We start from the raw sequence: 126,802 nt of genomic DNA, 5'->3' as shown, positions 1-126,802 counted from the left end.
GCGTGCTGGGCTGTGTATTGGCTCTAAGACCCAGGAGGAGCCTTTGCACTGGGACTATGGAGGGGAGGGGGAGAAAGTAGGTGGAACAGAGAGGAATAGAGGGTTTTTTTAAGGTCCAGCCAATAGGCTTGTGCAGCCCTGGCATCTTATGTCTGTGACCAGTGGATCTAATTGCTTGTATAAAAGATAGTTCATTAGGAGCTGGCTTGTCAGTGCAATTTGGTACATATGAAAGGGCAAATCGGCTGTGTGTGTGTGACCCACCAGGTCCTCTCCACTGAACGCCAGGCCAGTGCATCCCTGCTGAGAACTGCCTGCCAGACCTGGGCCCTTTGGATGCAAGAGGCATTTTTGGCTGGGAGCTGTCAGCTGGATGAGCCAGGCTGGGCTTCCCTTGGCTTGTCTATGTGCTGGGACAGCATGTGGCTTTTGTAGTTTTTTTTCTACTGTGAAAGTTGCTTGGCTTGGGAGTGCAGCCGGCTCCCTTCGGAGGCTTTGGCTCTGAGCAAGGTTTGGCAGTGGAGGGAGAGGAAGAGGGGAACCTGAGCTAGGCTTTTGCTGGGACGCAGGGAGAGCTGCTGAGACCATGAGAGCCCGAGGCACTAATGTAGGGTATTTTCTGATCTGTTGTGGCTGGCTTCTGGTGAGCGGGCAGCTGAGAGGCACAGAGGCAGGATGCAGCAACCGGGGGAGCCATCAGTGCTGCCCCGGGAGGAATAACGCGTGCTCGGATCTCACGAGCTGGAGGACTGCCTGCTACTGTGACACTTACTGTGAGAAGACAGGAGACTGCTGTGAAGACTACCAAGCCGTGTGTCAGAGATCGGGTGAGTAGCCAGGCTGGGGAGAAGCATGGTTTCACACCCACCCCCTTTCCTGCCTGCTTGTCTCACGCAGGTACAGATCAACCTGGGTTCATCCAAGGAGCCTGCAGGGACTGCTTCTTCTCTCAGTGACTCTGGTGTGGATCAAAGTAACTCCATGAAAGCTAATGGGGTAACACTGGCACGGAGCTGGTAGAGGAGTGGATAGGGCCCATCAATTTTTGTTTTTTGGGGGGGGGCAGGAGGTGTGAGTGATTCCTTAAGGGTCCGTTAACCCAAGTTTGGTGTTCTGCCTCCTTCACACCCATCTCCTCTGTGCATTTGGAGGCTTTGCTGAGAGCCTCGAGGAAGCTGCTTTTTCATGGGCTTGTTTTTGCCAGCTGGGTTGTATGTGGTTTTGCTTGCAGTGGCCCTGATGCTGCTGCCAGTGGGAGTCAGTGCAAAGCTCTCAACGACTTCACTTGGGTTGGGGTCTCTCCCTGTCGCTGCCCTAGGCTTTCCTGTCTGTGGCTTTGTGAGCTGCACTTTGCCAGGACTTTTGCTGACCCCACCTGGGAAAGGATTCAAGCAATGCCTTTCAGGCTGTGCTGACGGAAGAAAGGTGGAAGGCTGGACTGTATGTATGAGCCTGGGCGGCTTTCAGAAGTGAGCACCATCGTAACAAGGTGCTGAATGCAGTTGTGCCCCAGCTGTGTTATAAGGGCATCTGCAGTGGGGGAGGAGAACAGTAAGTGGATTTTAAAAGGTGAGGAGTCTGAGCGTTGGGGAAGGGAAAGGAGGAGCTGCCCGTGAGTCGTCTAGAAGACTGACCAGTTAGGAGAAACATCTGTGGCACCACCAGCAGGGCTGTCCCAGTGGGGAAAACTTCATTGATTCTGGTTTCATTTTGGTAGGAGGTCACTTGAATACTGCTGCACACGGAGAACGTGACTTATTCCCTCAGCACCCATGAAGTGTTTTTTTTTTTTTCCAATGAAACATCTGATACTGGCTACTGGAGGCAGGAAATTGGACCCTTTTGTTGACCTACTCCCGATAGACAGCATCAGACCAGAACTAGCCTGTCCAAGCTCCTTTTTTTTTTTTTTTTTGGTATTAAAAGAATTCATTTTGTTGCACTTACAGCTAGCTGCTCATCCATTTACTCACTTTGTAAAGGACCTCCTTCATTTGCTGATGGGCCTGCTGATTTCAGGAGCAAGGTCCTATGTATTACAGAATGCTTGATATGTGTTATATGTAAAGATAACAAGCAGGGGGAGGTGGAGTCAGAATTGGGGCCTTTTTTCTCTGCACGTGACTGTTTTTGTTCATTTCATACTTTCTTTAGCAAGGTGAGCACCCCTCGGTGAGGGCTTGTCTACCCACCAGGGTTATTCCAGAAGAGCTCTGGTGTGAACAGACACTGCAGCAGTCCAGAGTCGCTTCCCCTTTAGTCTCTGTGGTTTTGCAATTAGAGCTCCTTTTTGGTAGTTTAGTCCAGTGGTTTTCAGCCTTTTTTCATTTGTGGACCCCTACAAAATTTCAAATGGAGGTGCAGACCCCTTTGAATTATAAGTGTGGGTATTCACATACTTCTGATGGGTCATAGTCATATTTCACGGACACCTTAGATATGTCTTCAGACCCCCAGGGGTCAACAAATCACAGGTGGAAAACGATTGGTTTAGCCTGATCCCCTTCCAAAGTGGATCAAGCTAATTGGGAACAAGGCACGTTTCAGCTGTGTCTGCGCTGCTCTTCAGAGGCGTGACTGCCAAGATAGTCTCAGTCTAGCTCGTCTGGGTAAGGACAGCAGGAGAACCTGATGACACAAGATTTGGCATAGCTTGCTGCAGCCTGCTTGCTCCTGGCATTGGGGACTGCATATTGCCCAAGGTCTGAGCCATGCTGCCATCACAACTCCTGGGTGCAGTGTAGACAAGCCTATGGTCCAGAAGGGAGTCTACAGGGGGAGCTGTTGCAGCAAAACTACTGGGCAGTAGGTATTCAGGTCTATTTCTCCATACAGACTGAGCTGTCTCTTCCCATTCAACTGAACACTCAGCTAACCCATTTCAGCAAGTGTTTTAGAACAGAGAGAGATGCTCCAGTGGTTCTATTTACTGATTGATTTGCATGTCCTTCTGGGGCGCAGCACATTGCTTTCAGGGCATCCTGTGTGGGATAAATTAGAGCAGTTCATTAACTTATCTGCAAAGTGACAACAGTGATAAACTGTCTAGCATAATTGTGCTAACTACTGTCTAGCACAAGAAGTTGCATCTAGAGAGACTATTAACTGGTGTATTATTTTTGTACTCCTCTAGTAAATCTTAAAAAAAAATACCCTATTTTCTCACATACAACATGCCCAGGACTAAGATACACATCTTGGTTTTGAAAGGCAGGATGAAAAAAAAAATCTTTCCTTGAAAATACTGGTAAGTAGCAGTAAGGAACGGAGTAGCAGGAGATAGGGAGTGCACCATGCTCATTGTGCTACTCTCTGGGTAATGCATACAGAATTACTTTTGCTTTCCTTCCACAGAGGCTTAAGTGGCAGAAATTGCTGGCAACATATTTCTTTGCTTATAAATGCTCACCCCAGTTCCCAGCAGTTGATTTTTGTGGGGAAAAGGGTGTGTGTGTTGTATGTCAGAAAATATGGTACTTGCCATGAGCAATTTACCATAAAGCCCATGAAATGAGGTGCCACTCAAAACCTCCTGCCTTAGTTTCATTAACTAGCGTGACTGTAAATCAAGGTGTAACCATGGTGTCAACTGGGCTTCACCGTAGATTGCAGTCGTCTGATCATAAACTCAGAGACAGAAGAGACTGAAGGGTGATTACAAAGACGATGGAGCTGGCCTGTTCTCTGTGGTGGTAGATGACAGAGCAAGGAGCAATGGGCACAAGCTGCAGCAAGAGAAGTTTAGGTTAGATATTAGGAAAAAAACTCTCTCACGAGGAGGGTAGTAAAGCACTGGAACAGGTTACCCAGAGGGGTTGTGGTATCTCCATCCTTGGAGGTTTTTAAGACCCAGGTAGACAAAGCCTTGGCTGGGATGATCTAGTTAAGGATGGCCCTGCTTTGATCAGGGGGTTGGACTAAGTGACTTCTAAGGTCCCATCCAGCCCCCATTTTCAATGATTCGATTGATTCTAAGCTCCAGTATTGTTCTAATTGTGTGCTGGGGCTCGTGTTGGGCTGCCTCTGTGGAGCAGGGTCAGGGTCAGTGATGAGTAAGACAGGCTGAGTGTGAGGAGACAAGAAATACCTCTGGAGACTATGAAGGGAAGGCCTGCTCAGAGCAAGCGTGGGCTAATGGTTAACACACAGGGGTAGTAGTGTGTACTAGCTTCTAATCCCGGCTGTGCTGCTTTGCCTTCTCTCTGAGGATCTTTATAGAGGTGCCCAAGTCAATTTATTCCCGATTTTCCCCCAAACCTGGGGGACACTGAGCACCATTGTTTTCCATGCTCAGTCCGTCTTCCAGGCAAAAGACCATGTGCGATGCTTGAGACACAGTCAGAAACTGCAAGGAGCTCCCTAAGGGCGCTATGTGAGGGGGCTCCTTGCAGTTTCTGACAGTGTCTCATAGCATCGTACATGGTCTTTCGCTTGGGAGGAAGACCGACTCTGAGCATGGACAACAATGGTGTTCGGTGTCCCCCAGGTTTGGGTGAAGGGAGAAAATTGGGAATAAATTTATTTGGACACCTCTGTAAAGATCCTAGCCGAGTGATATAAAGCCTTGGTCCCACACTCACAGGTGAGAGTTTTATCTCAAAGCATGTTTGAGTCCATCTAGCAAAGCCAGGGTCTTGGCCTGCTGCTCTGTCAGGGGAGCATGGGCAATGAGACCCACCTCTGGGAGCTGGCAGTGCAGGCAGCAGGTCTGTCCTTAACTACTTCTCTCTCATGGATGTAAATCAAGAGTAATTCTCCCCTGAAGCCCAGGGCATGACATCAGCATGAGATCAGACTCTCAATCAATGGGTCTGGGTAAGAGAGAAAGTGGGGTGGGGGGAGGAGGGGACGGAGAGGGAATGAATGAATGAGCGAGTGAGTGAATGGGGTGTGGGAACTTGGTGCTTTGGCTGAATGAAGCACAGTGGGATCTTAAACTGAACCACGGGGCAAGGCTATTGAGAGACTTTGAAAAGACCTAACGAGAGTATCTGTTTTTCTCTTTTCAGGGACTGGCCAACAATAGTTTTATTTTCTCCTTTACTTTCCAAATGGTTTTAGCCAACATCTTTCTTCTTCTTTTTTTTTTTTTTTTTTTTTTGAAGCCCAAGGTCAGGGGAGACCTTTTTAGAACCAGGAAATGGGCGTACAGCGGTGGGGGAGGATAATGTGACCCACCCCGCTGCCGCCTTTGGTGCAGTGTTCCTATTACTGCCTAGAAGCACCTGTGTGCAACAGAACTATAATAAGCCTGTTCACCGGCTCAGACCTACCAAAGGCTCTCTGCTGTAGTCATGCAAAGACAGCATGTAATGTCTTTACCCCCCACCTTACCTCTCAGCCCCAGGGGAATGCTGCCGTCTCCATTTTGTAGCGAGCAGCCTACAAAAGGCAGAAATGAAGCGGGGTCAGCGTGGGAAGCGTTTTCTTGGCATGGGCTAAGAAGGCTGAATCCACCTAGACTCTTATTTCCCTGATACTTTGAAGATCAGTTGGCCTCTCGCTTTTTCTAGTGTTTGTGCCCTTAGCATCTCCCAAGCAGGGTTACTCCAGAAAAGCAAGGTAATAATGTCTCCTGTCCAGGAGGCTGAGCCGCAAAGATGCGGGCTGCCTGCCTCGTGTCCCAGACAGCAGGAAAACGGCTCTCAGACCTAAGACTGCAGAGCACTGAGCCAGTGAGCTAAGGTGCTTAGCTGAGACTGCTGTCGTCACGTGAAGAAAGGCAGCAGAGAAGGCACTGCCTTTAAAAGGGCTCCAACAGGCTTTGTCTTGGCCCGGCAGGAGATGCCGTCTGTCTTTATCTATGACCCCAGCTGACCTCTTGCCCTTTGGGCGGAGGACTGGACTCGATGATCCTGAGAGGTCCCTTCCAGCCCTAACATCTATGAAATCTTCACTGGACCATGGGGTGCTGCTCTCTTCTCTCGAGGACAGTCACCAGCACCATTCAGGTGAAATGCAGATGCCCAGGGTGCTGCCAATGTGCACGGTTTCCCAGAAACACTAGAGTTCAGGAATGTCTCTTCTCTGGTTTTTATTTTTTGTTTCCTCTCCTCTTTCCAGCTTCTGGTCAGATTAATTCTGAAACACTTGACCAGAACCTTGAAGGTCTAGAGACCTTGAAAGAGCCTTTTTTCAGGACATTTTGGGTGCTGAAAAACTGAAAAGTGTAGGAGAAACCTCTAGACTTCCAGGCGTCTTCTTGAATTAAACTGCTGAGGACATGGGGCTTGCCAAAGTGCATTGCACCACAGATCCATCCCACACAGTGTCCTGCTGCCTGACAGTGGCCAGCACCTGCTGCATCAGAGGGAGGTGCTAGAGAAGCCAGTCAGGGGAGGGATGACATATCCAGGAGGTTCATCCATTGTGGCTGGGTCTTTATGTCGTCTGGGGTGCAGCTGGATAACTGGTTGGTATTAACAAATAGCTAGCAAGGCCTCTACACTTGTGAACTGCTGAAGAGTTGCGTGTCTTGTCCCTCGTGGACTCAGTGACATTGTGTAGTCTTGGATAGTACTTGCTCCATGAGGCTTGCTTTCCTACTCTGAGAAGGGGCCTCCAAGGTAACTTATTGCCCTTTATTCCTTGTTTCTAGTAATTCCCTGCTTGATTGGGTAAGAGAGTCCTGCTGGTAGCCAGAAATATTTATTTGCTAAACTAAGGCCAAGGCCTTCCAGCTCTTGGAACGCGTGCTCTTTGGTCTTTTATTTACCTTTTCCTAAACAGCAGCATATTATTGGCATGAGTCTAGAGTCCAGATGTCCATGTGGGTTTGGCTGCAACCATATGCAGATGTTTCTCTTCAGAGCTCTCCTAGGAGTCTGGAGTTTGCAGAGAGGACCCCTCTCTTGCCACTGTAGGGAACTGTAATCTAGAAATTAATTAACTGGGACCTTGTCTTTACCTGTTTGCCTCTGCCCTGCTAGGTCGGTTCTTAATCACTGCCTAGCAGGGATGATAGCTCAAAGCTCCAGGCTTGCATTTCTAATGACTAAGAAGCATTTCTTCCCACATACAATTTTTAATTTGCTTTTTGGGATTATTACTAATCTGTGTATACATCACAGAGATCCTGGAGACTACAGCTAATGTTGCCACAATACACGTGGCTGTCTCAGGGACTGTGATTAATGGTACAACAATGTTCACAAAGAGTATAGAAACTGGGGGCTTATGTTCACAACCTCCGCCAAGTGCTTGTGGTTTGCTGCTCAGATGTCAAGTAGGCTATTTCAGCTGCTAGAGGCCATCGGGACAGTTAGTCTTATGAAACATGCATAGACCACACAAAGTGTTGACAGTGGGGGGGGCACAACTCTGCACCACTGCTGCTGCTGCCACCCCTGCTGCTGCCAGGAGCTAGTTCTAGTCGGACTGCATTCTCCTACCCCACCGCTGGCACAGAAATCTGGGGGGGCACATGCCCCCCCCATACGTTGCCTGTGGATAAATATGTGTTCATGGTCTGCTGGATTAAGTGGTACAAATACCCATTCCAAAGGCTTTTAGAAATGTTTAAGATACCAAGTGGTATCAGAAAGAGAGAGGGCAAGAGAGGGTTTCATTGCTTGGTATAAACGGAGGAACAGCCTGAAGCATAATTCAATTCCTCCCACTTGGGCTGGACTCTGCCTGTGTCCCAGATCTCAGATGAGGTTTGATTAAACATTGCTTATTAATATTTATCCTAAGCGTTTAGGGACTTTGTCCTGTTGTCCCTTCTGTTAGTTGTCCCCCGGCCTTCATGGTCCCAACCAGATTCCTATTATTTGTAATTTTGCAGATGGCAAAAGAAGTGGCTAGGGTCAAAAATCAGACCTCCCTGCAAGGAGATGGGTCAAATCTCCATTTCAGTTCCAGTGGAAAACCTATGACTTGGATAGACACTGACAGGTGGGGTAGACCCAGAGCTGGCTGGGATCTGGGATTTCTATTCTGTAGGAAAATCTGCTTTTTTAAAAAAAAAGTAGTTCCAGATTGAGATGAAAAGCCTCATTTTCATATTATTATCCAAATTGAAAATACTGAAGAAATATTGATTTGGGGCAATTGCAATGTTTCATTTGGACACGATCATTTTTAGCCCGTTCATTGACACATTTGCATTCAACTATTAAATATAATCTGGTGCACATCATTTAATAAAATCCACATTTTAACATGCCAAAATTGGAACAAAATTAATTTAAGCCACACTACCAAAATGGAAAAATAAGTTTCTGATAAACAAAGTTTTATCAAAATAGATGATTTTTGTAAAATGTTTCAGTCCTGGTGAAACGTCCTTTTTTAGTGCAACTGTTCTGTCAAAATGCATTTGACCAGCACCACTTAATCCCAACCCCAGATTCTATTTTACTGCAATACATGGATCGGAGTCCTAACGAAGTAGAGATGGAATAAGGAAGTGAGCCTGGTTATCTATCGTGGTGTGGGCAGAAAATGGGCTTTTGTGCTGGTTTTATGTGAAGCACTAGATACCACTAAGAAGCAGCAAGAGCATGGACAATGCTGAGGAACACATTCCTTTCACAGTGCTCCCAAGAAGCAGCCCAACCATAGCCTGTGATGCCACTGGCAGTTGTATCCTGGATGTGCTTTGAGCTGAGACTGACAGGAACAATTATGTTAATTTTTGAGGGGTGAAAACTCCATTATCAAGGGATGATGAGCTCCTAAAGGAATACAGGAAGACCTTCCCACCCCTGCTCTTTCCTTTCTCCCAAGTCTACAGATGAGATGTTCATTAGGTTTTCTGATCTCGCAGGATGACCAGGAGGCTGCCCGCTCCGATCTGGGATCTACAGCTGATGCTCACATTTTTCAGAATACAGTGTTAAAAACCCAGCCCCCCAACACATCCAAGTAGCCTTCTTGGCAGTGTTTGAATTCCAACTTCTTCCCTAGACTTTCTGCCTTGCTTTGGGGGAATGACAGGATTGCTTGGCCCTGGGTGATCTTGTGGGGGAAGGCAGCCGTTCTACAGTGATACAGTAAATTTGGAGGTTAAGTCAAATAAAAGAATAACAAAAGGATTAGGGAGATTTCAGTGTTCAGTAGGCAAAAATAGGCCTGAACACTAGAAGCCCCTGAGTGCAGTGTCCAAATTCAGCAAGGATATTAATTGGGTGCTGCATAATCAATGAGCTTTATTGTTTCAGTGGCCAGGATTACAATGGACAGGGCTGCAGCAAACTGTACAAGTTCTTGCTTCCTTTTCAGGACGGTTGAGGGATTGAGGAGGGAATCGTTATTTCTGGAGGAGGAATCACTTGTGGGTTTTTTTTACAGTGTTGAAACCATAAATGACTGCCAGACCCTGGGCTATAAGCCATGTACAATGGGCAGGCAATGTATGAAGTTCCCCTCCAAAGCAGTATGTGCAGTACTGTGATGGATGGGTATGCGGCAGCAAGGATGCACAAACCTGACACCATGTTTAGGAGGCACTCCAAGAAATCTTTCTTTGATGGAGTGTGTGGTGCGCATGAGCACCCAGAGAGATGGAGGGCTCACAGGATGAGCTTGGCAAGGAGGTATGAAGCATCTCCCACCAATACTGGCTCTGCCTGTGGGCTCCTCTGCTACAGCTGTATAGTTCTGCCCTGCCCAGCTCCACTGCTGGATTTGTCTGGGCATTGTTTGAATGCCTCAGCCCCAACAACCCATCCTCTTTTCTCAAATCCTCCTTCCTGTCCACTCATCTCCTTGCCAGCCAATCAGTGGTCTGCGCAGAGCTTGTGAATGGGACTGAATGGGATGGCATCTCGGTTCTCACACATGGCTTCCCACATTGACACTGAGTCGGAGGTCATTGTCAAGTGCATAAGTGGCAGCAGTGACAGCCTGGGCAAACACACACAGCATGCCCTTCCCAGATAAAATGAATGTGAGGAACAATAGGAGAAAAGGAAAACATTCACTAGATGTGGAAGGGAATTATATCCTCTAGGCTTTAGCAACACATACTTCTCATTCAAGATGCATCAGGCTAGTTTTAAACATGTCCATCCATATGCCACCTGTATTATGAACCACGGGGACTATCCTGGCAGTTCCTGGGGATGGTGATTAGCTGGCCAGAGAACCATAGAAACTGAGGGCAGTTTCATTCATCCTCAGGTGGGTAGTAAAGATCTGCTGCCATTGGCCCATTCCCTTAGAGCCACCAACAAACATTGCCCAAGATTTTCTGAGCAACTCGGGAGCTGCAGAGCCAGAGTGGAAAGAACAACAGTGACTTGTGGGCATTTTCCAGAGAACCTGTTCCAGCGTTGCTGCTCGGGACCCAGGCCTGGACAAGAGGGAATGGTGAACAAGATGAGGCAAGCATGACGGCTGGCAGCCCTGCTGGTGAAGCAGCCCTTCTTCTGTTCCAATGGTATTCATCTGCTGAGCAGTGTCGGGCCTTGGGAAGGGAATCTAACTGTGTTGCTAGGCTTTATCCAGTCATCTGTGACCTCAGCTGCATTTCAGCAGAGGGGAAAGGCTAGGACAGCATTTCCTGGGGTGCAGACAGAAGAGCAGCTCCCCGTTGCAACTCCTAGCGCTTTGCAGAAAGCACTGTGAGTTGCCAGTGATCCCCCCAAACAAACAGAAATTTGCTCTTTGGGTCCAGGAGTTGGGGATTCCAGCTGAAACCTGGTGTCCATAGCAAGGCCACTCCCCGCTCCTAGCCTGGAAGTTATTTTCGGCACTGGATGGTAGGGTCACTGGGTTGGAGCCCTCCCCCCCCACCGCAGGAGGGGGTGGGAGCTCCAATCCACCCACCCCACCCTCCAGTGCTGGCCAAAAAACCCCAGACCATACTCCCTCTGTTCCTTTCCCCTCCTCCCATTCTGAAAATAGTGACAGGCTGGGAGCTTGGCAGACACAAGTTACAGAACGTGCTCCATTTTGGACCGTGTTCATCTAAACCCCCATGCAATGAAGGTTCATGGCATCGGGCCCTTTTAAAGTGGTCTGCAGCCACACATTCCTGTTTGGTCACAGATGTAGAGATCTTTCTGAGGCCAGATCAAGCAAAAGTGATCACTTCTGCCTGTGCCCCTGGTGATGTACGGATCCTCTTCACCACCATGTCCTCACTGCCTTTCCCACAGCCTGTGCCAGCTGCAAAACAGGGAGTCCTCACACATGCATGCAGCTCTGCTGGAGGGGTGGAGAAAGTGCCCATGCTGGGCTCGCAGGGGGAGGAGGGAAGAGCCCATAAACTCTCCCTAATCTCCACGGAGATTAGCCCAGTCACAACTCAGCTCGATTACAGAGCCAGGGCATCTGCCCAAAAACAAAAGACTCAGGAAGCTGTAAACAATGTAACAGCACCTTGTTGGTTTAGAAATGGATTCGCTGTCAAGAGGTTGGAAGAGTTCAGCTGTGAGAGGCTGCGCTTGGCATCATTTCATTTTGGCTGGAACCAACCTCCCCTGGAGCGGAGAGAGCGCTCTATCGCTGTTGGGGCGCCGTGGAATCACCGTGGTGAGAGGCTGGGGTAAAACCAGCCAGGACAAAGCCAGTACAGGGGGTAGAAATGGCTCACCTCTCTACTACTGATGGCCCCACTGGAGCCTCAGCTGGGGAGCTGCACTTCTGGGAGATTTTAAGAAAAATGCTGTTGTGATAATGCTGGGCCACTGGGGACATGAGTGCATCCCATCGTCAAGGAGAATCTTTTCCAGCTTGATCATCTCGCCCTCCGGAAAATGAAAGAACTGCCCCCGCTACATTGCCAGTGTCGTTGCTTCCCAATAATTATGCTGTCAGTGTGTCCAAAGTTGTGTGCTGGACTTTGTTTTGGGGTACTCGGTCCCTTTCAAGTGGCCACTGGGAAAGCAATATCAGTGTGATGATCAGTGGAGACTGCTGAGCATGCTGGGCAGAAGGAGAGGTGAATGGCAAGGTGATATTGGTGGCATTTTACTTCTGGGAAAATAGCAAAATAGCCAGCTAAATCCTGCTGGGAGAATCTGCAGTAGCTGGTGGGGGTGTGGGAGGCAAGGTCTGCCAGCTTGGTGCTTTGATCTTGAGTGGCATTGGCAGGGCTGCTGAGACAAAGGCCCTGGTCTTCAATCAGATGGCCCAAAAGGGATCTTTCTGCTTGTGCAGAGTCCCAGGCACTGTGAAGGCCCCTTACCTAGAGATTTCCACTGTAAGACCGTGACCGAAGCGTGCAATGACACTCTTTGTCATCTCTTTGATATTCTGAAAGGGAATTTTGCTTGTGGTAGTCCAGCATAGATGCATCTTTGGGAGAGGAGCTTTATTCCCTGATAAATGTAACATGACCTGGCTGATCTTTAGCTCTCCTCAGGAGATGAACAATGTTCTCATCTACGCAAAGTGCCCTGAAACCCTGACAGAAACTGATGAAGCCAATAGCCTGGCAAATATCCCATCCGCCCTGGAATTCCAGCTCCGAGTGTCTGGAGCAGCCTGCGGAAAATTGAGTCCTGCCTGCTGTGAGTTATTCTTAATTAATTGTATTGTTTCTGGCAATAATGCCAGAAATATCCTGACGGGATAAACAAGGTCTCTGGCATGGCAGATGTTGGATCCTCCCAGCTGTATGGAAAATGGAAACCATGTCCAAAACAAACACATAGGATGGATTTAGCTCCCTAGCAAGTGATGTGGTACCAAAGTAACTACGTCCGCTTCCTTGTTCCTGCGATCGGGCTGGACCCCGTCATTCTCTCTTAGTGTTCCTCTTGGTCTGTAATCTGTCACTTCTCCTGCTTCTCTCCCTTGCAGTGCTCTTTTTGTCTGGGACTTGCTGTTCCTGTCTGCCTTTGGCTCCAAGAAACAAGCACTTGTGCTCTTAATGGGGTCCTGAGCTGTTGCTTTTATCAATGGTGAGTCACTGGATGGAGTTTGGCTCACCCAGCAGCACTGAGGGATGAAGCACTATGGAGCTGCAAGGTGTGAGGAAAGGGTTGCATTTCTGAGCTTTCCAATGGCCTTTGAGCTGTGGCATGGGAGAGCTGCCAGCTGGGAGAGCTTCTTGGTCGCTGAGGATGCAGCGTGCTGGCTAGGCCGGGGTTTCTGCTGTTCTGAGACTGCCTGCCCTGGAGAAGCGCAGAGCTGGGTGTGTATGACTAGCTTGGTGTCTCTATCAGGGAATATCACTAGTGCCTCTTTCCTCTGCCACTCTTTGCCTTGTCTGTTTGGACAGTGAATTTGTGGGGCAGGGATGGTCTCTTACTGAAGATGTGCATGTTGCCCAGCAGAAGGGGATGCTGGATTTGGCCGTGGTTTCTAGGGGCTAGCGCAATACTGTCCATTTCAAACTCCACGGTCAGTTTTTAAGTAGGCAGCCTGAAACAGCTCAAGCAAGGGCTGAAGGGGCTAACACCTCAGCTCTCTCAAAAAGCAGTTTGTGTTTCACCCAGCAGCATCATCCCCATCCTAGAGTACTGCTATCACAGCTCAGGAGCTGTCCTCATCCCTGCAGGAAAAGTTGTTACCCAGACCTGACCCCGGAGAGCAGCCTCTGGTGGGTTATGGCTGGCGGGGTTATGTGGTTCAGTATCTGCACCGCTCTGCAGAGGATGTGACGCAGCGTTTGGCAGGCTGTATACTCTGAGAGCAGGCTTTCTCTGGGCAGCTAGCGTGGACATGGCACGATGTGACTCACGAATGTTATTGGTGCCCTATGTTGTCAATGTGGCTGCCACTGGGCAGCTTCCAGACACATATCCCCTAGTCTTTGAGCAAAAAGTCACTACCAGGCCATGAAGAAAGGGAGTTTCTCAAAGTGACTGCATGGAGGGACTGATGCACAATGGGTGGGAGACAAAAGAGCAAAAGAGGAGGAGGAGGAACACAGCCACACAAGGGTTTGGGACGAGTTGAATGCACTCGCTGGTTCCACCCATTTCAGCCCTGCAGCCTCGCTCCTGCTCAAGAAACAAGTCTCCCTTGGCCTCCAAACCAGCTTTCTGGGAAGCAGGTGCCAGGCCACTGATAGAGGCACAGGGCTGTACTGGTTCCTTGGGCACCTGTTGGCCTGGGTTGGCCATGGCAGGAATGCAGTATTTGCTTGGGTAGTAATTGTTCTTCTCATTATGGGCGGCAGGAGTCAGCTCTCTGGACTGATGCTACCCCTTCTCTTGCTGAGTGGGCACCTACTGCCTTAATGTCAATCTGTCCAGGCCCAGCTGGGTTTATCGTCCCCTGTTTCCTTCAGCGCACTTGGTCCTGAGTCTGGAGTGATGCTGCCTAGACCTGCTCTGGTGGGGCAGAACGCTCTGCCGGTGCCCCCGCCCTCTGCCATGCTCTCACCCCTGCTAGGACACAGCACTCAGTGTCACTCTGGTCTCCCCACAGCTCTTTATCCCTTTTAGGTGAGATTCTGGCCCTATTGCACCAATGGTCAAACTTCAGGTTTGTCCCAGGGCTCTTCAGGGCCTGCCCCACAGATCCTACCTGTTGAAGGACAAGCAGTCAGGGAGTAGGGACGAGGCATTTCACCTCCCATGACTGGAGATGGACAGTCTTCTTTTTTTAACTAGCTGCAGACTATCTCCAATTGCCCCTTTAAACAACATAATCAGGGCAGCTATTGACTCCAGGCCCCAGCACTGCGTTTGTAAGGAGGGTGTGTATTAGTCTCCCGGAAACTGGGAAGCCAGGCGACTTGCCTCGTGTTTGTCCTTCCAACATGACATTGCTCCTGGGGGCTGCACTGTGGTATGAAAATAGATGGACTTCCCCCAGTGTTACCCTTCTGAGCCCTCTGGGTGTGGGGCTCATTGTGAGCAGACCCAACATAGTGTGGTGTTGGGAGAAGTGGATTTCAGACCAAAGCAAATAAGCTGTAACGGGAGATGAAGCGTGCCTAAGCCATTAGACAGGGCGCTGCGAGAGACAGCGCAACAGACTCGGATACACTGCGTGTGAGCAGAAGTGCGGGACCGAGCCGGGGGCGGCCGAGCAGTCACAAAGCATGGAGACGCGGTGCGCGCGGCAGGACAAATTCACTTCCTGCACGAGGGAAGCGTCTCCCTCTACACCCGACTGTCCCAATGCCAGTTTCTTCAGTGCCTTGCAAGGCCAGATGTCCCCGCCTGGAAAAGGAGCTGAGATTTTTTTACCTTGGCGCCGTTATTGGGTAGCAGGGTGATAAGGCCCAGGGCAGGTCCAGTTTCCGACATAAATAAGACCCACACAAGACACATCAGGCTTTAGGGAGCCTCCATGCCTCTTTCCAGCCAACGTGGGGCTGAGCTTCTGGAAACCAGCGGAGTTTTCTTTTCAAAGGGAATTCCCTACGGTCATAAATATGACGGTGTTACTCCATGGGGGTAGAGACCTCTCCCGCTGCTGTGGTCTGTCTGTGACTGCCTGCAGACTCTATCTGTAGGGATAGTTCGTGTGTGTAATTCCTAACCAGCTCTTGGCTAAGCAAATGTTCAGGGTTAGGTACACAACAAAGGATTGATCCCACTGCATTTGCTCCCATGAGAAATGCTTACTCCCATAAGCTTTCCCAGTGAAGTGGGTGAGGACATTACCCATGAGGACAAGGATCTGACCCACTGTCATGGGTGAAACACCCCGGCACTTGTGTGTGTGTGTCCCCCCCCTTCCCAGCTCTCTCCCCAGCAGATGCATGCCCTTTGTGTGGGGCTTCCTGTTCTCATGGGACCCTCTGTCTCAGAGAAACATCCCCTCCTCCCCCAGCATCCCCCTGCCTCTGCCCTTGACATGGAAATGGGTGGGAAGGTCTGTGCACGCTCTGAAACAGGCAAATCCCATTACATGGTGTTCAAGAAGCAAATGGGCAAGTGTCAGAAAGCTCCGAGCGTGCTGGGGACAGGAGCCCCCTTTACGTCTGTCGGGGACTGGCCTTTGTGTTGCACAGAGCTCCTTACCCTCAGCGTCTGGCAAGCAGCCGGATTTACTGAGGTGACAGGTAGGGTGGCCATCAAGGTACCTCAAGAATAGAGGAGAGTTGCATTTAGTACAGCTGTCCCCACCACCATGAATGTCACGTGCCTCCCGAGGCTGGGGGGCATGGTGAGCTCCCACAGGCGATGGCGGCGTGGGCATGGTGGCGGTGAGCGGGGAGCTCCCACAGGCGGCTGCAGCGGTGTCAGTGGTGGGGGGTGCCAGGCGGTGAAAAATAGCGGACATAAAGGTGTCCAGTTTCATATCAATAAAGGACAGAGGGCCAGAAAACCGGACTGCCCTCTATAAAACCGGACAAATGGCCGCCCTACTGACAGGTCTGCCCACAGCTGCACTGGCCTGTCCTGGGATGGGCTCCATCTCCCACAGGCAAGAAGTGTGTTGTCTTCATGGCCTGTTTCTTCAGGACTGCTTGTTCAGCCATAACCTCTTTGCAAGAAGGTTTTACAGCTAGGCTAACACCTCAAATTATTATGGGCTAGTTCCTCAGCCAGCCTAAATTGGCTATAATGGTGGTACACATACTTACGCGACCTAAGGATCCAATCTGCTGACTTGATATCACTTCAGCATCACATTTGCTCTTCCAGCATCGAGTAGCTGGTCTATTTTAGATACAGGTTTCGTTTAGTTTTATCCCCAGTGGCCTGACAGCCTACACAACGTTGCATGCCGCAGCAGCAGCTGAGTCATGAATAGAAGCCAGGATACCTGCTATCAGTCACTGGGCCTCTCCACCCTCGAGCTTCTTTTTTTCCTTCCTTTTTCATGTCCTTGTGATGAAGTATTTAGCCCAATTTGCGTATTTTCCTGGAATTTGGCAGGCCATACTGTGAGCGCTTTTTCTATGGCCTTGAGTTTGCCATCACCTGAGCTGTCAACTGTGCACCTTAGTGCCCACATTACCCCAGCCACCTGAGCCTCTTTTTTTTTTTTTTTAATTTGAAGAAAACCATCATTGAAAGAGTCATTTAGTTTTGTGTAGGAAATAAGGGGGTCAGCTTCAGTGCCCAGAGAGAATGAATAAGCCATGTCCAAAAAGGGAAACATGCATCTGATGTTGCACTTAACGAGGGTGTGCAATTATTGTGAATGTGTATGCCATCTGGCTGTGTGCAAATGGCAGCAAGGCAATCTTTTGCCTGTGCCTTATCAGCTTATTCATAGTAGAAATATATCATCTCTAACATAGCATGTAGTGTGACTACCAGGGTCTGAGGCAGTATCATCAGTCTTGATACCCTTGTGATAGCCTGACATGCAACCCAAATGGGGTTTAGTTCCCTGTGTTTCTTGAGGAACACACTTCACAGTGGCCGTATATCCAAAAGGGCTCACCCTCATTTATGTAAAATTAAGTCCATGCAGCTAATTCCAGGGTACTTTGAACTGAGCTTTAGAGCTGTATGAGCAGGTAGAAAAGTCTTATTTTGAAACTTTCATACTGAAGGTAAAGTCCAAGAGTTTTGTAGGTAAACATGCCAAGAGCTTTTCATGACTTTGAGCCAGCTTGGCCAGCTGTTGAACAGTGGGCTGACTCTGAGGTGAGTTCATGTTTCCAAATTCTAGTGTAAGGCTTTAGCAAACAGGTTTTACATGCCAGTGGAAAGAGAGGGATGCTGGAAGAGAGCCAGTGAATTCTAGCTCTTTCCTATGGCTAATCTTCTGATATCTCATTATGGTCTTTAGGCAGTTGTCGTTATCCTGTATTGGCATGACTGGATGCACATATGGGATTTTAGTTAATCTGATTTTGTAATACAGGATCAGGAATATTATGTTCTGATTTCCCTGCATCCTATTAAAATCAGATAATCTGGTCCATTTACCTGTTGGTTATATTTATACATCCACCCCAAATACTTTGTGCAATCCTATAGGTGCCTGGTTACTCTTTTAGAGAAAGGGAAACTGATGGGGTTCACAGAGTCCTCTGAGATCCACCCCAGTTATTTCATCCCATCTTCAGTATTGGACATTGCAGCCAGCACTTTGACTTGCTGATTGCTTGGTACAATATCCTTGCTACTGTTTGAGATGGGGTGGCTGTCCTTTGCTGTTGGACTAAGTACAATCATGAGTCTCCGACAGTCAGCTTGTTGTTAGCACAAGATGAACCTCTTTATTTCTCTTTACCTGCCCCATGCCAACATCATCCTGCAGCGTCTATGGACTATCTAAATGACCTGCTGTTGGTTAATTTACATTTCATTGCATATTTAGAGAGAAATTCTCATCTGCTGTCAGTGGGCTTGGCTCAACTGAAGTCAGGGGAGCTGCATCCAGTGACACCAGCAGAGAATCAGCTTGGGAGTATTTAATAAACTAATAGTTATAAAACAACAGTTATTTAACAACAACAACAGTCATTTAAAATATTACCACCACAGTTTGATACCAGTATAATTTAGCTGCCTCTATAGGAAAAATTGGAGTAAAGCAACTTTGCATTTGGCCTATTATCTCTCTTCCTAAAAATTAGTATTGCCAATTATCCCAAATGATGTTAAATGAACTTAAAAAAACCAGGGGTTTCAAAAAATCATTTCTCTTTACTTGTCTTCTAGTGTCGTATCTTGTAGGGTGCCTGTTTTCAAGCTTTCCCTTGCACTTATAAGGACCAGGGCCCTGCTCCTTTTTTTCTGTCTTTTTTTTTCTTTTAAAGAAAAAAACCCACATGAACTGAGCTCTTGGTGCAATCACATGACTACAGGAGCTGGGGCTTTAATAAAAATGCAGAGTCACATGAGATTGATGGTAAAGTGCATGTGTTGGCAAGACCCTTTTAAAAACCTCCCCCTTTCCCATAAATCATCCGCATTCAGAGGGTTCAGCTACTGGAGAGCACATTCATTTTCCTGTAGAAACAGCCGGCGTACTTGTTGTTGACTGGTACATGGCCTTTGCAGCATTGTTTGCAGCTCCCTCTGGACACCCAGTTCTGCTGTCTTCCTGCTGCCATGGGCACTGCTGACAGGTCTATGACATATGATAGGCCATATGCCCCTTCCCCTCCCCTCCCCTCCAGCTGACCAGGGCTATTCAACAAGCCCTGCTGCTGTGACGCACTGCACACTGTGGTTGGGGGGGAGATGTTCCCTGGATTTCCACTTCACAGTGCACTGCAGCAGAGGAGGGGGTCTCCGCTGGCAAAGGCTACTCCCCGTGCCGACCGCGATGGGAATTCTGGGCAGGAGGCCTGAGTGCAGTGGGAACTGTCCGAGAGCGCGGGAGAGACCTGGGGAGAGGGAGGGATGCAGTGAGTCAGAAGGAAGGAAAGCTGGAATGTTTTGCCAGTGGAGACAGGAGGCTTTATTAATTGACTGGGTTTTCTGGGCTGTTTGGCCTCCTCTAAATCCTCTGGGTTTTAGCTGCTATCTCTCCGGACAACGCTGTCTGATTCAGAAACAAGCTGCTAATCGAGTGTGTGGAGAGGAAGGCAGCCCCTTACACTCAGTTAGAGAGATGGTGGGAAATGTTGTGTTAGTTTTTGCTGCCATACTGATCTGCCTGCCTTCCTTCCTTCCTTTTTCTTTTTCTCCCTCCTTTCACATCTCCCTTTCTCTCGCTATTCTCTCATTCCTACATGCATAACACCTTCTTCTTTAAGCTGTTTTCCTCTCTTCCCCCAAAACCTATTTGATCTGTTCCTCGTCTCTCACCTTCTTTCCCTCCATCTGACTTTTTCCTTCCCCCCTCCATTTCCTGTTTCCTCTCCCCACATCCCAACATTATCTCATTTTTCAGCAGCTGTCGACTGCATGGTGGGTTCCTGGGGTCCCTGGAGTAAATGCAGCTCCCTGTGCGGGGTTGGCAGCAAAGACCGAACGCGGCAAGTCACAGTGCCACCTCGAAATGGAGGGACCCCCTGTCCAGACCTGAAGCAGCGGCGAGGGTGCTTTGGAGATAGCCCTGTGTGTGATACAGCTAAAGGTAAAGCAGAACACTTGGGGGATGTTCCCCTGCCCCCAAGGATATGGCTGCCTGACTTGCTTTTGGTCTTGTTGGAAATCCTAGCTGTGGCTCAGGCAAGCTGTCAAAAGCGGTCCTCCAGGCCTGGGAAGAACTGGTCCCAAGCTCTTCTACCCCCACCAGTAAACACTACATACGGAGGGTACCTGACACAATTCTTTCCATAGCAAAGACCTTGTTAGGATGCTTTCTCCATCTGCTGAGTGATCCCAGCCCTCAGTTTGTACTGGAGACATGGCAAAGGCCCCATCTGCCCGCTGGGGCTGCAGCAGAGAGTGGAGACTGCTTTTATTGTGGGGCAAGAAATGGTCTCTGTTGGCACAGGGGTTGAGCACAGCTTGCCTGGCCATGGTGGGAAGCAAAACCATTTTAAAACAGAGCTGGAGAATGGTAGCATGTGGCCTGCCAGTGACAGATGAGTCAAGGCACTTACTACGCAGAAAACGAGCTCTTTTACCCTGGTTATGAAGGTGCTAATGAATGCAATTTGACCCAAGAGGCCATGTGGTTGGTGCCTTGCTGTTATATAATACTTTTTCCCTGGTAGGTCAGATGGGGAACACGAAGTGGGGAAGTGACTGGCTTACTGTCACCCAGCAGACCAGGGGTAGAGCTGGGACTAGAACCAGGTCTATTTAGTTACAGCCTAGTTGTTTGTCCACAGAGACAGATAAACTAGCAGTAAATGAGGCCTCACTGCCTCACAGAGAGCTCCATCTACTTTTGGTCTTGTCTACACTGCAAATTGAAATCATGTTATAACTAGGATCCCCACCTGAACTGTAACTGTGGTGTGGATGGGTAGCTCTGAGGTGCTGAGCCACATACAGCCTCAACAGGCTCTGAGGGAGTCAGGAGTGAAAGGTTGAACTGCTTTTAAGATGAATCTAGACATGCTCGTGAGAGAGATGAGCCTGCAACAGCAGGGAGCTGATTCAATGGTCCAGTGGTTCCTATGATGTCGAAGGACCTGTGAGATCATTGACACCTTGCAATGTGCTGTTACTTTTCCTGCATCGTGCATTATAAAGCTAAAGATGACTGGATTTTTAGCAAAAAACCTAGGTTTTATCAAGGCAGACAAGGTTCTTTGGGTGAATCTGACATCTTTTATTAGACCAACTTAAATAGTTGGAAAACATTTTTTTAGCAAGCTTTCAGATTTAAAAACCCTTTGTCAAGCTGAGGAAGTCTCTGCACTTGGTGTGTGCTCTTCCTGGATGGAATGAATTGTAAAGAAGCTCAACCAGATGACAGCTTTTTAAACCCAAAAGTTTGCTAAAAATGTTTTTTTCCCCAACTATTTAAGTTGGTCTAAGAAAAGATATCAGATTCACCCAAAGAACCTTGTCTGCCTATGTCCTTAGACCAACATAGTTACAACCTACACTCCTGTAGGTTTTATCAAAGCCTGCACTTTATCTTTTTTTCTGCTTAAACACCTTTAAAGAATTTGTGGGCTACAGTTAAAGATTGCAACGATAAACTAAATTAGTCCCAATCTGGCCAAAGTCCACACTCATCTTCACAAACACGTCCCACCCCTTTCAGCTGTGCATACAAGTGCATGTGGTTCAGAGTTTTACCTGAACCCGTTACAGTCCTGTTTATCTCCTATCCTGCTGGACATTGCCATAGGAATGACTGTGATCAGCCCCATCAGGAATATGGGGAAAGTGGGTTCTGCTGAAGTCAACCCAGTCTTTGTTTCAGTGTTGTATAAATACATGGAAGCACTGTTACCCTATTTACACTGAGGTTAATGGACTCGTGTTTGAGCAGCAGGCTACTGTCTTGGGAACGACCACTGTTGAGATCAGTCTCTTCCGACTGGTTGGCTGAGAAATAGTCATTAATTGTCAGAACAGGAGTTGGAGTTGCAAGTGCTGGATGTAAGTCTGGGCCCTGCCACCGATTGGTGGTGTGAGACTAGGCCAGTTGCTCGTTCTTTCCTCTCCTCCGTTTCCCGACATCCCGCCTTGTGCAATGTTCTGCGATTCTTGGCTGCAAATAGCAGCTTGTTCTTATGCCGGGTGGTATTATTAATAATGAAAAGGGGCCAGATCCAAACTCAGGTCATGGAAAAAGCTCCCACTGGGATCTCTGGGCTCTGGATCAGGCCCAGTGTCACCATTATTTTTTCTAGTCCAGCCACAGGTGTGTTAGCTTTCCCTTCTGGTCTGTGTCCCTCACTGTCCCCCAGCCTTGGTGGGACCTTTGGTTCACAGGCACCCCCTGCTCAAATCAGCTCCTTTCTGTGTCTCCAGGTGAGTGACCTTCCCTGCTGTTGAATTTCTTAATTTCTTGCCTTTGCTGTTTTTTCTGGCAGAGGTGGCTAAGATTTTGCCTGATTCCTACAAAAGGGACTTCAAGGACCCCTGGAGAAGACCTCACATGCTGTTGAAGGAGAAGCAGCCAAGGTAGGCGAGATTCGTGAGCGACTGAAGTGCTCACAGCTCGCGCTCGGTCCCTCTTGTCCAGGCTATTCTCCCCGTCACGTGCTGCAGGCTCCGGTGAGCCTCTGAGTGCAGGGTCCCTTATAGACCCCAGCCAGCTGGGGGAGGGATCTCGTTGCAGCCACAAAAAGCTTGACCTCCTGCACAGAGAAGATAAAACAATGAGGGCCACGGAAACCCTCCTGAGACATTCCCCGCCAGGGAGAAATATCTGAATCTTGTGCTTCTCTCAGACATGTAACAAGCTGCCTGGGCAATCTGCTAACAAGTGTGTAACAGGTGTCCCTCCTGCCTTGGTCCTAGGACAGCACAATGGACCGAACTGCTCTCAGCTGCGTGAAATAGGGGCTCTCTCACACCATGGGGAAGGTGTTAGCAGCTCCCCCTCTCCCTCCTGTGAGGGACAGGGTGGGAAAAATGCGCCGGAGTGAATCCTCCAGATGTTAAATTAAAAGTCTCTCTGCTTAGGGATGGTCTCAGAAGTAATCTGTATTGCACAGTGGAGACAAGGGAGTTTACACTTTGTGCCCCTTGTGTGTCCTTAGAGAGGCACAGGGAGGCAGTTGAGGACTTATACCAAGCAAAGTGCTTCCGCAGGGGCTGTTCACACAGCTGACCAGCAGATAGTGCTTAGGGATTGTTAAAGCACAATTAACTCTTAAATGGAACATGGAATTTGAACACCGACAACTCAGTGTCCTAAAATCAAAGTCTTACTTTATTAGTTAAGTATTATCTCAGCAGTTTCTGTATTCAGAGAGAGAGAAAAACACTTAGTACAAGGATCTCACCCAATCCCAGATGTTTCTTTGTCTCACAGTTCCTGAAGCAAAGGGTGTGTCGTTAGCTGGGATGATCCAGACAGGTGTTGAAAGCTGGATTCATGATGTAAATGATGATGATGATGATGACAACACTGAACTTTTTTGCTTCCCCCTTTTAGGCTTTTCTTTAACTTGACTCCTTTGATGACTCCTTGCTTTTGGATTGGTCTATCTGCAGTCAGCTTATTGTTCATATTTTATCCTATCAGCATATTCCTTTGTTCAACATCCCCATTACAAGCGCACCTCGTAATTTTGCCCTTTTCCAGTGTTTTACTTTAAGCATTGTCCACTGGTCTCCTTTATCACCTTTCATTAACATATCCAATCATTTCATCCTTCTGATTCAGCTGATTAGTGCCAAGTTCAGTTAATTTGAGCTAGTAACAAACCTATTATTATGTTGTGCTAGAAAAACTTCTCACAGTGAAAGAAAAAAGAAAGAAACATCATGCGAGCAAACTCAAGGCCATAAGCTGCTTGCAAGAAACAAAGCCAGCTGATATTGCAAACACCAACAAAATGAAAAGTTCAGGTAACAATGAGGCTATACAGAACTTTAGGCTGAATATAAAGAAAACTTTAAACAATGCTATGATTTACCGCTCTGTAAACAGGTGCAACTTGAAAGCATAAAATACGAGAAGCTACCCTAAAAGGGCCTAATTCCTGTTGATTTTGATTAGACTAGTCACTGCCTCAGATTTAGGCAGATGCCCAAGTGCTTTGTTAGACCAGGGTCCTCGTGTGGTTTTCTGAAGTGCTGAACAACCCACAGCCTTTAATAAAGTTAGTGAGAGCAGAGGGTGTTTTGGGTAGGCTCAGACCAAGCCACTGATTGTGGCTGTGCCTAACTTGAGCTGCCCACAGTTGATGGACAAACTGATAGAGGCTGGACTAGGCCATCTATGCTGTGGCTACCCCACCGTGGGGTAGAACAGACTGTATGTGCATGCTTCCAGATCCTTTCTTCCTTCCTTCCATCAGAGCTCTCGGCAGCCCCTTCCAGGTCACTTCAGATGTTTTCCTGGGCTGCAGTATCAAGGTCTCACGATGCCCTTTGCATCCTCGCTGCTTGAGTCTCTTTGCATTTCTCCTTGTTACTGAAGCAGAAGGGTCTGTAGCACTAGAAAGCTGGTGGGCATCAGTGGCAGTGATGTAATCTAATTAGTCGGGGTTAAGTCTTGTATTCCCCTTTCCCACCTTCATCACATCACCCCTCTTTAATTAACCGCTCTTAGCATGGTATATCGCTTTCCCAGTGAGAGGGGGTCTTGGACCGCTTGGGGGCTGCTCACTGAACCCTTTCATCTTGGCTTTCTTCCCTGCCACCCTGACAACTCTCTCCTTAACTGCTGGCTTCAGCCAGTGGAGCCAGGAATGTTAAGTAGGATCATTAGGGAAAGATTATATTGCCAAGCAATCTTCAGTGCGTGGAAGAGAAGAATTACTTTCTTCTCCCCCACAGCCATTACTGATCTCGATGGCTGGCTGGATCCAAGCAGTGTCCACTGGCTGGGAGCTAAAGCATAACTCTACTGCCCTGGCAGCTCCCCTTGCAGAGTGACACATTGACTGAGTCACTTGTTGCTTGCAGTTTGCATCAGGGTTTGGGCCACGTGGCTGGCCCAGAGGAGAGGCTGTGCTCACCCAGACAGCACAATCCTTTTGCACACTGTTGCCAAGGGGCCTTCTAAAGCAGACTGAAGATTGGCGGCACAAGGAGAAGCCCACGGGGCACTTATGCAGGGATCCATCAATTCCAGATCACAACCTGGGTAGATGAAAGTGCTGGAGGATGAGGGGAGGAGATTTCCATTCTGCTGGAGGAAGGTAGTACATAGGAGGCTCAGGAGCTGCTTGTCATGCTCTGCCCTCCTGCGTGGTCTCTAGTTTGCCTCCATGCCATGGGGACTTATCATCAGAGCAGAACCGAGGAACAGCTTGGTTAGTGGCTAGAGCAGCAGACTGGGAGACAGGACTCTCAGAGTCTGCCCCAGTCTCTGCCCCTGACTCCCTGCAATGTTTCTTTTCATCCTGATGCCATAGTTTCCCCTCTCTCTTGGGTGGATGGCACATCTCTGCAGTGTGAGGAGACTTTATTAATTCAATACTCACAAAAATTAGAAAGACTAATAATAATCCTTAGGGGTTTTCGTAATATGGTGCATGTACAAAATGCCACACAAATGCTAACTGTGCTCTGTGGAGGGGAGACAGGGTATTGGGTATTATCCCCATTCCAGAGATGGGGAAACTGAGGCAGAGGTGGGCCACCCAGAGGGGTAGTCCCAGAGTTGGATGTATCATGTAAGAGATCCTGGTGCTGGGTTCTGGTGGGCGTTGGACACGGGCACTGAATCTTTACCCAGCAGCACCTGTGTTGAGCTTGAGAGAGAGCTCTGCACATAGCAGCCTGCCAAGATCCTGCTCTCTGGCTTGGTATCTCCCCTGTAGCTCTGGAGAAGGAAGCATAAGTGACGCATAGTGGGGCATGGAGGTGCACATTCCCCCCCTCCTCCCCCCCCCGACAGGGCCACTGCTGATGGTGGCACCTGTGGGGGCAGAGCTGGAAAGCTCCCACTACCACCGCCAACGGCGGCACCTGCGGCTGCCCCTTCAGACTCAGGAGGCACCAGTCACCCATTCCAGGGAGCCTGTTTAAACTGATGACAGCAAACAAAAAGAGCCAGTCCATCTGACCATTGCACTGTCCTGGTGCTGGGAACAGCGAGTGGGAGGAAACCCTCCTTGCACCGCAATCATGTCACACCTTGTTACTGTCTTGTTGGTTCCTTTGCTGCAGGGCTGCGAGGCCTTCTGAGCTCTGGATGCCGGGGGGGGTAGTTTCTCTTGCCCTGGTCCAGTAGCTAGCTGAGACACCAGCTGGGCAGAGCAAAGGGGAAGCTGAGAAGAACTGGGAAGTCTTTCATAGCGGGGTATGGATGAATGGGAAGAGGGAGGCTGGGGGTGGGGGTGGGGAAGTCTCTTAGCAGAAGGGAGAGGGCAGGAGTGATCCTGCCTGCTGCAATCTGTTCTTTTGTGACAGCCCAAGAAGACACTGCAAACATAAGCTGTAATTGTCTGTTCATAGATTTCAGATGTTAGGGCTGGAAGGGACCTCGCAAGATCATTGGGTCCAGCCCCCTGCCCAAGGGGCAGGAAGTCAGCTGGGTTAGATCCCTACTAGAGTCCAACTTGAGTTTGGATCACCAAGTGTTGCAGGGTGTTTGTAATCAGGGATTGGGTTTGGACTGAAGCAGAGAGAAGGGCCAGGGGTGAGGGCCATCTCTGGAAAGGTTGGGAGCACTCAGATCCCAACAGGGATGGATGGGGCTGAAACATGGTTTATGCTAGAGAGCAGCAGTCCCTGAGGTGTGAACAGCTGCCCCTTCACTTTGCCATGATGGGTGGGCTAGCTAGCTGGAAGTGGGTCTGTGAAGATGTGTTTTGGTTGAGGTGCTGGTGCAGTGTCCTTGAGATTGAGAAGTGATCCATTTAGGCAAATCAAGACATCCAAGCCTTACCCAAGCAACTGCAGAGGTTGGACAGCTTCCAGGAGACAGAGATCTGCCTTGCAATATTCCAGGAATAACAAAGATCAGGTCTAGCATGGGGTGTTGTGCCAGGGAGAAGAAAAGAGCTGTCTTGGGAAGGATGTGGCCTGGCTGGGATGAGATGCAAGGCAGAGCTGTGTAGAAGCTGGCCCAGTGGCTGATATACCTCGATTGCCTGCATAAAAGAGGTGGTGACATTTGGGACCTACCTTAATTTTCCCCAGTGCAGAGGCTGCACATGAAGGAAGGAAAATCATTTAGTGAACCAGACTCTTTGATACAGCTGAGCAGTGTTGTCAGCCAGCAAACACAGTCAGCCATCGAGCACCTCATGGCACAGGTGCTGTCATCTGAAGGCCATGCCAGGCTCCCTGGGAGCTTGGGAGAGATGCTCAGTCACAAACAAATAGTCACATCCCGGAAGCCTCGTGCTTACGCATGTTGTTCCTCAGATCGCATCTGCCCTTCATTAGGAAATGCCTGGCAACTCGGAGGGCTGCCTGGAAGCACATGTGATGTGAGCTAAGCCAGGCCACTTCCATGCGGGCTTCAGAGTGCTCCAAATGTGCTACGGCACATGGGGAACAGCTCCAGGGCTGGGGAGCACGGCAGGCTGGGCTCTGTAGACATGACTGCTGGAAAGCCAGGATGAGGCAGGCCCTAGCGCCCCCCTTCTTGCATTCAAACCAGCTGCTCTGCAGGCTAGAGAGGGGCCACTTCCAGCTTCTAATCCCCACAGGAGTAGGAGCTTTGTGGGCTAGGTCCCCAGCTGGTGTAGACAGTACCTAATCAGTGCTGATCTACACCAGTTGAGAGTCTGGCACAGAGGGTGGGTTTACAGTGGTCAGCTGTGGCCAGAGGCATAAGGATTGAGTCCCTCTCTGCAACCTGATGCGAGCTCTTCTTTTTATTCTGAATGCTCTTTGCAGGGGTTGGGGGGAGTTTATCTAGTGCTAGCAGGGAGACAAGCCAGATTGCCTTCATGGGCTTCTTCCCTCTCTGCTGGCTCTGAGCTGTGCTTGGGACTATCATAGCTAGTCCTAAACCTCCCTTTGCAACTGCTGAGCCCCTTGTGAGCCAGTTAATTAGTCCCCCGGACTGTTAGTGGCCTCCCAGGACATGAAGGGCTGCATTTTACATAAGAACTTGACAGCTGCTGTCCTGAGGTAGACCAAAGGCCCAGAATCTTGTGGCAAGTGGTTGATATTTTGGGGAAGAGTATTAAACACAGGGCAACAAGGGAACTAGAAGAAACAGGTGCAAGCCAGGACTTTGCTGGGCTGAACTGACACACTCCCACACATAGGAAACCCTGCTTTGACATGCAGGCACCCAGATCCTCAGCTCAGTGGAGACAGGTGGTATTTCAGGGGCTTTGCTAACACTCGATCCTCTCCGTACATTTCATTTTCCGCCTGCCCCATCTAGCGTGGCCGGTGTATGTTTGGGTAGGCCAGGCCAGTTGCTGAGGTCCTGTCTATTCTGTAGGGCACGGGGAATGCCCCAGGGTCTATGCATTCTTCCCGAGCTGGCTCAGCCTCTGCAGGCAGTGAGAAAAGATGTAATCAGCTGAATGTGGAGGAGGAGTGTGAAGGCCCAGGGGGAAGTGCCTGAGGCCCTGTTGTGCTCAGAGATGTTTTCATTCTTCTCTGAACCGAACTTCTGCTGTCCCTGCTAGGAGGCTGCTCTGTTCAAGCCTCTCTCAGGGGAACGAAGGACTGCACCAAGGTGCCAGCAGGCGTGGTAGTGCCAGGCTCCTTCCATGACAGGATCCAAATGTCGGAGTCACCCTCAGCATCCTCCCCGGCAGGAAGGATGGCCAAAGACATGCAGCCATGGGGGATTTCCAGATCATTATCCTCAGAGTCCTGCCTGTGTGGCTTTCACTGCAGTTGGGGAGCCTGATGGCTGCAGAAAGGGGATGCAGCACCCACCGAAATGCCGCCCCAGTTGGGGTGGAAGACAGCAGCCACCCGGCCAGTCCTGGCAGGTTGTTGTATGGAATTTCCACCAAGGATATAAGGGCAGAGATGCCCTTAGAAAGGTGCCAGGGGATCCTGATATGCATGAAAACAGACAGCACCCTGCTAAGCACAGTAGGGACTCTACTGTGTCGCTGCATGACCCCGGCTTGGATGCCACGAGGCCATGTCTCAGACAGTTTGTCATGGAGCCTCTCAACAGAAGCTCCTTCTGTCCCCTTGCTGCACTATGGATACTTTATACTCAGGTACTATGGTTCCCATTTACTGGGATCATGGGCCAAACTCCCCTCTGGTGTAAGTCTGCGGGTACTGTCAGGGCCAGCCCAGTGTTAGCCTGTGCTTTACCCCTGTCTGGGCCGTCTCAGCAAAAAGAGGCTTGCATGACAATTCAGAGTGGGCTGTGTGCTGAGAAGGGGCTGGCAGTGCTCCTGGCCCATGACTTTGCTCTTCTCTTGGTGCCAGAGCCTCAGGGAGGAGACAGAGGCTTGAAGGATGGACTTTGCCCTTCAGCAGATGTGCAGACACCTCCCTTTGGACCAGGAATAGGAATGCAGACTGCGGAGGACCTGCTCAGTCATCAAGCCTGGTCCCCTGCTATGAAGCTGGGGGACAACAATACTCAGTTTTTAGGATGCTTAAGAATAGGCATCTGACACCCCTGCATCTTTGGACATCTAGCCTCAAATGACCTGCAGACTAACTCACTGATCCTCCCAGCACCCCAGGGACTCTATTGCTCCTGCCTGGCAAAGTGGAGATGCCATGGGGGCTGGACTCACCCAAACTTGGGCTCAGCATTCATTGCTATGCCCAACGCTCATCCACCCTGTGGCCTGGTGGGATTCACAGCCCCAAGTTATGTGCCTGGACTCCCCATACTCTGCATGGGGGGAGTGGGGCACCTCAGAATGGGAATCACAAAAACCAATGCACTGAGCCACCTATGCTAGTCAGTAAGAAATGCTGAGAAGTGGGGTGACTGAGGCCTAGTCCCTCAAGGGTAGTTTGATGCCTATGTTCAGGCTGAAGGAAGACACCGATCTCAGCCAGAATTCATACCCATGTCCCCTCCTCAGGCATTGTGCTCCCTTCCCAGCTCAGCCCTTTGTCTCAGGACTGGTGGTGAGGATTGTGCTGCTGCCTCTTACACCCAGCTGTTGGGGCATTTGCCTGGGACATGGGAGATGTTTGTCCACACCCATCCCCTGCCTGCTTTGGAGCAGAGACTTGAAGCCTGGTTTCCACTCTAGGGTATTTGGGGGCAGGTTTCTGTCCAGCTCTCGTGCTGCAGCTCTTACTTTGCACAACCAATGACACATTCACCAGAATGGAGGTAGCGACTCTATTGCATAGTGGCTGGGGCCCTTGTCTGGGCTGGGGGATCGGGCTCACTGGCCTCTGCTCCAACAAGGCCACCTCTCCTGAGCGTGCTGGCGGGCAGTGCACCAAGAGCGTCAGGCCTTTGGCAGCCTCTGCTCAGCATCAGAGGGCTCTGCTTGGGATTGTCATGCAAAAAGGAAAACCACAAAACTGATCCAGACCCAAATAAGAGGCCTGGGATAACGAATCCCCATGGGGAGAGTTGTATTTCTACGTAGTTGTTTTCCTCATCGTCCTCCCCTGCCGGGAGCTTGGCTGAAACTGTTACTTGTAAACGGGGGCAGTGGATAGTCCAAGCCAGCGTCTCTGCAGACCCATGTCACATACAAAAGCTGTCTGCTGGGGGATATATGCTGCATTAGCTTTTTCCCTGTTTCAGGGACCAGATTTACAGGACCTGGGGGAGACAGTCAGCTCCTCTGGGCCTGCTCCCCCTTTTCCTGAGGAGAAGAGGTAATGTCTCTGCTCCTGTTATTTCTGCTTGGGTTGGCACATACAAGCTTGCTTTATGCCAGCTAGCTTGGGCGCTGCTAGCGGGGTGGGAGCAGGGTGCTCAAGGCAGGTTGCGAAGCCCACCTGAAAATGCGTAACTACCCTGGCTGCTCACCTGCACTGAGCGCCAAGGCTGAGCTAGCTACTTGTGCCCATGGCAGCATAGACATGACCTGTGTTGTCCTGGGCTGGCTGCAATATCACCCTGTCCTTAGTAGAAGAGAGATGGCAGGTCTTCAAGGTAGTTTGGTGTCACCAGTGTGACTGAGTGGTGTGTTGTAGCAGGGGGTCACGGCAGATGCAATTCAAGGACAGAACTGTCTTTCACCTCCAGGACATCTGCTGTTTTATGCTCAGGAAAGGCCTGGTTTGCAGCAGGGATCAGACCACCTCCATTAATGAGAGAGGACGGGAGTCCCCTAGGGTGGAACAGGTTGCTTGGGCTGGGATCTGTGGTGGGGTTCGGAAGGGGCAGTGGGATTCAGGTGACCAACCTGTCCCCTGAGACTCCTCCATCACTGGCAAGACTGGCACTGTCTTGCTACCAGCATCAAAGCTTTGCTCACCCTGTCCTCATCAAAAAGCTGGGAGACTGTGGTGTCGATGCCCACACGGTCAAATGGGTCGCCAACTGGTTGGAGGGCCGCACCCAGAGGGTGGTAGTGGATGGGTTCTTCTCGACCTGGAAGGACGTGGGCAGTGGGGTTCCGCAGGGCTCGGTCCTCGGGCCCGCACTGTTCAACATCTTCATCAGTGACTTGGATGAGGGGGTAGAAAGCACCCTGTTCAAGTTTGCTGATGACACTAAGATGTGGGGGGATGTGGGTGCACTAGAAGGGTGCAATAGGCTACAAGCTGACCTTGACAGGTTGCAACGGTGGGCGGATGAGAATAGGATGGGGTTTAACACTGATAAGTGCAAGGTGTTGCACATGGGGAGGAAGAACCGGCACCACACTTACAGGTTGGGGAACTCTCCTCTTGCCAGCACGGAGACGGAAAAGGATCTTGGAGTCGTCATTGACTCCACGATGAACATGGGCCGGCAGTGTGGGGAGGCAGTCAAGAAGGCCAATCGTACCCTATCATGCATCCACAGATGCATCTCGAGCAGGTCCAGGGAGGTGATCCTCCCCCTCTATGCGGCACTGGTCAGGCCGCAGCTGGAGTACTGTGTCCAGTTCTGGGCGCCACACTTCAAGAGGGACGTGGACAATATGGAAAGAGTTCAGAGGAGGGCCACTCGTATGATCAGGGGTCAGCAGGGCAGGCCTTATGAGGATAGGCTACGGGACCTGAACCTGTTTAGCCTCCACAAGAGAAGGCTAAGGGGGGACCTTGTGGCCTGCTACAAACTGGTCAGGGGGGATCAGCAGGTATTGGGGGAGTCCCTGTTCCCCCGTGCGCTGCCAGGAGTGACCAGGAATAACGGTCACAAACTGGCGGAGGGTAAGTTTAGATTAGATATTAGGAGGCGCTACTTCACAGTCAGGGCGGCTAGGGCCTGGAACCAGCTTCCAGGGGAAGTGGTGCAGGCTCCTAGCCTGGGGATTTTTAAAAGGAAGTTAGATGAGCACCTTGCCGGGGTCATCTGACCCCGGTGCTCTTTCCTGCTAAGGCAGGGGGTCGGACTAGATGATCTACCTAGGTCCCTTCCGACTCTAGCTACTATGAAACTATGAATATCTTTCCTCTGGTAATTTGTGCCCTTGGGTCCTTGAGGGGTATTGGAGCCATAAGTGCAAAGCTGGTAGATCTCTTGGGTGCCAGTGACAGGTCCAAGAGTATCAACCGTGCCCTTTGACAAATGCATTTTCCCACCCCATGCTGGTCTTCCTTTTCCATGTAGGCCTGCAGAAGCAGAAACCCCCTTCACAGGGGTGTTGGCATGTCCCACCTAATCCATTACGTCTCCCTCTCTCTCCAGCTACTGTGTCTATTTTCGCCTGAAGCAGGTGGGAGCTGCCTGCCGGCTGCACTTCTGGAGCAGCCGTCTGCTGAGGGAGCGGCGAGTCTGCGTGGAGTGCCAGGGGGATGCTGTGGGCAGCCGGAGCCGATGTGAAGGGGATGGGCTGCAGGGAGCTAGGTAAGCAGCCTCGACAGTTAGGGGCGATTGTTGGCCCCATCTCCGAGCCAGCCCAGCCCAGCCCAAGGGAGTGAAGTGCTAAGAGGGATTCTGGCCTTGGAGGGTTTTGTCTGCCTGTCCTGACAGGTGCTCTCTGCAGGCTCCAGCTTGTCTCAGGGCAAGTCCAACCCAGCTCCACAGGCTGCGAGGTGGGACAGGAGTCATGGGAAGAGCTGAGGGGGGAAAGCAAAGGATGCAGAGCCCTGGAGGCTGAGAGGCTAAGCTACATGGGGAAAGCAAGGGGAAGCCAGTGGGACATTCAAAGGGAGGAATGACACCATCCCAGCAGCTTGCAGGGACTCCCAGCAGTCCAGGTGCATGAAGGGGACTTTCAGGGGTGGTAGAAAAGAGAGCCGAGTTTGAAGACACAGAGAGAAACTCTGCAATTGTGCCCATCTTTACTGCTTTGGAGAGGAGCCGTTGGCTTTTCCCTTCCCTTCCTACAGATCATTGTGCTAATGCTGATTTTCCCCAAAAGCTCACTGCCTCTGGGTTGACATTTCTGGGTGCCCAGCAGTTCTTTTGGCTGGGATTATGCTGTGCTGGAGCTCGTGGCTGACGTCTGATGGATCAGTCATGAGCCTTGTGACATTTGGTGGTTTTCTTAAAGCCTAATCCCTTGGAGTCAGGTGATTACACTTGACTCTCAATTTTCATTGTAAAAAAGTCAATTTTAGCTTAATTTTTGGTAGAGAAAAGTGCCAAGTTGTGAAGAATAAAGGCTCAAAAAACAGTTGAGTACTTAAAAAGGCCCCCACGTTTATTAAATTTTGGCAAATTGTATGATTTTTTTCAGCATCCCCTGATGATCAGATGCCAACATTGTTCAGGGAGCTCTGTTGAATTCTGGGAGACAGAAGATGAATGAGTCTTACCTATTGGCAATGTTTCCCATTTCAGGACATTCTGGACTGCTGCCTCCATCGCTGGGTGCCAAGGCTCATGGGTCCAAGAGTCTTTGCAAGAAACCTGCACGTGTCCTCCATTGTCCCTCTTATTTGTGTAACCGTCTGACAACTTGGGTCATGAACCTTAAAAGAGGAAGTGAGAGAGTGACACATATAAGCTGGCAACATGGCGGTTTACGGCTTTCTGTCACTAGGACATGCCGGAGGATGAAGGAAAAGCCTCCTCTGAATGAAGTTCTTGCTGCCTTTCTTACCTCATTTCACTTTCTTTATAAACCCACACTTTCTGTGAAACTGTTTTTTTCATCACAAAGCTATGTATTATTTCAAAGCACAAGAATGTCTCATTCTTTTAAACTTTATACCTCTGAAACCTTGCTATCTACCTCCAGCATTGCAGATATTGAAGGCAACTCTTTTTCTGTGTTTCTCACTACTTTGCAGATTTGTAATAAAAGAAGAGAGAGAAGAATATTGCAATATCCTTCTTTTAAAAGATTGGTTTTTTTTAAATGCAAGGAAGAAGAAAATTGCTAGTGCCACTGCACCAAAGGTAATGATGAAATACATGGGAAAGAGGTTAAATCTGAGAGAGGAAGTGATGTCATGGTTACATGGGATAACATGGACATAGCGTCATAGTTAGCGGTGGAGTCATTTCTGAAAAATGAGTCATTGAACTGATTTCCCAGGAGGAAAGTGGGAATAAAATAGGCATGTTTAGTGTTAGCCAAAACCTAAGGAAATGTCACTTTATTTTTCTCCTGTGCTGTTGCATGTACCTGTTCAGAGTTGCTTCCAAGGTATTAAAGTTAGGGTCATTGCTTTTCTCTTGACCCTTCAGATGATTTGAGTGGGATGGGGTACTACTTGCAATATCCTCTTTGCAACCCCAACCTAAAGGTGATCAAAATATTGACTTCTACCTTGAGAAAAGCCTAGTGAAATTACATAAGAGGTTGTCATCTTTTGTTATGTTTAACACTTTTCGGACTGATGTGATATATTTAAAATATATCATATGATCTCTTCCCCCAGTAAATCTATTTTACTCCCATTCCTTCCTGTGGCCCCTATTTCAGTTCATGGCAAACACACAGAACAGGGTTTTCAAGCTTTCTATTTAATGAATAAGGTTACACTCACATGCACTTTCCCCAAAGCCTCTGGAGTTGCTACCCTCTCCTCTGAGAACATCAAAAACTCAAGGCAAATGGTTAATAGAGGACTTCAGGTGCTGTTGTTTTGACAATGGATCCTCGTAGCTCAGACCCCAGGATGTTAAAATCCCCGTCATTGAGAACTCTGCTTGACTAAGCATCTGCAAAACCAATACTGCATTTTGTTTTGTTCCTCCCGGGTTGTATGTGGTCACCTCTGCTGATGCATAGTGTGCTGGGGTCTCGCTTCCAGATCAGACCAGAGGTGACTGGCCCCAAGTATGCTTTTCCCTCTTGCTACCCGGGGCTGCTTGTGTCCTGGCTTCCAGCACTCTGCAGGCTCCCTGGGGCTCCTCTCTCCTCACCCTGCTGTGCTGTGCTTGTGCTTGTTTTTTTAAAACTGGGCCAAATGATGGTTTGGTTTCTAGACGTAACAAGTGATTCAGTAAAAACAAAATGTTTCCCCACCGGATGGTTTGGAAGCCACCCAGTCAGAAGCTGGACGCCTCTCCCTTGTTCAGATAGAACGTGTCCATGAAGCCAATGGCCAGTTGCCCAGCAATTGTATCTGTAAAGTCCCTGTGTTTCCAAAGCTGCTACTGCCTCTGCAAATAAGCTGCTTTGAGTTTGACAGACGAGCACACTCTGCTGCCTGGTGCTGAGCATTCTGGGCTCCCATTAATGTCACAGGATTGGGCCCCAAGGTTGCTGTTGACTTCAGTGAGTTTCAGATTAGGCCTGTGGTCTACTGTCACCCTGCAGCGGACCAGTTATACACATCAACTAAAATGGCCAAAACTAGGCTGAGTTTATAACAGAAGTAAAGCTGTTTCGGTGGAACATTGTTCAAGGATCAGCGTCTCTTACTATAGCAAGGCGTGCCTTGGCATCGCCTAGCTCCATTAATATAGTAGTGAGACCATTCTTAGATGGGTCCCTTTGTCTGTTGACATCATCTTTTCAAAATTTCCTCGAGTTGAAGGCACCTGCGTTGTTTTATCGACAGATGATCCATGTCCCTTTCAGGGGCTGTTTTCTCCTTGGTGATGCAGTTGCATGTGCTAGTCAGAGCTGTTCTCAGGAAGTCAGGTTCAAACCTCAGGTAAAGAAAAAACTTGGAGAATATGAATGTACATGCTTCCAGCTTGGCCCCAGACTCTTTCTTCTCTGCTGCTGCTTCTTGATGAGAGCCTGGGTATACGGTCTCACTGCTGAACAGCATTACCCAGTGATTGCTGCAAGTAACTGTCTTAGTCTGAGTGCCGTACCAGAAGAAATCAGCATGATCAGAACATGACAGAAGATGCATCTTCATGGATGCTCTCCATTTTCATTGGGCCCTACGGGAATTTCTGTCTCCCATTGACTTTCAGTGGAAGTTGGGCGTTTAACTTACTTTGGCTCTTCTGAAAATCCCAGCCATAGATATTGAAGCCAGAAGGGACAGTTTTGATCGACAGTTTTGTGTTGTCTGACAGGTGGTTTCTGCACAACGCCATTATATTTTGAAGTGTCAACCAACAGACTCAAGATGCTTTGGTTGGCTTTTGCCATTAACATTTCTGTGTGTGCTGCAGAAACTGGCAGGTTGTCGCCTCTGTGTGTGTTAAACAAACACATTTCTGGAAGGAAGCAAGAAGCAAGGTTGGTAAAAGCACAAATGGCTTCTTCCTGGTTTTTAATGTTGTAATAATTGTCCTGAAGTTTATTACTTCCTGTATCATTGACAGTCACATCATATGCTACAGGCCTGTTACTGTACGATATCATGTAATGACTCCGCTTGAATTGCATTGAATAAAGGCATTAGGAAACCTGGGGGTGTTGGCTGGAGACATTTCAGGAGTGGATGAAAGGTACCCCTGGCTATTATAACCTGATTCCTTTCTAGAAGAAGCATTGGAAGACTGAAGATGGCTCAGACCCTAAGCTAGGAAAATCCTAGAAGTGGTTAACACTGGATGCTGAATTCTGGTTCAGTGCTGGATGTTAAGAAAATGCCATTTCACTTTTGTGATCAGGCTATTCCATGATCTGGTTTCTTAAGGAATATCCGCATCACCTCCTGAGCAGCACCAGGTACACCACCGAGGATTAAGCCAGCATGCTCCCTGCATGCTGAAGCTCACAAATATGCTGATTAGATGGCTTGGCTCATCCCTGAGAGCATCCCTCTGCACTGTGCTTGGGCTCTGTGACTTGGGAGAGTCTGAATATGCTGCCAGGGTATATGCTTGGCGCTGCCCCAAGACACCAGTTCTGCAGTTTTGTGAGCCTGGGTTCAGGGAGCAGACACAAGTGGGCATGACTTATCTCCGAGTAGCTTGCCTGGTCTCACTCAAGAAGAGATATAGACATCCCCTTTGAAGCTACCAAATGAATCACTTATCTGGGTCCTTCCAGGTTTCTGCCTGGTTCCTCAGACAAGCATCCCAGCGAGTCAGTGACAATTTATTCCAGTCTAAAGACCAACTTCATGTTCTGCAAGAGCACAGGTGTAGATTGTTGTCTCCTCTGCTCCAAGACATTGCCTCTAGCAGTGGTTTTTGCCTGAATTAAGCTGAGCTTTCCCAAGTTGTTTAATTAACCTAATCTGAAGTCATTAAACCTTTAGATTTACCAAATTATAATAGAGCTTTTTGTTCACCCATGGCATTTCTCCTGTGTCACTTTATGAGATGATTTCAGCCTTTCTTTTGGAAGGAAGGGGGATCCATACAAGTTATGTTCTTGTTACTTTATAAACAACCTCCTGCAATTGCTCCTGTAACTTTTCCAGCACTCCTCATGGAAGATCCATCTGACTTCGTCACTCCTAGTCATCAGTGGGACATACTGCCTGCCGTGGTAGAAACTTCTTGACATGTTCTCCAGAGACTTCTGTCCATCTGAAGTATTTGACTTCTAGTTTTGGATCTGACTGTCTACCAGTGTCTGTTATTTGGAAGATTCCACTAATTTAATCACCCCCCTATTTCCATATAAAGTTATTAAATACCTCCCTTTGATAGAATTTCTCCTTAAGAGGTAAGAAAGGCAGAGTAGACTGGCACAGTTTATACACTGGCAACGCAGATGCCTTGCCATTAGCATTGCTGTTTATCACAAGGTCAGTAAATGTTTCTGTGATGCCAGTGGTACACATACGGAAAGGCTGAGCATAGCCCCTCTCTAGCCCATCGCAAACATTTGTCCTAAACTGGCCTGCTTGCTTGCCTCAGCAACAATCCCATGGCGTTGAAGCTCCCTGTTGGCTTTCTCTGCATAGTATTATCCTCTTTGCAACAGCTGCTGTTCTTAAAAGGACATTTCTGCATGGTTCGTTGGGATTGCCAAGTTCCTGAACATCTAGGATCAGACAATTAGAGTCACTAGGGGATACTGTTTTTCAAAAACACATTTAATCTATTTATCACCACATCCAAAAACAGATTTGCCCTGAGGTATGATCAAAGCATGTGGAACCAATTACAGTGCAGACCCTCCACAGCTTCTTCAGACAAGTCTTTTCTCTTAATCCAATCTCATTTTTTACACAGAGTGGCATCTAGTCGCTCCTAATGCAGCTCTGCGGTGGAATGGCTTTGATCCTGAGATCATGTGTGGTTTTATTCATGACTGTTTAGGTGCTTCAGCTGTCTGTGCTGAAGGTTTGAATTGGTCCCCAGTAGGAGCCTTTCCAGGGACACCCGTGGGTGGTGGGTCAGACCATCATTGTGGTGCACCAGGCTCGTCTCTGAACAGTCCTGAGATCTTTCCCGTGTGTTTTGGAGCGGTGGAAAGGAGCAGGGAGTGGCGAGGTTGTGGAGCTGCTGCTTTGAGTGAGATTGTCTGTGGTAGTGGAGGAAAAGAGTTGTTTTAGGATGCCCGGGGTTGTCCGCTAAGGTATCATCTGTCAAATGCCATTGTTGTCATTGTGACCAGCATGTTGCCAATGTAAGGGACTCTGAGATGCCAGAAAGAGAGAAATTTGCCTTGAAATTACCTTTGAATAAATATAGGGCTGCTAGTGGCAATTTTTTGAGGGGAAGAAAGCGATATCCAAATTGCAAGTACGGTTACTGGTGTGCACAGAGCCGCCCCCATTTCCATGCAGCCTGATTGGTGTCTGCCAGTGATTCTCAGCCAGGGTGACCCAGCATGAGATCCTTTAAAGGGTGCCATGGGAATCTGCACAATATTAGCACTGCTTGGTGTGCAAACACCTACGCATGAGTCACAAGATAAACCCAGAGTTTTCAAATAGGACTCCAGAGTGACAAAATGACTCTGCCCTGCTGTGGGCTTTCTGAGGTCTTTGGAACAGAAGATTTCTTCTGTTGTTTGTCTGTAGCCGAAAGCTAAAAACTGGGATTTTCGGAGAGGGCACTTGAGTCTAACGAGGAGTGCCTGGAGTATAACAATGTTGAGAGCCAGTGGTGCATGCTAATGGTCAGACACACCGGCCAGTGGGGACTCAACGCTGCTTACCCGGGCATCTCACTGGTCCTTACTCATCCAAGGTGGCCCCAAGGATTACCAGGGAGGTGTTCAGTTCCCTCCACCCCTTCCTGCTCTTCCATCATGTGGAAAGTTAGCTAGAATAACCCGCTGCCTTGCGGTGAAATGGTGTGCCTGCCCCAGCTAGTGTATTACTCTTCAGTACAGAGGAAAAAGTGTGAAGGCAAGTAGCTTGCTTAGTGAGGAAACTGGCATTTTCAATGCACTCTTAACATGATTGTTTCTAAAACCAGCTTCGTTAGTCAGCAACTGGGTTCCCTCCTCAGGGTTGCCTTGGTGCCAAGTCTCAAACTTTAGAAGAAAAGTTTTTTTTTTAACTATGGGAGAACGAAACAAACAGCTGGAAATCCCTTATCCCTCCATCCAGGCTCCAAGGCTAAGCCCGTGCATGAATCCCATTGCAGCCCCTAGGTCCTAAGTTAAGCAGATACATGTTGGCTTGATGTTGCTGGACAAGGGCTGCGGAGCTGGATAACTGGAATTTTTGTGTGATTCTCCCAAGCAATCCACTTCTGCTTTGTAACTAAGTGGGAGATAGTTCAGCCCAAACCACTTTGTTAGCTTTTAACACAATAAACAAAGGAAAATAGAGGGTTAGAAAGGAAATGCTATCTGCCATGATTGCCACTGACACACTGTAATTGCAGCTTATGTTGTGGGTATTCTTGCCTCCACACATTTTCCAGTTCTCCTCATGGGAGATCCATCTGACTTAGTTACTCCTGTATGTCATTGTTGTTTTGACCTTGGATGGGAGACAATCCCTAAGGACATGTTCTCCAGAGACTTTTGTCCCATCTGAAATAGGTCTTTTCTTTTTTTGGACCCAGCCATCTACCAGAACCGTTGCAGGCTGGAGTGAGGAGTTCCCAATGCATCCCAGCCCAGTTTAGGGAAGGCTGAGAATCTGGTTTAGGTCTGTCTTTACCAAGTAAACCACCCAAAATGGTTGTAATTTTCTAAGTTTGGGAAATGTAGTAGCAAGGAAAGAATTGATCAAACAGCTGGACAGCTGTTCAGGCAATCTGAACTAGGAAAAACCGAGATGGGTAGTTTGTACTTTAAGTTATGAAACTTTAAGAGACTCTGAAAACTCTGCTCTGCTTCCTTGTGACTGGGCAGCTCAGGCTGCAGAGCCAATCACCACAACATTAAAACAAAATAATTACCCGACTCCGCTTACCCAGGTGTAATTCTGGGCCACCCCAGCTTCCACCCCTGCCCAGCAGGAAAGCCCACAACTCAGTCCTAATTCTCATCAAATAGGCCTCCTGCCACAAAAGCAGCTTTCCAACATTGGCCCTCATTCCCAGGAGTCTGCCAGGAGCAGGCATTTCTGCAAGCTCTTATAAAGGTTTTCATTCAGATAGACATGTCCTTCTTCAGTTGAGTTTCAGTCTGAGATAAAATAACTGACAGGCGGTAGCGTCTCTGGGAGGCCTCTTCTCCCTTGGGCAGGATGTCCATCAGTGGCGGGCTTGAGTGGGGCATTCGCTGCCTGCTTGTGACGTTTCGGTTACTGACCTCGGGTCCTTAGAGCTTCTGAGCCTGCTCGTGGAAAGTGTCCTGTGCTTCCCTGGCAGCCGTGGGGCTAACGCCAGTCTACAAGAAGACCCGCAGACAATTGTCCCTGTGCTGCCTGCATTGCTGAGTGCCACCGCTGAGGAGCTGGCAGCAATTTCCCCTCTTTGTCCGTGGTCTCCCCTGTGCCAGCACCTCTGCAGCCTCTCTGGAGGCTGGCGCGCTGCCCAGTCCGTCATGGCTCACAGTGCCGGCAGCTGCGCCGTGCTGCTCTGGAGTGTTATCTCTGCTAAGTTGTTCCCATCACTAATGAGCCAACTCTTGGCTGGAGCCCTGGCACGCTGGCCTGGAAGGGGAGCTGTGCCAAGTACAGTGTGTGCTCCTGCATCAGCTGGCGACTCAGAAGGGCCTAGTTGTTGAACCAGAAGCCGAATCATCCCACAGGTGACCTGAGGGGAACAGAAGTCAATCGGTGCCTCGGGGAACAGCATCCCTTAGTTGTGATGGGCCTGGCCCCATCTGCCTGGCCTGTCCAAGCGAGGGACAAGCCTGGTGGAGGGAACAAAAGACATGAAACTCAAATGAGACCCAGCCTTCGCTGCAGCTTAAAGCTGGCACCATCCCAGGGGCAAAGCCCTATTCCTGGCATCTCAGAGTCCAGCTGCTGCCTTCGTAGAAGCAAAACTGCCTGACCCACAGTGCCCTGGATTGTGGGGGAGTCCTTTGCCAACACAGGGGCTTCTCCAGGGCAAAGGGAGCTGCATTGGGCATTCAGTGGAGAAAGAGATGTGTGTTCCTCTGCGATGCCCTTATCTTTATTTAGCAGGGTGCTGTGATTCCTTCTGCATGAAGGGGTAGGAGCAAGGTCATCTGTATGGTGATAGCCCAGAGCAGATGTGCTGGCCTCAGGAATAGTTGCAGTCAGAAAGCCAAGCAGTGAGGAAACCCCCCCCCGCCCCCCCGCCCAAACACATGACATAAGAATGCCATTTACTGGGTCAGACCATGGGTCCATCTTGCCCAGTCTCCTGTGTTACATAGGGGCAGAGGGTGGCTGCTGAAAGGGAGAATGAACAGGGTATGATCAAGATTTTACCTCCTGTTCCTCCACTGCTTGCAGCCTTCGGCATTCGAGGATCTGCCTATGGCAACCACTGGGAGCTCCGTGCCCCCAGGACCCTACAAACCATTCAGGCAAGGGGATGTGGGACCTGCCCGCTTTTGCCAAGTCAGTGCATTGCTTTGTTGTCCTGAAACAGCACAAGGGAGAAAAGGATGCGTCAGCCATGTCCCCTGGACCTGGCTTAACCTCCACCGCGGCCTCAGCTTGGGCTTGCAAAAGGCAGCCCTGACTGTCTTTGGCTCCGTGCCTGATTGCCCCTGACAGCAGTGATTCCTGGGATTAGCAGCGCTGAACAGGGGGTGGGGACATTGCAGCCCCCGTGGCCATTGTCACAGAGTTGCCCCATGGCTTGTACGAAGCAGAGGGACAGGGTCGTTACAGCTGGGTTTGTCCGTTATGCACCGGAGCTCTGCCGTGCACGGCTCTGCCACCTGGGCCGCTCCGAGGAAGCGGGGAAGGGCAGAGGAGGGAGATGGCAGTATGGACCACTGTGGAGATAGACACAGAGAGGAGGGAGACCCCTACAGAAGGAGGGAGGGTTCGGGAGGAGTGTCCCCGCATGTGAATGATTAGATGATTACACAGTCAGGTGGGAGGCAAATTGGCTAATAGGATGCACCCAGAGAGTGGTGGTGGATGGGTTGGTATCGACCTGGAAGGATGTGGGCAGTGGGGTCCCCCAGGGCTCGGTCCTCGGGTCAGTGCTGTTCAACATCTTCAACAGTGACTTGGATGAGGATGTGAAGAGCACACCATCCAAATTCATGGATGACAGCAAATTATGGGGCAAAGCAGACACACTGGAGGGCAGGGAGTGGATTCAGGCAGATTTGGACAAGCTGGGAAAGTGGGCAGAACAAAATAGGATGCAGTTTAACAAGGATTTAATAAGTACAGAGTGCTGCACCTGGGGAGAAAGAATCACCAACACACATGCAGATTGGGGGATGCCTTTCTAAGCAGCACAGCAGCAGCAAGGGATCTCGGAGTCATAGTTGACTCAAAGATTCACATGGGTTGACAGCGTGATGAAACGATCAATAGAGCTAACTGAGTGCGATCGTGCATTAACAGGTGCATCATGCCAAGGTCTAGGGAGATAATACTTCTCTTCTATGTGGCACCGGTAAGGCTGCAGCTGGACTACTGCATCCAGTTTTGGGTGCTGTGCTTTAAGAGGGATATGGATAACTTTGTGAGGGTCCAGAGGAGGGCCCCTTGTATGGTTGGGGGCCTACAGGAAAGGTCCTATGGGGAGAGGTTGAGGGACCTGGATCTCTTCAGTCTCCGTAAGAGAAAGCTGAGAGGGAATTTGGTGGCTGTCTACAAATTTGTCAGGGGGGGTTGAGGGCAGCAAGGAATAGGAGATGCTCTGTTCACCAAGGCGCCCCTTGGAGTAACTAGAAACAACAGCCACAAACAGAGAGCAGATTTAGACTAGACATTAGGAAGAACTTCTTCATGGTGAGGGCTGCCAGAATCTGGAATGGGCTCCCAAGAGAGGTGGTGGTCTCCCCTGCCCTGGGGGTCTTCAAGAGGAGACTGGACAAGCACCTGGCTGGGGTCATCTGACCCCAGCGCTCTTTCCTGCCCAGGGCAGGGGGTTGGACTTGATCTACTGAGGTCCCTTCTGACCCTAATATCTCTGAAAACTATGAATGCCAACAAAACAGGTCCAAAGGGATGGTACAAAGTAGACTGATGCTTATGCAGGGCATGAACACCAGGCTTTGCATGGCCCCAACACAGAGCCAGTCCCTGTCTCAGACCTTTTGAGGAAGTCCCACCACTGGTCCCAAAATGCACAGGATTTCTGTTGTCCTGCTAGTTCTGCCTGTGGGCTCACACTCATTTCTGCAGTTTGCCCTGTGGGATGAGCCAGCCCATATAGGTGTGGACTGAGGATGCAAGGCTCAGGGGCAGGTTTTGGCTCCTGTCTCCAGCAGTAAATAATTGCCCCTCAACTGATAAAGGTCCCTTCTGAAGGGGGAGCATGAAGGAGATGGCTCACAGAGTCTAGTGGAAAGGGGGTTGAATATTTCCAGTATTCCTCTGCCTCATACAGTCATCTTCCAACTTCTGGCTAGAGGCGAACGCCCAGACCCCCACCCAACCCCTGCAAATCTGGTGTTGCAGGCCATGCAGACAATGTCCTATTCCCAGACCAAAAGGAACACCCCAGGCCCCCCAGCCAAACCCTTGATACCCAGGTGGGCCTGTGAGCCTGGCTCACCTAATTAAAATGGCATTACCCAAAGGCCAAAGTTATAAAATGCCAAGGCTCAGACTGTCAAACACGGGTGCCCATGTTTAAGCTTTAAATCCAAAGGGAACTGCTGCCAAAAAAGGTCCTTGTCCAGATGCCTCCAGGTGGCTTTAAGCCCAGCTCCTTAATGGTATTAAGACACCTAATTAAGGCACAACACCATCACAGCTCATGTACCTTCATCTACCCCAGCCTGAGCCAGAGTCCATAGGGAAATGACAGCCCAGAAGTGGCAGAGGACAGAGCTCATCCTCCCACCAAGAGTCTGGACACCCCTTTTAGGTTGTGAAGGGGGAGCACGGGGCATTTTTAAATCCCACCACAGATGCTGTCAGATGTGAGAGAGAAACCGCAAGCTCCTCTCCGTGTGACAGGCTGGCCTCTGCTCGCCCTCCACACCCCACAGTTGCCCATTATGGGGAACTTCTTCCCAGCCTGCCTTGTTACGGCCAGCCCTTTAAATGCGGCAGAGCCAAGCAGTTTACACAGGTTGCTGCCTCTCTCCTCTTCTCTAGCTGGTGAGTCTCTTTGCCTCTGCTTTGTTTTCTTGCTGAGGGGACACGTTCTCAGGGGCCCGGCTGCTCCTTGCCAATGATTCCTCTGAGATCCTTTCACTTTTCCTAAAGGCTTTTCCTGCCCCCAGGGCTCTTGTGCTACAGGTCAGTGCTGCAATCCCCCTCCAGCTATGCAACTGCTGCCAGGGTGCTTCTAATGCACCGGCTCCTCGGTGCTGGCTGGCTGCGGAGAGGGCAGGGCGCAGGCTGTGAGCACCACACGCTCTCCTCCCACCCGACTGGAAGTAAGTGCGTCATTTCTGTTTTGGCACGCTGACAGAGAGCCACCCAGCAGGCTCGTTTTTGTCTGTCTCCTATCAAGGGGAATTCAAACTGTGCTCATGCCGACTGCTGGATGTGAGACTGTGTCTCTCTGGTCCTCCTGACTCATTCATGCTGTTTGTCCGAGGAAGTCTGAAGTGTTTGGTGGATGCAAATAACTAGTGTCAGGATTAGGCTGTGAACTAATTAGGCCAGTTGAGCCAGAGGCTTTGACTGCTTGCTTACCTCCCACAGGTCCAGGGTCAGCGCAGTAGGTCTGCCTGGTACCAGCTGTTTTAGCTGGTGGATGATCCATCTCAGCTGTGATGCTGCTCCAGGCAGATGTTTGGTTGCTGGAATGTCTTTCATGAGATCACGGTGGGATATGCAAGGTGGGAGTGACAGAGAACCGAGCCATAACTTAGTATAGACATTACAGGATGTGTGTCTGAGCCAAAAGGCCTGGAAAGAGTCAAAAGATGACAAATGAATTTACTCTCATGGGTCCTGGCTGGCCTCCTTGTGTATGATGGGCTAATCCAAACTCCCTTGCATTTTGGGGAAGGCTGGCCCCTGATCCGAGTTCTTCCTCTTGTGTCTGTCTCTACAAAATGAGTGTATGCTGGGATGGGAAAGTAGATCCAGTTCACAGGCTGATTACTGGGTTTTGGATACAAACACTCGGCCTGATCCTGACTCTGAGACCATGGAGGTGAACCAGCAAACCACACTTCGCACTTGCAGACTCTGACGGTATCTCCAAGATGGGCAGTTCTGGTCGCAGGTGTGGTATAGGGCCATCACAACACGAAAATGATCCACTTGACAATGTCACCAGGTTTGATCAGTCCCTACTTCCAGCTGTTTAGCTTGCACTTTCAAACTCTAGGAAACAGGAGTGCCAGGGACTAGGCAGCTCCTATTGCCTGGTACCCTGGGGTTGAACCTGGATTCCTGGCTCTGCAGCTAACCTGGCTGTGCCTTCCAAGAAACACATGTAGCACTGGTGCTTTAATGTGTGAGAAGACCTGTAATGGAGTAGGGACCTGGGAGGTGACGCAGGGACTGTTTTTCCTCCTGTGTAAGGGCCTCCCCAGCCTCTGTTTAAGAGCATCAGAAATAAATGGTGCAATGCCAGGGATCTGGTGGGCAGAGCTGGAGGGCAGCCGATGTGCCTGATCTCTGAATCCACAGAGCTCTGCCACCTGGTCTAGTCTGTAAACGGATTCATCTCAAGCAGCTCACTCGGTGCCTGGGTGGACAAGAACCGGCGCCATTCTCTGCACCGCGGTGCGGGCGAATGCCGTGAGCCTGGGAGTCTTCTTCAGATAACAGTGCTGGCAAGTTGACCCATACTTGCAAACCAGGCATCCGCACTACCCAGCACATCTGGGAAGACTGGATCCTCTACTCATTCCCCCTCCTTCAGCATTTCACACGCCGCCTTGGGAGAGACCCAAGGAGCTGAGCATCGGCTTGTGTTGTAATGCCCCCTGCGGGGCAGATGAGGACAAGACCTTGGTACCTCATTTGAGCAACTTCACACAGACAACAACAAAATCCTGTACTAGGCCCCACAACATTTCGCTTGCCCAGCAGAGCTGGCCTTTTCCTTGGGGGTGTCACCATTGGAGGGGATCTTCTGTCCAGGCCTGACTGTATTATCATCTCAAGAGGGGAGCAGTTTTCAATGAATGCATTTCTCTAGTAAATAACTAGTATCCCCCGCCTGCAACTGGGGAAATGGAGACTGGAGTGACTTGCCCAAGGTGACACAGGGAAGTAGCGTACGAACTGGGAGCACCCCCTTGACATCTGCCTCCCAGCCCCCTGCTCTGAGCCCTAGGGAGTGCCTACCCCATCTCTGGCAGTGATAAGTCGATTATTTTCAAATTTAGTAAGACCACTGCAGCATTTCAATCTTCAGAATGTGATACAGCTTCATTGCTAGCCCTGGGCCACGATCCAGTCGTGATGTGTGAGATGGAAAGCACCCAGCAGGGCTGGCAGGAGCCAGGTTACGTTAGACTTGGCCTAGTTACAAGGCTTGGAAGCCCTGGGAGCCGACAGGCCTGGCAGCCGTGGTGCTGTTTATTTTAAGAGCAAAATTTCACCTTGTGAATCATTTCCTTTTTGTTTTCTGGGTGGCTTCTCATTTTAATTGGTAAACCAGGTGGTAAACACGTGAAGGAAACCAGTTCAAAACCATTCAACCAGTTCAAAACCATGCAAAATGTGGGTGCTCTGCCTAGGGCAGGAGGTGCTAAGTGGCTGAAGCATTAGGCTCCTTTTCGGGTATGTCCTGCTCCACAGGGACAGCCCCAAACATGGGCCAGCCTGTCCCTGTGGGGGCTGGGGGACATGAGTTATGAGGAGAGGTTGAGAGAACTGGGCTTGTTTAGTTTGGAGAAGACCGAGGGGGGATTTAATAGCAGTCTTCAAGTACCTGAAGGGGGGGTTATAAAGAGGAGCTTTATAAAGAGGAGCCAGACCATCCTCGGTGGCGGTAAATGCCAGAACAAGGAGCAACGGTCTCAAGTTGCAGCAAGGGAAGTTTAGTTAGTTATTAGGAAAAACTTTCTCACAAGGAGGGTAGTGATGCACTGGAACAGGTTACCCAGAGAGGGAGTGGTATCTCCATCTTCAGAGATTTTTTTAAGACCTGGCTAGGTCAAGGCTTGGCTGGGATGATCTAGTTGGGGATGTCCTGCTTGGAGCAGGAGGTTGGACTAGATGGCCTCCTGAGGCCCTTTCCAATCCTCACTTTCTATGAATGTTGCTAAATATTTGCCTCCCTGGGAGAGCAGCTAGGTGGAAATCTGACTGGTATCACCAGACTGGCTCTCTGATGCCAAAACATTTTTTTCCCCCCTCCTCTAAGGTCCCAATATTTTTGAGGGGGGAACCTGGTCTGATGCTGTCCAACAAAGACATCTCAGGTATGCTCTTCCCATCTCCCATGTTGGCTCATCCAATTGATGCAGTGCTCATCCTAGCTCGTCACAGAATTGGGCGTATTGGGTACATCTACACAAGATGTTTGCTGCAGATTTGACTGCACGTGTGCCCCTATTGGGCTGCAGTAAACTAATTTGCTCTGCAGCAGCATAGTACTTGTAAATACAAGTACTACACTGCTGCAGATTTTTTTGCTCTGTAGCAGCACATGTATAGGTGCTGACGTGGCCAGCTGGCCCCCAAGGGTGCTTCAGTGGGAGGACTGCCTGCTGGTTCGCTCTGCACTGAAGCACCCTTGTGTCCCAGCTAGCCCCTCTGCAGGATGTTCAGCTGGCAGGAGCAGCCCCGGGTTGGCAGGCTGACCCCCTCCCCTCGACTCCACCTGACAGCCAGGGCTGGTCTGACCCGGCTCGGTGCTGCAGTCTTGGGCCCATGTTCAAATGGCGTCTCCGGCTTTACATGGATAGAGCACGTCTCCCTTAGGGGTTTGCACTGCTATGACTACCTCCAGTTACAGTGCTGGGCTTTTCTCTGTGACATAGTTGGTCCAGTAAAAGCGATCACCCTAAGAAATCCTTGCCTCTCACAATTTCTAGACCATTGCTGCTACATCACTTACACTCCCTTTAAACAACCAACAACCTCCTTTAAATGTTAGTGAGATATATCTGTGTGCATTGATATTTATATCCATACGTATACATAATATAGCTTTATATAAAGCACATGGCTCTTTGTAAAACAAAGCAGACAGGGCTTCACTTGAGAGTTCATAGACTAAAACAACTCCGAAGAAAACCCTCAAACATGGAAAGGCAAGCAGAACAGACAGGTGAGGAGTTACCATCCATCCTTATACACAGGTAAGTGACAGGGACCAGGGTAATGCTAAACGTAGGGGGCCAGTGCACACATCCACAGGAGGCCTCAAATGCCTCTACACAAAAGCTTGTAGTATGGGAAACAAGCAGGAGGAACTTCCCCTCCTGCTAGCCGACACCAACCCAGACATAGTGGGGCTCACTGAAATGTGGTGGGACCCAACGCATGACTGGGCGGTGAATATCAAGGGCTATAGGCTGTACAGGAGGGACAGGACAGGGAGGAAAGGCAGGAGTGTGGCGCTCTACATCAAGGAGGAATACACATCCTCACCAGGTAGCACAGGGTCAGAGGAGGGGCACTCTGAAGTGCTCTGGGTTAGACTAGAACGCAGTTGAGGGGAAAGAGACTTAACAGTGGGGGTCTCCCTACAGACCTCCCAACCAAGGGGAAGAGCTAGACCAGGAATTCTTAAGTCAGCTCACGGAGGTAGTTAGGTCGAAGGATGTGGTCATCATGGGGGACCTGAACTTCCCGGACATCTGCTGGGAAGAGCAGTCAGCCAGGTCTGACCGCTCATGTAGGTTCCTAGCCCGAATGCAGGACTTCCATCTAACCCAGGAGGTGCACAGCCCCACCGGGGAGACGCTTTGTTGGACCTGGTGCTGGTCACAGGAGACGACCTGGTGAGGGGGCTGCGGGTGCTCGACTGCTGCGATTCACCATCCAGCACAAGGTGGCAAAGGCCTGCAGCAAGGCAGCAGCCCTAGATTTCAACCTGGTGGCCTTCTACAACCAGGTCACCAAATCCTTAGATGCAGGGGTAACAGAGGACATAGTCTTTCTGGACTTTCGGAAGGCCTTCGACACTGTCTCTCACCCCGTTCTCATTAAGAAACTGGGGGACTGCAGTGTTGACACCTGCACAGTCAGATGGGTCACCAACTAGCTGGAGGCCGCACCCAGAGTGGTGGTGGACGGGTCATTTTTGACCTGGAGGGATGTGGGCAGTGGGGTCCCCCAGGGCTCGGTCCTCGGGCCCGCACTGTTCAACATCTTCATCAGTGACTTGGACGAGGGAATAAAAAGCACCCTGTTCACATTTGCTGATGATGCTAAGATGTGGGGGGTGTGGGCATGCTAGAAGGGAGGAATAGGCTGCAATCGGACCTAGACAGGTTACAGGGGTGGGCAGATGAGAATAGGATGGGATTCAACACTGACAAGTACAAGGTGCTGCACCTGGGGAGGAAGAACCGCACCATACCTACAGGCTGGGGAACTCCCTTCTCGTCAGTGCAGAGGCAGAAAAGGATCTTGGAGTCATCACTAATGCCAAGATGAACATGGGCCGGCAGTGTGGGGATGGAGTCAGGAAGGCCAACCGCACCCTGTCATCCATCCAGATGCATCTCGAGCCGGTCCAAAGAGGTGATCCTCCCTTCTATGTGACACTGGTCAGGCCGCAGCTGGAGTACTGCGTCCAGTTCTGGCGCTGCACTTCAGGAGCGATGTCGACAGCATGGAGAGGGTCCAGAGGAGGCCACACGCATGATGAGGGGGCAGCAGGGCAGGCCCTACGAGGAGAGGCGACAGGACCTGAACCTGTTCAGCCTCCACAAGAGAAGGCTGAGGGGGGATCTAGCGGCCTGTTACAAACTAGTCAGGGGGGATCAGCAGGCACTGGGGGAGTCCCTGTTTCCCCGAGCACCGCCAGGAGTGACCAGAAATAACGGTCACAAGCTGGCAGAGGGTAGATTTAGGCTAGACATCAGGAGGTGCGACTTCACTGTCAGGGTGGCTAGGGTCTGGAACCAACTTCCAAGAGAAGTGGCGCTGGCTCCTACCCTGGGGTCTTTAAGATAAGGCTTGACAATCACCTTGCTGGGGTCATTTGACCCCAGTACTCTTTCCTGCCACGGCAGGGGTTGGACTTGATGATCTGCTCAGGGCCCTTCCGACCCCCTCTATGCGGCACTGGTCAGGCCGCAGCTGGAGTACTGCGTCCAGTTCTGGGCGCCACACTTCAAGAGGGACGTGGACAATATGGAAAGAGTTCAGAGGAGGGCCACTCGTATGATCAGGGGTCAGCAGGGCAGGCCTTATGAGGAGAGGCTACGGGACCTGAACCTGTTTAGCCTCCACAAGAGAAGGTTAAGGGGGGACCTTGTGGCCTGCTACAAACTGGTCAGGGGGGATCAGCAGGTATTGGGGGAGTCCCTGTTCCCCCGTGCGCTGCCACGAGTGACCAGGAATAACGGTCACAAACTGGCGGAGGGTAAGTTTAGATTAGATATTAGGAGGCGCTACTTCACAGTCAGGGCGGCTAGGGCCTGGAACCAGCTTCCAGGGGAAGTGGTGCAGGCTCCTAGCCTGGGGATTTTTAAAAGGAAGTTAGATGAGCACCTTGCCGGGGTCATCTGACCCCGGTGCTCTTTCCTGCTAAGGCAGGGGGTCGGACTAGATGATCTACCTAGGTCCCTTCCGACTCTAGCTACTATGAAACTATGAAACTATGACCCTACTAAGTATAAAACTATGAAACTTACAGCAATCAGATGAGTTCACTGTAAAGGTGAGAAGTGTTGGAGCCCTGCAGTTCTCACTGGAAATTAGCCTAAAATTTACATTCAGTTAGAAATTCTGACACTTCAAAGCTCAATAAATGTTATTTTTAAAACACTTTGAGAAAAACATTTATCTGCCATGTCTGTTGCCTTAAAATGTAAATCAATGCATAAAACAATAGCACTGATGGGTCAACTTCTGCAGCAGGTATTTACTTGTTTCTTCTGTAGTATCTGTATTTCAATAAAAGCTGTCGGTGAAGCTAGGATTCCTTTGCTTTCCACAAAGTGGGAAGCAAAGGAAAGCTGTTGGAGGCTTTGCTGAGTACAAGTAGTAAAATATCTACTATCCTGTGTGTATGTAACTCTGGAGAAGGGGCTGTACTGGGGAGGCACATGCTGCACAAGATGAAGTCTCTGGTACCAGAAGGTCATTGCTTCAGCAGTTTGGACTAGACTATGAGAACTGAGTAAAGGAAGCTGAAACTAAGAATGTGTCTGGACCCTGGGAGATCAGAGGGCATTTGCTAACTTACTGAAACCCTTTTAAAACAGAAAGCCCACAGAACGCTTTATAATAGTGAAGAAAATATGAGCCCGACTGGGATTCTTTATGCATGATAAAATCCATGGCAGCTAGAGTTTATTACATTATTCAGTGGCTCCTTATAACAGGAGACAAATTCCTGGTTAAAAACTGTAAGTTCAGAAACTTAAAAAAAGTAAGTTCAGCTGAGTAGATGGATCAGAGCTGGAAATGACCGTGTCCCTTGGGGAGTACCTTGCTTTATTCTCATGAAAACAGAAGGCAGCCTGTGTGGGAGTTTGGGGAGCACCGAGGAGGCACTTGGAGCTCTTTATGAAGAGCAGGAATACAGGCTCAGGCTGACACCTTACTAAAATTTTGTACTGTTGGGAGATCTTTATAAGGTTGCTCCTAATGAAGAACTGAAAACTGTCACATCCTGGTCTGATGCAAGGAACACGGGGCTGATAAAAGAAGTCTGATCTGGGATACCTTTAAGATAAGGAGAAGGTAAAATTATTCCAGATAGTAGGCCCTCAAAGCACTACCCTTTCCTGCCTGTTGAACTGGGGTTACCTGAGTTATGTCAGTTAATTAACCACTCTGGCTGGCTACCAGCAGAGGACAGAGCAGAGATCCAGCAGTGTCTCAGAACAGACACACGGTGCAGCACCCACACAGCACTCTGCACTTCCGCTAAGGCTCTTGGTGACACAGCACAGCACTGTCCTGTCACAAAGGACTATCAGAAAGCCCTGGCATCTGTTGCCCCATGGAGTAAGGTGGAAGTAGGAGCCATTCCCTGCTGAGCCAGGAGTTGCTCTATCAGCACAAGCTCCTGCCTCAGCTCCTGGGAAGAGCAGCTGATCTCGGAAGCGCTGGCGTTGGTCTGTTCCAGAGTCTCCAGAGCACGAGCCAGCAGCCTTGCGTTCACCAGCAGCACGGTGGTGGCAGTATGCACCTTGGCACATGCCAGCGCCTTCATGTGCAGTGGTGTAATGGCATCTACAACACAGGGAGCAGGAAAAAAACACAACATTAATCAGTTACCTGTGCACATCAGTCACTTGTGAGGACAAATGGGATGACAAACATCCCCATCCTACAGCCCTGTTTCTCTCCTGCAATCTGCTAACTGACAAACCTAATTCATGCGTCAACAGTGAAAGCAGAGAGAGCTGCTGTATCAGAAGCTGAACTACCAATGAGAAACCTACAAAGCAGGACAAGGAGTAACTCTAAATTCCCCCAATAGACCACTAGCTTTGTTCAAGGACAGGTGACTCTTAAAGAACCGCCATCACCCCAGATGTGATTTGGTGCTTAAGCCTGTCCTATACTGCTTGGTATGTTTAGTGTCTTCATTTACAAAACTCTCCAGTATATAAGATGGAGCCTGGCAGCTCCACTGGCTGTTTGCCTCTGTATACCCAGGGATACATCGGGCGCAGCCAGATAGCTCTAGGACTCAGACTCTACTGCATGTTTCCTGGCTGATGGCAGAGAACTGATTATGGAGGTAACAGTAGGGGGATTTTGAGATGCAATTCCCAAGTAACCAAAGCCTCCAAGCCCATATATCCTTGAAAGCATTGTTCATGGTCTGTTAACAAGATGCAGCCGAACTCTGGAAAGCTTGGTCAGAAACCAGTTTGTGTTCTGCTTACTCCATCTTTTAGAGCTATAATTCCACCACTAGAGAACTGAAAGGACTGGTGCATCATGTATGCCCTGCGTATAATGGAGCCTGTATGTTTTGAATGGATGTTGCATACGTGCTGTGGGCTACCTGCCAGCCCACTGTGGAAAGGGAATTAGATGCTCTGCCAGTGTAGCTACATACCTTGGCTCCACCAGTGCTTGCACTGCTGCAAATTGTGTAAGATACCAGGACCAGTGGCTCTCAGCCAGTGTAACACAGACTCCCAAAGCTGGGTGCATGTGGACACACCGTCTAGCATTTGGAGGAGGAAGGGGAGCAGTATTCGGGATAAGACAGCTGGCTCTGCAAAAACATTTGGTTCATCCTCCTTATACAGACTGATGACTCTGAAAGAGAAGCCAGATCCCATGGTGAACCTTGTGTGGGGTCTCATCCATCTGTTCCTTTCCCCACCATACACACAGAAGCTACTGTTGAATTTCACAATGACCTGTTGATGTGATACTGAGGCAGTGGGGGCTGTATAACCAGACAAACACTATGTGGGGATTTTCACATATATGACTAAACCCCACAAGACCGTGGACCTCTTGCATTTATTGTATTTCCCAGTCCTGCTGCTGCTTCGATTCCTTATGGCATTGAAAGACTAGAGGCCTACTTTTTAGGAGGATGAGTCCCTCCTACTGCTTGAAGATGCTGCTAACAACACAGAGCACTTGTAGAGCAAGTTGTCACAACCCTATACCATCATCAGGTCCTGATTCAGAACAGCTCCCTTGGGAGAGACTTGTGTTCAAAGCCATGATGATCAAATGTAGGTGCAAGGTGCTGAGGAAGCACAGCCAGCAGTGAAGTCCTGGGAGTTGGGTATTCAGCCTCTTGAAAGAAACTTTGGACATGGTGCTCAAAAATGGACCTTGGCTGCCTGACCTCTGGCATCTGCGTTTGAGAATCATGGTCAAAGCGACTTGCCTGAGGATTGCTTATTCAAACTGTGGCAAAAGAGGAATCAGGTTTGGCTCCTAGCCCTGGCCCCTCTTCTCTTGCTTGGTCTAAATCCCACTTGGAAATTTTTATCAAGGACTTGACCTAAGGTGATCAGTCTTTTTGCAGCGCCTATTTTTGCATCTGCTCTTAGCAAAGCGATTCTTCCTTGAAACCTCTAAAATACCAACTGAAATGGTTTTTCGCCTGGGGATAGAGAAGACCACACTGTATTTGTTCTCTTCAGAGACAATGGCTCCTGGGAGGAGACTGAGTACCTCCATATTGGAATTGCTAGTGCACAGGGAACTAGTGATCATGTTTTTAAGCTGGATATCAGAGACTGGTCATTTGGTCTCTCTGATAAAGCTTGTCTGATTTTCCTTGCATCTTGGAGACACATGCTTCTTGGTCCTTATCTACGTAACAGTTGCTTTGTGATGCACTGCTGGCATAGCTAATGATGGGCAGATTGCTCCAGCATATGGGTTTACTACTGTTGCACCGAACCATCATAGAAGCATTCTTATGTCTAGAGCCAATATGGGGGGGACATGGCTGGGAAAAATCAGGCATGCTCAAGGCTTCCTTTGCCATAGCAATCCCCAGTGTCTGTATCAGCCCCTTGAAGCTATTAAGACAGAGAAAGCTGGAACAGCTACTCTATTATATACTGAGAGTTTGGACCAGAGTGAAGTGAATCTAGGATAGGAGAAGCACAAAGATGCATTTCCTTTTCAGTTATTTTGTATCCTTCTTGGCCACAACAGTAGGGAGGGAAAGACTGCAGCAAGACCTGGATAGGTTGCAGGGGTGGGCTAACAAAAACAGAATGTGTTTCAATAGTGACAAGTGCAGGGTGCTGCCCTTGGGCAGTAGTAACCAGCAGCACACTTATAAGATAGGAAACGCCCTTCTTGAGAGCACAGAGGCAGAAAGGGATCTTGGAGTCGTTACTGACTCCAAGATGAATATGGGCCGACAACGCGAGGTCACGGTTGGCAGGGCTAACCGGACCTTGTCCTGCATCCACAGGTGCATCTCGAGCAGGAACAAGGAGGTGATCCTCCCCCTCTATGCGGCACTGGTCAGGCCGCAGCTGGAGTACTGGGTCCAGTTCTGGGCGCCCCACTTCAGGAGGGATGTGGACAACATGGAGAGGGTCCAGAGGAGGCCACTCGCACGATCTGGGGACAACAGGGCAGACCCTATAACGAGAGACTGCGGGACCTGAACCTGTTCAGCCTTCACAAGAGAAGGCCGGGGGGGGGACCTGGTGACCATCTCTAAACTCACTAGGGGGGGACCAGAAGGGTTTGGGAGAGGCCTTGTTTCCCTGAGTGCCCCCTGGTATAACAAGGAATAACGGCCCCAAGTTGTTGGAGAGTAAAGATTTAGATTAGGCATCTGTAAGAACGACTTCACTGTCATGGTGGCTAGCATCTGGAACCAACTTCCAAGGGAAGTGGTGCTGGCTCCTACCCTGGGGGTCTTTAAGAAGAAGCTTGATGCCTACCTGGCTGGAGTCATTTGAGCCCAGTTTTTCTACTGACCAGGCAGGGGGCCGGACTTGAAGATCTACCAGGTCCTTCCAACCCGACTTCTATGATTCTATGAACACAGAACTTCAGGCACATGGACTGTGTGTGTGATGCACTGCATGTGCATGTGCATGATCCTATGCACATGCATGCATCTGACCTTATCAACAATTTTATGATCATAGCTACTCACTTCTTGGCCTCCAGCTCTTTCAAAATGCTGCTGAGATCTACTTGGGGGAGATGGCACAGCAAAACATCAAAGGTTTTTTGGTGACCCCCAAACTTTTCCAGGAGAAGCTGTAGCAGGCACGTGAGCCCTCTGTTACCCTGGATGAAGACACAACTCTCTTGAGGTGATGTTCCTGAGACCTGCTGAACATAGCTGGCAAAGACTGCAGCTTCCCGCCTTACTTCCTGAACCTCATCCTGTAGCAGGTAAATGCCCACATCTATCAGCCTGAGTGGAAAAAGAAAGCAAATGGCATTCCACAGTGCAGGGACTATGCATTCTTAAGCCATATAAATACAACGCTGGGGGATAAATTGTTTTTTTCACTGTGAAGAATTAACAGGAAAGTCCTGCTGAACCATTTAGAGGGTCTTTTTTTTTTCCTGCTTCTGGGAGGCCTTGCAGTGCGTTGTGTGTTTACCTACACAAAAGCCACAGGCTCTGTCTACAAGAGTTTATATTCAAAAGAAATAAAGGAAACAGCTGCATAGTAGGGAAAGGCAGATACAAGAGTGGTCAGGGGGGTAACTGGCCACCTCTGGAGATTGTTTAATAAAGATGCTATCTTTGCCTTTTCATCTGAGGACATGCTGTATTCCTGTAACCTTGCCACCACCGTCACTCCGGCCAAAGCACCCACAACAAATTATTTTGAGTATTTCTATACAGATGCCATGAAAGAGTTTGTTAGCGTCTTGTTTTGTGACACAAATCAACAGAAATGTTTCAGAAATTTTTATTCAAATCCCAACAGGTAATTTTGTTTGAATTTAACCTTTCCTACACTGTGTACAACTGGCTATGGTGAGGGTAGAGAACACAGGAAGGCATTCATGTGAAACTGAGTAGGACATTTTCATTGCCCAAGCTGAGAAATGCAGAGAGGAAATGTGGGGTACTCAGAGGGAAAAGGAAGTTAGAGTTTTTTGGGTGTTAACAGTAGTCCAGGAAAGGGGCTGATGGCAAGGAAAGCCTGATGTACGTGCCAGTGGGATAAGTGGTATCGGCTACATACCGCACAGCCACTGATGTAAGAGATGGGCAAAAGCCTTCCAGGGCATTCTGCACCATATCAGCTCCTGCTAGCTTGAGAGATCTTGCTGCTCCCAGTCTCAGCACCTCACAAGAAACAGATTTACTGTATTGCTCAAGTATTAGGCACCATCGCTCCAGCAGGGAATCATCCTTGGGTTTGGAACTGTCACAGAACAGAGAAAGACGGAAGGTTCAAGGTCAGATTTAGGTCATTTATTCTATCCAACTTATCTTTTCCCTCTGGCTATGTACTAGTGAAGCTGTTGTCAGTCCCTTGGCACTGGAGCAAAACAAAAGACTGCCAAAGTGAATAAAAGAATGAAGGATGAGGAAAACTTTAGTACAACAAAGAGGATGGAAACAATGTCCTTGTTTTCACTGTTTTTAACCCTCCTGTTTTGGTGAAGATGGTAAATTAGTATCAGCCCCATCATCATGCAGCCCAGAATGCTAATGCTTGTTCCAGTCAAGCAGGTAGAGTTGGGATGGCTCAAATCGCCAAAAAAACTCAAGCAAGAGAGTAGAACTGCAAACCAGGTAACAGTACAATAACCTCCAGGATAAAAGCATAAAGGAAACAGCAAGAAGTATTTGCTCCCATAAGGGCTCTGTGCTGCCCCTCCTAAACCATGTGGCAAAACTTCTATTGCCTTCAGGCCATTGGGCTGCTTCAGTGAAAAGGCTGATAAGAGTCCTGAGAATCTACTTACCCCAGGACAAAGAGCAAGCTAGCCACGCACAATGCCTGGAAGATGAGATCTGGCCCAGAAGAGCCTGCTTCCGCCATAGACAACAGGACACCAACACATGCTGATGTAGACCCCAACAGTTTATGGGAAACAACGTGGGTCCGAGATGTAGGACTTCTGTGAAGATGCATCAAAGCCTCCAGATATGACTTCAGGACCTCTCTGTTCCTTGTATTTTGCAGTGCTGACCATAAGTTGTCCTAATTAAGAAAGGGAAGGAAGGTGCAGGCTTAACCTCCAGAGAAAGAAGGGGTCAGACCTTCCCACTGAAAAAGCCAGTAAAACTCAAGAGTTGGGAGAAGACATTTTTCTTTCTTTTAATGAAAATAAATAAACAGCTAAACAGGAGCCTAGGAGGAGCAGTGGATTAATGCTCTAGCCACTCAGCTCTGGAGACATGGTATCAAAGTCCCATCAAAGTAAGACTAGAAAGCACCACAGGTGATGGTGCTTTAGGAACCTCTAACTAGACGAGTACGTCAAAATTCAGGATGCCCAATCTGTCCCTCAATGTAAGGATCCATTTACATTAACACTGAGCAGGGCTTGTAGGTCCGCTCTGACTTAAGGCCTAAAGCAACGCCTCACTTACCAGTAATGTTTGCCGGAGAGCCTTTTCCAACTCCTTGCACCTTTCTTCTTCCCTTTCAACCACCCAGGTCAAGATGGCTAATTGTACATCAGCATCCGATTCTTGAAGGAGTGAGCAGACTGCGCCAACTCTCTCAGTGCCAGCCAGTCTTGCTGCCTCGCTGCAGAGGAAGCAGGCGATAACTTGATGGAACACAGCAGAGCCGATCTGGCAGAAAAGCAAAACAGCCATTCACATGCTCTGAATGAAGGTCCCAGATCCCCAGAACGGGGGAGGATCCCACTGGTATTGACTAGCTCTGAGTATCCTACCTCTGTGCTTGCTCAGGTAATAAAAGCACTGAATGAAATAACTGCACCAAGGTTACAGAAATGATGACTTGGTGCAGACTTTTTATTTAAAAGCATTTCTAACATCAATATGTTAAGCCTCAAAACAGCACAGGAAGGTGGACAGGCACTGTTCTGATTGTACAGATAGGAAAAGTGAGACCGAGAAAACTTGCACGAAGAGCTGGGAACAAAACACAGGAGATCCTCCAAAGTGCTGGCTGGGATGATCTAGTTGGGGATGGTCCTCCTCTGAGCAGGGAGTTGGACTAGATGACCTCTTAAGGTCCCTTGCAACCCTCATCTTCTATGATCCTCTCTGATTCCTGGACAGTTCTCTTTCCCAACAGATCATGCTCTGACCCCCTGAGTTTGAGAGTGATGATGACAACTCATTCCTCTGCTTTAATCCACACCCAACAAAGAGTTTCCAGTGGTCAATGATTCCCCTGACAGTTGGACTCTGTGCTAGGAACTTATTCTTGTTGTACTGTATGATTCTGATGATAAGCTGAAGTCTTTCCCCCAAAACAAATACAGATTGCACTCTACTTAAACACAGGGTCAGCCTATTAGCAGGTCTCAAATAATCCGCCTAATTTGTGACACTCTCACAGAAACGTTTGAACATGTTGACATCTGAAGGGTGGGGAGCTGCTTTTTCTAAAATGGAGCCTGAAAATGTGGGGTCAACTTATATGCAGGGCTGGTTTGTAATTGGAACATGATAGTGTATTTCTCATGCTTGACATATTTCTGTGTTTCCACTTAGTCACAACAAGTATATCCTCAGGAAAGACAATACCTGGACATCAGAAGATCCTGCTTTCTGCCCAGGCCTGAGGCTGCCCAGTTCACTGCTCACAATCCTTTGGATATGCTCTACAAAACTCTGGGTGCAGGTTTCCACCAGAAGGGAGATTACTTGGAGGTAGGCAGAGCGAATCAGGGGGCACCGCTGTGCAGGGGTGACCATCCAGATGTGACCTTCTATCTGCTGAGCAATGGAAAGCCTGGCATCTCTTGACAAACTGTAAGGAAGTGGCAGAACTTAGCAGATGCCAACAACAATGGTTACTGTTCAACAATTAAATGACTAAGATGTAGGTGTGTTGGCTTGCCTCTCCCTGCAGACCTCTGCCTTACAACCTCTCGGGAGGGAGGAGGGCATTGCCTTAACTATTCAGCCTGTCTTGCCTGAGTCAGGCATGTTGTTAATGGTTTCTTTTCCCTTGTTTCTTGGGTATGTGATACAAACCTACTACCTACCCTTGCACTCAGCTAGAACATGTCATCAGCGTACAGGTTCCTGCACTGTCTACTCTGTAGCACACTTCAAACGTGATCTGCTTTAAATAAATATCCATGTGCACCATTTCCCAAAATGCTGGATTGCCACAAGCAATGGAAGGGAGTCACCAGCTGAGCTGCAAGTCTGCCTGGCTGGCAAGTACTGCTTTGACATGAATTTCAATGTTACACTGGCCATCTCCATACTAGGCCCTCCACACTATCAGCCTGGCTTTGGAGTCAGCATCACAAGGCTCATCCTACAGCCAAGGGAACTGGAGGTTGTAAAGGAAAGACAAATGGAAACTCACTCACCAGTTCATGGCCAAAGCCTGAGCCAGCACAGCCCTGATCTGGAGGAGCTGCCCATGGAGGGCATTGTGAGATAAGATGCTTCCTGGCTTATTCAAGTCACCAGCCAACCGCAGCAGGATGCTCCCGTATTCAGAGGCAGGGACAACAGGAACCAAAGCCTTGGCTGCCATGGCTCGCACAGCATAGATAGGGTTTCCCGCAAGCTGAAGCAGAGGCTCCAGAAAACAGGTAGAGATGCTGCAGAGTAAAGGCATAGCAGGACACAAGATTAGGCCCCTGCTGGTTATTTTCCCTGCTGGATGGAGTTTAAATTAAGAACTAGGAAAGGAATCTCTTTATTCCTGGGCTCTACTCCTCTGTATTGGCTGGGTTAGGACAGTGTCTCCCTGACGTGTGGCTGTACTTGCTGACGAATCTCATCCTGTGTCACCATGTCATAAACCTACAGAAGGCAGCACCCTTCCCTGTTGCTGAAGAAAGCCTCTCCAAGCCACTAGCTCCAGATGTTAACTTCACTCTGGACACAGCAGTGACCCCAGTTTGCCAAACATGTGCCTGACCCCTGTCTCCCTGGAAAGGTGGCCCTATCCCCATTTTCTCTACCTGTCCAAGGCATCTGCACCAGGCTGGAGTTTTGCCAGGAGCGTGAGGATAGCATGGAGAGAGGGGCAGAGGTGAAGCCTCCCTTCCTTGGGCTCTCTTTCCATCTCCAGAGCAGACTGCAGTTCCCCCAGCAAGATGTCTTTCAGCTGGGGGTAGTGGCTGAAGAATGCCTGAGGGCTCACCCCATCCTGGGGGCGGCTATCGTCCCGACTCCGCTTCTGACCCAGCATTCGAGTGGTGAGGGCACCTGAAAGACAATGAGCAGAAGAGGCTCAGAAACTGTGTTGGGGGCTCTCTGCAAAGAAACTCTGAAAAGGTTTCATCCATTCTGCTGAGCAGTAAAGATCCTCTGATGTGTTGGCTTGTGTCCCTGTCCAGTACCTCACACTTCTCCAGCTGTGCCACCCTCCACCCCAGACGTGGCTGCATGTGAAGGACGCTGTGTGTATTAGGACACTGAGACAAGTCATGAAGCTTAGAACTCGCCCAAAGGTTGGCTCTGGATTATGCACTTGGCAAACTGTGACACTCATCCCCACCCCCACCCAACCCTATCATCACCCTAATTTCTCACATGCTTTTCTTGCTCACTCTCCATTTAGTTTCTGAGAAGATCCTAAAGGGCAGACAGGAGCCAAGGTATGGCTGCCACAGAGGTTCACTGATTATGAGGAGATGCATGCAGGCGCACAGTGTATAGTTTACAAACATGTTACTCACTGAAGAGCTGGATGGCTGCATTTCTCATGGCCCAACAAGGAGAGCCCAGTGCCTTCAGGAACAGACTCATCATAGGTGTGACGTATTGCAGCAGTGCGTTTCCCAAGCCAGAGCCGCGCACCAGGGTTTGCAGCACATGCAGTGCAGAGACCTGCAGACAAGAGCCATCGTCTCAGGGCTGCAAAGCAGCTTTCCCTGGAAAGGTTCTCAGCGTACTACAGACAGCTGCATGGGTCAGTTGTGGGCCAGGACAGTGAAGCAACAAAGACAAGAAGGTACTTTTGGGCAGCAAGAGGAAGGCAGCCTTTGGCTTAAACTAAAAGGGAAAGGGAGGTGGGTGTCTCAGTGTGGCCAACAGCCCTACTCTTGTAAGAAGCATTGGGACACTTACTGTGGACAAGAGGCCTGTATTCTGCTTTTGAAAAGAATACTACAAGCAGTACAATGACCCCATCCCCATACAGTTCATCACAGGTCAGCAAGATGCCTACTTCATCAGCAGCATCGTTACCTAAGCCACCAGGCTGGCTATCATAGCTGAAGCAGGGCTCTCCTGCTGAATCTGTGAGCTTTTTCACCTGAGGCAGGTCCAGGGTCTGGTCCCAGTTCTGGGGAAGAGGCGTGTTGGCCAGCACCAGCAGAGTCTGAATGCAGTGAGCTAGCAGAGGCCGTGACCTGGTGGAGTCCTCCCCAGTGAGGATGCATAGAAAGAGCATGGGGAAGCCAGCTGCTCGGCGAGTAATGGAGCTGCTCCTGGGGCCGCTGAGTAAATCCAAACCCTGAGAAACAAAGCCAGGTGTCAGCACCAGAAATTGCGTGTGATTCAGAGAGTGAGTGACATGAAGAGGTCAGAATGTGAGTGAAGTTTGGGAGTTCCCAGTTCCTAACCCTGTGTTTAAGGGCACCAGATACTTGCTAGTGGCCTGTCTGCCCCATGACCAGGGCAGAACTCCTGGGCTCAACAGGGCCAGGAAGGGTGGGGGCAGGGTAAGGTCTCTGGGCACTGTCTGGAGGCTGAGTTGGGGAAAGGCAGCAAGAAAGGTGCCAGGGATTCTCAGAACTTTGTCTGGGTACACAAGGCCCAAGCAAGGGATTTGGGAAATACAGCTGTTGTCTCTGAAGCTTTAATGTGCACCCTTTATGCCTCTCTAAAATGGGTCATGGGGTGTATGGCCTGAGACCCATACTACTCTAACATAAACTTAAAATTGATTAAAATGTCAACTATTCTAATGGTTCCTTCCTCTGTGTCTGAACAGTGCTGGGACAAGAGGCCCTAATCACGACTGAAGTATTTGGATGGTTTGGGGATTGTAAGATTTATACCCAATACACGAGTCCAGAACCAGTCGCATCCTTTGGCTGAATTCCCAAGAGCAGAAAATAGCTGTGGTACCTGTGCTAGTATTGTGCCTGGGATGGCTTGCAGCTCTGCATCAGGATGGTTCAGCAACGCTGCACAGAACTTGGTGAATCCCATGCTGCAGCCTTCAACAGCTCCCTAGGACAGAACAACACCTGTAATACCTTTTGCATGCAAAGGTTGCTCCAACTGGCAATGAAACAACCCTCCCAAGGGCCCCAGAAAGCACACATTTTATTTTCAGATGGGAAGACAGAGGCAGACGCATATAAAAACACAGTCAAAGTTACAGCAGATGTTGGTGTCAGAGCCAGACGTAAAAGGATGGAGGCCCCCCTGAGCCACAGCTCCAAGCTTAAATCAAGCATGCTGGCTTGTATGATGACCCACTGAAGTGGAGGGTCATCAGAGAAATGAAAAGCTCTCTGTGGGTGCAGCTAATTCCCAACACGTGGGATCAGGTAAGCCAACTAAACCATTCAGCTATCTCAAATGAGGAATCATCAGTAACCCCCTAATCTCAGGGACACCAGACCTTTCAAAGAATTTCTGAGAGTCGTCAGGTAGAGACTAACTACACTATGTGCATCTGAAGTGGTTTAATGCAATATGTCTCAGAGGATGACTGACGAAGTCCTGATAGCTGTCTCTTAGCTGAAGTAATCAACTATATCCATTAAAGAGATTCAGGTTGGCTGCTTGGACAAAAGGAAGGTGGGGCGGTAAAAGACAGAAGTGTACACAGTTTTAATTATTGCTCAAAGGGAGACATCACCCGTTTGCCTTGGTCAAGGGTTGGTAGGGACAAGGTAGTAAAAACCCTTCCAGAGTAGCTTGCTATTGAAGGCTTTCATTTATGGGGTATGTGTTCATGACCTGCACTTAGATGGAAAAATTCCATGCACTGCTACAGGCTTGGGACTGACTGGCTAAACAGCAGCTTTGCAGAAAAGGACCTAGGAGTTGCAGTAGACAATAAGCTGGATATGAGTCAACAGTGCGTCCTTGTTTCTAAGAAGGCTAACGGCATACTGGGCTACATTAGTAGGAGCAGGGGCAATGCGTAGGGGGTGCACCCCCTGCAAAAAGTCGCCGCTGACACTATTGGTGGCACCTCTGGGTGGTTGCTGCTTGCCACCCGACCTCTGACACTGCTGGCAGCATCTGTGGGTGGTCTGCAATTGCTGCTGGTCACCGCTGCTGGCGGCGCCTGGGGGTGGTCACCAAACCCTGGTCGGCACTCACCATCTCCCCCCAACCCCACCCACCGCCAGTGCTGGCGGTGTCTGTAGGAGTTCCCCTGCTTACTGCTGCAGGGCTCCTGCTGCCGCCAGCACAGCTGTGCCCCCCCAGCTGCCGGGGGCACTCTCCGTTCATGGGTAGGAGCATTGCCAGCAGATCGAGGGAAGCGATTCTTCCCTTCTACTTGGCGCTGGTGAGGCCACATCTGAAGTACTGCGTCCAGTTGTGGGCCCCCTGCTACAGAAAGGATGTGGACAAATTGGAGACAGCCCAGCGGAGGGCAACACAAATGGTGAGCAGGCTGGGGGACATGACTTGTGAAGAGAGGCTGAGGAAACTGGGCTTATTTAGTCTGCAAAAGAGAAGACTGAGAGGGGACTTAATAGCAGCCTTCAGCTACCTGAAGGGCGGTTCCAAAGTGGACGGAGCTGCACTGTTCTCAGTGGTGGCAGACGACAGAACAAGGAGCAACGGTCTCAAGTTGCAGCGATGGAAGTTTAGGCTGGATATTGCGAGAAACATTCTCACAAGGGGGGTGTGAAGCAGTGGAACGGGTCACCGGGGGAGGTGGCCGAGTCTCCATCTGTGGAGGTTTCTAAGGCCCGGCTGAACAAAGCCCTGGCTGGAACGATGTAGCTGGGGATGGTCCTGCTTTGAGCAGGGGTTTGGACTAGACGTGACCTCCTGAGGTCCCTTCAATCCTAATTTGCCATTATTCTCTAACCTAGTCTATCCTTAGCCCTCCGGGGAGGAAGCTGTTCTTACCCAGTGCCGGCACTTCAGCAGGATTTCCTGAAACAGGTTAGCTGTCATCTTCAGGATGGGAAGTGTCAGGAGCAGCTCAGGCCCAGCAGTTGGTGCCAGAGGCAGAAACTTCTCAGCAAGGCCTCCCAAAAGTAGCCCGATTTCCTGAGAGTGAAAGCAACACATGTCGAGAGTGAAAGAGCAACTCAGCCTGAGGGGTATGATCCTTCCTCTTTGGTGCTGGTGATGTACTTGGTACGTTCAATTTGCTCCAAGAGCCTTGTTGCACTGCCAAGTTCATTAAGTCGGAAAAGGGAATGATGACGGGCAGAAATGAAGGAGCATTTCAGCAGCAGCAAGATCAGGACCTGCATTACAAACTGATGTGTGAATATCTAGGAACCAAATAGCTTCCACACAGACAGAAAGCAACATGTCTCTATCAGTCGCACAGGGACAGGGCAAGATCTGAGGGGCACTGGACTGCCAACGCAAGTCTGTCAAGTTATTCATTAACTCTAAAGAGAAACAGATGAGAATAGCCCTTTTGCAGGCAAGAATGAGGAAACCTATTCCATGCCCTGAAGAGCTGGTTTAAACCATGCACAAAAGAAAAAGAGAGGGGGAAATGGATAGAGCAAAGCCACCTGGCATGCACAGATGAGCAAAAAAGAACAATTAAGGGCTGGTGCCAAAAGACATGAATTGTCATGAGGGCCCTAAAGAAGAAGCCAGAGGGTGGGTAGGATACAGCTCTTTGCTGGCAGAAGCACGCTGCTCAAAAGGCTGCAAAACTCTCTCCTGCTTTTCCAAACTTGCCAGTCAGAGAAATGCTCATGCTCAGCCTTGGCCCCATGTCATTCAGCGAGTAGCTCAAGCAACGGGAAGCACCATAGCTAGCGTGGGAATGTGCTGACCCACACAGGGAAATGATCAGTTAGCAAACCTTTCCCTGTGGGGAGGGTCAGCATTTGTGCAGGTGAAAGCTGTTGTTCTGCCAGTGTCTTGTGACAGTCCAACTTGGAGAGCTCCATAACCTCCTCTGAGCACAGCCATTATGAGTTTATGATGCAGTTAAGTAGTTACACACAGGCTTTTGAGCATTAGATGCAAACCTGCTGTGGTACAGATACATATACTGAACAGTACACTGCTACAAAGGCTCTATGGGGCTGTACTGGATCAGGCACCAGCATGAATTGCTTGTAATAATTGTCTTCTTTTAAAGACAACAGTCCTGAGTGTCTGTCTGGGAAAGGTCATGTTCCCCATCTGGGGGTTGCAAGAAAAATCAACAAGCCTTGGGCTTTGATGCTGCAAGGTGAGGGCTAATAGGGAGGCACCTAAAATGGCTGGACCCGATTAGCTTCATAGGAAACCAGCCCAGAGGGTTTAAAAGGAGACAGCAGGCAGGCAGTGTCTTCTGGAGAGCTGTTGGAGGCATTAGGTGAGTGAGATGTGGCTAAATCAGTTGTGTGTTTGTTTGGACTTGCACTTAACCCTGATAGAAAACTTGATGCTTTTTGTCTAGCTATAACTTGAAGGCAGATGCAGCTGTAGCCTGCTTGCAGGCAGCCACAAGGGGGCTTTTTGTTGACCTTGCCCCCCAGGATGAGGAGCTTTGGCACTGGGAGTAGGGGAAGCTACAGTGGGTATCCTCTCTTGAAAGCATGCTGCCTTGGCTGTCCTGTGAGGCTGATGGCTCAGTTTGCACAATTAATCTTACAGCTAGGTCAAACAAAAGGAAAACACATGTACTGGGGAGGAGTTCATGCTCTGCTTACTGTCCCAGGTTCCCAAAGATGTTCCCTCTAGAAAAAGGTCTTTGAAGATGCTTGTTTGTTCTCCTGCTCTCTGCTTGCTTCAGATCACTTACAGGACCTTCTCACCTTCACTGAGACCCAACAGCATGTCAGGATAAGGCTGTGCTCCTCTGACAGCAGAACTGAGTCCTCTTCTCCCTCCTGCTCCTGGCCTTTCCCCATCATGATAAGGGAGCCAATAGCATTTCCCATGTCTGCAAATGAGGGAGCAGCAGCTGCAAAAGAAGGCAGAGGTATTTTAGCCAGGGTTGGGATATGTGGGGAGACAGCAGTGTCTGTCAGGGGTATGAAATCCAAGTGAAGGGAGTTGAGAAGTGGCTTTAAGAAATGCATAGTTATTGGGGGGGGGGGGAAGAGGTCTCGCTGAAACCGCTGGGAGCAGAATGAAGCCAGTGATGTTCTGATCTGTATGTGTACTGAACACCTCAACTCACAGTGCAAACATCTATGGTTCAGACCCATATTCCCATCCAGACCATGGCCGCTGTCTTCCCACCTACGCTCTCCTGCCCAGTAAATGCAATCAATGCTGTGTTTAAAGACAAATATCAACATCTTCTTCTCTCCTTAAAAGGGGCTCTCTCTATCCCTTTCCCTGACATTTTTGTTCTCCTCATGCTTCTTCACCTTGATTCCCAGCTGCATGCATGTGTGCTTTCTTGTCACTGGATTGCTGTATCCCTTGCATCCCTGGAGATGGTGCTTTGTCCCCAGTCTGCTCAACTAACTGGAGAGTGCCTTGTTCCAGTCTTAGGCAAGCCTCCCCTTCCCGATTCCTTGGGCCATTCTGGTTGACTCCTGGGAAGCAGGAGTCTCTACTGCTGACAGTCAGCTGGAAACCAGAGCAAGCAGCCAGTTTTTACAAGCCTCTAGTCAGCTGCTTATTGCAAAGAGCCAGGTGGGTTGTGAAGGCAGCTGGGATTAGGGGAGAATCTATGAGCAGCCACAACTTTATAATCCAGTTTTTAAGAGTCCTTGGCATGTGGGATGGAGGCATCTGTATGACACAATGCTCCTGCAATGTTTGGAGATGTAGACTGTTGTCTGCTAAAGGCTTCCTCCTTGAGTCACCTCACCTTGCTGGCTGGCGCTGGGCCCCTGCCTGCCTTGTAGCACCCCAATGAGGAAGGCACCGATGTCTCTCAGCGTCATCACCAAACTGCCAAGGAGCTCCTGCCAGCTCTGCCTGCGCTGTCCCTCCAACATGGAGATGGCCACCTCTGGTACCTCGAGCAGACACCTCCTCAGGGCTGCGATTGGTCCTACAGTAACAATGCCTAGTTACCACAGTGTTGAGCTACCTGGGGTGTTCTCACCTATAGGATACTGTTAATAAGGCAGGCTAGTGACAACAGTGGAAGCTAGTTGCAGCCTGTAGTGGGGAAACAGGGTCCTTGGATGATACATGTATACTATTTACTGTACCTCAGGTATTTCATATAAAGGTAGACAGTCAAGGTTCCTGTTCCAGAAATGTTAAATCTAAGAATATTAGAGGTTTATAACCTGTGACTGGGATGAAAAAATGTGGAGAAACTACTGTTTCTGGGGAATTTCTGGCATGGAAAATATTAGTTATCACTTAATTTCTTGGCTAAGTTTTTTTGGTGAATGCTAGAGCTTGGCAAATGCGCTGAGATGACTTGCGCTTTCTGTTGAGCACCCCTGCTTTCCCTTCCATGACAAACTAGACCTTTCTGTTTCAATCTATGGATCTGTACTATGCTTAGTCTCAAATACTTGGGCTTTGTGTTCAGTGTGTGGTGTAAGCAGGGCTGCCCCAAACTGCAGCTGATACAAAAAGGTGATGTGATGTGCCAAAGACCACTGACTATGTGGGTGTCCTATTTCAGATTAGAGCTAGGGCAGGGATTGTTTTTTTTTTTTTTGTTTTTGTTTTTGTTTTTTTTGGGGGGGGGGTTTTGGTTTTTTTATGATTCCACTTCTACCCTTACAACCCAACTTCTGGTCAGCTCATGACCTTGCTGCTTGAACCCATCTGCAGTGACTCATTTCCCACTGGGCCCATGTCCCCCAAGTTTAGGGGGCCCGTGCTGGGGGAGGGAACGTCTGTCCAGTGCTCAGCCCTGTTTCTGGCTGCATGATTTTTTTGAACTACTGACAATACAAACAACATATGGCTGAAAGGCTCACTGGGGATGGGAGGGGTGTGGGAGCTGTGTTTCTCTCCTCTTTGAAGTCTTGGGACGCACCATGCATTGGTTTAGTGCTTGCTGCCTGCAACAGGTCTTGACAAGCCAGGGTGTAGTGAGCTTGCAGCAGGAGGAGGAGATGTTGAGTGAAGCACAGGCCTTGGCACTGCAGGGTTGATGCTATTTTTGCCTCTGGGAATAAACTCTTCAGGATGACGCTGTCTGACCTGGAGAGAGAGAGAGGCAGGTGATGCTCTCATTACAGACCAGTCCCAAAGGGAATCCCTGGCCTCACAGCCCACTGACTAGTCCTCCATCCCAAAGTCACAGGCCTTGCAGCTTGTTGCTACATATAGCACCATTAACTTCAATCTTTATGCAGCTACTTCAGACCAAAGGCCACTGTTACCTGGCACCACCTAACCTGCACTATAAATACTGCCTCTTAAAATATGGGTATCTGTTCTCCATAGAGGTATTTTCAGGAACCAAAAGGATGCTCTTGGGTAGTGCTATCTCCTGCTTTTCTTTCTCTCCCTAGGATATCAGCTTTAATGCTTAAATTCTTGAGTCTAAGGCAAATGCCCCTGTCATTCAAAAAAGAAACAAGAACAATGGGTTTGATTAGGGAACCCAGGGCATGTTGAGGTGCTGAGAGTGAACTTGAGCACTTGTTTTGCTTTGGGCAATAGTGGGCAAGAATGATGCTTCACAGACTACATTTAGCATGAGCATCTATCTTCTGTGAGTGTAGCAACAAGCACAGAATTAAGCACAAGTTGGGCTGGTTATGTCCTGTCAAATCCTGAGAACAGGGAAGGCACTTGGAGTTCACTGCTGACTTCAGACTTGTGGGAATCAAAGAACAGCTAAGCCAGTCATGGGGAAACTGGATAGGCAAACACATGGCTAGCTCTTTAACTCCTCTGCTCTACCCTCCCCAATCCCAAGCTAAGTTTCTGCTGGGTTAAATGAGAGTTTTGTTAGTCCATACTTCTGGAGAATGGTTTTCATCAACACTGCTCCTGCTTCTGCCTCCTGTACCCTGGGGCTGCTCAAGCCTTCTTGGGCACACTCAAACAGAGCCACAGCAATAGATTCTGGGAAAACTGGAGGAAAGTAGCGGATGAGCAGGTCCGATGCCAATTCTCTTATCTGCCAAGAGAAGAGAGATGGGATGTAGATGAGGAGGAAGATCTTCACTGCCCACTTAAGCCCCATTTATTCCTGGAAGTACGTATGCACTCCATTGTTGTCTTGTTGCCCTGCAGTGATGTGGTGGGGAAGGAAGCCCCATGTAGATTAGTGAGGTATGAAGTGAACAGCAAGTCAGGCAACTTCTGGACTGCATTGAGCCCTCGAACAGGATCACCTGAGTGGATGCACCTGCTCTTCATCCTTGGGGATGCTGTGGGACAGGGTGGCTCTAGCTGACTTTGTGCATGAGATGCTAAGTAGGAATGTAGAAGGAATTGGTCTTGAAGGCTACTCTCCTCCAGCACTGTGGCAGGGAACAGGATTGTTTAAACACAGGCTACCAATAGCAGCTGGGGCACTGCCACAGAAGCAAGAACAGCAGGCAGCTAGTCCAGGCCCTGCTTCCTGAGGAGTTCAGCAGAGACAGTACCCAAGCCATTCTGAACCCAAATCTCTCCTTTTAGTCAAGCTGCTTTTGAGTACCTATTTCTACCTGCCCTCACTTGAGGAATGTGGAAATGCTGGGGACAGGAGGCTGCTTACCTCATTTGTGCTGTCCTGCAAACAGCTCAGCAATGCCAACAAGTTCCTCTGGGAGAAAAAGTCCCAGCATCCCCTCTGCCTGGACCAGTTCAGCAGCAGGGTCATGTTTTCTGTACAGACAGAACAACAAGATGTAAAGGTGCATACACGAAGCTTTCTCTGGGCTCCAGTGCTCTACATGATGGGGGCAAGGAACAAAGGAAGCTAGTCCCATGTTTCAGGAAAAGCCTCTGGCTTGTTCTGTCAGTCTCTGGGAAAGAGGGGGTCCTCACAGCCCAAAGTCTGATCTCAGGTAGAATTCAGCTGGGCAACAACACAGCCAAATACACAATCCTTCTAGGAAATTTTGACGACTCTAGTGTAGGGTGGCAAGGTGTGCGAAGAATATTCCCAGTGAGAGGTTGTTGGGAATATTCCCAATGTGGACTGTTAAGACCCAAACATGCTCCTTTAAACTTCTGCTAAGAAGCAAATCTCCAATCCAAGGTGACTGGCCCAGGCCCTGCTTAAGTGAGAGGCAAAGCTGGTACAGTATTCAGCTTGGCTAAAAGCCTTTTTGACTAACATCAGAGCAAAGCAAGAAATAAGGGGCACAAAAATCAGAATCAAACAATCATACTCTTCCTTGGAAAAAAGCCACAGTTCCTCATGGCTGGAAATGGTGCTACAAGAAGCTAAAGGTCAAAGGCCTTCAGCTGGCTAGGAAATGGTAATAATTCCTCAAGGCAAGTCCCTTGAAGTGTGAGATTTGCCATGCTCAGAGGTTTGGCTTTAATGCGACTATCTAGCCCTAACTCTGGGCCTTGTTCTTGAAGGTAAACCTGGTCATGCCTCACCTGACCAGGCATATTCACTTGCACTCTTTAAAAGCTGCATAAAGGGTTCAGTACATGTTTGTGAAGTAGTAAGCTCTGGCTCCAGTGGGAATTGATAGCACTTGGCATCTGGCTGCCCACTGGTAACCACAGGATACTGGACAAGCTTGACCCTAAGAACTAATATGCAGGTGAGGTAAAATGAGCCACTACAGAGATGCTATCTAACTAAAAGGTGCTCCTTTGTCAGGGAGTGAGGCAACGAAGTTTCCAATTCAGGTTTAGTTTCCAGCAACTGCACAGCGCATCGTTGGTGCTCAGAGACAACATTCATTTCTACTTCCCCTACACAGTTAACTCGGCCTGGGTCTAGCTGCAAACTAGTTTCTATCAGCTGAGCTTTTGGGTGGCTGAAGACTTTAGGCTTCACCAATCATTCTTGTTATGGAGAGAACCTCCTGGGTCCTCCCCGCACCCAGTGGTTCATTGATAGCACTCTAATTTTGGAAGGCCAAAATAAGTAGACAGAAGTTCAGTTAATAAAAACAGCTGAAGGTCTGCATTATCTCTGGGCAACACTTCTCTGGAACGACCCTAATATGATTCGCACAGAATACTGCATATGGTGAGGTCACTATGTAGTGGCATTTTAATTTGGGCAAATGCTGATCATTGGTTCTTGAAGTCCCAGGGCAGGCCCCTCTGGGCCAAATGGGGCTGCAGCAGACAATGCACTATTACTCACGAGGAGGCTGCCCCTTCTTTTTCTCAGGGCTCCAGGTATCGGTGCAGGTCTCCAGCACAGCTGCCAGGAGGAGCAGGGCAGTTTTCTTCCTCTGGTAATTTGACCCTGGGGTCAAAAAGGAAACGCTGAGCTGCAGCAGCCATTCCACAAAATCTGCAAGTGGAAAGATAACTCTGGGTTACTTGGGAGCAGCTTCAAGGAGGGAGGAAGGGTGGGGGCACTGGAACCTCCAAGAATGAAGGTGCTCTGAAGAGATCTGCAACAGCAGGATGGCTGTGGCATTGGGGGCAGGGGGCTGATTCCAGCTTTCGCTGAAAGTAGGTCCCCTCAGTATATGTAGGTTCCAGCCCAGACGCCTCACTGAGGAGGGTGTTAGATGGTGGCTTGTGTGGGGAGGCAGGGAAACTAGTTGTGGCAGACCCCGAGGTGGGAGGAGATGAATAATAAATGGGAACAGGAGCAAGATTCATAAAGTATGAAGCAAAGTGCTGAAAGTGGCTGGCTTGCAGCCTCCTCACCCACTGCTTGGGCAAGTGGCCTTTCTGGATCCGCCTCTGCTGATTTCTTAGCTGCTTTGTGCATCTTGCCACGCAGCTGGGAGAGACAGCTGTCTCTCAGCCTGACCAGAGCCTTTTTAACTGAGGCCTGAAACAGCTGCCGGAAAGAGGACGAGTCACAGTTCAAGTTCAGCGGCAAGAATTCTTTCAGGAGACGGATTTCCATTTCAGACAAGGCCTGATTGGTCCTGGGGCTGCCGCACAGGAGGCTCAGCGCTGCCAGGCGAACGTTCTCCTCTCCAGAGTGCAAGCAGCAGGACAATCTTTTCACAGTCTCGCTATCAGATGGTAGGACCCCAGTGATGTTTTTCCGAACATTCAGAAGAGTGACCCAGGCCCGGAGCTGAGCAGTGTCCCCGCTGCTGAAGGCCTCTGCGAGCAACGGATATGAAGAAGGGAACAGCCGCAAAGTCCAGACAAGAAGGTAACTGGAAGCATTGCTCTGAAGGATGGAAACAGGGGAGCTCAAGGCACTGGACAGTGTTGGCAGCCAGTGCAGTGCCCACTTCTGAGCCAGGTCCTCCTCTGTGACCTGTTCCTTTCCCTTGGCCCACTCCTTGTGCTGCTGTTGCAAAATAGCCTTGTACACCTCTGAGGCAGCAGGGCACAGGTGGTTAGTAGAAAGGCAGTTCAGAAGGTGCTGGGGAAGATCCTTATAGGTATCTAGAACCTAGAAAAATCATTGCAAATTTACTAGCCTCATTTGCTTTGGGAACTCTCCTCATGCATGTAAGAAACAGACACAGCTTTATTCACCAACCTAGCAGCTAAAGTAGATGCTGCATTAAAATAATGGCATACTAACAAGGAAAGAGTGATCCCAGAACAGGTGACAACTCCTGATTAACACAAGCAGTGGGCAGTGCTTGGCTCCACAGTAACAGGTGCCTCTTACAGACAAGGGCAGGATTCAATTCCTCTGCCAAGTAGTAAAAGACAAACTTGTCTTCCCCCAAGCTACAGGCTGCAATGGCTCAATTGTTCTGTTCTCTGAAAAACTAGTCGTTCTCAGTGTGGTGGGAGTTTGGGTGATAGTTGGAGAGCTAACCTGAATCTCCTGATTTTTTACCACATCAGAGAGGGTGAGAATACATCCAAAGTCGGACTGGGTTAAAAATCGAGACCAGACAAACTGCGAATAGTCTGCTCACCTCTTGGATTTTGCTAGCTGCCAAGAAAAAACAGGCATGCCTGCCGTAATTGGAGGCATGACCGCAGTACAGAGATGCACACCTGTGGCTAGCTTTACCTTAGCCATTTACAAGAGAAGTGAAGACAATAGATGTCAGCCAGCCCTGAGTTTATATTCAGGTTACTAACAAAATTGATCCAGGTGCCCAAACTAGGTTGACTAATGCCAGCATGGGTGTGCCTACCCCTCTAGCATCAACCCCTCTGACTGCAGTTGGGCATACCCAAGGGCTGGGTTTTGCTCTGGAGGAAGTGTATGCTTACTGTGTGAACTCTGAATTGATGTGCAACTTGGCATCCAGAATAGCAGGCTGGTGGTGGAAGGAATGAGGGGTTAGCACCTCATGATGGATCTCAGCAGCAGTGATGATACAGCTGGACTTCAGCCAACTGGATATACACAGCAATATCACAGAGGGGAAGTAAGAAAAGCACAAGCCCCTAACATGTGAACCAAAGGAAGTTCTCCATATTCCATCTGCAAGGGTGCACATGCTAGTAAACAGATTGATTCCCATGTCTCCCTTTCCCTCCCAGGGTCACTAAGGAAACTTGTTACCCAAGCACAAGCTCTTTTCCTCCTCTTGGAGGAGGATATGCACCAATGAGCCCTTCAAGTCTTTAAGCAGTGACTGAGGAACAACAAGCCAGTACAAGCTGTGCTATGTGTGGCTTTCATCTGGCCCTTTGGTCTGGGCAACTCCCCCTCTCTTGTGTAATGCTGTTTTCAGACCTACCTCTGGCGTGCTGCACTAGCTAATCCTACCCCTTTGTCTCGGAGGCAGCACGTCCCTAGCAGGTTTTCTTACCTTCTCTGTGCCCACGTAGGGTAGAACTGCGCAGAGGGGGAAATATCTTGCTTTGACCTGCCAGGGCATCAGGATGATTCTCTGCAGAAATTGTTCATAGAGGGGTCTCTTTGGGTCTTCAAAGTGATTGCACTCCAGACAATAAATCTCCAGGAGAAGCTGAAAAGAACTGTGTACAAACTCCGACACCCCTTCCACCTGAACAACCAGGAAAGAAATGCAGACTGAAATGAGATTCTTTTTTTCTCCCATGTCATTGCTGAGAATTGTCAGAGGAACTTCATATAGGACTATGTCCTCCCTGCATTGCTATGGATTTTCTGTCCTACTTGGTAAACATCAAAAGCTGTGCAGCCTTGAAGCGTTCTTGTGCCCACTGCAGCATGGTGAAATGTGCCTGAGTCTGTGTCTAATAAAATGATTCCTTAACTTCATCACCTAATGGAGAGGTGCTGTTCTCCAAGTAAGGCACTGCTGGGCATGAGTGTTGGTATTAGTATTTCGCTTACTGGAGCTGGGAAGCGGCTGGTTGACTGATGCCTTAAATGAACAGAACAGACTCTGTCAGTCAGGACAAACCAGGATAAAGTAATTCTAAGGTGACCCACCCTTTAATGTGAATATTGTAGCAAGATGTGTTGGTGAAGAGCGGGGGGTTTCAGTGTAAGGGCAATTTAGTGTGCCTCTTAACTTGATGTATTCTGCAAAGATACAGAGAGTGACATGGGTTGGGAGGGTGCGGTATTGATCAGGCCAAGTAACAGGAGAAAGGATGGAGACTTGGTATCTGCAAGTGTGTGTGACCTGCATGAGCTGCATGTACTATTTAGACAAGGTATATCTTACCAGGCTTTCTGCATTATTCCAGACCAACTGGGTCAGCTGATGAAGAAGTTCAGAGTTCTGGGCCAGTATGCGGCCCTCCTTCGCTTCCCAGATCATGGTTAGGTTTTCTTGGATGCGTTGTAGCCAGAGGGAGAAGACTAAAGGCACAAAACAGATTAGTACAGTGGCTTAAACCCTTTTCATTTGTGGACCCCTCTGGAAACTTCAAATGCAGGTGAGGACCCCTTGGAACTGCAAGTGTGGGTATTCACATGCTTTTGACTGATCATAGTAATCTTTCACAGACCCCCTAGGAGTCTGTGGACCACAGGTTGAAAGCCACTGGATTAGTACAAGAGAAAAGCAGCAAAAATTCACACACCACCCTTCAGGGCAGGTTCATTCTAGCTGGAGTGAGCCTTTCTGTGCTGAGGGAATGCCAGCCTCTTGGAACAGAGCTTTCCTTAAGATTTCTCATGTATTAAATATCTTGGGGTTTTTGGGTTTGTTTTTTTTTTAACTTGAGCCCCAACTGCATTAGGTTCCCTGCCCCCCCCCCGCTCCAAAAAGGGAAAGACTAGTGTATAAATGTGTAAGATGGGTGGTTTATAGAGGACTATAGGCAGGGTTTGATAGTGATCTCAGAAAGAAACAAATGTCATGTTTCCTCTATGCCTTCAAATGTACTATACAGGTGAGCTAGAACCAAGTCTCCTTCAAATGTATCTCGCTGAGCAGCACACCAAAAAGCTATGGGAGGTCTGTGGTTTCTGCAACAGAGGACTGGGAGAGTGGCTGGCCTCTGAAATGCTCCTTGTGGAGCCACATCCCTATTACCTTGGAAACAGTAGTAACGATGATCTTTCTGCTCTTTGTTCAGGGCGTACACAACTGGAAATAGCACATCCAGCAAGAGACAAGCCTGCAGAGCAAAAAAGAGCATTATGCAAAAGCACTTGGTAAGCTGCAAATACCATGGCTCCTCCACAGGAAATCCATGCAGCAAAGCAGTGGTGACAGCAGGTATGAACATGGTTACAACTGTTTGTGTGGCTAACTGATTTTTCTTGCTGCTTTTCAGAAGAGTTCTTTGAAACTTTCTGACCTGTCCCAAGAGAGCAGGACTAGTTCATCCTGTCACCAGCGGCAATGTCCCTGGGGAAGGGGGGTTGTCTTCTAGATCTCAGCTATATTTTAAGCATGTGACTAGCATGTGTTTTAAGGTTTTTGTCTGAACTTTTATTTTTCAACTCTCTGGGCTAAATATGCTACAAGTGCAGAGTGCTGCAGCTCAGATGAGGTAAACAGAAGGGACTGCACTAATAGTGATGATGACAGCCCACAGTATCTAGAGCTGTCCCTAATACTTGCTCAACTGACTCCCAGTGTAAGAGATGAAAGACTTTCTAAAACTCCAGTCCAAAGCCCCAGCTGCCTCACTCCTGTGGGTTCCCAGAAGATCACGCTACTGACTTGGAGATCTCTCCTACCTGGTGTGGGAGGCTCTCCAGCCTGCTGCTCAGGATTTCATTCTTGCAACAAGTTAGCAGACCCCTGGTAAGCACCAGCCTCTCCAATCCATCTGGACTTGGGGCACAGGTGTCTACCTTTAGTTCCCCAAACCTCAGCTCTCCAGGCCCTAGATGGAATCATGACATTAGAATAGAGCAGAGATGTCTCCAGTTTGCTGTTTCTTTCAGACTATTTTCCAAGCTTGCTCCAATACTTCTAAATGTGAGAGGCTAATGCCTGGCATGGCTTGACAAAGCACTGCTCTTATACAGCCAATGTGAAGCTGAGCTGGCTGCAGGCTGGGGCCTCTGCTAACCAGCCTCTTGCTCAGACTGATCTGTATGACTGAAACTACCCAAATTCAATTGATATGGATCCTACTCCAGATGGGGGGACTCAGTCTGCAGAAAAGGTCAGGGTGAGCGTAATCTACCATGCCTGAATTAGGAAGCCTGACATCTAGTTCTTGATAGTGTCTTCAGCTGGATGAAAGATCTCTGTGAATCAGGCTAGTAGGGCCCTGTTATGTAACCATGGGTAGGTGATTCCCCATTCTGTCCCCATAGGGGCAATGAGGTTTGTCTACCTGAATACACCCCTGGGAGGCCTAGCACTATGCAGGATTGTTACGATCAAGCATGTACCTTGGTTGAACAGCTGGAAGAGAGTCAGCACAGACCTGGCTCCTAGTGCTGGCTGGAGAGCAGTGTTCACTAGCATGCTCAGAGCAGTGCCAGCCAGCAGGCGGGTGTCCTTGTTGGCTGTCTGAAGTCACCAGAGGAAACAATGCAAGGTTTTTAAAAAACTTTTAGTCCTTAGAGGCCATTTGAACACTATTTCTTGCACTTTCCCACTTGCTTAGGGCACATGTACTTTTAAAGTCTAGTGTGCTTAGGCAGTGCTCTTTTGCAGCACACAGTGAAAGCCAGGAGACCTGCTACTGGCACAACTCCTAGCCACCCCCTTTCTGCATTCCCACTTGTGTTTTAGGGGACACGTTTGCACAGACACCTCAAACATGCCAACAGGGCTATCCCTACCTATATGGATGCATGTGGCCTAGAGTTATCATCTAGCAAAGCACCAGTGCTGCATCCCACTTGCACTTAAGTGTTACAGTTGTTGCATGAACTCCACTCATGTCAATGGGAGCTATGAGGAGCTGGTACTTTTCCATAGCAGGAACTCTTGTTAGAAGACTATACTCTTTCTGCCTGTGTTTCCCATTTTATGAAGTGGGAATTACAGAATGTAGATCTGCTTCTGTTAATCAACTTAAATTATTAGGCTCACCTGCCCCCTCCCTCTTATGTGGACACAATTTCTCCACTCAAACAGGCTTCTTGTGAACTCGGGTTTACAGCTCCAGCTTGGCTGCTCTCATTGGTGCTAGGGTCAGATACCTGCTAGGACTATAATTACCTTCCCCATGATGACTTGCACCAGAGCTCCCAGAATACTCTGCAGGGTTTCACTGCTTTCTGCTTCACTCCAGACCAGAGGGGCCACTTCCTTTGACATCACCTGGAAAAGCTGCAGGCACGTCTGAGAAAGCAGAAAGATAGCGTGACTCTTGCTTGCTGCTGTAGACAGACCTTGTACAGTCCAGCAATTCACCTCCTCAGAACTGTGGGCAACCTCTTTGACCCACTATTTTCTTCTGTTCTTCTAGAGGAAAACACTAAATGGCAAGAAATATCTTTAACCCCTCTGGTATTTGTGTCCCAGTTGCCCTCATGTTGGAGGGGATTGTAGCATCTTCTAAGGCCACTTGTACACATGACAGGGGTTTAGTTGTCCCTAAATTGAAATGGTGGGTTTTTAATTGTGTTGGTTTTTTTTTTTTTTTTTTAAAAACCCACCATTTCAATTTAAGGACTTCTGTCACTGTCACAGAACAGTGACAGCCTGCTTGCAGCTCAACCCTCCTCCCCCTGGCTGCAGGCAAGCTCCACCAGAAGAAAAAACCAGGAAGGGGTTTGCTGATTTATTTATTTATTTCTGATGGAGTCTGCCCACCTCTCCGTGGCCATGGGCCAAGCTGCTGGGGGCCCTGGGGCAGCACCTGCCCACTAGAAGCTCACCCAGACAGTCCCGGCAAGTGTTGCCACCATGGAGGGAAGGACTGTGCCCCACAGCAGCTCAGGGGCAGCTCATGGAGGCAGGCTCTGCTGAAGGGGGAAAAAAAAATAAGAAAAAAAAGTGGCGAGGGGTCTGACCTTTGTTTTGTTTTTTTTTTTTTTTTTGATTCCCCCTCATGAAGTTGGCCACAGCTCGGCTGGGGGGAGGCAGCCAGGGGGCCAAACTACCCCTGAGCTTCGGGGGTGCTTCCCTCCATGGCAGCGGCTCTCCTCGTGGCCACCCAGGCAGGCTGCTAGCAGGTGGGTGCTGCCACTGCAGAGGAAAGGACCAGGGTCCCCACACAGCTCGGGGCCCACTGCTGGCTCACCTCCTGGCTGCAGGAGAGATGGGCAGGCTCTGCTGAAGAGGCGGGGCGGGGGAACTGGGACCCTTGCTGCTTTTTTCTTTTTCCTTGGTGGAGCTTGCCCATGTGACCTGCCACAGGGTTGGGCAGCCCCAAGCTGCAAGGGGGGCCTGGTGCTTCCCTCCAGCGGTGGTGCCCCCTGGGCTGGGTGCTAGCAGGCAAGTGCTGCCACAGGCAGCAGCTGCTGGATCCAACGGTGCTTGGGTGTACTCAGAGAAGCTCGGGCTTGGCAGACTTCCAGCACCCTATGCACCATCTCTGCTGCCTAGGACTGCCCAGGAACAGGCTGGCTTGCCCCTGGGGCAGTGGGGGAAGGCAGCAGGAGGGCGGCTGGGTGTGCTGGCAGCTGAAGAAGGCAGTGGGGATGGTGCACAGGGTGCTGGAAGTCTGCCAAGCCCAAGCTTCCACGAGCATGCCAGGGCTTCCAGCGCCCTGTGAACCATCCCCACCACTTTCTCCAGATTTCATAGACATTAGGACTGGAAGGGACCTCAGAAGATCATTGAGTCCAGCCCCCCACCTGAACGGTGGGAAGTGAGCTGGGGTGATAGGATTCCAGCAAAATAAGCATCCAATTTACTCTTGAAGGTGTTCAATGTAGGTGTTTGAACTACCTCCGCTGGCAGGCTGTTCCAGACCTTGGGGGCTCGGACAGTAAAGAAATTCTTCCTTCTGTCCAGCCTGAAACAGTCTTGCAGTAGTTTATAACCGTTCAACCCTAAGCCTGTGTTTTTCCAGGCTAAAGAGCCCCATAACTCTCAGCCTGTCGTCGTAAGGTCTGTTTTCCTGACCTCTGATCATGTGTGTGGCTAGGGTTAGGGTCCCACCAGGTCTCCATTAGCCCTGTGATGTCATAATTATTTGTGTTATTCCCCAAGCTCCTGGCATTTGTGTACAGGCAGACAAGTGTCCCCTTGGGGGCTCTTGCCTTGCCCACAGATTGTACCAGGGCTGGGGCAGGGGTGGGCTCCCTTAAGTGCTTTGGCCTGCTGGCTTTGCAAGGGTTGCTCAGCAGGCAAGAGACCCAGCCCGGCTCCCACTCGGCCACCGCCTCCCACTCTCTAGGGGTTAACCCCCTCCCACCATGGGCCCCACTTGCCTCCGGCTGTGCTGGGGGTCGGTGGGGGGCTCTGCAGCTGCTGGGGGGGTCTCTAGGGGGCTTTGGGGGAGTGGGGGCGCAGCGGGATTTTTCACCCGCGCGTCTCTCGCTGCTCCCGGAGCCTAACTGATGTATTGCTGCAATTTATGTAGCAAACTAAAATACATCGTGTGAGTTTTTACTTTGCTACGTAACAAAGTAATTTCAAGTAAATACCCCGCTGCATGTGTACAGTGTGACATTAAAACGTAATATGCCACCACAGATATAAATGGTAATGCCATTAAACTGATTTAAAAGGGCCAATTAAACCACGTAAAAGGCCAATTTTGTCACTTGTACAAGTGCCCTAACGCTAGAGGAGACTATACCCCTTTAAAGGCAGAAGTAGCATGGCTCTTACCTTGACTGTGATGTAACCCCATTCTCCATTGCTTGCTGTAGGGTTCTGCAGCACTGAATTAAATGTGGCAGCTACAAGTTGCAGCAAAAGGCACAGGTGGTGTCTCCAGTGGCGTCGTCCCAGGTGACTTTCTTCTATGAACATGCACACTATATATGGAGAAGAAAGATGCATAATGTGTCAGCTGTTAGCGACCTGATCTGGAGATGCTGAGTTACACACATCCGAGGTGGCAAGCTGTATCTATAGGCACACGGTAGCAAACTACAACCAACTGATCTACCTGCTCTTCCTCCATGAAAACGCCCTACCTTTCTATGCAGATCTAGAGACTCTCTCTCCTGCTAAAAAAAAGTTTTGAGGCCAGAGGTTATGCATTCTTTGTTTTAATCTATCCCTGCCTATACAAAGGTCCACTCATTGTCAGCAGTGCAGCTTTGAAGATAAAACTCTTTGACTAAAGGAACTTGAAGTGAATTTGGAGAACTGGAGAAGCATGAGGTAACAGAGGGGTCTGATCTGGCTGAGACTTTTACTTCTGGATGTCTATCTACACATAGCAATTTACTGCACTTTCCATCACTCAGCTGTGTATTAGCTAATCCTTCCCCCAGGAAGAAGGCAAGTATAATTATCCCTTATCTTGTATATAGGGAACTGAGACATTGGAGGGAAGTGGCTTGCAGGTGACTCAGTGAGTGATGTGGAAGAGCAGGGAGCAGACTGTATGGTCTTTAATCTGGTCTTGACTTCGCTGGGTGTGCACTCAGAGCTGAGCCCACACTTATCCTGTAACAACATAGGATCAAGACTTCAGCAATACTTCTTGTTTCCCAACTGGTGTGAATGAGTGGGCAAAGAAGTCTAGCGTCTCCTCTGAGACCTGCACAGTGCACTGGTAGCTCAGCCCACATGAAAATTTAAGATGGTTCAACCTTAGTCTCCTGTTAATGCCAGAGGACTATTTCAGGCATTTGGTGCATGTTGTTCAGTGTGCCAGAGCTAAGAGTTGCTCTACAACCGAGGCCAAGAGAGAGTTCCAAAAACATAAGGAACTGTTCAGACTAACCTGTCTGGAGGTCTTCAGGACACAGCACCTGCAAGAGGAAGCACAGGCACACTTAAGAGGACTGCAGGATTCATGTTCAGAGCAACAGGGATACTCTATGTAAGGAACAATGAGACATAAGGGACTCAAAAGGTGATTTAGATGCTTACTTGAAAGTTTAGGCTGTACCTGCTGAGCTTTGTCAAACTATTCTGCCAAGGTCACAGCTGACAATTCAGCCATTGCAATGGGAATGGAAAGCCAGATGAGAAACTTGGAGTAAAAACCTCTTAGTTTACTGAACTCAGGGCCTGAAGGATCAAGGGCAGTGCTGACATTCACCCTTAAGTGAATGAAATATCACACTTAAAATCACCTGGTAATTGTGTACACTTTCTGTATTCTCTTCCCACCAGTGATGATTAACAATATGTATTTCTGATAAACAGAAGCACATGTTGAAGGATTTGGGGAGAGGGGTGTGTGTGCACATGCACTCTTCATTATAATCAGACTCTTCTTCCTGCCAAGTTCTTCTTATGGTGTTACAAATTACGGTGGCTTGCGATAGTACAGGTAAGTGCCACTAACCTAGGTACGTCTCTAGCACTGGCAGGAAACAATGCAGGCTGTAACAGGAGGATTCCGGTTATATAGCAACTACTCTTGTATACTTATGAAAAGTTGGTAAACCTGTGACAATGGCTTAGGCCCTTTGGAGTATGCTACTACTTATCCTGTTGCAACCGAGAATAGTGTGAGCATTAAAATGTCATGGGAGTAAATATATGGGCTTCAGCAGCCCCTCCTGCCCCCTGATTTGGCAACTCTGCTGCATCAGGATCACTAGCTTCAGCTATTGCCCTTGAATGAAGGTCCTGACCTACAATTCCATCTGCCAAACAGACCCCTGCAGTGCCCTGCTGAAGTCAGCCAGCCTCTGCACAGCTGCAAGACTTCACACTTGAAGATCCTGGTTCATGATGGAGACCTCTCTTTGCATTCTGAGCCTTTCTTTAAAAATAAATACATCTCTCACCTGTTTGCACTTGGCCAGACTCCTCATTAATTTGCTCACTTCTTCAGAAACCAGGGATTCTTTACTTTCAGACAACTTCATAATGATCTGTATGGGAAAGAAAAGATTTAATTGTCTGGTCATTCCAGTACCCTAGATAAGCATCCCAACCCATTATGTCAGTGCTTCCCAAACTTTTCCTCAGCAGGGCCCCTCACTCCTGACCCACAGACGTTGGCCCTGCTGGTGCCCCCCACTCTCCCCCCAGGGCCAGGGCCTGCCCACTCCACCTCACCCCGCCCCAGCTGCTGCCTGCAGCTGAAGTGCAAAGCCCAGCTCCCTGCCCACCCCATCCCATCCCCTTTCCCGCAGGTGGCACAGCCACAGTGGAGCCCATGGTGGGGAGGTGAGGATGCAGGCTGCCTACCCTAATACCCTTGCCCTGCATCTCTGCAGGTCAGCAGGCAGGACCTGGCATGGGAGAGAGCATAGCACCACGACCCCATCCACTTCTGTTGTGACCCCATTTAGGGTTGCAACCCATAGTCTGGGAACTACTGCATTATGTGCTTTAACTAGGTCACTGTACCCAAGTCATCCTAGAGAGGGATCTGCACGTGCAGTTAATGGACTTTTGCCTGGGCTGATCACCTAGTGCTGCTTCTCCTCTTTGTGTGTAGCTGCTCACCTCTGTGATCTTCTGGGCCAAAAGGGACCACTTTAAGGTAATCTTATCTGAATGTTTACAAAACACAAGCTGCTGAACTGCCCTCACTATTCAAGCTCAGAGACCACTAAGTGGCACTGACTCATGGTTAGCTTCATGTAATGCAGGTTTTCTTCCCTAATATAAATTTGCCAATAGCAATTACTGGAATTGCCACAAGATGTTATTGGATTGTCAGTGGAGGGCAGGCATTCAGATGGGAAACAAGACGTCCAGGAGACAATCTCTCTCTGTCTCGCTATGGTCTAAGTCAGAGTTTCTCAACCTGTGGGTTGCAAAAATATAGGAAGGGGTTGCAAGCAAGCTTTAAAAACGGATCAAGACATTTTAAAGATGGTTTCTCCTTTAAGAAGAAAAATGTGAGAAAAGGGTTTTTCCCTTGCAGGCTGGCAGAGATCCGGGCTGCTTGGGGCTCCCTGTGCCCCACACCCACACACTAGAGAGCTGGTGCCTGGGGGCAGCGGGTTGGGAGCGAGGGCTACGGGGTCGAGACTGGCCATCGATACTTACAAATGGGTCTTGGTACAAAAAAGGTGGAGAACCACTGGTTTAAGTTTTTTTTTTTTTTTTTTACTGAAGATAAGCACAAGTAGTTCAGCAATAGGACAAAATCTCTTTTCTTTCCTCCCTTCAGTCTTCTTTAGAGGGAAAGCACAGACAAACCTCTTCTATAAGGGAGACCCTGTTTAAAATGCAGCATCTAGTTTTCTGTATAGTACCTGAGGGACAAGTTCACCCAGTAAAGGGAAAGTTCAAGCAGGAATCTAACTTGGGTCTCCAGATTTTTCAAAATTTAACTTTTATTCCCAGCCCTGCTATTTACTTGCTGGGGTGACGCATATGCTGTGCACCCCCTGCAAAAAGGCACCGCTGACACTGTCGGCACGACCTGCGGGCAGTCGCTGCTCACCACCCTGCTGCCGGCAGTGCCTGCAAGTGGTCCCTGATTGCCCCTGGAGTGCTGCCAGCATCTGTGGGTGGTCGCCCCCCAGCCACCAGGGGCACGTGCCATTCATGTTACTTGCTGCGTGACTTTGGACACATCAGGCAACAGCTCTCTGATTTCAGTTTCCTCTGGTGTAAACTGGATCTCCTACCACTACCTTGTAAGGCTGTTTGTGAGCACCTGTGACTGCAGAGCACTGACAGCTGTAAATAATGGGTGTTAGAAGCATTAGGCGCTGTCATAGTTTTGCAGGTAACCTCTGCAAATGGGGTGGCTTGTTCAAGTAGCCATAAAATTACTTTGTACAGGCCCAGAGCCATGGAGCAGCTGCTGCAGAGCGCTACATACTTGTTCAAGCTTATGGAAAGAACTGGAACTGCAGGTCGCCTCCATTTGGAAAGCCAGCACGCAGCGGATTAAAGGAAGCACGTCGGCATCGTCCAGTTCCCATAACTCTCTGCTCACCTCCCTGGACAGCACAAGAGCCTCTTCCAGACTTTTATCTTTACACCTCTTCACAGAGCCTCTGAAAAAGTCAACCCCAAAGTCACCACCGTGTTGATACAGATCTGTCCCGGTAAGAAAAAGATGCCCCAGTGCAGCTGACACCAAGTCACCGGTGAGAGACGTGGCAACCTGCTGCCGTGGTGGCCAATGTGTGGCACTAGTGTCACAAGTGGCAGGAGCTGCGTGTGTCCGCGCGCGTGAGATGCTGCAGCAGACGAGGCAAGATGCAGAAGCAGAGCAGGCCAGGCAGGGGAAGGGGAGCAGGGAGGCACTGGGGGAGAGCAAGGCTGGTTTGTGGCCTGACCACCACCGCCATCTGCACTGATTTTTACATGTCAATCTTTAGGCCTATAGGTTTCCAAAAGCGACTGTTTGAGCCGTTCAAAGCTTTTGGCACCAAGCCCTCTATGTAAAAAGATATTAAGGCAGGGCAGCCCATTAAACAAAAAAATGTACACAGAAACAGGAGGGGGGCGATTACGCTCCAACCGTGCAAGGCAAACCCAGCAGCGGAAAAAGGCTGGAGCGTAAAGCTGCGGGGCGCTGTCGGTCGCCTCCTGAAACGACAGTGCCCGGGGCCCGACGCGGGGCGCACGGCGCCCAGGAGCCGGCGGTGGCGCGGGGCACGCGGGGCTCTGGCAAGGGGCCGGGGCTCCGAAACCAGAAGCGACGCGGGGGAAACCGGCTGCCCTGCCGGAGGGGCCGCGGGGCGGGGCGGGGCCGGCGGCGCGCACGCGCAGGCGCTCTCACCCGGCCGAGCGGCGGAGCAGCTCCAGCAGGCGCGGCGCGGCGGGCGGCGCGGACAGGGCGGCGCAGGCCCCGCTCTCCCGCTCGGCCCCCATGGCCCGGCCCGCACCAGCGGGCGGCGCGTGCGCCTGCGCCTGCGCGCGGCCCCGCCCCCGCGCCCGTCTGCGTGTGCGCGTGGGGACGTGTGTGCTCACGTGTGCTCGCGGGGCGGATGCGGGCGGGTGTGTGCGTGCGCGCACAGAAATGCGCTCGTGTGTCTGTATATATACGTATATGTATATAGATACTCTCTCTCTCTCTCTCTCTCTCTATATATATATATAGACACGCACACGTGTAGATAACGGTTGTGTGCTTGTGCGCGTGTACATGCAGCATGCGTGTGCACGCGTGTAGACGTATCATGCAGACGTAGATGTATAAATGCATGCGTTTGTACGTGCAGCTGCATGAATACTCACGTGTGTATGTAATGCCTGTGTGTGTACACGCAGATACCCAATTGTGTGCTTGTACGTGGATGTAGGGATATGTGCTTGTATATGTATACTGCATGCAGGTGTGTGCATGTGTTGCAAATGTTTACTTACATGTGTGCGTGTAGCATGTGTATGCACATGTGTACACAGATATGCAAGTTTGTACTTGTATGTCTAATGCACATGTAGATATACAAATACACGTGTGTATATGTAATACATATGTGTCTACATGCAGATATATTATGTACTTGTGTGTATATACAAATATGTACTTGTATGTGTGTATATGTACTACATGTGTATACATCTGTACATGTATATATGCAGATGTGTACTTCTGTGTATATACTATGTGTACCTGTGCGTACATGCAGATACACAGGTATGTTCTTGTGTGTGCATAGAATACATGTGTGCATACACGTGTACATGTAGCTCTACAAATATGTACTATGTGTGTTTACAGGTAGATATGCAAATGTATACTTGTGTCTATACTGCATATATGTACATGTACATATAGACATGCAAATGTGTACTTTGCGTACTACATGTGTGTACACATGTACATGTAGATGTACAAATAACACACCTGTGTGTCTATATGTGTACATGTACATATACAAATACACACATATACACAGCCAAAGATAGGAAGCAAAAATAGGAAACGACCTAAATGGGGGTGGGGAAGCTGGACAGGTAGGGCATGAGTCTAATGAGGAAGACCTTGAGTCAAAAAAGGGTGAGAATCACTGCAATAAAAGATACCAGAAAAAAGAAAACCCTTGGCTTTGTACATATGCATGTACACACACACACACACACACACACGTGTACAATGTTGGCTGATAGGGGCCGACATGCTAGCATAGACAGTCTCACTTTTTTCTTTATTTTTGTGCCAGTCAAAGTGATGGTCGACCACACTGTCATGCAGTTCCTCTTACTGTACTGCCCTGGGGTTTTTCCAGGTGCCAGCGGATCTGCTTTCAGAAAAATAAAGTAACCTTTTGGTCATCTTAACAGACCTTGAATAAGAAGAGTTGCAGCCCCCCACTGCAGGTCTCACACCGGTAGCACGGGTAGCAGAGAAGCTCCCCTGGAAAGCGTGGGGGAATGGTATAAAGGCCTGGTGCTGCAGTAGGGTGGGAGTCTTGCAGGGTCTTTAATATGTGAGGAGGTCCACTTCCGGTAGGGCTGTTTGCAGTGGTTGGTGACATGTTAGTTATGAGCCCTTTTGTTTAAACGCACCTTACAAATTACATAGCCTGGTGCCAAAACTGTCATCGTTGGCAATCCCTTGATTCAAGGATGATCTCTACCACGGTTAATTGATGGGTCTTGAGGGGACTTAAGAAGCTAATCCTTTAGCCGCAGATCTGTCTGCAGAAGCTGCAGGTCTTTTCACAGGGGTGAGTAGTCTGTAGGTTGGGATGCCTCTCCTTTTCCCTCCTCCGTTTTCTCTTCTCCACTTCAAGGATAAGACACTGTACCTCAAAATGGGTGGCTGCTTGGTTGAGGTTGCAGCGCCACTGGTGATTTAGTTTTGCCACAAAGAAGCAACACAAGCTAACAATGCATACTTAACCTCATAAATGTACAAACGTGTGGTCTGGAGTTGTGTACTATTTTTTAACAATCTAGCCTTTTTTTTCTGGTCCATTAGTTTCCAAATATTGCAAAACTCCGAAACCTCATGTCACGCTGCCTATCTTCCTCCTGTACTGGTGTTACCTAGAAATGGGTTGTTTTTAAACCAAAGCTAAGATTCTTCCCCTATCACGTGACTCCTGGAGCTGGGGCTTTGAGGAAAACATAGCAATCACCCGACTAGGGATAAAATTGCAGGACCTAAAAACATCTGTTTGTTTAGCAGAGAAACAGGGCTAGCATGGCACTCATGGGAGGGGAACGTGGGCTCCCAGCGGGGTAAGGCCAGTCCGATGTTCAGCAGAGGAGAAGCGCATCAGGGTGTCAGGGGCTCTGTAGGTGGAAGGGGACTAACAAAGAGGGCCGTGGGAGGGCTACTGGGTGAGAAGAAGCTTTATAAAGGGAGCTCTGGGAAATTTATACTCATGAGGAGATAAGAAGCTTGCACAGCTCCTGATTAAGCCACTTACTGTAATAGCCTGAGTCTTAAATCACTTTAAATTTCAAGCAGGAATCCCATTGAAAACATAAATGACTCCAGCAGTGCTGGAAAGGGATTGGAGTCAGGTCTTTGCAGCGTTAGGAGTAGGATGTGTAATGATCTTCTTTCTTTCTTTTTGTCTAGGAAGCTGAAAATATTTTCTGAAATGCGTCCCTGGTTGCTAAATGATGAAGCTGTGGTATAAGATCAGTACAAGTATTTGTGTACCACTGATAGTAGATCTTGGGCAATAAAAGTTTGCCTGAGGAGACTGAGGAAATAGGATAGGTGGAGAGACCCTTGATAGTCTTTAGAAAAGGCAGTTTTGTGCATTTTACATTTTGTACACTCTCCCTGAGTCCTTTGGAAGGGCGTTTTTCTAGGCCTCAGAATAAATATCTGCTATCATTTCTTTCAGAAAACATTATTCTGCCTTTTCTCACCAAAAGCATTTAAAACTGTCTGGCCTATACAAGCATTGTTTCTCTATAAATGCAAGACTCTGCTGTGTCATTGAACATTGATAATACTTTTTACCGTCCTTCATACAGACCTGCTTTTGCAGGGTGAAGTACCCCTTGCTCATTTAACACATTTAATAGACATCATCTTCAGGCTTTCCCTTTATTTCCAGTCTTGTATTTTGTCTTCTTGGTGTAAACTGTTTTGCTGTTCTGTCCTGCAGTTCTTTAAAGACAAGCTGTGTGAGGGCTGTATACTCTTCTCTTCATTCAAATGTAGGATCCTCTGATGCCAACTTCTCTAGGATGCGTTTCACTTGCTTTGCCTGCATTTCACTTTGGGGAAAATTCGCAGCTGAGGACAAACCTGAATACATACTTATAAACTCAGTGAAGAGTATAAACGTGCTATATTTGCAATTGCTGATTGTTTGTCTTGTTTGTTCCAGTTATGTCAAGTATGTCATTATAATTGTATAGCTTTTTAATTAACATTTTTGCCCAAGGGCACAATAATTAGTGCATGGCTTGGAGTTTATTGAACCTGAATGCAATCAATGCCAACGTTACCAACAAATCAATGTCAGCGTTTTGCCTTCAAAGACCTGTGACCAAACCTGTAACCTGGGATTGAACTGGTTGGTCTAGAAATTAAGCATTCCTTTAATGCTTGTGGTAATAGTCAGCCAGGTTACAAAGCTTCTCAAACTGCAAACGTTGCCCCACTCAGAATGAAGTGAAGGTGAATTAAACAATCACAGCTATCCACAAGCTTCCTCCATTTAGTCACCCAAGTCTTTTGCTCAGTATTTCCTTAGAATTGGGTTAAAAATAGACCTACTGTTTGATGGTCTTGCATTGATTTATGACAAATGTGACTTCTGTCTGCTGCTACAGAGATCTTACTCAGCCATTTTACCCCTCATAGATACATACAATATCCTTTCTACTTTGTTTGCTTTTTCAGCACGTTTTAAAGAGTTTGCTCAACATCATCGAATACCAAGCAATTTAAAGCAGTAGGGCTTTTTGGACAATGCTGACTTCACCTTTTGACAAAATATCTGCAAGCTAAGCCCCATTATTAGCCCTGATATTGTTAGTGACTCTTTGTTATTAAGTATTTATTTTATTCGTATTCTTGTAGCATATAAAAGCCCTTGTTATGGCTCATACATACAGATTCAGAACAAAAAGATGGTTCTTTACCTTAAAGAGCAATAACTTTGCTATCTTCAAAAGAGGTACTGACTCTTGGTGGTTAGTTTCAAGCTTCATCTCTTGAGTCTTCTTAGTGTATTGGTGATACCAAGCCTTTACAGCAGTAGGTTTTAACTAGGGCCATGAGATCCTTTTAAAGGTGTCGGGGGGGGAGAGGAATTCTGCACAATAATAGCATTGTTAGGTGTGCAAACACCTACACATGATTCACAAGATAAACCAGAGATTTCAAATAGGAATTTATTCTGACCTGTTGTGGTCAGAGTTGTTTGCAACAGAATTGCTCTGTTCCTGGTCTGTTGTCAAAAAAAACCAAGTGTAACCTAAGAGCTGGCATTTTTGGAGAGGTGCCTTGAGTCTGAAAAGAGTGAGAATCACTGCTTTACAGAGTTGGTCAAACAGATATCTTGTTCAGTTTTTATTTTAGGTTTCTAGATAAATGAACACACGCATTTATGTAAACTGTTGAGTGATCACACCTCAGTCTGTATATGCCTAACACTTTTCTTGGTTAATACAAGATTAAAATTCTTAGAAGCATTTATCAGCGGGGGGAAAAAAACTTGTTATTGCAGATACCAAAAAAAATCATTGGAACTGGCTTTGATGTTTGCTTGTTCCCATTTTACCCTAGGGAATACCTCATGATATACCACTGACTTTCTTTTTAAATAGAGCAGAATGTAACAAAACAAACCACAAGAGCCATCTCCTAGTCACTGTGGGCTTGTCTACACATCGCTCTATGGCAATGTAGCGACACATTACATGGCCATACAGCATGCTACGCTTCCAAAAGGAAGCGCTAAAGCACGGCACCGTAGCAACGTTGCCATATGGCGATGTATAGACATGCCGTGAGCACTTCAAATTAAGTTCTCATTGGCACAAGTATAGAAATGGTCTCTGTTGCAGCAAAATCCAAACAGAAGGCTAATAAAATATTCATGCTTACACACTTAACGATATAAAATCAAACGCTTGTTTGAAGTAAGTCAAACAGAAATATCTGTCTTTAGCACAGTGGTTTTCAACTTGGGGCCTGCAGACTATGCCTAAGGGGTTCATAAAAGATGACTATGATCAATCAAAAGTATGCAAATACCCACACTTACAATTCAGAGTGGTCCATACCTCCACTTAGTATTTTTAGGGGTTTGCAGTTGAAAAAAGGTTGAAAACCACTGATGAAGTATATTAATGCCCTACAGTCATTAGTGAATGGACTCTGACAATAGAGGAAGCATTATTCTTACATTACAAATGGAGAATGGAGGCACAAAGAAACAAGTTTGCCTGAGATCGCATAGAGAAAAAGGAATTAAGTCCAAATCACGTAAATGCCAATCCTGTGCCTTAAGTACTAGGCCATCTTTCCAGTAAACTGTAAATATCATTCGTATCTGCTCAGGGCAAGACATTCTTTTCTTGCTGTAACACTGATAAAAAAAAAAGCAGGCTTTGCATTATGCTTAAAGTGAATTGAAATTCACCAGTTCATCTTTCTCTTCCTCAAATTGTTCTCCTCTTTCCAGCGTAGGAATTAATATGGTAGTTGAATCACAGGTTTGGAATTAGGTCAGTAACTCACAAGGAAGTATATCGATGCAGTTTCATCAGCCTTTTATAGAAGACAAGTTGTTCAATCTGTACAGAAGTGTTTGTGAGCACTGGGTAATGGCTAGAATAGTGATTTTCATAAATTGTGGCACAGGACACTCGCATTAAGCATTTACACATCCATATTCAATCCTGCATCTGTTTAAAATGCATGAGGAAAAGTGTGTGAAGTTGCAGTTTTACAGTGAATCAAAATAAAGCCATGTTGAGTTGCAGATATTCTGGGCTGAAAAGCCCTGAAAAGTCTAAGTTCATTCCAATGTTTATGTCAAACATACAAAAATAATTAAAATTAAGTTTAGAAATGATCAAACAATATCAAGTGTAAAATTCAGCATATAGCAAGTTAAGCCATATAGTTCTATGTAGTGTCTTTCCTCACTCACTCACAACACGGTGCCATTTAGTTTGGCTATTTGGAGAAAACTTCCTACTATGAGGGCGATTAAGCACTGGAACAATTTACCTAGACAGGTTGTAAAATCTTCATTAGTAGAAGTTTTTGGGCACAGGTTAGACAAGCATTAGGCTGGGATGCATCTGGAAGGGGGTGTTCCAGTTTTGAGCAGATGGTTATATTAGGTGATCTGTGCTCCCTTCCAGCCTTATTTGTCTGTGATACTAATGCACAAATCCCCATCTCCCTGCCATAAATAAATAGTAAATAATGGCAGTCACCAAGATGACATCTGAATATTACCTCTGCATGGAAAAGTCGGTAGAAGCTGGCTAACCCCAACTGTCTACTGATGGTGTCATGTCAGGAAACTCTGTAGGGAGTTGAAATCCTTCAGGGGATGTGGCATTGTCAAGGTTTGCAAGGTTCATATTCAGGGATTTCTGATTAAGGTGGCCAATGTTCCTGAGATTGCTGGTAGTTTTAAGTTATATGGGATTCCCATAGTGTTGTGAAATTCCTGGTGAACAAGTGTGCCCAGACTGTGCCCTGGGTAGCAGGCACAAAAATACAGTATCAGGAAAGGATACTATTTTTGCTGTGGTCTTCACAGAATAGTGATGATATGAGCATTTGTCAGACATAGAGGTGAATGGAGATGCTTGCCCTTTCAGTGACTCTTCTGTGATTACTCTTGCAATAGTTATTAATGCTTAATCCAAACTGCACAACATTATGAAACCAAAGGGGACCCTTTCAAATACCAGCACATTATCTGTTTCCAGCTCCTTCCTCTCTCCTTTGAATAAAGTCAGGTCCATTCAGTGAATAGTTTCATAGTTGTAGGGCTGGAAGGGACCTGAGCAGATCATCACGTCCGACCCCCTGCCATAGGCAGGAAAGAGTACTGGGGTCAAACTACCCCGGCTAGGTGTCTATCTAGCCTCCTTTTGAAGACCCCCAGGGTAGGAGTGAGCACCACTTCCCCTGGAAGTTGGTTCCAGATCCTTGTTGCCCTGACAGTGAAGCAGCGTCTCCCGATGTCTAGCCTGAATCTACTCTCCATCAACTTATGACCGTTATTCCTTGTTACTCCCAGTAGTGCTCGGGGGAACAGGGACTTTCTCATTGCCTGCTCTCCCTTGGCCAGTTTATAGACAGCCACCAGATCCCCCCTCAGCCTTCTCTTGTGGGGCCTGAACAGATTCAGGTCCCGTAGCCTCTCCTTGTAGGGCCTGCCCTGCTGCCCCCTGATCATGTGAGTGGCCTCCTCTGGACCCTCTCCATGCTGTCCACATCCCTCTTGAAGTGCGGTGCCCAGAACTGGACGCAGTACTCCAGCTGCGGCCTGACCAGTGCTGCATAGAGGAGGAGGATCACCTCCTTGGACCTGCTCGAGATGCATCTGTGGATGCATGACAAGGTGCGGTTGGCCTTCCTGACTGCATCCCCACATTGGAGGCCCATGTTCATCTTGGAGTCTATAATGACTCCAAGATCCTTTCCTGCCTCTGCTGACAAGAGGGGAGTTCCCCAGTCTGTAGGTATGCTGCTGGTTCTTCCTCCCCAGGTGCAGTACCCTGCACTTGTCGGTATTGAAACTCATCCTGTTCTCATCCACTCACCCCTGTAACCTATCCAGATCCAATTGCAGCCTGTCCCTCCCTTCTAGCATGCCCATTTCTCCCCACATCTTAGTGTCATCTGCGAATTTGAACAAGGTGCTTTTCACCCCCTCGTCCAAGTCACTGATGAAGATGTTGAACAGTACGGGCCCAAGGACCGAGCCCTGGGGAACCCCACTGCCCACATCCCTCCAGGTCAAAAATGACCCGTCCACCACCACTCTCTGGGTGTGGCCCTCCAGCCAGTTGGTGACCCATCTGACTGTGTAGGCATCGACACCACAATCTCCTAATTTTTTAATGAGAATGGGGTGAGAAGAGTGAAGACCCAAGGGTTCTGATTTGCACGTCTCATTCATTTTGGTAAGAGCTCAACTCCCTCCCATATTCAGCTTTTAGGGGTGCGTCCAGATGAGAGTGCAGGTGCCTCTTGCGGTGTCTCAAACCAGTTTGAGATGCCACAGGAAACATGCTGAGAATGAAAAAATGTTCTGCACACTGCATATTTGCAGCACAGGCTCAAAATATTATACCTGGATTTCCACGTATCAAATAAAAACACCCCCCAAAAAAGTGCAGCTGGGCATGGTTCCCCACTGCTTTGGTGACATGTAGGGGGTACATGCGGGTGCATGTGCACCCACTGAGCATAGTGGTGCACCCCCTACAAAAAGGTGCTGCTGACACTGTCAGCGGCACCTGCGGGTGGTTGCCACTCACTACCCTGCCCTCTCTCACCGCCGCTCGCATCTGCGGGCAGTCAGCAATCACCACTGGCTGCTGCCGATGCTGCAAGTGCATCTGTGGGTGGTCGCCGACCCCTGGTTGGCACTCAACACCCCCCACCCAGCGCCAGCGGCATCTGCGGGAGCTCCCAGATTACCACCTCCATACTCCTGCTGCCACCACCAGTGCCACTGTGCCCCTCCAGCCACTGGGGGCCCACAACATTCATGCCCCATTGTGCCTTGAGGCAAGCCGGGGCTTGGACCTCCAGAGATGCTTCAGAGATGCAGGGCACCCCTCCCAACCCCCTTACATCCACAGTCCCCACAGTCCACCCACAACACCCACATCCCCAAGCCACTGCCACAAACCGCTTACCCACATACCCAGCCACAAACCCCAAAACCCCAGACAAGCCCCCTACCTCCCCAAACATCACCCCCACAAGCCCTACACCCACCCAGAAATTCCTCCAACCCCCACTCCAAATTGCTTTACACTTGTAAATATATCAATAAAACATTGCTCAACTGATCTCTCTCTACATAGTGGTGTTTCATTTTAATAGCGGAAGAACACTATTTTGGGTATTTTAATAAGAAAATTTGGGTTTCTTATCAGAGTATTTGCAGTTCGGAAATAGGGAACACCAGGATCTCTGCTGGTGAGACAAGTGGTGAGACACTGTCCAGGGCCAGCACTGGGGACCCAGCTGGAGGGCAGATGTGGTGTCTGAACTCTTGGCCATTTGGGGTCAAGAGGACACGCTTTAACAGTTCAAAGCAGGCCACCACAAGAAGCACATCTTCTGGACAATAGCTGCTTAGATGGCAGAGTGGGGGCACCCCATCTGGGTCTGGCAGGGTTGCAGCCTTGGGGCCGCAGGTCCAAAGGGGCAGATGCTGTCACAGATAGAAGCAGGTCACAGCGAGGCAGCAGCCCCCACTGCCAGACTGCTGCAGTGGGTAGAGGGTGCAGGGGCCACTCCAGGTTAGGGCTGCTGCAGCAGTCCAGCTGGCACAACGGCTAGTGTCCCCAGATACCAAGTGCCTGGGCTTCAGAACCCTCTCGCTCCCCCTGGCTGCAGATCTGGGAAGAGGTGGGGAAGTTTATTTTGCCCCAAGTGGCACAACTTGCCCCACCCCAAAGAGCATGTCCGGGCACGTGTGCTGTGGCAAAAATCCCCAGCTCAAATTTGTGCTGCCCCTATATGAGCTGCTGCAAGCACACGTGCCTGCATGTGTGGACGCACCCTAGGGCCCCTTTGGGAGATGGCTTTTCTTAGGAAAACATACAGTGAATTTCTCCATTCTGTCCTTTTGGTGTTCCTGGTTGTTGTAGTTACTGAGCAAACTGTGCCTTTGACCCTGCCTTATCTCAGTGGACCTGGCCTGACTCCAGGTGCACTTAAGTGATGCTCTCATACATGGACTGGGGCCTGGGTTGAAGTTCACTTATAGTAGCTATAATTTACCTCTGCAGATCTGTTCTCTGCTGTTTGAAGCCAATGAAAGTGATTAAGACAGTGACCAAACAGCTTCTCTAAAGCAAATATTATTTATTTAGATCAAAAGTATTGAAGTGAAAACATATTTTAAAAGCCATAAAAATGAATATAAAGATAAATAAACAAACGATAAAGATACCTGGCTTTTTTTCTAAAGTTTACCAGTCCTTGAATCTGGGAAGGGAAAAATATTTAGACTCCATCTGCAGTCTCTCTCTCTCTCTCTCTCTCTTTCTCTTCCCCCACTCCAATGCTCCAAATGGCCAAATAAGCTTGTATCTCCCTTGAAGATATGACTTGAGTGTATGCTGGTCTACCCTTATCTAAAGCATGGTTTGCTTTCCTGTTTGTTCGTACTATATTATATTAGTCAATACAACAAAAGAGGAAATCCTAATACTGTAATCCACTGTAGTTACACAGTAATTTTGTGTCACTAACCGGATCACTTAAACCAGCATTTTTCAACCCGTGGGTTGTGACCCAAAAGTGGGTTGCAAGAATATTTCAAAGGGTCGTGAGCTGCAGCAGGGCAGAGGGGTGGCAGGAAGGCACCTGCCCCTTCCAGTGGAGGAAGAGGGCAGTGCAGATCTAAGTGGCTGGGCTGGTGACACTGGGGCCAGTGTCCATGCTTGCAGGGGCGGGGCGGCTGGGAGATGCTGCTCGGGGGCTGGTGGGGAAGGGGGGTGGGATGACCAGACTACTTGGCACAGTGCAGCAGCCCTAGCCCAGGACAGGGTGGGGTGCCACAGGCCTCTCCTCCTCCTCCCTCCAGCCTGTGCTGCGGCCAGACTTGCTCCATTGCCTCCTGCGTGAGCCGGAGCTGTTGCAGCCACCATGCTCCAGCCTGAGCAGGCAAGGCTGGTGGGGGGCAGGAGGCTGTGGGTTGGAAGTGAGAGACACCAGCATAGCTTCGGGGGGCAGGAAACTGGGGGTTCTGCACTGGAAGGGCCGGGGGGTGTGGGTTGGGACAGACCCTGGATCTTTTCAAACGAGTAAAAACCACTGACTTAAACCGTCCACGCTATTATTACATATCCATAGATAGTATATAGCAGTTCCATGTTGGTCTCGCAGGTAATGCTCCCTTTCTTTTTTAGGAGCTCCCCATTCTCCTTTCCAGGGATTTGACAAGGGCCCAGATGCTTCAGCCTTGGTTTTCTAGTCCTCCACACAGTCACAGATTTTGGATCACATAGCTCCTGATTTTGGAGGTCCAGCTGAAGACCCCCAAATTAGAAGACACAAAATTACTAGTCTGAAAGTTTTATCAGGATTTTAAGAAAGATGTGTTTCTTGTACAGGTATTAGGTTATGAGCAAAATAAAGACAAAAATAGATAAAAATGAGTATTTTATAACCTAGTAGCCAATTGTATCTGAGAACAGGTCATTTTGCTCCTAGTTCAGCTCTGTGGCAAAGATCAGGCCTTTAACCTCTCATTAAAATAATTAGCAATGCTTTCTGGAGTGCTTTTCCAAAGGTTGAAAGCCTTGACCTCTTCCATCTCTATAATGGATGTCTTACCTCTGCAGAGTCAGAATTATAGCTGATGATATGGAAAGGAACTCCATTTCTTGCTAGATAAAATTCCCACTCTTCTTTTAAAAGGATAAGGATATTAATTAGGAGAATTGATGTTAATCCATCTTGGTGCCTTTAATTTGCATTAGTAAAATATGCATTTAATCTTCCATTCACTTAGCCTGAATGGGACTCCGAATTTCTAGTCTTGACTAAACTAAATAATTTAGTGTCGTCTTCAAATGCTATCACCTCACTGCTCAATTTCACTCCAGTTTCAAGATAATAAATATTAAAAGCCAGTTCAAATATGCTCTTTGTATTACTATTTGCCTTTGGTTGCAATAAAATCTTATAAACTATTCCTAAGTGCCTTCTGTCTGAATTCTGCATTTCCTGATTTGTAGTGGGACGTTACTATTCAGACCAGGACCACTTATTTTCTATGATAACTTTGTAGAAGAAACTTTTGAAAGTCCAATGCTAACTGGTTTCCCTTTATCTGATATTTTACTGGCACATTCAGAGAATCAAAACAGATTAGTTAGGCACCTTTTTTTTGTTTTGTCTTTAGTAGACCTAACTATAACTGTTGACTACATAAGACCTGGGACTTTATCCACTAATTCCTGGCAAAGTACTCTTTGTGAACTAATTAAGGAAGACCTTGAACCACTGTATTGTCTGTCTGACTTCTTATACAGACCTACCTATCCTTTTCAGTTAGGCTAAAAACAGATATCATGTTTCTCCTGGAAGAAAGCCTTTTGTTCTGGGGTCCTATGGACCCACAATCCCATTATCTTATTTTACATACCTGTGAATTATGCAAGATAAAGTGTACTAATGCTTTTGAGACAATTGTGGCTTATTCATGATAATTGCCATCTATTCCAGGGATAAGATAGTGTGTGATAGGCTGTACCTCTCTCCTTTTGTTCCACATTTTGATTTGGATTAAAATCAGAACTGCTTCAAATCCCATGCCTGGTTTTACCTTTAGTAAAACTAATGGGCCAGCTCTTCAGCTGGTCTGAACTGGCACTGCTCCATGGACTGTGGGCATTGGTTGGCATAGCCCCGTTTGTAATCTAGTAAACTAGGAAAGTCGTATAACAAGGTGGCAGTGTGCTGTTACTCGCACAGTGAACGCTGCTCCTTGGATCTGCCCCAGAGAATTCCCAGCCTGCAGTTTTTCGACTACACTGGTGACATTTTTTGCAACATGGAAGCCCACTTCCAGCCACGAGGCCCTGTACAAGGAAATCAAAGGTGCTCATGAAGAAAATCACGTCCTGTGCACTGATTCTTCAATGCCCTGAACCCTGTATAGATTAGTTACTGATACAAAGAGACCATGAAACAGTTCTGTGCTGGCACTCCCCAGCACTGACACTCGGAGAAGCCTTTTACACTCCCTTCAGGCACCTGTAAATGGCTAAACAAAGTATAAGTCAGGAGAGAATCGGGCCCAGGATGCAGTGGGATATGCGCTGTACGAACACGACTCTAGTGGCCCATGTCCTGCTGACAGAGGGCGGGGGAGGCAAGAGAAGGGGCATTTTTCTCTACTTTCACCGCAGGAAGGATTTTCAAAACCTATAAATTCACTTTTGACAAATGAACGGCTAAAGCAGATTAACCTTTCTGTTAATCCTCTATAATGGCTTTAGAATCTCCTTAACCAATAAGAAAATGATAAGAGCCCGTTTCTTTTCTTTTATCTATATCTATATTGTCCCCCCTTGTCTACATTTTTCTTTCTTGTTTTATTTTCCTTTTCTTTTCTAATATGAAATAGCCAAGAGATCGTATCTTGGCAGAGGCTCAGTAAACACAACATCAGTAATCCCTTCCCTTTATTCCCCTCCGGTAGCAGGGTGCAAAGAAGTGTCTGCCGATTGGGATTTGATTACCAGCCGCTATCAAAAGTCTCTTTGTAAGATCTGGGTCCTAAATCCCATAATTCTTTGATAAAAGAAGTATTACCAGTCCATTTTCTGAAGTGAAAGGTATAGGGGGAATGAAAGAAAGCAATCAGCAGAGATACTAATAGGCTAAGTGCGTGCGTCTGTGTGGTGGAAAGGCGGAGACATGAAGGGGAAGCCAGTGAAAGAAGCCCTTTGTCACAGGTGGGGAAAAAGAATTAATCCGCTTCAAAGTGTATGATTATTACAGCTAAACCCAGAAGGGGGAAGATTCTGCTTTCCCTTACACCAGTTTAGTCCCCACCTGACTTGCTCAGAGCAAAGTCTGGCCATGATTCTCCCTGTGTTTGTTCGAGGTTTGGGTGTCTGCATTCATCTAAAAAACAAGTGGGATTTATAATAATGAATAAATAGACTTCTGTGTAACAGGCCTAATTTTCCACTGCCCTGTATGGAGCATGGCATTTACACCAGTGGAAAGTAAGAGAAAACGCTCCCAGAGCAGATGGGCATGATTGAATTCTTCTTGCATACCAGAGCAAAATTATAGAATTGCATTCTTATAAGATGTAAAATGCAGACTAGCAGAGGGAGGAAGATATCAAGAGGCAAAGAAAGGAGAGGAAGAAAAGAAGCTGGTATGTCTTCAAGTGAGATTTCTTCATAAATGAGGAACTGCTAGGTAAAAAAAAACTGTAGGGAGGCTGCTATATGATAGCTAGAGGAATCATAGGGAAGGTAGGTGCTGAATGAGAGAAGGGAAAAAGAAGGTTAGTAGGGACAATGTTCAGGGGGTCAGTTGATTATGTAGCTGTCAGAGACTTTTTCCTGGAGAGATCTCCAAGGGTAGTACTAGACATCTCCTGGTCATGAAGAACTCCGCTGTTCAATGTGACCTGACTAGGAGAAATTTTGAGCTGAGGTGTTTTTTTCAGTATACTGATACTCAGTTTTATGTCTCCTTCTCATCCTACCAAATCTTTTATTCTTTTCATTCTTCTAGCATATGACGGTCTATTCTGCAAAAGAGGTATATGCTCAACTTGTGTTGGCCAATTCTGGTAATTGTAGGTTCACAGCGGTAAGGACTGCAGTTTCCTAAGTGAAGGCCCTCATTTCCAGAATCCACTCCTTTCACTGATCCAGTGGTAATGGCACCTAACAAGCTTTATGTCTCAGGAGATTGCCTTGATTAGTCCTTTTGTTTGGTCAGTCTTTTCCTCTTTCATTCCTGCAGCGAGGAAAGCATACCTGATGCTATCTCTGGAGGCAGTAGTGGTGGGTCTGCGGTTCAACCTTCTCTGATCCATAAAATTGTTAATAGAAACTGATGGTTGATCATCTGGCTGAGATGAGAACAAGGATCTCTTGATGTTAGCTGAGACCAAGCGGGGAGGTGTTGGGAAGTTCTGGGGAATACACGAAGGAGGGGCAGGAGGTCTTCCTTACCATGTTTTGAAATACCGCATGCCATTTCCTATGCTTTAGGAGACTCAGCTACAGCTGAGACAAAAAGTTGATGCCACAAGGTTGAGTGCCCCATGATAAATATGACCACTGAAATAACTGCTGTTCATAAAATTTTATTCAGAAATTTATATTTTTGGAAGGAAAAGAGAGAATCTGTGTGGGGTGGAGGAGAGGGGTAGAGGGGACGATTTTACTAGCCCTTCCCAAGAATGTATCTATCACAGAACAGCCTGCTGTTAACCATTGTAGGTACCTCAGGAGGAATGGCCCTTTGACTGACCTGCTTCGAGTGAATGAACTGAAATATGCATACTATATGTTAAGATAGTTATCTCATCATATTGCCCAATATGCCATTATATCCATTATATGTATTCAGGTTGCCTTTATAAATAGTTTGTTTTGGTAAATCAAAATTATTCATAAAAGAAAATTGATCAAAATGTTAATCCAACACCATTTCTTTGACAGGGCTTAAATGAGTACTGCCCCTGTCAGCAGAACAAAGGAAATGGGGAGGCAAATAAGTAGTAAGAATATTCGTAATCAAAGGGACTTTCATTTATTATAAATCAAGTGAAACATAAGATAAGTGAATTGGAAAAGGCAGTAATAAAAGGCTTCTGAAACCAAGTAATGAGTTATATAGACCTAATGATCAGAGAGACCTAATTCATTGCTTGATTAATGTAATTATACAGTTCTTGCAAAGATCCAACTAACGTCCATAGACTATGAATCAAGGAACTGGATGGTTCATACAGCTGTGTCATCCTGCTTAAAATGACAGTCTCTTAAGTGACTTTCCACTGATACATAATGAACTTAGTGTGGGCTTTAGCGAAGGATGTTGGGAAATTTAAAATGGTTGCTTGCAAATTAACCCTGGAAAAATACTGACAGAAAAACTAGTGTGGACCTGAACAGGGACCTGAAAAGCTGAGCAACTCAGCCATGGGAAAAATCTTGTCAAATTAGGATGCTGACTATAGCTTGATCTGAGATGGGCTCAAAGAGGTCCCCCTGCAGAAAATGCTGGTAACTGATCTGGCCAAGATGTTTTGCTCAGACAATGATTTTTTCCAAGGATAAAGACTCCAAGTCATGGCAAAAACTGCAACAATAATAATAAAAAAAGATTCTTAAGGAGTCCTGGTTTCAGACTAGATGGTGAGACTGTGCACCACAATGGGCATTCTACTGGACTTTTGCATTTGGTAGGACTCATGAATCCACCTCAAAAGTGAACAGCCTTTTCGATAATCCCTTTGGAATCAGATGAAAAGGGCAGGTGCTGCTGAGCTAATCTGGACCCAGTCCGCAAGACCCTCTAGGTTGCTCCCATTTGGTGGGTACAGGCCTCACACTTTGGATGCGGCAAGCAGGTGTCTGGATTCTTCAGAGCTGACCTAGGCTGCAAACAAGGTCCCAGTGCTGTTGACATGATGCCTAGATCCTTCTGTGTCCACCTAAGCTGACCCTGAGGCTGAATTACTGGCACCCAGGTCCCTAGATCCCCTCCCCAGTGTTGGTTGTGGCAGTGCAGCAGCGAAACAAAGACTATATGGGTGAACTGAACAGTGCTCTCCGGGCATCCTTGTCTGCTTGCAAGTGTGTGTGGCTGGAGGTGAGCCAACAGGAGTTCAGGCCAAAAGGAAGAAAGGAAGGGCTCCATCCTTTGATTCCAGGGCCAGAAATACCCAAGCAGAGGTTCTATGTTAGATGAGATGTAAAGTGTTGCGTATTCTTGTGGTTTTCTCACAAGTTTCATGATGTTTGATGTTTTTGCTAAAGCCTTAGCTTCTGGAGCCATACTGTTCTGCTAGAATCCCAGTTTTCATTGGATTAAAAATGAGTGGGTAGTTCTTCTGGCTGCAGAGAAAACTTGAAAACAGGACCCGCAAAGGCTCAAAAAGAGGAAAGAGAATGAAAAAAATCTCATAATATAACATTCCTAAAATCTCAGGGTTGTTTGGCCTGCCTTGTGAATTGGTTACAAGAACCTGGCTACTTTATGGGCATTGAAGATCCCATGGCTTTGTTTTGAATGTTAGGTCTGGTGCCAGTCCAATTTGAGGAACTGGAGGCATTATTTTTCTACACTTTTTCTTCAGAACTCGAATATGTTACCGTGTGCTGTGGTTAACCTGACACGGTCCATTGCAGAGGTATGTACACTTCAGCAGAGGGGCATGAGCTAATATAACTACAGCTGACTGACATGACAGGGCATTATGAGCCTAATTAAGTTCAGTATATAATGTGCTTTGAGATCCTCAGAAGAAACGTGTTGTATACATGCAAGGTATTGGCATTAGCATTATTTAGACAGAGCACAGCAAAATACAATTTTCCTGTGCTCTGAGGAAAAAATAAAGCAGCTTTTGCTGAGAATCCTCATTTAGTAAAGGTCTGTGCTGGTGTTAAAAATGATTTTTTATCAAACTGAACTCTCCCTCCTTCTCTCATACTGTATGATATGACAGCTTTTGATGGAAAAGCTTTCATTTGACCAGAGAAAGGGATAATTTGCTTCTTTTAAGGAGTTAATCCTCTGGTCCATTTCTGGGCTGGAGAACAGCTATTCTCCCCCTGCCTGGAATCAGAGACTCCAACACAATGGAGATCATAACCACCTCAAATCTACACTCGAGATGGAGAAATCAGATTTCCTCCTAGAGTCATTTCTGTGGGATTAGCTAAATCTTAGATCCACACTAACCCTTCACAAAGCTGCCAAGATTAGTTAGAATTTATTTTATTCACAGGGGGGTTTACGGTTTTCTTTCCAAAGGGATTATATATATGTGTGTGTGCGTGTGTGTGTGTGTATTTTCAGGATGGCCTCAGTTATAAAGCAGCTAGCTTAGGTGGAAAAAAGTGTGTGCGTGTATATAATATCGAAATCCCAGGTGCAAGAATGACAATCACTTTAAGCTAAAAGAAGACAAGGCAGCAATTCCATATGGCACCACTGGACTGTTTTAAAAAGATTCAGAGTGCAAGCTGTCCTCTTCTTTGTAAGTCCGCATGGCACAGATAGGGTTTTTGTGAAAAGCAAACCCTATCTCCTCCAGCTGCTGAATGCGAACTGCCGGTTGCCGCAGCCACCGTTCCTGGAAGAATGTCTTCAGAAGCATCGCTGGACATGGACCTCAGCAGGAGAGGCCTGAAGAAGCAATGCTCCTTCACCATCGACAACATCCTCTCCAGCCCGCGGGAGAGAAATCCTCAGGTTCTGGTGCCGTTCTGCCTCCAAGGTATCTTGGACTGTGAGCCCAAAGGCCTTTGTGCTCTAGAGGCTGTCACAGCCAGCTCTCTGCAGGAGGAAGAGGATGAAGAGGAAGAGCTGGAAGCTGCTGGGTGCAGCTGCTGCTGCTGTTCTCACACAAGTGCTCGTTCCCTTCAGGACCCTCCAAACTGGCTAGGTGAGTACGCTCTTTTATGACTCACTGCCAGACTCTCACTGAGGGGGCATCATATCTCACTTGCACGAGGGCAACAATACTCTGTAAAGAAGCAAAATCAAGGGACAGAGTAACTTTACAACTCTGTGGCCCGCAGCCTTGCCATCTTGCATTGTGTTTTTGTTAGACTGAACCTCAGCAAGGTTGGGGTGGGTTGATTCTCATGGGCATCTGCAAGGAAGAGCTAGAATGTGGCAGGATATCACGTGGATGATGCTGTAGCGGGCACACTTCTTTCCGAATCAGTATTGAGTCAATGCCTCAGCAGAACTGGGCTGCTCCTGTCTAAATAAGATAAAAAAGCTAGACCTTAACTTCTTACAGCCTCTGATAAGCCTACAGCACTCTGTACCAGTAGAGCTCTTAATCTCTCACATGTAACTGGGGTCAAACCAAACTACATTTTTCCCATCCCTGTTTTCAATTGGGTCCAGTATTCTTTACTCCTTGTTTCAGGGTGTTGTGGAGGTTTGACATGCTACCTTACTGAGAGGGCTTCAGCAATGCATATATGCATGTGCTTGAAATTAAATATAGTTGAACATTTTGTTGTTTCACCCCAAGGGTGACTTCATTTCTGGGTGGATGAACTGGTCTGTGCATGCAGTTGGCATGGCACCTGAAGTCTGCCAGAGTGTATTGGTATGGCATGTATCCAAACCACTAGGTTATTAGCACTAATCAATTACTGCATTGCAAACAGTTTTAAAATTATTAGTTAGTATTAATCAACCACCTTGATGGGGAAGGCTGCTCAGACCTGTAGCTAGTAAGTGGTACAAAATCTGGCTCTTTATGGGAGTGGCTGTGCTTTTATTTAATTATACATAATGAAGAAAAAGTGGTATTTCACCTCAGTGAGTTCTGGATCAGCATTTGTACAAATCCTGACACAGTGAAGGAGAGATATAGGCAGGGATTGAGTAGTTTATGCTAGTTATGATGTTTTTATGCTAGTCATAGGAGTTAAAAAAAACTCACGGCTTTTAAACCCATCTAATGATTTTGGGGGCCAGACTCCTGACTTTTTTTAAGGCACAGGCTTGGCAATACTGACACTGATAATCTAGCTACGTGATAGTATTACCAGCCTTTTCTTTTCTCTCACCTGAAGAGCTTCTTTTGACCCTTTCCTTTACCCAAAGCCTCACCTCAAGGCAAGAGCGCCTTCGTTTCAGCCAAGGTAGCTGAACCTGACCTGAACCAAAGTCAGTTGTCAGAGCTGATCCGTCCTAAGTCACTTAGCAGGGTTAAAACAATGCGTAATCTGCCTTTCTCTGTACCATCCCCAGTTTCAGCCTGCCTGGGACTAAAAGTGGAGATCTGTCTTCACAGTGATCTGCATTTTAGGACTGGAATAAAATACTGTAAATTTCCAACTCTTTTTTCATTAGACACCAGGTTCCCTTGGCCTATGCGGCTTTTTCATCCTACGATGAGAGCCTGTAAAAACCCTCGGGGGAGCCAAAGCGAGCTGCAGACCTTCCATCAGATCCAGAGGCGGACCCGGCGGCACCGGACTATCTTCACAGAGGATCAGCTCCAGGCCCTGGAGGCTCTTTTCCACCAGAACCAGTACCCAGATGTCATCACCAGGGAGCACCTTGCAACTCGCATCCACTTGAAGGAGGAGAGAGTAGAGGTGAGATTCTTTCATACTCTGGGCCTGCAAACTATTTTCCACCCTACTTGCTGAAAAGTAGATGCCCAGGAATCAGCCTAGATGGCTGCATACTCCACACCTCAAAGTACCACTTAAATAGCACCCTTAGAAATTCAGTAGGATACTATTTAAACCCAAAGCGTAACGGAGGAGCACAAAAGAACGCTCGTGTAAGCTGATTTTACTGATGTGGCCTTCAGTACTCATGCATTCCTGTAGCTGCATATGGGAATGCACATGCATGCTGACACCCAGACACACACACACGCACACACAGACCCACACACATGCACGTGCGTACACACACTGTCTAATTCTGCTGCTGCGTCCCTGTTCTGGTATATTTTCTATGCCCTCTCTGTTCTACATAACCAAGGGGATTCCAAGTGTATTTTGCATGTGGCTGAACAAGAAATCTGCTGAGATCCTGCAGCAAATCCTGTACTAAGAGTCCAGGGCAGGAGTATGGAACAGCTTTTTCCAGTCAGAATAGGGGGCCTTCAGGCATAGGCTCAAGACAAATGCTTCATTTTTTTCCTTTAAATCCATAGGTTTGGTTTAAAAATCGACGGGCCAAGTGGCGGCATCAGAAGAGAGCTTCTGCATCAGCACTCATCCTTCAAGGCACCAAGAAGCCATCTGAGGAGAGCTGCTAGGGGTGGAAGCTAAATCTCGCCTACTCAACACAGAGGCCACCAACTTCCCCAATTCCCTGGTTTCTCTGAGAAGAGGTAGCAGACTGAAGGGAGGCAGAGAAATAAAGCAATAAGGGAATTGTGTAATTATAGCAGGGCTGGCAAGCCAGTCAATCAACTGGTCAAATATTGTTAATTGACCAGTCAATTGACTGCATATTTTTGACTGGTCAAAGATTAAAAAGTATTTTATGGGGAGTGAATTTTTTTTTGCAGTTTTCTTGACAGAAATATGATTTTGTATTGTTTTTAACATATTTCTTATTGGCATATTTGTGCTTTTTCTGTGTATTGTTTGACTGTATTGGCAATTTTTTACTATTTTTGACTGGACAATTGACCAAGCTGTATTTAACAGGTCAAATGACCAAACCTAAATTATACAAGGAAAAAAGCTGGTCAAGGCAGATGGGGCATTTTTGGGGATATTTTTCATTTTTAAAGTGCTTTTTGACTAGCATCTTCAACTTGTCTGCCCTGATGCCTGGCTCCCAAATAGTTGGTGATTAGGTTATTTTTTAATCCAAACAAAGTTTGTTGTGTGACAAATAATAACAAATGCATCATATGGGGCACGTTCCTCCAAAACCTTAAGCATAAAAATAGCCAGAAGCCAGCACAAGGGGTAGAACCTGCATCAGCATTAGTATTGTAGTTGTGTGTCTGGGGTGAATGTCTGTACCTCAGAGATAGTGAAAGATTTCTTTTTATTTGTCTTTATTTTGTGTATGTGTATGCTTTATTATAAAGTAGAACTGGAGATGCCATCTAAAAATGAACGTTGTATTGTTTACAGTGTCCTGATGATGTCTAGCACTGCATTTTGGGGTCAAAGTGGAAATTGGTTGATTTATTACGCGACTCGAAACAAGGACTTTCTGACTTCAGTCTTCAAAAGGAGCTCATTTGTGTAATAGTGTGTGTCTGTGTGTGTGGGGGGGTACTTTGTCAAAGCACTGATGGCATTTTTTTAATTAGTATCCCTAACTAATCAGACCCAGGCATGCAATCTAGTTGGCTGTTATGAAAGACGGGGAAAATTTCTTTCCAAAACAAATCACCCTGCAGCTGCTCTGGTCACAAGGGGACAGTTGCACTGTGGAGTGATTGCAAGTGCCAATACAAATCAAAATGGCAAAAAATATGTACATTAATATGTAACACAGCAGAGCAACAGTGGCATCTGCTGGTGGGGTATTAATTAGAGCTTGTACAGACAGAAGCATATGTTTCAGCATGGAAGCAAGCTGTTCCTTTTACTGCTCCACTGTAATTGGAAAAGTAAACTCATTTTACTTTCTGGTTTCCAGCACAGGCCAAGCTTTGGGGGCTGGAGTGATGCTCTTTGCTTCACAGTGCCCCAGAAGAAAGACTCAGCTGCTTTTTTAGGGCGGCATTACCCTGCCTGCTGCATATGTGCTAAGGATTAGTATTATTGGCAGCATCCTACAAGCTTTTGAACTCTAGTTTCTGCTTCTCATCTCCATCTGTGTTAAGTCCTTTGCATAGATTCCTCCTCATTTTCAGATCCCTCTCTGGCTGACTATAGGTAAGAGGGGGAGAGAGTGAATTAAGCATGACTGGGGTCTCTTGAAGCGCTGAGTAAAATAAAGATGATTCATAACATACATATCGGGGAGACAATAGTTACTGGAACTGAAGTCCAGGCGATGACCTTTCTGAACGTCTGAAAAAAATGTTACCAAGGCCATCAAAACACTGTGACATTAAATAAGATCTTTCACTTCTAGGGCACCCTTTTGTCCCTTCTCTGCTAAAGGGCTGACAGTAAGGGCTACTTGTTAGTTAAGAAGTGAGATAAACCTGAGTTTTTGCCTGTCTGCTGATATAACTAAAAGCAGGAGAACTTCTAGTGGTGGACACTGCGCTGTACTGTGCAGTATGCAGCGAAACAGTGCAGCCTGAGGGTGGGGACTGCACACCAGGAACTAGGGCATGAGTAAATGCAAGCTTGTATTTATTCAGTGTTCAAATGTTATGAGCAGCAAGCTTTTTTCAAGATGGGACACAGGCAGAGGCAAGATAATACCATCTGTTTCTCTAGTGTGGACCATGTGAAAGGTACTAATCTAACATTAATGCACTGTTTGTCCTTTGAAACCTATTATGCAGTGCAGTACTCACAAGCAGTAGCCGTTGCTGTGATGCTTTCATAGATAATGCATAAGTAAAGGTATTACTGTGTTAAGTCTCATTTGCATGTTCCTGGCAAAATCAGACCTCTCTCCTGTGTTCTGCTTACTCGTGTGGATTTTCTCTCTCAGAAATATGCACTTAATGCTTGCAGGCCACCTGGAGACTTTCTAACAACTGCTCAACTTGCAGAGCCACCTTTACCAAAAGCACTGCTGTATGGAGCACTTTGCTTCAGATTTGGCTCAGTCTGCAGCTAACTAAATGAGATAAAAGTGACTATTGAGGCCTGTAAATACTATATTTACTCAAATGTAAGATGAGCTCCCCCCGCCAGCATGTGGTGGGGAGCTCATCTCACACTGACATATGAAGCAGAGTGAGGAGCAGGTGGCTGTGGAGCCTGGGTCAGGGCCAGAGCAGCTTCCTGTTCCCCACTCTGTAGCTTCTGCCCCCTTCCCGCTCCTTCCTCCCTTACTGCCAGGTGCAGCTCGGCGCCTGCTCTGCCTCGGGTCTCTCCCAGGCATGGTGCTCCTTCCCCAGCACAGACGCTGCTGCTCGGCCAGGTAGGGGCCCCAGAACAGAGGCAGCAGGAGCAGCATCCACAGCAAGGGGTGAGGGTGGGAAAGAAGCAGAGACTGGGAAGAGTTTGGGTGGGAGGCAGAGACTGGAGAGCAGGGTGGGGGCAGCAGACTGGGAAGTTTCCCGGGAAAAAGGCAGAGATGGAGGAGCTGCTAGGGAAGAGAGCAAGGGGCCACGTCACCTCCCCTCTCCTCCCCCCCGGCCACAGCTTTCTCTGCTGGAGCAGCAGAGGCAGGGATTCAAAACAACCGTCCCACACTCTGACCGAGAAAATTACAACAAATTTATACATTTTTCATTGTAGACTATTTAATTCCCAGGGAGGCCTCTTAAACACGGCTAAGCAACCTCCCCCTCCCCTAGCCGGCACCAGGGCGAGAGGCAAACGCGGCACTTCCGGGACAGGCGCTGCCCAGCACCGCTTCCTCCCTCCCCCCGCGGCATGGACACGCCCCCCAGCAGGGGGCGCTCAATCCCGCGCGCCGCTCTAGCCGTGCTCTCTGTGGTTCGACGGCTGCAGCGCCAGCCAATTCCGCGCGGCTGCCTGGTGGACTGAGGTGGGGGAGCGATACAAACAAATCCCGGCAGCCCTTGCGCGCACGCAGATTGGCTGTGGACGGCGGCCGCCGAGGGACGGGTCGTGTCTGGGTCACTGCGGGCGCTGCCGAGACCATGGGGGAGCCGGCGGCGGAGGTGGAGGGGGCCGCGCTGGTGCCGGCGGGGCGGGAGGTGGCGGCACTGGCGGTGGTGGCTGCCGCGAGGCGCAAGAAGAAGATTCTGGACGAGGAGGCCTACATCGAGGTGCGGGCGGGGCGGGGCCGCGGGAGGGGGGGATGGGGAAAAGGAGCGGGTGGGGGAGGGGAGGCCGGTCCCCAGGGCGACGCCCCCCCAGCTGGGCTGTACGTGCCGCCCGCAGGGCCTGGAGACCATCATCCAGCGCGACTTTTTCCCCGACGTGGCTCGGCTGCGGGCACAGCGTGAGTACCTGGAGGCAGAGGAGAGTGGTGACCTGGAGAAGATGCGGCAGATCGCCATCAAGTTTGGCTCCGCGCTGGGCCGCTCGGGCAGGGACGCTGCCGCGCCGTGTAAGTATTGTGCAGGTTGCATCTCTCTTGAGCGCTGTTGTGCCAGCAGCAAGTGCTTGCCTGGACGTCGGCGTCGTTAAAGCCCGGGAGTGAAGGGCATGGCACTGTGGACCAGGCTGGAGAGCGGTGCGTGTTGCTTGTGGTGTTGGTGGCTGGTGAGGGCTGCTGTGAAGGCAGGGTTGAAGTGAGGCAGACATGAAATGAGCAGCACACGAGGAAACCTTTTCTGAACTCAGCCTTGTGCCCCTTTCTAGTTCCTTGTGGTGCCCACACCGTGAATGCGGTGCCCAGGTTTGGTCCCCGCACCTTGGAAAGGAGATGGAGGAACTAGAGAAGGGCAGCAGGGACGGTTGGTGGTATGGAGGGGCTTTCAAAAGAGGAGAGACTGGAGAAGCCAGGCGTGTTCGGTTTAGAAACTTAAGGGGGGGGCATGATAAGGGTTTACAAAATACTAAATGGCAAAGAGAAAGTCCACAGAGATTTAGTACATCCTGTTCCTTGCGGTATAAGAATGAGGGGTGACAAGGTGATACGAGGCAGCGAGTCTAAAACAAATAAAAGGAATTTCTTTCTCACACAGCTTGTCACTAAAGTATGGAGCTCGTTGCCATCAGGTATAGAAGTTGACAGTTTAGCGAGGTTCAGAAGGAAGGACAAATTCTAGGAGAAAAGGGGTATCAGTAGCTACTGAGCACAGGAGTGAGGTCTACAGCCTCTGAGTTGGAGCTTCCTTGACTTTAAATGCTGGAGGCTGCAAGTGAGAGAGGAACAGTGGAAAAAACCGTGGTCAGACCCAGTTCACTCTCCCTTTCAGCCTCTGCTGCCTGCCATTGTGTGACAGGAAACTGGGCAAGATGGACCTGTGGTCTGACCCAGTAAATGGCAAATTTTATGTTTTAGCTCCCACTGGATTGGAGCTTACTTCAGGCTCTGAGACATGAGCTCTTAGACAGTCACGTTAGACATGCAATTGGCCAGACCAGTTGAACCATGCTATACTTCCTTTCTATCAGGAAGCATTTTGTCATGTGAAATACACCTTGATGGATCAAGAAGGATAATGTAGCGGCATGTTGTTATATACAGTAAAAGCTCTGTTATCTGGCATCCCCTGGGAATGGGGGATGCCGAATAACAAAATATGCCAGTTAATTGAGTGGCCCTGGCTACTGCTTCCCCTGCTGCTTCTGGGGCATCCCTCTGCCCCTCCTGTGGCACTGCCATCCCTCCTGCTGCTTTGCCCCCCCGGGACAGGGAGGCAGGCTCTGCACAGCCCAATGCAGTCTGTTAGGCCTCCAGGCCATGGGGGCTCAGCAGCGCAGGGTGCTTTGCTTCAGGCCATGGGGGCTCAGAGAAACCAGAAGTGCTGTGGTAGGCGCTTCCGGTTTCCCAGCTTGTAAGATGCTGAATAGCACAGCTTTTACTATACCCATTTTTATTTCAGGTATTGCTTTAAGAATAGGTCCAATGCAAGCTCTAAATTGTTTAAAAATGCATGTTGGCAACTTGTTTAGCAGAACGAAGGTATTAGGGAAGAGAGATGCAATGAACAGTCAGATGCACAGTGAGAAAGTGTGAAGGCAAATACAAGTTCATGCCATAAACTGCTGTGATTGTGCTTGGAGGCAAGCAGTGCCTGCTGTTCAGAGTAGATGTACAGTTTCATTCAATAGCCAGTGCAGAGAACTTGTTCCCAGTTATGCTTCCTATTAATTTCAGTTAAGCAAACATGCCACTAGGTGTGTTGTGCTGTATGGACCTGTATTATATAAACTTTTGAGACCGTTTCACTGACCTTCTCTCCCAACCTAGTTTTGGGGATTGCTGCCTGGGCTGGCATCTACTTATTTAGATTTGTTTAGATTTCCCTGTAGTGGAACTTGGATAGTTTCACAGTTAGTAGGGTCAGAACGGACCTGAGCAGATCATCAAGTCCAACCCCCTGCCATGACAGGAAAGAGTACTGGGGTCAAACAACCCCGGCAAGGTGATTGTCAAGCCTTGTCTTAAAGACCCCCAGGATAGGAGCCAGCACCACTTCGCTTGGAAGTTGGTTCCAGATCCTAGCTGCCCTGACAGTGAAGTAGTGCCTCCTGATGTCTAATCTCAATTTACCCTCTGCCAGCTTGTGACCGTTATTTCTGGTCACTCCTGGTACTGCTCGGGGAAATGGGGACTCCCCAGTGCCTGCTGGTCCCCTCTGACTAGTTTGTAAACAGCCACTAGATCCCCCCTCAGCCTTCTCTTGTGGAAGATGAACAGGTTCAGGTCCCGTAGCCTCTCCTCGCAGGGCCTGCCCTGCTGCCCCCTGATCATGCGGGTGCCCCTCCTCTGGACCCTCTCCATGTTGTCCACATCCTTCTTGAAGTGCGGCGCCCAGAACTGGACACAGTACTCCAGCTGCGGCCTGACCAGTGCTGCATAGAGGGGGAGGATCACCTCCCTGGACCTGCTCGAGATGCATCTGTGGATGCATGACAAGGTGCAGTTGCCTTCCTGACTGCATCCCCACACTGCAGGCCCGTGTTCATCTTGGCATCAGCGATGTCTCCCAAGATCCTTTTCTGCCTCTGCACTGACGAGAAGGGAGTTCCCCAGACTGTAGGTATGGTGCGGTTCTTCCTTCCCAGGTGCATCACCTTGCACTTGTCAGTGTTGAAACGCATCCTGTTCTCGTCCGCCCACCCCTGTAACCTGTCTAGGTCCGATTGTAGTCTGTTCCTTCCTTCTAACATGCCCACATCCCCCCACATCTTAGTGTTGTCAGCAAATGTGAACAGGGTGCTTTTTACCCCCTTGTCCAAGTCACTGATGAAGATGTTGAACAGTGCAGGCCCAAGGACTGAGCCCTGCGGAATCCCCCCGCCCACATCCCTCCAGGTTGAAAATGACCCATCCACCACCATTATCTGGGCACGGCCCTCCAGCCAGTTGGCGACCCATTTGACTGTGTAGGTGTTGACACCACAGTCCCCCAGTTTCTTAATGAGAACGGGGTGAGAGACAGTGTTGAAGGCCTTTCAAAAGTCCAGAAAGACTATGTCCTCTGTTACCCCTGCACCTAAGGCTTTGGTGCATAGAAGGCTACCAGGGTGGTCTGACAGGACCTGCCTCTAATGAACCCGTGTTAGTTGCCCCTAAGCATAATCTCTGCTGCTGGCCCCTTGTGGACATGTGCCAGAATAATTCTCTTAGAAAGCTTGCCCAGGATCAAGGTAAGACTAACTGGCTTATAGTTCCCCGGGTCCTCCTTCCCCCCTTTTTTGAAGGTGGGAACCACATTGGCCCTCTTCCAGTCCTCTGGCACCACACCAGAGCACCACGAGTGCTCGTACAGCCATGCCAGGGGTCCCGCAATGACCTCAGCTAATTCTCTCTCAGCACTCTGGGGTGGAGATCATCTGGACCAGCTGGATCATCCAGTCCCTCCAGAAGTTCCCTGACTAGATCCTCCCTGACCCTTGGCCTAAGTGCGCCTCCCCTGGGGCCTGAGGGGGGCCCGGTAGGGGGGCTGATCTGGTCCCTGCTCAGGAAAATGGAGGCAAAGAAGTTGTTAAACAGGTTAGCTTTGTTGTCTGGTGTGACGACCAAATTTCCTAGCTTGTCTTGCAGGGGTCCCACGTTACCTGGTACCTTCTTTTTGCTCCCATGTATTTAAAAAAGAAATTCTTATTGTCCTTAATCCAGGAAGCTAGTCCCAGTTCTATCTCTGCCATGGCCTTCCTGACTGCCCCCCTGAGCAACCACAGTATAATCCTCCCTGGTGATGGCCCCTCCCTTCCATTGGGTGTACACCTCCCTTTTAGCTAGAAGACAGTCCCAGATGTTTTTGGTGAGCCATGAGGGCTTTTGTGCTCTCCTGCTCCCTTTGATCCATGTTGGGACTAACTCCCTTTGGGCTTGGAAGAAGATGGGGTGAGTGAGATAACAAGAAGCACAAGTCACCTCAGCTGGGACTTGAATCCAGATCTCTCATGTGGTAGGCAGGAATGCTGCCACACAGCCACCACTGGTTGAGTTCTTGCTGTGGTGTCTGGGTGCGTTCCTAGAAAGTCATAGCTAGTACTTGACTGATATCTTGCCCCTCTGCAGCGAAGGCTGTGCCTCATTGAGTGGGATTGGTGCTGCTAACAACCTAAGCCAGGGCTGTCTCAAACATGTGCTAAGATTTGTTTTTTGTTGGGAGCTTTTGATTTGATTAAATCCCAGAACCACAGCATTTGGGGTCCAGTCCCTGCAAGTCAAGTCATTGGGCAGTTTTGTCATTGGTTTCAGTAGGAATATGGCTGGTCGTTTAGCAGAGCAGAAGGCTCATCAGTGGTTAGAACTGAATCAGATATACATCATTTGACAACCTTCCCTGCTTTTTAGAGTTCCCTTCTCCCAGCAGGAAGTTACATGCCAGTGATAAGTAACAGGAGCAAATGGCTGGCTCCCTTGGAGAAGCTGCTGCCTCTTGCTTGACTGGTGGGTTAATGAGCTGATGTCCCACTTCATGCTTTGCTCATAGCATTGGAATTTTTCTCTGCTACAGATGTTACTCCGGCCACATTTGAAACACCTGAGGTACATCCAGGTACTGCCCCTTCCTTGTTGAACAAGCCCAAGGTTGGGATCAAAGCTGCAGAGGAAGGTAGGCAAGGGGCTTTTCCTTGCAGGGTGGGGGGGCATCCTCCAGTTGAAAGGACGATAGCATTGTGAGTTCAGTTTCCTCTGATATTAATATTCTGCTAAGTGCCAGATGAGGGAAGGACTTTTTATAACTCTGCTAAGGGAAGCACTCTCCCAGGTTGTGATGCTGCATGGCTCCCGAATGCAGGCTCCTAGTTTAGGCAGTTCTCAGGAGGTGGCTTCGTTATATCGCCCAGAAAAGGCTGATCTAATGCCTGTGGGCAGGGTGATAGGGCCATACCCATATGTGCATGCATAAAAGAGCGCAGCCTGGCAGGTGAAGGAACAGGAATAACAGTGCTTTAATGTGAACCAGCAAAGGGTCCTAAAAGGGCCTATGGAAAAATGGATTGTAGGTCCTTCGTAACTGAAGTCAACTCAAAACTGGTCTGAACCACATACGTATTTACCTTAAGATGCAGAGTCCTCGCCAGTGCTCAAGAGCAAGGGTGTGCAACGTTTTTTTTGCCAAGTCCAACCCAGCCCCCAGCTGTGGGCTGCAGATCTCTGTCCCCTGATGCAACCAAGCTGCCTGTGATTTCCCTTGCCACCAGTCCCTGTCTTCAGTGGCAACGGACAGGGGCAAATTCTTTGTGTGAGCATGGGCATGAGATGGCAGCAGGGAGAGTTGTGGAGGGAGGCTCTGCGAAGGAGAGGGAAGTGGGTGCAGTATTGCTGTGCACCTTCAATTTCCCCTGCTGGATCCAGCCTCTTTCAGCTCATGAACTGTAGGTTGCTAACCCGTGCTCAAGTGAATAGTGGACCAGTGGTGAAAAGGGTTCCAAAACAGATTAGTAACTAAGCACTGACCTTTACAGGAAGGGGTAGGGAGGCATGAGCGTCTTTTCTTAATTACTTTTTTCTTGTTTTTAGGAGATGCAGAAAAGGAAGAAGGTAAGGACGTTCTTCCTAGCCTGGACAGCTTCCTAGCAAAACACACCAGTGAGGATAATGCCTCGTTTGAGCAGATCATGGAAGTGGCCAAAGAGAAGGAGAAGGCCAAGCATGCTTGGTTATACAAAGCCGAAGAGGAGTTTGCCCAGGTGGGGAAATGGCGTGAGAGTATCCAAGCTGTTGTAAAACATTTAAGCTGTGGGAAATGCCACCATCTGCTAAACCAAGCAAGAAAGAAATATGCTTCATTGTTTCTGTTGGCTTTTATGTTCCCTTTCACTGTGGGGGTCCCACGGACTTTCTGAGATACAGATACATGGTTGTCTTGAGATACAAGGTTGTTACAGTAAAGGAAAAGGATTCACTGTCTTGACTTTGAGTTGTGTATGCACAGGGGGGTGGGATCTGTTGCACCAAGCTTCAATATGGGGTCTGCTCCAATTTGCTGTGGCCTATGATAATCACTTGCATCCCTCTGTTCCAGTTTCTTACCTCCCCCCTCAGGGATAATGATGTCTTACTCATGGGTGCTAAGGCTTATGTTTGGAGAGAGCTTTGAAAATGTGAAGGGCTGTAGAAGGGCAGACCTGTAACTCTTGGCAGGCCCCTTTCAAAGCTGCAACATCATCAAAGACAGCAGTTAAAGAGCAGATCTCATTTATTCATCTGTCAACCCATTGCATGTTGCAGAAACATACCCTGCCTCTTTCAGCTCCTGATGTTAAGAATCCTCTGTGCTGTGATACAAAATGTTGTGGGTAAAATCTGACTGGAGATGGTTAAAAATAGTCTTCCCCATTTAGCTTCATAGAATGCGTCTGAAACAGTCGTAGGGGTTGGAGCCCAAGTGCCAGTCTCTCTAGTTAAGGACTTGCCTTTGATCCCACAAAGTTTGCCACCTTCAGTCCACCAAGGTGCCGTAAGAATAATTTGCACTTCTCTGCCCCCACCATGAATCTGGTCTCCTAAATGGATCTGACACCAAAGGTATCAGATCCATTCAGAAAACCAGGCTGGCACTAGAGTGGGGCACTCCAAATGTAATGAATCCAACCTGGATGCTAGAAGAGGGAAATTTAAAAATGCACGAGGCTTTTCCAGGACTAATACCTGTACATCTCCCTTTCAGTTTCATATGTTGTTATTCTGCTACCTGCTGATATTCTCCCTAGTTCTTCCAGTTAAATAGTCTCTGAGCTCCCCTTCACAGATGAGCAGAGCAGCTAAGAGACTAAACCCAGAGAAGCAAGCACAGGCATTGGGAGCTTGGTTTTCTTTGCAGCGCAGAAATTTAAAACTCATGCTTTGTTCTTTATTTGATTCCAGCGGCGACAAGAGAATCTGGCGCTGCCCTCAGCAGAACAGCAGGCCCTTGAAAGCAGCAAAGCTGGACTGGAGACATGGGAGTACAAAGCTCGCAATTCCCTCATGTATTACCCAGCAGGTGAGGCAGATGCTGGAGTGCAGTCTTGCAGCTCTCTGGATTCCACGTAGCACTTGCATTTCATTTTTTGCTGCTCCTACTGCTTTGCTAGTTTGAGCTGCTTTCACTGGGATCTTATTGTTCTTTTCTCTTTGCAAAGTGCGGATACCTGCAGTTGCCAAATGAGCCCTGTTTCAGTTTTCCGGACCCCATTCCCTCACCTTCTAGTTGCTGTGGCTCTTGGCCTGGCTTCTGTTTGTATCCTGGGAACTCAGTTTCCCCAGTTGCACGGGTGTTTTGTTTTGGGAGTAACAAGTGTTTTCTGATGGGTTTCTCTTAGGAATGAGCGCCTTCGTGTTCTGTGTTTGCTTGTGCACAGCCAGCCCGGGTAGGATTTAGTGCCCTGGCTGCTGTGCATAAGGCAATTGAATTGATTCACAAACACATTCTGGGCCTGTGTGCTTTGGCAACTGAACATGCCCTAAATCTCTGTAAACAGCAAAGCACATAGACTTGTGGGTTTCCTGCCTTTCAAAATAGTCTTGATTTAACCTTGCTTTCCAGGTGTTGTGCCGTAGATGTAACTATTTAGCAGAGGTTTATTTTTAACTGATGCAGATGGCAAAACGCACTGGCTCATGACCTTCATGTCTTGCAGAAATGCCAGTGATGAATGATGATTAGGCTGTTTGTGGGCTTTAGACTCCCCTGTCTGTACTGTGGGCTCTTGGCTGCATGGTAATACTGCAGTTTGCTCTTTTAGGTGTGCCAGATGAGGAGGATGTATTCAAGAAGCCTCGGGAAGTTGTCCACAGAAACACACGCTTTCTAAAGGACCCATTCAGCCAGGCCCTGAGTAAATCACAGCTCCAGCAAGCAGCTGCCCTCAATGCCCAGGTTAGTTGGCAGACAGGACTTTGCTTAAACTCTGCCATTGGTAGGGCATATGAGCTGAGGAAACTGAGCAAGCAAATTGCAAATGATTGATGCTGGCTTTTGTGTTTCAGTACAAACAAGGCAAAGTGGGGCCAGATGGGAAGGAGCTGATACCTCAGGAGTCTCCAAAAGTGAATGGCTATGGGTTTGTGGCCACCCCCTCTCCTGTTCCTGGTAAGAAGAGGTTCTTTTTGCTCGGCTGTAAAAGCAAAGCAATTTGTAATGCAGCCTTTTTCTGCTTTTTGATGTGCCAGACATCCATCCCTAGGGAGACATTGTTCCTGGAAACTGGGGGGGTGGGTTTGACCTCCATTGTGCGTGTCTGAGCCAAGAGCTCTTTGGTGTATAATACATGACAACTCAGCATGATGTTTGGTGTTCTGCATAACTCTGCATATCCAAGACATCAGAGGCAAAAACTGCTCATCTTGGGAACTCTGAACAAAGCTGTGTCTCTGCTAGAATCCTTTTGTAGGGCAAATGCTGTCTTTGGAAAACCTGGCTGACTTGAGGCGGGGAGCACTGATGTTTTTTCTTAGCGTTTGGTTTGCTCTTGGAGGATGCATGGATTTAAGCACCGCACAAATGTTAACCTTCCAGTGGCAACGCCTACATTGGGATACCTCCCGTAGGGCACTGAGCTTTTGTGCCAGGTGGCCTCAGGGGCTGGTTCCCCAGTCATCTGTAGTGCACTGCAGACTCCTTGTTCTGCATCCTGAGAGTCTCATCCAAGTTTTGGTTGGGCCCTGCTGTTTTCTGTGTTTCTCTCCTCTCTGCTCTATGGAATCTTTTCTGTATTAGCTTGCATTTCACTGGCTTTTGGGGCCCCCAGTACAGAAGGGATGTGGACAAATTGGAGAGAATCTAGTGGAGGGTAACAAAAATGGTGAGGGGCTGGGGCACATGACTTATGAGGGCAAGCTGAGGAACTGGGCTTAGTAGGTCCAGAGAAGACTGAGGGAGGATTTAATAGCAGCCTTCAACTATCTGAAGTGGGGTTTCAAAGAGGATGGAGCTAGACTGTTCTGTCTGGTGGCAGATGACAGAACAAGGAGCAACAGTCTCAAGTTTTAGCAAGGGAAATTTAGGTTAGATATTAGGAAGATTTTTCTCACAAGGAGGGTAGTAAAACATTGGAACAGGTTACCCAAAGAGGGGGTGGAAGCTCAATCCCTGGAGGTTTTCAAAACCCAAAGCTTTGGCTGGGATGTTCCTGCTTTGAGCAGGGGGTTGGACTAGATTGACCTCCTGAGGTTCCTTTCAACCTTAATTTTCTATGATTCTGGCTTATCTGATTGTTTATTTATAGTTTTAACTGAACTGCAAATGACCTATCTGTTGTCTTGATTATAATTCAATTTGCTCTGTTTTTACTGGGTGTTAAGTGATCTTAGGCTGACCATTCTATAACTCTCATCCATCATCCTGGAAGAATGGGATCCTGGCATCGTTTTCAAAGTCTTCAGGGGGCATTTGCCGAGTAGATCATTTCTCTGATACTCGTGCTTCCTCTCTAGAAATAAGTCATCTAACAAGAAGATCTAGTTTTTCCTGACAGGTCAGCTACTGGATGAACATCTTGTAGAGTTTCCTGTCTCTCCAGCATTGTTAAAGGGATGCTGTCATCTTAAACTGAGTCAATGTTAAATACTGAATTGAAAGGAGATTCAGGTCCATCTGCCCTGAGTCCTCTGACTGATTTCCTGTTGTTCAGTTGTTTTTCCTATTTTGAAGAGCAAAACAAGGATAAAACAACAGGCTGTTGAGGGAAATTGGCCATAAGTTAAGCACTTCCAGATGAACAGAGTAAACCTCTTGAAAAAGACACAAATGTATTTGTTGTCTTGGCTATTTGGAGAGTTGTAGCTGGTAACGCACTCTCAGGCAATGCTGTGGATTTGACTTGGTGTGCTTTGAAAGGAAGTTGCTTTCAGTGAGCGTATGATCTCCTCTCGGTAGATGGTTGTTCCATGGTGTGACCAGCAGTTTGTGCTGTTTCATAACCAGTCTCTCTGCCTTTGGGGTAAGCCGACGTTCTGTCCTGGGACAGTGACCGTGCATCTGAGGCATTGTGGTCTGGACAGATGTGTTGTATCACAGGCTGATTCTTCTTAACTTGTTGGTAGGTGTGAATGAGTCTCCTCTTATGACGTGGGGAGAGATAGAGAGCACCCCACTGCGGTTGGATGGGTCAGAATCACCATATGTGGACAGAACCCCTGGACCAGCCTTTAAGGTATTGAACCTCCATGTTGGGTGTGGATTGGGGAGTGAATAATTTGTGAATAATAAATGGGCTGATATGTATCTTTATGGGGTCTGTGATGCATCTCTGGAATACAGCTGTCAATGTACCTGGGCTCAGTAACATAGTGCTCTTGTTAACAGCCTGGAGGCTGAACTGATTTGTTATGTTTACAGATCCTGGAGCCTGGGCGCAGGGAGAGGTTGGGACTCAAGATGGCCAATGAGGTGGCTGCCAAGAACCGAGCAAAGAAGCAGGAAGCATTAAGAAAAGTCACAGAAAACTTGGCCAGGTGAGATTTCTTCACCATATACAACCCATGGAGGCAAGGTAGGGTAGAGAGTATTTTCCTATGCGAATGAAATCAGTGTGTTAAAGAGGGAAGGGAAAAGAAGGAAGGGGCTAGGAATGGATTTGAAAAAGCTGGAGGTAGCTGTGCTTGCCCTTGCCCTTTCTGCTGTCCTTTAAGGCCAGACTGCCCTGGCTGTTGAAAGGCCTGGGCCACAACTGGAGTGAAGCTGCAGGACTGACTTGTACAGGTTGGGAAGAGGATGCAGTGGGCCTAAAGAAAAGGGAAGGACCTAAAAAGGTTCCTGCCATAAACATGATTGAGGGGGAGCCGTACAGGTGAATGGAGGCCTGTGGAATGGAAGAGTATCTGGGAGGCTTCTGACAGGGCACCGGCAGAGCAACCAGCTTGAGTCCTGACCTGTGCTGTAATTAAAGTAGTCCAGGAGAGGGGAGGGGGGTTGTAGTGAAGGACTTGCTGGGGCCTGTGAGAAGTGCCGTAGTCCATCCCTCTGATATGTGGTAAGTGCTTTTATTTGCAGTTCCTTCTAAACTTCCCTGCTTCTGTTCTAGTCTCACACCTAAAGGAATGAGCCCAGCTATGTCACCTGCTTTGCAACGACTAGTAAACAGGACTGCGAGCAAATACACTGACAAAGCGCTGCGAGCCAGCTATACCCCTTCCCCAGCCCACACAGGACCCCCTGGTTTTAAGACCCCAGCAGGTAGCACGAACACACCCACCGGCACCCCAACACCCAAGACTGTCTCTCAGACTCCAGTAACCCAGGACCCCGCCTCCATCACTGACAACCTGCTCCACTTGCCTAAACGGCGGAAGGCATCCGATTTCTTCTGAGTCTCACCTTCCCCAGCAGCCTGCTGCAAACTGGGAAATACAAGGCTGTCCACGAACACTGAGGAACATGTGTCACCAGGAACAAAGGACACCTGCCAGGATGCAATCCAGTAGTTGCTGGATGTGGGACCACTTCCGCCTTTGGGGGTGGCATAGCTCCTGCAGAAAGTGCACCATTATTGGGACAGAAGCAAAGGTGCCTCTTGGGGAGCGGAGTATTTTTCCACTGTGCAATATTTTCTTGGCAGGACCTGGATGTGTTGTACATTCCCTGTGGGACAGGATCCCTTCCATAAATGGGTTGTGGCCAATAGCCAGGACTGTGGAGGATGTTTTTACATTTCTTTTCTTGTTTTGTTTTTTAAAGTGTCCCTGTGGATTGTATCTGACTGCCTATTTCTGTACAGATGTATCTATTTATAAAGTGTAGTGAGGCTTCCTATACGGGCCTGTACCCAAACTTCAGCCAAGGTGTTTGTGTGTCACTGTAAGGGGACAGATTTGATGACTAAAGGACAAGTAGGCAGGGCTCCATATTCTCTGTTCACCCATTCCCTCCTTGGTCCCAAATCTGATTGGACAGACCCATTCTCAGTCCAGAATGTTTCTTAAGTTGAACAAAGCCTAAATCTTCACGTTTTGCTGCAACAGTTGGTTAATAAAGCTCTTTCCATAACTAAAGATGTTCAGGCTTTTCAGATACATGCGTGGACACGCATACAAGCCTGTCCCTCTTTACGTGAACCCAAAACCATGTCTGACATGCACCTTAAGTAGCCAGCCTTTTTATTTGTAAAGGCACCAAGTACTTGAGAAGCCTCTGAATCTGAGCAGAACTAGCAAATAACCAATGTTTTGTCTGGAAATGAATTTAAACATGGGTCTTGTGTTCACCTATATTGCCAAACGCTGTGTGTTAGTGAGAGGGCTGCCCAGGCCAAAGATGTCAGAGCCCTAGCTTCTTTGCTGGCATATATTGCATCTGCTGCTTCTGTGCTCACACTCTCTCCCCATCTTTCGTCTGAGGATGACCATTTGGAGTAAGGGGGGAGGGGAAGGAGCCCTCTATCTCTGTAGAAACTAGTGGAGTAATGGCTTCCTCCAGCACAATGCCAGATTGAATTGAATCGTGGCAAATGGACCTGCCACCTTTACTGTTGGCGGCTGGGTAGAGAACGAGCACTACATGCTATGGGCCTGTTCTGGTGGCCTCTAAAGTTGATGAAAAGCTTTCTGCTGACTCAGATTTAATAGACATTAGGGCTGGAAGGGACCTGAGAAGGTCATTGAGTCCAGCCCCCTGCCCCAGGGGCAGGAAGTCAGCTTGGGTCATAGGATCCCAGCAAGATAAACATCCAAATTTCTCTTGAAGGCATTCAAAGTAGGTGCTTGAACCACCTCTAGTGGCAGTCTATTCCAGGCCTTGGGAGCTCAGACAGTAAGGAAGTTCTTCCTTATGTCCAGCCTGAAAATGGTCATGGAGGAGTTTGTGACTATTTGCCGTGTCATCCCTTGGAGTGCTCTGGTGAATAGATGTTCCCCCAGATCCTGGTGGACACCCCTTATAAACTTATAGGTAGCCACCAGATCACCCCTGACCCTGCGCTTTTCCAGGCTGAAGAGTCCCATACCTCTCAGCCTCTCATCATAAGGTCTGTTTTCCTGACCTCGGATCATGTGTGGCTCTCTGGGCTCTCTCGAGCTTCTCCACACCCTTTTTGAAATGTGGAGCCCAAAACTGGACGCAATAGTCAAGCTGTGGGCTCACCAAGGCCGAATACAACAGTAAAATGATGTCCTGGGATTTGCTTGAGAAGCATCTATGGATGCAAGCCAGCATTTTGCTCGCTTTACCAGCTGCAACATCACATTGATGGCTCATATTCATCTTGTGGTCAATCATGACCCCCAAGCCCTTTTCTTCCGTAGTACTAGCCAGCGTAGCACTGTCGAGCCTAAAAGCATGCTGTGCGTTTTTCTTCCCAAGGTAGAGAACCTTGCATTTTTTGGTGTTAGACACCATCAGGTTCCTATCCACCCATTTCCTGAGCCTGTTAAGGTCAGCCTGGATCACCTTCCTATCCTCAGGTGTGGACGCTTTACCCCAAAGTTTGGTGTCAGCAGTGAACGTGGCCAATCTGCTTCTGACACCCATGTCAACATCATTAATGAAGATGTTGAATAGTGTTGGCGCAAGGACAGAGCCTTGAGGGACCCCATTGGTTACAGCGCACCATGACGATTGACTTCTGTCAACCACCACCCTCTGGGTTCAACCACAGAGCCAATTCCCCAGCCAGTGGATCGTGGTGAAGCTGAGGCTGCAGTTGGCCAGTTTTGCTAAGAGGTGATCGTGGGATACCAGATCGAAGGGTTTTTTTAAAGTCAAGATATATGATGATAGGTCACCTGGTCATAAAAGGAAATAAGATTGGTCAAGCCAGACCTACTCACAACAAACCCGTGCTGGCTATCCCTCAGGATGCTGCCATCAAGTGGCTGCTGGCTCAGGTCTGATCAGATGGAGAGCAGTCACTTAACTCTTCCCAGTATAAAACTGCATTGAACAGAAAGTGGTTGAGCTGCCCCTTGAATTTTATTTCAGTAGTTTTCCATAGGAGCCTTCAAATCACGGCTTTCCCTCTCCTGTAACTACGGAGCTGCATTTCCTGTCTTGCTCTGCTTGACAGCAGCAGAGTCACTGGCAAGGGCTGATGACAGAGGCAGTGAACATGCATGGGGAGCAGGTGCACTGACACTGTCCTATGATTTGTGTTGTCAGTGGAAGGAGAAGTGGGGGCACTTTAAACACCAATAAAGGATTTTTTCAGAACTCGGGGTTTGAAAGAAACAGAGTAGAAATCCTTGTTGAGGGTCTGGGGTGGCAGCCAGAAACACTTCAGCGGACATTTGTGTTGATTTTCTACAAATACTAGTTTTTAGCTATGGTGGAGAAGAAAGCTTGCCAGATGAAAGCGAAGCTTCACTCTCCTCCCAGAATCCAGAGGTGCAGGCTTTGCTCTGGAGTAGCCCCATGGCTGTAAGATTCTGGACCATTTCACCGGTGCAAGAGTGGAAGGAAGATTAGAGCCTATGCTGATGGGGAAGGAGGTGAGGAGATGCAGTACGGGCTGGGGTGATGGGAACAAAAGCCTGAAAAGTCTAATAGCAGCATCTCTTCTGATCCCTCCCTCTCTCCTCTGGCTCCTTCAGAAGCCTGGAGGTGGGAATGGAGCAGTGGACAGACACATCTCCCTTGTTGTAGTACAAAGGCTTTGGCAAAGGGAAGAGATGCAAAAATCCCTCCCAAATGATTTGACATCTCTTACGGGAAAGTGGTGATAAGACATGGAGTCTATAATGTAAAGCTTGCAAGAACTCCAGCATCTTCACCCTTCCCACCTAGCAGGAGTTAGCCCTGGAGAAAGTGAGATACAGGAATGCCCTCTCTTCCCTATTATAGCTCTCCCCTGTTCTCTTTGTTGGTGAGGAGGTGGATGGTAATTTTTCCCCACAAGCTTTTTCCAAGCTGCAGTATTTTTTAGCTTGCTCAAATATTGGAATAAATCACTGTTCTTTTTAAGATGGCTACATGTTTTAATAGCTGCCCTGCCCCCATACAGGATAACATGTTTGATAACAAGTAATTTACAGTATATGGAGAAAATCTGTGTTAAAAATAAAGATGCTGGCTTGAATTATTGTTGTGATTTGGAAGCTCTGCTGGGTGATCTGGACAACTTGTGCATTTCTATCAGGATGACAATAGGTGATGGCACTGAGTGGAGACTGCAAATCAGTACTGTAGCAAGCAGGGGGATGAATGGGGCAACCACCCCAGGTGCCAATGAAGGGGCCCCAAGAGGCGCTGCCCAACTGAGCTCACTGGGGGGGAGGGGGGCTCCTGCTGCTACATACACTCTTGAGCAAGCGTGGGTGGGGGGTGTCCCCCTAGATCTGTGCATGGGACAAGGGCAGGCTGCTGCGGGTTTGCCCTGGGTGCCAAACTTCCTTGCCATGGCACTGCTGCAAATAGTATTTTTCAGTCTGCTTTGACATAGGCAGACATGGACGTTGGGGCACCCAGAATCTGATTTACCCCATCCAATAGCTGAGAAAGAAGCTCACCTTGTTCTAAACCCGTCTCCCCACTCAGGGCTGCAAGAGCATTACAGCTGGTAACTTAAAATGGTTAAAAAAGTGCTAGAAGGTTTTAAATAAAGGGATGTGCAGTACCTGAAATGAGAGTAGTTTTGAAAATAGAATCCAAAGTAATTTCAGGCTCTGCAACTATCCCTGAATGCCTCAGAAGGAAATTGTA

General features: G+C 48.4%; 4 protein-coding genes across 11 annotated transcripts; 3 read left to right on the top strand and 1 right to left on the bottom strand.

Annotated features, from left to right (window-relative positions):
• The first annotated feature begins 218 nt into the window (after positions 1-218).
• LOC149857705 (somatomedin-B and thrombospondin type-1 domain-containing protein-like) lies at positions 219-36,697 on the top strand. Of its 3 annotated transcripts, none has more exons than XM_090062584.1 (5): positions 219-827; positions 19,663-19,845; positions 22,214-22,304; positions 32,506-32,664; positions 33,604-36,697. In XM_090062584.1, the coding sequence occupies exons 1-5, from the start codon at positions 587-589 to the stop codon at positions 33,707-33,709; spliced, it is 780 nt and encodes a 259-aa protein (XP_089918710.1). In that variant the 5' UTR covers positions 219-586; the 3' UTR covers positions 33,710-36,697. The 3 variants fall into 3 exon arrangements, with proteins under 3 accessions (XP_089918710.1, XP_089918709.1, XP_089918711.1); XM_090062583.1 differs by having other exon boundaries at positions 19,660-19,845; XM_090062585.1 differs by having other exon boundaries at positions 19,660-19,845; positions 33,500-36,697.
• Positions 36,698-51,462: 14,765 nt separating this feature from the next.
• On the bottom strand, positions 51,463-86,557 carry THADA (THADA armadillo repeat containing). 6 transcript variants are annotated; one of them, XM_090062772.1, is made up of 31 exons: positions 86,428-86,557; positions 85,519-85,696; positions 83,519-83,605; positions 82,501-82,528; positions 81,432-81,580; positions 78,867-78,989; positions 78,089-78,209; positions 77,423-77,571; positions 76,770-76,854; positions 75,954-76,090; positions 75,108-75,305; positions 73,069-73,777; positions 72,551-72,703; positions 70,991-71,100; positions 70,245-70,405; positions 69,311-69,477; positions 68,174-68,359; positions 67,164-67,312; positions 65,296-65,439; positions 63,322-63,426; positions 62,504-62,704; positions 61,926-62,076; positions 61,206-61,452; positions 60,603-60,839; positions 59,803-60,028; positions 58,669-58,875; positions 58,038-58,276; positions 57,308-57,490; positions 56,254-56,520; positions 53,713-53,918; positions 51,464-52,874 (listed from the first exon to the last, which is right to left on the bottom strand). In XM_090062772.1, exons 1-31 carry the CDS (start codon positions 86,517-86,519, stop codon positions 52,615-52,617), a joined length of 5,655 nt encoding a protein of 1,884 aa, XP_089918898.1. In that variant the 5' UTR covers positions 86,520-86,557; the 3' UTR covers positions 51,464-52,614. The 6 variants fall into 6 exon arrangements, with proteins under 6 accessions (XP_089918899.1, XP_089918898.1, XP_089918900.1 ...); XM_090062773.1 differs by lacking the exon at positions 68,174-68,359 and having other exon boundaries at positions 51,463-52,874; XM_090062775.1 differs by lacking the exon at positions 51,464-52,874 and having other exon boundaries at positions 53,779-53,918; positions 56,254-56,390.
• Positions 85,657-108,099, top strand: GSC2 (goosecoid homeobox 2). The gene is made up of 4 exons (XM_090062778.1): positions 85,657-85,747; positions 104,597-104,947; positions 106,381-106,628; positions 107,201-108,099. Exons 2-4 carry the CDS (start codon positions 104,644-104,646, stop codon positions 107,303-107,305), a joined length of 657 nt encoding a protein of 218 aa, XP_089918904.1. The 5' UTR covers positions 85,657-85,747; positions 104,597-104,643; the 3' UTR covers positions 107,306-108,099.
• Positions 108,100-110,624: 2,525 nt separating this feature from the next.
• On the top strand, positions 110,625-126,179 carry ESS2 (ess-2 spliceosome associated protein). The gene is made up of 10 exons (XM_090063086.1): positions 110,625-110,881; positions 110,997-111,165; positions 115,700-115,798; positions 116,710-116,879; positions 118,057-118,174; positions 118,917-119,050; positions 119,161-119,263; positions 121,216-121,325; positions 121,511-121,626; positions 122,196-126,179. Exons 1-10 carry the CDS (start codon positions 110,753-110,755, stop codon positions 122,479-122,481), a joined length of 1,434 nt encoding a protein of 477 aa, XP_089919212.1. The 5' UTR covers positions 110,625-110,752; the 3' UTR covers positions 122,482-126,179.
• The last annotated feature ends 623 nt before the right edge of the window (positions 126,180-126,802 follow it).

This window comes from Crocodylus siamensis, chromosome 9 (assembly GCF_052110815.1).
Source record: "Crocodylus siamensis isolate JL-2025a chromosome 9, ASM5211081v1, whole genome shotgun sequence".
Taxonomy (NCBI): domain Eukaryota; kingdom Metazoa; phylum Chordata; order Crocodylia; family Crocodylidae; genus Crocodylus; species Crocodylus siamensis.
The sequence above is the reverse complement of the archived record's forward strand: the minus strand, read 5'-3'. Positions and strand labels throughout refer to the sequence as shown.

Coding starts and splice junctions, on each gene's coding strand:
- LOC149857705 (XM_090062583.1), top strand. CDS start 587: ATGAGAGCCCGAGGCACTAATGTAGGGTATTTTCTGATCTGTTGTGGC. Junction 19,846..22,213: donor TGTGTGTGATACAGCTAAAG/GTAAAGCAGAAC, acceptor TTTTTCTGGCAG/AGGTGGCTAAGATTTTGCCT. Junction 22,305..32,505: donor TTGAAGGAGAAGCAGCCAAG/GTAGGCGAGATT, acceptor CTCTCTCTCCAG/CTACTGTGTCTATTTTCGCC.
- THADA (XM_090062772.1), bottom strand. CDS start 86,519: ATGGGGGCCGAGCGGGAGAGCGGGGCCTGCGCCGCCCTGTCCGCGCCG. Junction 85,697..86,427: donor CTGCTCCGCCGCTCGGCCGG/GTGAGAGCGCCT, acceptor TGACTTTTTCAG/AGGCTCTGTGAAGAGGTGTA. Junction 56,521..57,307: donor CTTACATCAGTGGCTGTGCG/GTATGTAGCCGA, acceptor TTTTCCACTCAG/GCTGATAGATGTGGGCATTT.
- GSC2 (XM_090062778.1), top strand. CDS start 104,644: ATGTCTTCAGAAGCATCGCTGGACATGGACCTCAGCAGGAGAGGCCTG. Junction 104,948..106,380: donor GGACCCTCCAAACTGGCTAG/GTGAGTACGCTC, acceptor TTTTTTCATTAG/ACACCAGGTTCCCTTGGCCT. Junction 106,629..107,200: donor TGAAGGAGGAGAGAGTAGAG/GTGAGATTCTTT, acceptor TTAAATCCATAG/GTTTGGTTTAAAAATCGACG.
- ESS2 (XM_090063086.1), top strand. CDS start 110,753: ATGGGGGAGCCGGCGGCGGAGGTGGAGGGGGCCGCGCTGGTGCCGGCG. Junction 115,799..116,709: donor GATCAAAGCTGCAGAGGAAG/GTAGGCAAGGGG, acceptor TCTTGTTTTTAG/GAGATGCAGAAAAGGAAGAA. Junction 118,175..118,916: donor CCTCATGTATTACCCAGCAG/GTGAGGCAGATG, acceptor TTGCTCTTTTAG/GTGTGCCAGATGAGGAGGAT.